General features: G+C 48.7%; 2 protein-coding genes across 10 annotated transcripts; one reads left to right on the top strand and one right to left on the bottom strand.

Annotated features, from left to right (window-relative positions):
* Nucleotides 1-3,829: 3,829 nt before the first annotated feature.
* On the bottom strand, nucleotides 3,830-45,310 carry PER2 (period circadian regulator 2). Its single transcript, XM_087424615.1, has 23 exons — nucleotides 45,212-45,310; nucleotides 35,574-35,821; nucleotides 34,727-34,789; nucleotides 33,513-33,667; nucleotides 30,682-30,803; nucleotides 29,356-29,557; nucleotides 27,143-27,194; nucleotides 25,528-25,670; nucleotides 23,841-23,919; nucleotides 21,157-21,263; nucleotides 20,379-20,532; nucleotides 19,980-20,088; nucleotides 18,973-19,098; nucleotides 18,415-18,499; nucleotides 17,016-17,178; nucleotides 16,806-16,930; nucleotides 15,802-15,966; nucleotides 14,321-14,575; nucleotides 10,929-11,749; nucleotides 9,232-9,418; nucleotides 8,055-8,247; nucleotides 6,722-6,872; nucleotides 3,830-4,140 (listed from the first exon to the last, which is right to left on the bottom strand). Exons 2-23 carry the CDS (start codon nucleotides 35,801-35,803, stop codon nucleotides 4,018-4,020), a joined length of 3,810 nt encoding a protein of 1,269 aa, XP_087280741.1. The 5' UTR covers nucleotides 35,804-35,821; nucleotides 45,212-45,310; the 3' UTR covers nucleotides 3,830-4,017.
* A 28,468-nt stretch (nucleotides 45,311-73,778) lies between these two features.
* On the top strand, nucleotides 73,779-135,231 carry IFT54 (intraflagellar transport 54). Of its 9 annotated transcripts, XM_087424613.1 has the most exons (17): nucleotides 73,781-73,985; nucleotides 77,300-77,368; nucleotides 77,792-77,953; nucleotides 80,161-80,301; nucleotides 80,400-80,882; nucleotides 83,401-83,472; nucleotides 84,527-84,602; nucleotides 89,367-89,462; nucleotides 94,240-94,341; nucleotides 97,101-97,121; nucleotides 98,088-98,172; nucleotides 98,602-98,685; nucleotides 101,678-101,801; nucleotides 102,021-102,057; nucleotides 105,273-105,349; nucleotides 131,642-131,865; nucleotides 133,378-135,231. In XM_087424613.1, the coding sequence occupies exons 1-17, from the start codon at nucleotides 73,863-73,865 to the stop codon at nucleotides 133,541-133,543; spliced, it is 2,142 nt and encodes a 713-aa protein (XP_087280739.1). In that variant the 5' UTR covers nucleotides 73,781-73,862; the 3' UTR covers nucleotides 133,544-135,231. The 9 variants fall into 9 exon arrangements, 7 of the variants coding, with proteins under 7 accessions (XP_087280739.1, XP_087280736.1, XP_087280734.1 ...); XR_015550063.1 differs by lacking the exons at nucleotides 89,367-89,462; nucleotides 133,378-135,231 and adding an exon at nucleotides 106,034-106,319 and having other exon boundaries at nucleotides 73,779-73,985; nucleotides 80,161-80,313; nucleotides 131,642-131,726; XR_015550064.1 differs by lacking the exons at nucleotides 89,367-89,462; nucleotides 133,378-135,231 and adding an exon at nucleotides 106,034-106,296 and having other exon boundaries at nucleotides 73,779-73,985; nucleotides 80,161-80,313; nucleotides 131,642-131,692.
* Nucleotides 135,232-141,291: the final 6,060 nt, after the last annotated feature.

The raw sequence follows: 141,291 nt of genomic DNA, 5'->3' as shown, positions 1-141,291 counted from the left end.
TTGGGGGAGGCCTCTGGAAAAAGATTAATAGAAGACTTGACAGGATGGGGTACTGAGTGTGGGGAGCAGAGGAGGACATGATAAAGGCAAATGGTGCAAGCAAAAAATGAAAGGCAACTAGGAACTCCAGGAAAAACAAAAAGCTGTCCAAGAAGAGAAATGTAATCTTAGCTCATTACTTGGCTCTGTAGCCAATTCTTTCATAGTCACAACAATGTAACACGGTTCAGAAGGTTTCAACACTTAGAATCAATCTATAGAGAAGGCAAGGAAGGCTTAATTATGGTCACAGGACATGATATAAAGTTGATTTTGTAAAAACAAAAGGACAGTGACATTGTCAGAAGGGAGGAGGCTAAAGGGAGGGCTAGGGACCTCAAAAGCCTTGTCTTACATGGGGTGGGAGAATTGAGGAATGCTGTCTACAGTTGAAAGAAAGAGAAATTAAATGCTAGGATATGCCTCAGTGTGACCAATTATCCTTGGGGAAAAAAGCATAAGGATAGAGCAGGGTATATGAATCAGTAGAATCCTTCTTGGTTGGACTGGAGGCTGCCCAAGGTCCCATCTTTGAAGTCAGCCTCAATTTCCCTTAGTGGGAACATTGGCTGGCTGGCTTGGCCTTTTCCTCCCAGAAGCCTGGCTACTTTATCTCAGGGCCACCAGACCCTCTCTTCCTCCTTCGTACCTACCCTAGCAGACCAGCTTCCTGCCATTTGTCCCTTGAACGGATCCCACCTTCAAAAGTTGCCTGAGCACAGACTTCCTGAGCATTTGAGCCCTTTGATCCTCTCAGATCCAGGAACAGAGGCCAGCAGAGGCTGGGCAGGGCTCTGGTGGCCACAGGGGGACCAGTTAGTGGCAGAAGTGGCAGGCCATAAATCTCCAGGGAACAAAGGCAGTGGCCAGCCTGTAGATGTCCAGGCCTCTTGTGGGCAATCAGCCCAGGAGGCTCAGAAAAAGTCCTTTTGGTTTGGAAATAAAGGGGGGGGGGGTGCACTTGGGGTTATATGGTAAATAAAAATGCAATTAGGAGTGCCCAAAGGCACTCAGAAGTTCAGTGAAACAGCCACATCTGGCATTTAGGGCCAGTTTGTAGAGGCCTCTGTGCTCACTGGGAGGACTTTGCCTTTTGTCCCTCCCACCTCCATCACCACTTGGATTTACGTGGCCAGGCCAGGAGGCAGAGAGTAGAGCCCTCCCTCCTGCTCAGGGAGCTACTAGGAGGCTGGGCACTGGGTCCGGGATCCATTCATCTCCCTGCTCTAACTCCCACAGTCCTGGTGTGAAAAGGGGGAGGAAGTGGGGAGCAGGCCTTACTGTTTTGACCAGGCCCCGCAGGGCTTCATCATTGTGGAAGGAAGGACTCGGCAGGTAGGGTGTGAGGAGATTGTGATGGCTGCCTGTGTTGCCTCCAACAGGGACACGAGGCCTTTCAGGCCGGTGTCCTTCAGACCTCTCTGCCTTCAGGCCCGTGGCCAGCATATAGGCAGAAGGGACAGACAACCCAGAGCAGGGAAAATGGGAAGAGTAGGTTCCTGGGGTCACGTCAGGGGCTGAGCCAAGCAGCTCCACCCCTCTGTCTGCAAGTGAAAAGACTGTGGGAGGACTGGATTATAGGATTAGATGTACAGCATAGAAAGTTCAACCAGTGGCTGCTGGCCAAGGAGTGAGGAGCACGTTGAGGGTGTGTGCAAGAGAGAAGCGTCTTTAAAACAGACAGGCAAGGACCAGCGAGCAGCATGCTGTGCAGGGCAAGAGAGGCAGGGAGGCCTTTGAGAGAGCAGCAGCTCTAACGCAGAATTTGTAGAGTTTTTAAAAAAAATCCTTTGGTAATCTTTGATCTCTTATTGTTTTTGCTCTGTGCTACATTGAAAATACATACAATTAAAAATAAAAATATACTTGCTTTATTTACCAGTTTTCTAAAAGGCAAAAAAGTCATAAAAAGACACAAGCTGTCAGACATACATATTGCACTGGGTGGAGAAGGTCTGGTTCGCGCGTGAACAGACCATTTGTCCCGCAAGGTTAACAGGTCATCGCACAGACTGAGAGCTTATTTACATCTCTTCTTAGGAATGTATTAAAAAGAAGGCTCAGTTTAAAATTGAGAAAAAGTTTTTATAACACCCGTGTAAGCACACAGACTAAAGAAACATACGATTCGATGCGTGGCACCGTGTAAACAATTTCACAAAATGCTCCTAGTGTCAGCTTCTCAGCGCGTGTTGAAGCGATGCAGTTAACAATCAATGAGTACACATTAAATAATAAAATAATGCTGATGGTAAACATCCAGAACAGTAGAGAATGTTTTGGCAGTTTTGTGTTTAGGTAACATACATGTGACCTTGACTAGTGTCCAATCCCTTAATGATCTGACTTCAGAGGCAGGAAGCAGTTTGCAGCATCTGATTTCCACACAAATACACAGACCACTACCTCTTTTGGGGCATCTGAAGGTGATGATACTTTGTGAATTAAAAAAAAAAAATTAAACAGTGTTCTTGTGTTTGAGTTTATAAAAAATAGAATTAATAGTCAGGCATAAGACGGTTTTACTATGAAAACCAACTGGATTACAGGATGTCACTTGCTCTAGTAGCCGCTTCTCCAGCAGAGAACAAGAGAACCCTGCTTCCTTTTCAGTTTCTACAGACTCAATCCAATTTTACGTCAATGGTTTCATCAGTGGTAACTTCTCATTCACTCCAGGGACCAATATAAAAATTTTCCAAATAATCTATGGGATAATGATGCAACGTGAGGTTTTGTACAAGTTGGGCAGACTGCCCTCACTCTTCCCCAAGTGTCCCAATGACCTGAAAGTGCTGGTGGCGCTAGTGGACATCACTGCAGCGACCGGAAGCTGCACCACACGAGGTCAAGCTCATGGAAAGACTGAGGGCCAACATCCCAGCCCAGGGTGCGGTGGAGAGGCGAGCTCACAGCACCCAGGAAAACACTGATGCACGCAGTCACCGCCCGCTCACAGCGTCAGCAGCTGCTCTCTGACAGGAGAGGGCGCTGGCTTGGCTGGGCCACAGCTGATGCCTGCAAGGCTCCAACCAAAGAACAAACACACATGGGTCCCAAATGTGGCGATCGAGGCCTGGTTTGCAGAGGGAAGTCACGGTGAAGAGGTGACTGACAGCATATTTTATCTACATATTGGTCATGGTCTGAAAATGACGTAGAAATATACAGAAGGGTCTGGGTGTGTATTAATCTGACGGAGCTGGTCACACAAACCACTAGGCTACATTAGTCCAAAGAGCAGTTCAACTTTGTTCACCCCAAATGAAAGCTACGTCAGATTGAAATGCTTGCCACTACAGCACCTGAAGCCAAACTACGCTTCACACCGTTTCATGTGAAACATTTAGAAAGAAAATTAGGAGAGGCTGTGATCTCCACTTGTTATCTTTTAAAAACATCTAGTTTGACTAAATAATACTTTAGATAAAAAGCAGCCCCCGAGAGAGGACAGAATTTGTTCTGATCCAAACCCACCCTGGGAAAGCTCTGGAAGGCTGGTGCCCTCAGCTCAGAGTTGCGGGTGGCATCCTAGCTGTTGGTTATAGCCAGGTATGATGCCTCGGACAACCCACAGGAGGCCAGTGGACACGGGTGCACTGGACAGAGGCCTCACTGCGGTCCCAGGACTTCTGAGAGCTCTCAGGCTCTTCCCCGACACTTACAATCAGGGATTCAGTCTTTCTCAAGTCAAATAACAACGAAAATCTCTTCCCCTGTCCCCCAAAATTCCATATTTATATTTTAAATATAAAAATGTGTTTCTTCCCAAACCCTTCCCACCCTCCACAGTTTTAAATCACCCCTTCAGAAAACTATGTTTTTTTTCCTAAAACAAAAAAAAGCAACATAAGTATATCTGTCCATTTCATTAGAAACAAACGTGAAGCTCTTTCATCTCTTCCGAGCACCATCTAATGTAGATCGCTGGTGGTCGGGGCTGGGAGTGCGGTTACCACTGCTCTTCGTTTCTCTGACTCAGTGGGGTCCATTTTCCTCCTTTTTGGTGTCTGTCACTTCACTGTGTCCCAGGGTAGGGATATCTTCTTCATATGGTACACAAATGGTACCTTTTCCCTCGTTTTCACAGTAAACACATTCCTTAAGGAAAAATGTAAAATCAGTAACAAAAATGAGATCTTCATTACAAAAAAGTATGTTACCCTGAGTGAGGTGCAGGTGACCAGCGGTTAGCCGTGAGGCTGCCGGAGGAGAGCCAGGAGGACAGGCAGCCTCTGAGGTGCCGCTGGGCCGTGGAACCCCGCCTGCCCTCGAAGGAGCCCAGAGCTGTTCCCAAGGGGCCCCTACTCCCAGCTCCCCAAGGCCAGCGGAGAGTCGGGGCCCTTATCTGAAAGGCAGCTTTGCATGGGGTGGGGGGCAGTGTAAACCAGCAGGCTCAGGCTCCATTCTTGTCCTCCTCCTTCTGCCTGTGGGACCTGGAGTTAAGTTACCCACTGTTTCTAACCTTGGTCTTCTAATCTGTAAAATGAGACATCGACAATGGACCGTCCCATTTGCTAATTCCCCAACTATCTGTGTAGCACCTGTCGTGTTCCAGGCACGTTCTAAGCATTGGGAGTCAGCAGTGAACAAAGACGAAAATCCCGCCCCAGTGGAGGTGACATCCTAGTAGGGGAGAGGGACAATAAATGAAATGGGAAGTGCTCCACATTGTATTAAAAGGTGGGAAGTGCTAGGTTGACGTGGAACCAGGCATGTGGAGGACGTCTGTAATTTTACACTGGATATTCAGAAAAGGCCACAGAGAAGGTGGTGTTTTTAAAGTATGTCCACAAATTCTTTGACACTCCTCCCCTTAGGCATGGGCTGGACTCAGGGACTTGCCTATAACAGAGGATGTGATGGAAGTGACATGTGTGACTTCTGAGACTGGGTCATAAAAGGCGCTGCGGCTTCCTCGTGTTCTCTCTGGGGAAGCCAGCTGCCACGTCACGAGGACACCCATGCAGCCCTATGGAGAGGTCCACGTGGCGAGGAGCTGAGGCCTCCTACCAATAGCCAGCACCAACTGGACAAGTGTGTGAGGGAGCCTCCTTGGAAGTGGATCCTCCAGCCCCAAACCAGCCTTCAGATGACAGAAGCCCCGGCTAACATCTTGCCTTCAACCTCAGGAGAGACCCTGAGTGAGAATCACCTAGCTAAGCTGCTTTTAAACTCTCAACCCAAAGAAACAGTGGGAGATAGATAATAAATGTTTATTATTTTAAGCCACTAAGTTTTGGGGTTATTTGCTATGCAGCAATAGATAACACAGAGCATGTGAAAAAAAAGACCTGAAGGAAGCCAGAGTGAGCCACATGTCTATCTGAGGAAAGAGGATTTCCTCTTTCCTCAGAGGAAAGCAGAGGGAAGGGCAGGTGCAAAGGTCCTGAGGCAGGAGCCTGCCTGACGAGTTCAGGGAACAGCCAAGAGCCCAGTGTAGCTCAAGAGGACAGAGTGAGGGCAAGAGAAATAGACGAGATGAAAGATGTAAGGGGGGGGTCAGATGTGTATGGCTTTACAGCAATTTTCTCTGATCGAGATGGGGCACCGTTGGAAGATCTGAGCTGAGGAGTGATGTGGTCTGACTGTAGGGCACAACAGGGAACAGAGTGCAGCTAGGAGGCTATTGTGACAATCCTGGTGAGGCAGCACCATGGCTTGGACCAGGCAGGTGATGCTGCAAGTGATGGGAAGTGGCTGGTTTCTATCCACCTTGAAGGTCAAGCCAACATGATTTGCTAGTGAACCAGATGGGGTATGCGAGGAGGCGAGTTCAGGGTGACACTGAAGTGTATGGCCTGAGCAAGCGGAGTAACGGAGGCGCCTTTGAGTGGGGTGGGAAGAGAGTGCTTCTCTCTGAGGATAATCAGGAGGTGGGTCTTGGACAGATGGAGTTCGACAGAGGGCTGGGCTGGAAGGGGACGTTAGGGAATCCTAGCACATAGGGTTTCCCATCAGGAAGGAGGAGATAGTTCTGGAGGGGGTGCAGACAGAGAAGCAGTGCAAACCCTGAGTCTGGGAACCAGGCTTCAATCCCGGAGACCAGGAGGCTGGAGCAGACAACCTGAGAGCCCGGGGCTGGGCCGAGGGAGGGAGGAGCTCTGAGGGGAGGGGGCGTCCTAAATAAGGACTGTCCTGTCAGGCGAGGACAGAAAAGGCAGAGAATCAGCTGCTGGAGGACACTGAGATCTTGACAAGGGCAGCTTCCAGGGCATGGGGTTCAGGAGAGAGCAGCTGGGTACAGACGGGTCTTCGGAACTCTCCAGAAGGAACAGAGACAGATGGGGCAGCTGGAGGCGGGCGCGGCCTGGTGAGAGGAGAAGGGGGGGACCTTGACATTCCCATGTTATTTAATGGTCCACATGGATATTGAGGGTTTATGATAGGAGAGGTTTTTTTTTTTTAATTGAAAACAGAATTGAAAGAAAGAAAAACATTCAAATTTCAGGTCTCGAATGAGATCAGACATTTAGAAGACCTTTTGGGGAACAATGTTGAAAAGCCATTGGAAGAAAGTTCTTCGAAGTAGGCCTAACTGTGTCACGGCATCTTTCTTTTTTTTCATGAACTTTTTAATTTTAGAAGTTTTAACTTACAGGACAGTTGCAAAGACAGTACAGAGTGCTCCCATCCCAGTGCCTTTTCACGCAATGTCAGGAAACCAGTCCCGAGAGCTTACCGCCACGTCGACAGCCGCGGGCAGGCCGCCCGCCCGCATCCACGGGTGGACCTCCTGCAGCTCCTGCTTCTGGCCCTGCGTGAACCGGGGCTGGAACCTCTGCATCACCTTCAGCTTCTCTCTGTCCTCCTTTAAAACCGTTTCTAAATTTCTTCACAAAATATTTAGAAATGGGTGAGCTTTAGAATATCTTAAGGGGTTTTGTTTATTTAAAGAATACACTCATTTTCTACCAACTCTTTCATTATTAACAACATAAGTTTGGGGCTGGCCTGGTGGCGCAAGCGGTTAAGTCCGTGCGCTCCGCTGTGGCGGCCCACGATTCGCCGGTTGGGATCCCGGGCACGCACCAATGCACCGCTTGGCAAGCCATGCTGTAGTGGCATCCCATATAAAGTGGAGGAAGATGGGCACGGATGTTAGCCCAGGGCCAGTCTTCCTCAGCACAAAAAGAGGAGGATTGGCAGATGTCAGCTCAGAGCCGATCTTCCTCACCAAAAAAAAAAAAAAATGTAAGTTTGTTTAATGCGATTTTCCTTTCTATTTAAAATAAATTACCCTATTTAAAGTAACTTAACCTCCTTAGTAAATAATCTGTAGTTTTTCTATTAAAATGATAATCCGAGTCACGATTTTGGTTTTACTTTAGATTAGACGTGGGAGCCAGGTACCTGCAGACGTGTGGTTCTGCACGGGGTGGTTAATCTGGGAGGCTCACCGTGGAGGTGGTACAGAGAATAACCTTCCCTTCCTCCTGCCAACACGGCCGGCCTGAAGCTGCCCTAGAGCTCCCCGGCCCAGAGGCCTAGTTGTTCTGACCTCAGGGTGAATCCTCCCTCCCTCTCTCTCCCTAGCTTCCCGCACCCAGGGGGCTCTGCTGGGGCAGGGACCCTGACAGTCCCTGAGAGCAGCCTCACGTGGAGTCACAGCTGGGACACAGACCTGGGGGCACTACAGAGCAGCCAGCGGCCTCGGGCTGGTCACCTACCTCAACCCCTGGTTTCTACATGTCTAAGACACACACACCCCATTTACCCACAGGGTTACTGGGCAACAGAGCAGCAGAGATGATGTTGGCACAAATGCTCGTCAAGTGCGACACCCTGGAGGGTGGCTAGGAGCCCCTCTTCCACGAAGCCTGTAGCAGGTTACTCACTGGGCTCCGAGGGAACAGGGGAACCCTCTAGAGGGACCCTGCTTCTCTATCTGCTGTACTCAGCTCCATCTGAGATAAGGCTTCAGAGGGAAGTCCCCCCGATGGGGTGGCCTTGCTGCTTGGGGAATCCTCAACCTCAGCCCTCCACGTGTCTCTAGGAAAAGACGGAGTGGGTACCGGGAGGGCATCTGGTACGTCATCATGACGCTGTCGTCCGTGTCGGCCATCAGCAGCCAGACGGGGTCCTGCAGGACGTACTTGATGAAGTGTGTGCTTTCGTCCACGTCTGCCTTCACTTTCGCTTTGTGATTATTCTCCGAGGAGTCAATGCTTCCAAAATATTTGCTGGTGTGACTTGTGTCACTACTGCCTTTAAAAACACAGATGGGGCAGGTCAGAGCCTCTAATGCTAAGTTAAACCTCGAATAGTGTGCTCGTGTGAAGTAATGGCGATTTAGGGAGCTGAAGGCTTTCATTTGGTAACAAGGGCCTGTGTTGGTGGATTTTTCCCTTCTCTTCCCAGTTCTCGGATTATCTGGGTAATTTAAAAATAGGATATCAGCCAGTCCTACAGAGGCAATTCTCTCTTGGGGAGGCCCCGAGAGCCCTGGTGGGGCCAAGTCTTAGAAACTGGGGTCTTCTTTCCCCAGTGCTCACTACCTCTTGACTAAGCCAGACCAGGGAGAAGCCAGCTTCAGTTCTGTAAGTGGCAGGCGGTGGCCCGGTGCATGCACAGCGGCCTCCCGCAGGGCAAGAGTCCGGGCGGTGTAGGGGATGTGAACGCTCACTGCAGGGAAGCAGGGGTCTCAGCGTTTGTGGAGAGAGTGTGCATTCCCCGTTACCGTGGTTCCAGATCACACTGGAAAGATCCCGGTCGGTGAAGCACGTGGGCCATGCGCTCGGTTCACATGAGGAGAGCTAACTCAGGAAGGTGACCCACTACTGGCCCTCCTGGCACGCCCGGGGAGCCCGTGAGATGGCCAACAAGGGCCGGGGTGGGGAGGCCTGCAGGGACACCAACATGGACAGCGACAGGTCAGAGGGGATTCGGACTGGCCAGGGCCCGCCACCACGCCGGCAGAGCCAGACGGGAGGAGCACCTGCCGGCCTGTGTGAGCTGCCGTGGGCTCTGAGGAGCCGCTCGGGAGGCCAGCTGGACGCCTGTAGGGACCTGGTCTGCACCTGATACTGGGCCCAGAGCACGTGTCGGCCTGCCGCTCTGGGGCAGGATGTGGCAAAAGTGGCGGATGCCCCAGTACATCACGTGAGAATCTTCCAAACGCATCTGAAACCAAGCAGCTGAAGACACGCCCACTCCGCCAGGACCCAGGTGCTCCCATTGCCACCAACATACCTGTCCCACTTCTGGATGCTTCACAGCCCAGCAAGCCGGAGCCCAGGGAATCAGAGGTGGCAGAGGCCCCGCTTGCAGACAGGGCTGACCCTGTGCCCGAGCAGAGGTCCTCGTGCAGTAAGAGGTCAAGCAGGTGGCTGGACGTGGAGAGGGCATCGCTGTTCTGGGTGTCTGTGGGCTCACTGCACTGCAGGAACAGGGAGAAGACCCCACAGTCAGCACAAAGCACACAGAGCGAGGGTGGGGGGCGAGAAGGGCAGGGGGCTGGGAGCGGGAGCTGCGGAGGCCGTCTGCCCAAGGTCACTCAGGGACATAGCAAAGTGCATTCCTCCCTGGATCCCTGGCCCTTCCTTCACGTGCCGATGAAGAAGGCCGAGTGAACAAATCCCGTGGCTACTGAGACTGTAGTGAGAATCCTAGTGGTCTATGAATGCCATTAAATTTAATTTTGGGAGAGTCACACTAAAGACGGCAGTTTGTGGATCTATGGGGGAAAAGCCTGATGCTTGTTCCTCGGCCACGGCAGACATGGGAGCAGAAAATGCCACCGGCGTCCCAGGGCTGCTCCTCGAAGTGGGTGCGGCTCTGGCTTCCTGGCTCCTGTGCCCCGAGAGCAGGGGCGGCCTTGGGAATGTGGGAGGGGCTTGGCCTGGGAGCACCCCGGCCCTCTGATCCGTGGGGGCCCAGGACCCCAGAAACAGGAGTCAGGAGGGCGGCAGACACGCTAGGAGAGCTGGTCTGTTTGCGAGGTCCCACTTCCTGTCCCGAGAGCAAAGGCAGGGAGTCCCCACGCAGCCCCTCCTTGGGCCCCCGGACTGCACGGCCTCCGCTGATGCTACCACCAAAGCTTGTTCAGAACACAAAAGCATTTCACTAGAAATAAAATTACAATTCCATTCGCCAAATAACAATGCCACATCAGGGCCGGCCCCGTGGCTTGGCGGTTAAGTGCGCGCGCTCCACTGCTGGTGGTCCCGGTTCGGATCCCGGGCGCACACTGATGCACGGCTTCTCCAGCCATGCTGAGGCCGCGTCCCACATACAGCAACTAGAAGGATGTGCAGCTATGACATACAACTATCTGCTGGGGCTTTGGGGGAAAAAAAAAAAAGGAGGAGGATTGGCAATAGATGTTGGCTCAGAGCCCGTCTTCCTCAGCAAAAAGAGGAGGATTAGCATGGATGTTAGCTCAGGGCTGATCTTCCTCACAAAAAAAAATAAATAAATAAAAAAAGAATGCCACACCAACAGCCCTTGGGAGGATGGGACCCCAGTTTCAGAGCCCTCCTCCTTCATCCTTCCAGCTTCCCCCGTGGCCCTGCGAGGAGCCCTGGTTCCAGCACTGACCCTGACTGCGCTTTATCCCTGAAGTAGTCATGAAAACCTTCGAGGCCCAGAACAACGAGTCACGAAGTCACCTGCGGCTCCTTGGATCCTACATTTATCCTCAATCACTCCATCCTCCTTCGTTCAGATCCCAAGACAATAAAAATCTCCCACTTGTCTACCCTGATAGGGTCATTCACCCAGAAAATGTTCATTTCTAGCACACGTATTTATGTCAACATGGAAGTGGCTCGGCAGAATCCTGAGGTGTATGGAACCACCCCCGTCTGAGATGGGAACGTGCGTTTGACCTGCCCACACGGTGTCGGTTTGCTGCCCACTTTAGACAAAGAGCATCAGGATGTCCTTACGGTTGGCAGGGCCTTTGGTTGCCGGTCCCAGGATGCGCCAGGTTTGCAGTCGGGCCCCGCACCCGCCATCCCTGTGGTCCCCGCTGTCCCTGGGGCTGCGGTGCTGCCCTCGGGGCCGTCCTCTAGCTGCAGCAGGTTGAGCTGCAGGGGTGAGCTGCTGCGGGACTGGAAGAGTGGTGGGGAGGCCCTGCCCGGGGGTCCGGCGGCCGGCAGTGGGGTGGCCGCTCTCGACGCTGGTGGCTCACACTCTGCCCGAGGACAAGCACATGGCTGTTTGGGGGGCGAGGTCCGACCGGGGAACTGGGGCTGCGAGGCAGGGATCATCTCGGACGGGAAGCTAGGCTGGCCAGGGAAGAAGGCCGGGGGCAGGTTTGAGGTCACCGGGGGGAAAGAATAGCTGGGGACCACCAGTGCCATGACTGGGGTCAAGGGGGCGGCGAATGGCGGGGGCTGGACGGCAAACTCGTGCTGGGTGTCCATGGGCACTGCGGGTACCGCGAAGCCGGCGTGGGGAGCCCCAGGCGCTGCTGCCACGTTCCCTTGTGCCGGCACGACTCCTGGGGCTGGAAACACGGGCAGGGAGTAAGCTGGCAAGGGGGCGGAGAAGGGCATGGCCGGACAGCTGGACTGGGACGTGTCCGACGGTGACCAGGCGGTGGCGTTCAGGCCCACCAGCGGCGGCCGGTGGGGCATGGGCCCCCCAGACCCAGTGCTCTCGGAAGAGTCCCGAGGCTTGACCCGTTTGGACTTCAATTTTCTGTTCTTCCCAGTTTTTTTCCAAGATGAATCTATTCCAGAGGTATTTCTTAGTCCAGGAGCAACTAAAATAATGGAAAAACCAGCAGAGTTAAAATGTAAAAGTTTATGTGATTTCTATTATGTCAATTCTCAGAGACTGGCAGAGTCTCAGACACTTGAAGGCACCTCCCAGTTCAACAGTGCCCTGTGCCCAGGTGCCAGCCAGGTCCCGGCGGGTCCACCATATGGTTTTCCCTGATCTTCAGTGAAGTAAGAAAAATCAGGGCAAAACGCTGTTTTCCTGAAACCAGAGTCAATCATTTAAAGGACTGCCCTTAATTGCACGATCATGTTCCTTATTTCCTTCTGGTATTAAAATCTCCTTTCTTTCATAAAATTATAGTGATGATAAGTGGTATTAAAAAGGTTTTATTTGTCCAAAAAATAAAGAAGCTGGCACGTCTATGCTGTTCCCGAATGCTGGCTTGTGAAATCTGGAAGGTAGCACCACTGAGCTCATCGAACCTTGTTTTTCAATTTTATGAGCTTTATCACTACCGTTCCTTAAAAAGAGATGTTTGCTGCTTCACCTGTCAAACAAAGCCTGTGATTCCAGCCCGAGCAGAAGGGAACACTTGCCCTCAGAACCAAATTCTTCCTCTCTGATGACAAGTGCTGCTGAGATGATGCCTTCTTTAGGAGGGTGGAGGGACTCAACTGGTGACAGGAAGGATTCCGGGCATGTCCCCATGCCTCCCCCAGGCACAGGCCAGTGCTAGGAGCACCGTGGGCTGGGGGTCATGCTATGCCTGGGGTGGGACGGGCACTGGGATGGTCCCAGGAACCTCCGTTTTTCCTCTCACGCTCACAGGGTAACTCGGGGCTCTTGCACAGGTATGTGGGGACAGCTCCTATCAGCTGTGCCAAGGGGGCTTCCTCGCCTTTGCTACATGCTGAAGGCACTGGGCCAGCCCAAGGCAAACTGCTAAGTGGGTGCAGGTTTTGCGACTCAGACTGGTGTTTTTCCTATAGGAAATCTGTCCCCTGGTGGGACCAGTGGCTAAGCACTGGGCTCCTGCGATATCACATCAGGGTCTGGGTAGGGCTGCTGTGGACAGCTGGGCAGTCTGTGCACTGCATAAACTGCTGGGCCAAGGGGGCAAGAGGAAGCTAGAACTCTGCCCATGGGGTGGCTGTGCCCAAGGTGCGGGAGGACATTTTTTCTGTCCACAGAGTTCCCTCTATGGCCTGGCAGTAACCCTGAGTCTGGGGAAGAAGAAGAAAAGGAAAAGAATGGAAAAGACATAATCCTTAAGGAGGGTGTCAGCCTCTTTCACCTCTTAGATGTTCGCTCCTGTGTGTCTGCCTAGACACCTGGAGGGGCTGGCTCCTTGGGGCGTGTGGGTCTCCTGGGCTCACCAGCTCTGATCTGTGTCAGGCCCTGGGAGCCCAAGGAAGAGGTGGCATCTCTGATCAGCCCAGCCCCATCCGTGGGGCCTGGGATGGCGGCTGGGGGTCATGAGCCAGGCTCCTGGACCAGAAAAGGGACAAAAAAGCTAGTCTATTCTACTTTATCCTTTGCCCTTTGACCTGGCGGCTCTCGGCCTAAAGGGCAGCTGATGCCCCACAGGCTCCACCTGGCTTTGGAATCTGCAGTCTAGCCCTGAGGTCAGCCCAGCCGGGAGGGGCCGTCTTCTGGGGAGAAGGGTGCCATGTCCTCCTACAGTGTCAGCCCGACAGCTCCCTCAGGAGCCCGACACCAAATGCTCCAGCCGTACCGCACTCACACTCTCTGAGGTGAATTAGCTCGCGGCCGACCTGCTTCTCCGAGGGTCCCACCTGAGTGGCAGGTGACCTGCCCCTCGTGGTCACCCAGGCAAGAAATGTCTGGTATGGCAGCATTGCGACTGCCCCCGCCCTGTGTTCCACAGGGGCTAGCCTGGGACTGTCACTGCTATTTATAGCACTGTTCCCCTGGGAACACGAGATGACATTCTTGAGAGTGTTCCACCTGGTGGGGGATCAGAATTGGCCACCACAAAACATGTCTCTTTGCCTTATTTTCAAGAACAGAAGACTCTGAAAGAAACTTTGACCTCCCCCCACTAGCTGCCTAAAAGAAATCTAAGATAGAAGGCCTGTCCCCAGGACAGGCCATCACCATAGATGACTCTGGGTATTGATAGACTGGGAGGGTCCTTGCTAAGTTCATCGTTATCAAAGTTCTATTTACAAACATTGGCTTTTCCATCTCCATGTGAACTGCCTGCCTCCCCTTTGAAGTCTCAACCACTACCCCCAACACTCTCCTTTGTCTTTAGCTGAAAATGGTATTTAAGATGAGAGCCTCTGCCATTTTGGCGAGTTGCTCAGTTTTCCTGAGTCTCTCCCATGTTTGATTTTCTCCTGTTATTCTGTCTCATGTCAATTTAATTTGCAGCCCAGCCAGAAAGACCTAGAATGGGTAGAAGAATTCTCTTCCTCCCCTACAACCCAAACAGACCGCATCACTGGTCAAGATCCAACAACTATCTTACAAACTCACATGTCCTGAATTGGGGACATTTCACACTTTGCAAGCAGCACTGGCCTCAGTACCATTAAGAATAACATTTTTTAAAAAGTCCATATTGAATTCAGGTATCACCACTTACTTCTTTCATTCGACTGCCCCTTGGATCTTCCTTGTAAGTAATAATGGCAGTGAGACTGGAAAACGTCAAGTTTCCTGATTTCTTTGAACTTCAGCAGGAAGCTCTGCTCCTCCTTCTGGGTGTGGGCGGCCAGCACCTCCTTGGTGAGGCCCAGCTTCCGGAAGGGCTCCTTCTCCGGGCCAAGGCTGCAGGGCAGGGCAGGGCCCGCCGGGCAATCCAGGGACTCAGGCCCACTTGCAGGGTCTTCCATGGTCTCTGTAAGAGAAGACGCAGACCTCTCATCCGCAAGGGCCCTTGTCTTTTCAACAACTGGAAAAACCCACACTGCATCTACGGAGAAGAGAAATCCTCCACAGACGAGGTTACTTCACAATGCCCATGGCATGGGAATGAAAGTCGGGACGCAGCCCTTCAGCTTTCTGAGAAAGGTAGCAATAAGAGGTGAAAGCATGACAGAAAGCCCTGATCACCAGGGGGCTCCAGGGTCAGTCTTCTCAGCAAATCGAAATTTGGGGTTTCAGCCTCTGACGCTGAAGGTACCCCAGGCTGTCCTTAGCTTTTCAAGCACAACAGACTGAGGCTGGTGTGCAACCCCGTCCGGGTCAGGACCATGGGGTGTGACAGCATGATCAGTGGAATGGTGGGTGCAGGCAGGGCAGGGCAGGCGGGACCCACTGGCCGTCCTGAAAGGGGGTTTGGACACTGACTCTTTGGCTTGTACTTTTTCCTCATCATCTCTCTTTTCCAGGCAAAGCGCAAATTCAGGATTCATTTTACTCATGGCTGTGCTGAAGAACAAGACACCTCTGCGATGATGCCCTCCGCTGTCCTGCTGGTACAGGGGTACTGGCTCCTGTCCTCCAACAAGGGAGGGAGGTGTGAAGGGGTGGGTGGGGAGCCCTCGGCACCAACTAACGGGGGATTCCTGGGATCCCTGCTCAGTCAGTCCTGGGGGGCCTAGGCTCAGCACCACTGCCACCCCTTCCGTAGTCACAGACAACTGCCACCAGGTGGCGCCAGAGCGCAGTGGGGAATCAGGACAGGTGTGGCCATGCCAGCCTAGCATTTCATGCGCCTGGATTTCCCGGAACCCCTTCACTAGGCTGTGGCAGGGTAGTTCTGCACTTGGATAAACTTTTTTTTTTTTTGCAGGGAAGGATTCGCCCTGAACTAACATCTGTTGCCAATCTTCTCTTTTTTTTCCCTCCCCAAAGCCCCAGTGCATGGTTGTATATCCTAATTGTAAGTCCTTCTGGTTCTTTTATGTGAGCCGCCTCCACAGCATGGCTACTGACAGACAGGTAGTGTGCTTCTGTGACTAGGAAGCTAACCCAGGCCACCGAAGTGGTGAGAGCGCCAAACTTTAATCGATAGACCATCAGGGCTGGCTCAAGAAAATTTTAAGATGGCAGTCAAAACTTCTAATTTTTATTGTTAAAATCTGATTGCCTTCAATACCATCTAAGAACCAACAAGTGTACCTAGCTCCGGCTGTGGCTTCTTGTCGCCCACGTGGACGATGGTGCTGCTGTAGCTGCACTGGCTGGTGAGGGACACCACGCTCTCCGCCTTGCCGGGCAGCGTCAGGGAGGTCAGGTGTGCACTGACATCCGCGTGGCTGTTCACCTTGGAGGGCGATGCTGTCTCTTTATAAGAGAAGATGGAAGCAGACACAAAATGCAATAAAAATGAACCATTCAGATAAGACACGCCCCGTCTAGATGGTGCTCCAGGACCCAGGTGACCACACAGTCTGCACACATCCCGGTACGTGATTTGTCCTCAGGTATTTATTCACAGGGGACATTCTGAGATGGAAGAGTTACATTCTTACATCCCGAGTCCTCAGGGAGGAGGCAGGTGGCTGGGCAGCTGTGGACACTGTGGGTCAGGGGCCTCTGCCCAAGCCCGGAGCCCTTCCACAGGCCTGTGAGGAGGAGCTGCCCAGGCAGCCAGGAGCAGATTCTGGTGAGAGCCAGCAAGCAGTCTGTTCTCCTCACCTCGGGCTAGGGCACAGACCGTCCCTCACAGTGTGACTGTCCAATCGTGGTTCGTCAACAATGGGCTACCCGACTTCTGATCCTGGCAATGACCACCAGCAACACTCACAACATTTGAGGGGCCTGAGGTTTAATCTGACTCGTGGGGCATGCTAAGGTTCATAGCTCAGTGTTCTTCTGAGACACCACGGAAATGGGACCCACTTGAGAATGACCATGTGAGACGCCCCAGGCCACCAGCAGCCCCAGTGGGACCTGATCTCAAAGTCTAGAATCACCTTTACCTCTAACTCATAAGAAGGTTGCTGAGTTTTGAGTTAATTTGGTCATTTTTAAAATAGCCCACACCCCCATACTGTGTTCCTGAAGTTGCTCAGAATTCACACGGGAGGGAAGAAGGGGGCTCCAGGCCTTCAAATGATGCCTGACCCCACTGTAGAGGATCTAAGTTATTATGTGTTTAACAGCTCAAACAAACAAGATACCTGTGCAATGCAGCCCGGGGCTGACGGCGGCCTTCCGCTTATCGCTGCTCTTCTGTGTGCGGACGTTTGCCGGGAACTCGCACTTCCTCTTCAGGGTGGAGGCCTCGCTGCAGCTCTCCAGGTACCTGCGCAGAGGATCATAAAGGGCTCGTGTCACACAAGAGCCTGGAGAGCCGTGACAACCTCGGAGGAGGCCAGGAGTGCCCGCACCTGAAGACGTTGTCCAGGCAGCTGATCTGCTGATAGGAGCCGGCCGGCAGGTTCCTGCAGGCCAGCTCCTCGGGAGACCCGGCCTTCGGGGGGCTTGCCCCTGAGCTGTCCTCTTCCGCGGCCGGGACAACTGTCAGCTGAGCAGGGGAACTACTTTGCATTTCTGAAAGAATGACAAAAGTATTCTTTTAGTTAATGTTTGTTTCCCCCTCAAAATACACTGTGCGTTTATAAAGCATTTTAATTCTGCCTAAAGATAAGGCTGGGGGCTCAGAATACGCTTCGCAGACGCAGAGGCCCAGTGACAGCCTGATATGCAGGCAGCCGTGCAGGGGCAAGTGCTGCTGTGCCATTGCAGGAGCCTGGAGGGACTGCTGCCTGGGCTGGGGGCTCGGCAGCACTTGACCCGGGCTGTCCCCACGGTCAGGACTCAGCAGTGGGAAAGGCCGGTGCTTGAACTCCTGAAACTTTCAGGGTAAATAAGATCCCAGGTGCTTTACAGTGCACCAGTACTCCCTGCCCTGGGAGGGTCAGTTGTTTCGATCACGACCCAGCAGGAACAACAACAATAATAATAACTGCAGCTCACCGTGGACGTTTCTGTTCTTGCCCTTATCACACGCACCACGTGCTCTCCCCCGAGGGGCCCTCAAGGGCAGAGCCATGTCCTGCTCATTAGCGTGGCCCCAACACCCAGCACGGAGTGTAGCATGCAGTGTGTCCACCCAGGGCAAAGTGCACGCCTACGTATCCCGAAGGCCAAAACTCCTGGCCAAGAGGAGACCTGGGGCGGCTCATTGGAGGCTTCCTGGAGGAGGCGAGGCCTGAGGGCAAAGGATGAGCAAGAGCCCAGCAGGGGAAGGGGACTGGGGTGTGTGTGTGTGTGTACGTGCAGAGGGGCAGCATGAGCTCACGTGTGAGGGTGTGAAGTCTCAGCATGGTGAGGCGGAGTCAGGCTGCAGCTGGGGTGGGCTGGCAGCCCCGTGCCAGGGGGGCCCCATGTGAGAGGATGGCCCAAGAGCAAAGCTGGCGCCTTCTACTTCAGACAGGTTCAGGTTTGAATGTTTGCAGGAGAGCTGAGTGTGTGCGTGTGCTCACGTGAGTGTGCACATGACCCTACGGCCACTCTAGAGCGAGGAGAACAAGGGGCCGTTGCGGCAGAAACGCACACTCAGCCACATCCCGCCAGGTGCCCGAGCACGTGAGGGTCTGTGATGCCGAGTGAGCGAAGGCCCCGCTGCCCTGCGTCTCACAGACGTGGATCACTGAACAGGGAGGGGATGTGGCACACACTTAAAAGGTAAATTTCCTGCCATCCAGAGTTAAAATTAAAGCCAGGTTCCTCTTCCCACCTTGCCATACCAAAAGTTTATTAAGGAAAACAGTGAATAATTTTCACCTGTAGCAGATTTTTTCTTTTGTTCTCCAGATCCATCAGGATGATGACTTTTGTTCTTCACCTTGTTACCATTTTTACAAATTTCCTTGAAGGAAAACAAAATGAACATATTATTGACTGTAGGACACCCACTATGTACTACAGCCCATCTCCCCCACTGAGACAGAGAAAAGCCAAAATAATCCCCGCAACATAGAAGTACATTCCAAATGAGAATTCAGAGAGGCAGAGCTAGATAAAATGTATTTGATGATTCTGAAGAATGATAAAAAATAAAGCGGAATGGAAGGTTACACTCTCTTCTTTCTATCCTACAGTTAAATCTTCACTTTTGCTTGATTTGCCTGCTTTAAATAATTTTCACCCAAACCTTTAGCCAGTTTTTAGCTGCTTCCACTTTTAAGAGGTTACAGAATAAGCCCCAAGTGAGCAGTTTAGAGAGTGGCCAGGGGTAGCTAGGATTATAAAGGCATTGGTAACCAGCAAGTGGTTTTCAACGTGCTTTGTAACTCTCAAGCACGTCGGCAGACAGTTTCTCAGGGGCAGAGAGGGACGTACGGCTCTCCTCGCGCAGGAGTCCTCACGGCCATTGCTGTCACTGGAGGAGGTCTGGCTCATGAGGTGCTCGTGAGACCCGTTGCTGCCCAGGCTCCCATAGCCACTGGAGCCGCTGTGGGGGACAGGCTGGGGAGAGAGCAGACAGGAGGACTGTGGACATGGCCGGGGTGCGGCTGAGCTCTCTAGGGAGAACTATGGGTTTAGTCCCCCCACCATGCCCATTTCACAGATAAGCTCTGACCTGCCCAGGGGTGCTCGGGGAGGACGAGGTGGGGCCAAGTTTGAACCCAGGGTCAGGCTGCAGGGTGGCCTCCCAGCCTCCAACAGTGCCAGGTCCCTGGATCCCAGTCACCAGGGAGCCTCCCTAAGAGGGAATTCATTCAACCCTCTCCCTCAGCTCACAGGGCTGTGGGCCCGTCCCGGCCAGCCTAGGTTCCACTGAGGGGGTTTTGGAAACAGAAAAAGGTGCATTACACTTTTGCCACAGTCTATGGTGACCAAGAAGCACAAAGCTGCTCAGCCGTGGGGCTCACGGTGCTCACACGCATTTTTCGTGAGTGCTGTGGCCTCAAAGATAGGGAGAGGGCATTCTCAAGTCCCCTTGGAGCCGGTGCGGCGTCCTGGATGGGAGTGACCCACCCCTGGACACCCATGCAGAGCCAAGTATGGACCAGCGCCCGGGGCTCAGGGGCTGAGTCGGGGTGCAGGGGTCTGGGCATGTCCTTCAGCCGCTCGCCCAGGGCTGCAGTTCAGACACAGACGCCCAAACACGCAAGAGTAGGCAGCCCTCCTGGGCAAGCTGCAGTGCATCCACTGTCTGGGGCCTGCCGAGACTTGGCCCAAACCAGCCCACACGTTGGTACAGAGAACACACCTGGGCACCAGGGCACGGGGGAGCGGGACGGGGTGAGACGCGCCTGAGAAGGAGGGGTGGCGACCCCAGCACTCAGGGCAGCTCCGGGGCTGTGCACCGAGGGGGAGGGGAGGGCGTCAGGTGGCGCACCCACCTGCAGCAGCAGCCGGTGGATCTGCTCTGTGAGCTCCTGAATGCTGGGGTGTGGGGCCTTCTTCTCCGCGCATGGCTGAGCTGAGAACACATCCTCATTCAGAGGGCCCCTGTGCGGTGTTCATTTGTCTCTGTTAGTCTGGGCCCCATGCCGCATGCCCCTGCCGGGCCCTGCCTCCTCCCGGCAGACCCCCAGGCTGCCACCTGCCCACTCACCACCTCCCTCCTCCTGCTCACTGCTCTGCCAGAATGAGGTCCCTCCCACCCGGGGTTTGGGGGCAGGTCACCAGGGGTATGTGGTGGGAGGTGACTTGGGTCCTGGTCCCCCAGACCCGCCCTGTGCCACGTGCTGGTGGGGAAGCGAGGGCCCCGAGCCGCGCTGGGCACTAGGAGCACTCACACCCTGACTCTGTGTCTCCCGATGATGAAGGAGATCTTCCTGCTCCACGGGTTGATGAAGCTGGACCAGCTGGTGTCCAGCGTGATGTACTCTCCGTTCCGGGCGCGGAACCGGATGGGAGAAGAGTCAAAAGGCTGCCCGCCAGACTGCACGACTAGGAGAGCAAGAACAGAGATCAGGGCAAGAGGAGAAGCAGCCCGCGTCTGCGGTGGGAGAAGACAAGTCAAGATGCACTCGATTGCGGGATCGTCTGAAAACTTAAGACATGCCAACACCTCTTCAAAGCCACAGCTTTCAACCCCCCAGTTTGCTTTAAATTGCAACAAGGGACTATTTCCGGTAGCATCATTATATATTTCAGGATGCACATCTCTGCTAGCCTCGACTGGTCTTCTCTAAGGGGGACGCTTGGTGTCTCCCGTGTCTGTGAGGCCTGGGCGTGGTGGGGACATGTGTCATCCACTCCCCTGGCCTGATCACTACCTCTCCCACCACAGCAGGAAGGACCTGTCCCCAGTCCTCCCACCTGCTGGCGAAGCCAACAGTAAACATGAGATGCCAGGACTCAGGCCATGGGCCATAAAGGAACCCATGCGAGTTGACCACTCTGGATCAGTCAGCTGACAGCACTAGGATTCCAGCAGGGAGGCAGCATCCAGACCCACACATTGTTAGCCGGTTGGACCCATCTGAGTTGGGTGCCAACCTCAGGGGGAAGCCCCAGGAGCATATTAGCTTTGTCAAAGCCTTCAGGATTTACCATGTAAAGGGGACCTACTCTTTTTATGGATGGCGAGCATCAAGGGCCTGTCACTGGGGTGAAGCTGCACGAGCACGGGGGTCTCGATCAGGTCCTGAGGTAGGTAGCCCAGGAGGGGGACCGCCCTGCAAGGCAAGGACACACATACGCATCATTGTGTAGCTCGTGCCCAGTCTCAGCCCCACAGCTGCACGTCAGGATGCATTCCAGAATATGTCCTCCAAACAGGGCAGCAGACCACCACAAGAGCCGTCTTACTCATTGGGAAAAAGAGACAGACCCCAAATTCCCCAAAGATCAAGATTTGGGAAATAGGCTGCAGAGAAATGGTCAGTCTTTCAATTATCAGCAAATAAATGATGGCAGCAACCGCGGGTCTGTGGTGGGAAACAAGGCCCTACTAGGCCCCCCGTGGCCCTGCGAGGCTAAGTGCTTTAGCTTTGTGTCTAATTTCCCGAAGGAAAAAATCAGAATAATGTTTTTGTGTTTCTTCTTTTAAGATCTTTTTCTTTTTTTGTGTCATGCGTAAGTCTGGTCAGACCATGGCCTGGCATGGATTTTTTTTAACAAGTTTTGCCTGGACTTGGACAGCCCCGTCTGTGTGCATCTTTTCCAGCTCAGGCTGTTCTCCTTCTCCGGTTACTTTGGCCTCTGCGTCTGGTCCGCGTTCTGTGGCTCCTGTGGAGGCGCCATTACTGGCAGAGGGCCTTCGCTCCGTGCCCATCAGGTCTTCGCTTGGAGCTGTTACTTTGCTTTCTGGAAGAATGTTCTGGGTTGAATGTCTCAGCACCTCTTCTGCATGTGTGTGTCCAGTGTCTTGTTTGCATCCAGTGTCCTCTGTCGCGTCCAGTGCCCTCTGCCTGCTCAGCGGCTGTCCCCTCTCCCGAGCTGCATCTCAGTCTCCCCCTGGAGGCCAGTCTCTTTGCATCCAAACAGATGTTTTCATAAACTCTTCTGCTCACGTGGAAGGACACTCTCCTTCAAGCCTTTCGAGTGAAGCCTCCCCGTTCCCTGTGGTGTGGAACTTTCTCGTGGGCCCAGCATCATTCTCTGATTTTCTCCTCCCTGTCTGAGGCACGCTGTCTCCATGCCTTGTGTTTTCCTTTGGACAGGTTGTACAGAATGTCCCTGGCGCCCTCCCAGGTCAAGGCCTGGCCAGAGGAGGAAGGGGGGCAGAGGGGAGTGGAAGAGGAGGAGGGTGAGGAGGAGAAGAGGGAGCGTGGGGAAGAGGCGGGAGGAGGAGGGTGGAGAAGAGGAGGAGGAGGACGAGAGAGAGGAGGAGGGGGGGGAAGAGGAGATGGGGGAGAGAAGGAGGGGGAGGAGGAGGAGGGGGAAGAGGGGGAGGAGAAAGAGGGGGAGGGGGAGAAGGAAGAGGGGGGCAGAGGAAGAGGAAGGGGTAAGGAGGAGGAGGATGGGGCAGGCACTCTGGCCTGGGCTCTGGGCTGGGCTGCCCACAGGGCTTTGCCAAGGAAGGTTCTGCAGACTGTTGGCCCATAATGCCACGTGCACCTGCTCATCAACCCTCCTGCACATGAGTGAGCAGACACCTGGGGTGGTTTGCAGACAGGAGTTCTTAGACTTTTGGAAGAATAAAAACTATCCTAGGGTTGCTTTACGAATGCAGCTCCCAGGACCCACCCTCCGGATCCTGGTCGGGCAGGGCTGGGTGGGGCCGAGGAACCTGTCCCTTGAAGCTGTCTCTCTGGTGATTCTGACATAGGTGGTTGGCAGCACACACCTGAGCAGCCTGGGGCTGGAGGCTGATGGTCCCTGGCTGCCCGACAGCAGAACTCTCCCAGGAGGCCCCATGGCCTGTGTCCAGGGGTGTTTGTGGGCCAGCTGTAGGCAGCGGGGAGGACAGCATCTGTGGAGGCCGCCTCGGCCCGTTTCAGAAAGCCCAGCGTGCTGGTGCTTCCAGGTCCACTTCCCGTGTGTCTCCTCAGGAAAGTTCTCCCCGACCACTGCCAGCAGCCTTTTCTGTCTTCCTGCATCTGAGCAGGAGCTGCGGGAGGGCACACCGGGGCCTCGGCCCAACACCAGCTAACCCAGAACCCTCTCAGAAGGTCAGTGCTCCCAACTCCGACAAGCGCCATTTGTACAGCTGCAGCACCCAGGTGGGAGACCCAGGAAGGGGGTCCAAGGGGGGCTCTGGGCAGAGGAATGGAGGTGAGCGCTCCCTGTAGCAGCCTGTGGCTCACAGGCTGGCACATGCACGTCTGCTGGGATCCTGCCAAGGGCGTCTCCAGCTTCAATCCTAACATGGTCCTAGGCCCCCAGTTGTACCACTCTTTACTCGTGCGTCTGATTGTGAAATGAGTTTAAACAGGATTATAAATACAGGCTCCATTAGAACGATTACCAGCTCCCCAGAATGCTCCACTTACACAGTGCCCATATCTTAGGGGGGTTTTAGTTTAATCCCATAATTATTTCATTGCCTACATATAGTTAAACATTTTTGTTGATTATCACCTAAGTAAAATCAACATGCAGCCTTGGCTTTAGCGACACAGCTTCAACGTCAAAAACATGACAATTCACTGAGCTTCATTTAGTTGTCGTTGAGTAACTACCAAGAAAATGATGAAACACTAAATACCATGTGAGAGGATCTGCTGGCCTGAAGGACACAATATTGATTCCAGGGCAGAAGAAAGTGTAAGAGGCGGGGGTGGCAGAGGGGACGGCGTCGCATTGCTTACCTTTCATCCACGTCCTGGAACAAACAATTTGGTGTGTGTGTGGTCGTAAAAATTCTCTTTTCAGGAGGAATTCTAGGGGCTGAAAGAATAGAATTTTACACAGATTTCTGATTCTATGAAATGCATACTTCATGCAGTTATATTACAACTACTAGAAAATAACCACGCAGATTCAGAGTGATGGGCAGCTAAGGAAAAAATTAAAAAGTGGCCTCTGAACAACAGAGCCATCACAAAGGGAGCAGAGAGACCCTCCCCTCCCCCACCAGCCAGCCCTCTCAACTTCTTTGTGGACGAGTTTTGGTCTAAAAAGCCAGAAATTGCCATTAACAGAACCATGTTGCAATGCGTAGGCTTCTCTCAGCAAAATGGTGCTGGAAGGCCATCCTCATGATTTTTAAGACTGAACAAGAGGGGGCTGAACAAATTGTTTTAAAAAATGAGTGATGCATCTGGATTCAAAATTCTCAGCAAACGTCTGTCTTGGGACTTAGTTTCCAAGGTGGACAAAGGTGATAGAGTAATTTGCATAAAAGAAGTCATATATCCAGAACTGTCCTTAATGACCAAATCATGGACAAATATTCAAAATTCCAAAATGCCTCATTCTTGGAGACTCTGATCATTTGGGGGAATAACTTGCTGAAATCTAATCTAATCTAATCCTTATTGAATATTTGGAAGAGAATATTCTATCTGCAGGAACCCATCAAACATTTGAAAGAAAGTCACATACTGAAAACAATGTTTCTATTACTCTTAAAAAATGCCTTTTTAAAAAAGACATCATTAACCACTGAGAGAAGATTATAAATACAACAAAACATGGAACAACTGGATCCCTGTGGTTAAGTCATTACAGGTGGCACCTGCTTTCAGAGAATTATGAAATCACGTGACTCGCTGGGTTGCCATGGTGAGGACCTATGGTTTCTGGCCAGGTGTTGTGGACCGTGTCACAGGGCAGTCTATTAGGAGGGTCGCTGGAGGGACACAACCAGGGTGGCAAAGCACCTTGGGTCCTTTGGGCTTCAAAGGAAGATTCTAGATTTGGGGGTTTTTTTGTGCGTGTGGGGGTGGCCTGAGGAGCTGGCGGGAGCAGGAAAGGACACCTGGTGAGACAAGCCTGCTGTGCCTGGATTTCCGCAGGCAGAGGGGGAGGGGAGGAGCCTGGGAGAAACCACAAGAGCAAGGACTGGGACTCAGGAAGCTGCCGTCTGCAGGAGCCAGACTGCAGCGGAGAGGGCAGGACGGGCCAAGGTGGGAGGGAGGAATGCTCAGCGCCTTACTCCTTAGTGGGTGGGGTGGTTTGGGGTTCTGAGCAGGCAGTGGTGTCTCCGCACTTCAGAGGGCCCCACAAGGCTGAGGCCTAAGGTTGCATGAGGATGGGAGGGACCTGGGGCCCTGGACCCCACAGGCTGTTCTCATTACTGGAAGGAAGACAGTGGCTGGAGAGGGAGAAAGAGCACTCACAGTCACAGCAACGTCCTGGACACGGGTGAGAGACGCTGGTACCCAGACCCTTTAACTGACAGGGGGAGGTGGTGTGGCAGGGGCCATGGGGAGGGCCAGGTGACAAAGGTGGGTGTGCTGAGTCTCGAGGGAGATGGAGCCTCTGCCCAAGGCTTGGGGAGAGGCAGAGGCTTACGTCTGCAGACGGGAGGAACTGCCTGGGCCTGGCTGTTACCTTCATAGCCCGAGTGCACCCTCTCTGCCAGCAGCACGCAGCACAGCTGGCTCTCAGTGGCGTGCGGCTCCCGCATCTTGACGAGGTAAGGTGTCATGCGAAACGGGTGGTAGTGAATCTCGTTCTCGTGGTTTTTCCTGACACTGGAGAGGAGGATGTATGAGAGGTTTGGAATTATGACAGAAGCAAGTGTCCTTTGTTGCTAGTTACCTCTCCTCTCATGGCTGGCTGACACGCCTCAGCAATCCTTCTATTTCTTGTACAGATGCCTATGGAGTAGAGCCAGGTTCCTCACCTGGGGACCCAGGCCAAGCTGGATTTGCTGCCCTTGACCTGTGGTCTGTGCCTCTGCCCCACCCGAGGAGCTGGACCCACCACCCCGTCCTCTGTCCTCTCTCTCCAATTCTGGGGACATTAAAGGGTAAAGCAAAGAGTCAACAGCCCTGGGCAGTGGGAGCAGGCCCTTCCAGCAGCCCTGCTCTGCCTCAGTTTGCATTTTAATTGGGGTGAGGGACACTGTTCCAAGAGTGGGGTCCCAACCCCGACTTCTGAGGGTGCCAGTGTCTGGCCAGGATCACTCCTGACACTGCTGCTGGATGCTCACCTGGTCTCCCTGTTTTGGGTCAAAAACCTGCTGGGAAAGCTATGGGGCTCTCCCTGGAAAAATGCACACTTGAACCATAGGCTGCACGTGCTTTTGGGGTCCTCACAGACCCTGGGGTACAGGCCTTCCCAGGTAAGGGCCCTCTGGCCAATTTCCCAGGTGGCTGACGGCAAGTCCAAGCTCCTTAGGCTGACACTCTCCATGAGGAGTGGGTTAAACCACTCCATTGTTGACGGTGCTGTCTCAACCCCTTGTGCACGTTTAAAATGCAGCTTATGTGGGGCCAGCCTGGTGGCGCAGCGGTTAAGTGTGCACGCTCCGCTGTGGCGGCCCAGGGTTCACAGGTTCAGATCCTGGGCGTGGACCGATGCACCGCTTGTCAAGCCATGCTGTGGCGGCGTCCCATATAAAGTAGAGAAAGATGGGCAAGGATGTTGGCTCAGGGCCAATCTTCCTTAGCAAAAAGAGGAGGATTGGCATCAGATGTCAGCTCAGGGCTAATCTTTTTTTTTTTTTTTTTTAAATAATTTTATTTATTTATTTTTTCCCCCAAAGCCCCAGTAGATAGTTGTATGTCATAGCTGCACGTCCTTCTAGCTGCTGTATGTGGGACGCGGCCTCAGCATGGCCGGAGAAGTGGTGCGTCGGTGCGCGCCTGGGATCCGAACCCCGGGCCGCCAGCAGCGGAGCGTGCGCACTTAACCGCTAAGCCACGGGGCCAGCCCATCTCAGGGCTAATCTTACTTACAAAAAGAAAAAAAGCAAAAAAAATGCAGCTTATGAAAGTGAGTTTCCGCACAGACTCTTCAGCAGCAGGGGCGCTCCTACAGAGCCCCCAGCCCCGAAGAACGGGCGTGCAGGCGGGGGCACAGCCAGGCGGACAGCCCTTTCCCCCTCGAGGAGCAGGAACTGGTGCAGGGCACACCTGCGCCTCCTCCACCTTCACAAGAGGGGCCTAGGGTGAAACGCTTGTGCCATTTCAAATGTAGGCAATCCAGTAACTGGACTTACCTGACACGGCAGAAGAAAGACTTCTCCTCCATGCATTCTTGAGTAAAAGAATCTAAAAGAAAAAGCCCCAAGTCATTCATCCAATTACACAACTAAATATAGACAGCACTCTTTACTTCTCCCAGACTCAAGAGAAGCAGCAGATTCCAGCGTCAAGGTGTGAATGCAAATTTACCCCAGCACAAAGCAAAACCCTCAGATTAGAGATCTTTTATTACACTTCTGATTAAAATTAAACATATTTCATGAGTGTGGCACAGACTAAATTATGCAGCGCTAAAGGTTTACAGCCAGGAGTTTAATTTTTTTTGAGTTTAACATTTTTGAAATGGTACATATGTTGCTACAAACACACCCACTAATTAACAATGTAACTCTGGAAGACACACTGACTGATGTGCAGAATTGCTGTGTATAAAGCCGTAACCATTTCACTCTACATATTTTGGGGGATGTTCAATATTCCAACAGAAGCAACTTAGGGCATTTCAAAGCTTACACCAATCCTTTTGCTAAAATACGAACTTACTTTAAAATTGAAGATGTCTAGTACAAACACGAGGTCAATCAGGTGACCTCATCAGAGCTGAGGGAATGGCATTTCCATAGTAAAGGAATTTTTTTTTTTCCGGTAAGAAAGATCAGCCCTGAGCTAACATCTGTTTCCAATCCTCCTCTTTTTGCTGAGGAGGACTGGCCCTGGGCTAATATCAGTGCCCATCTTCCTCTACTTTACATGGGACGCCTGCCACAGCATGGTTTGATAAGTGGTACATAGGTCCATGCCCGGGATCTGAACCCACGACCCTGGGCCACAGAAGTGGAGCATGCGAGCTTAACCAACTACACCACTGGCCTGGCTCCATAATAAAGGAATTTTTAAAAAAGAAATGTTAGACAGGAAGGTACAGCTACTGAGCTGCAGCGGTGACAGTGACAGCACCTGCTGCCGGCTGACTGCGGAGCACCACAGGTGTGCTGGGACCCGAGCCCCGGAGGCGGTGAGAGCGGGTCTGAGGAGTGTGTTGATGGGAGCAGAGACACTGACCCATGAGCCAAGGAGGAACGGGAGGCGGTTCGGGACGCGGACAGGGGTGGCTCTCGGTTGAGACTATGACGGAGGTCAAGCTTGCCTGGGGCAACTCCCAGCCCCATCCGTCTCCTGTTCCTCTCTCCTGGCTCCTTAGTGCTTCTGCGCTTCAGTTCAACCTCAGCTCTGAGCAATCAGAGCCCAACTGGGGCTAATGAGTGTCTAGGGGCAGGCAGACAGATGCTGCAGGACTTTGGCCTCCAAAGGGGACTTCTGCTGGCTGCCCTGGTCACTGAAAGTGGAGGGACTGCAGGGAAGGCCTGAGCTGGTTGGGACCCTCTCCTCTCCAGCACCTTCTGCCAGGCCCCCTGCCATGTTTCTGCTGAGACTAGTCTGGTTGGCCAGTCCCCTCCTGCACCTACTCACATGCAAGGCCCGTGCTGGTCAGTGAGAGCTTCCAAGCCTTCCCAGTCCAGTGGAGGAGGACATGGACACGCCACGGTTAACTGCAAGAGCTCTGCTGCCAGGAGCAGGGAGGGCAGGGCTGGGGCGAGATGCCTGACTCAGGCAACCAGACAGGGGACATGCTCGCATGCCCCACAGACCGGGGAAGCAGCACTCACTGCACAGACTGGAGCCTGTAGTGCCTGGAAAGCCTGCGGCTGAGCCCAGGAGGACGTCATGGTCTACACTCATGAAGCTGCCTCTGGCCAAGGCGAGAAGCACTGCCCACGTCACCCTGACATCGTTACACCGCCTGCAGAAAGTGGGGTGCCTCGCCTATGCCCCGACTGCCTTCCAGATGCACCTCGGTCCTTTCCCATACTCTGCAGACTCACGTCAAGATTTCAGCTGCTCAGAACAACTTCATTTCTAAAATGCCCAACATTTCTTAAAATCTTCTGGAATGGTTTTCTCTCTCTGAAATTTATGAAAAACTATTTTTCTCTCTAAATTTATTCTGAACAAACAACTTTTTCTCTTTCACCTGGACAGAGAAGGCAGCCGACAGCCCCTTTGCATGGGTACGCTGTGCTGGTCTCTGGTAGAGGAGAGGTGGGGAGCACATCCCACATCTTGGAGTGGGCCCAGCCCGGCCCTCACCCCAGGAAGGCAGAAGTCCCCCCCGACCCCACGCTGCTGGTGGAGAAGGACAAGGCAGCCACAGCCGCAGGGCCCTCACCTGCTCCCCTGCAGATGCTCCACGGTGGAAGCTTGTAAGGCGTGGTGGAGCTGTGGAACACACTGACGTCATGGGGCGCCAAGAACTCCACGAATTTGGCATCATAAAAGGTGTCTCTCTTACAGTGAAAGATGGAAGCAACTTGGTTAGAGATGTACAAGATTTTCCCAGTGACCAGGGACACAGCTGCAGCAAACATATCCTGGAAAGGAAGAACATGGCTCCAATGAGAACAGACAGAAGGGGATGGACAGGTCCCCCTCTCGCAAGAGGCACAGACGTGGGGCAGGCAGACGGGAAGGCAGCAGGACGCGTGGAGGGTCAGGGGAGCTGCCAGGCCCCTCTCCTCAGCCCTGACCAGAATAATTCTACTTTCCCCTTATATATTGGGGTCCAGATGGGATATTATTTGAAAAACTCATCAGGGTTCCACAGCCAGAAGGAGCCCAGTGTGCTGATTCTCTGCAGGCGTTGTCCATTCAGTCTTCCCGGGCACGGGGCTCCCTGGCATCTAGGCTGGGCTGATTTGGGAGGTGAAGGGGGGCCCTCCAGTCCCTCTTCCTCTCTCATCTGGGCTGTCAACCACAAACCTCTGCCAGCGCATCCCTCTCCTAGGGGGCCAGGGCAGCCTGGGGAGCTGGAGGCCTCTCTGGCCCACTGTGGGATCTCTCCCTGCCGGCAGGCCCTCTGAGCTCAGGGCCGGGGGCTCCCCGGGGTTAGGCTGCAGTGGGGGCACTTGAGGAAGGAGGTGGGAAGGGTTGGAGAGCCCACTCCCCGGGCCAGCTTTGCCGTGACTCCAGCACATTGGGATCCTCCAACCTGTTCTTCTATATGCTCTCACTGACTGAGCGCTGGGGGTGGCGGGGGCAGAGGGGACTCACTCCTCCTCCCCCAGACCTCCACGGGAGCCCCATCTTCATGGGTTACCTAAAAGTGCATGAACTTTGGAGCTCACGAAGCTGAGTTCAAGTCCCAGGACCCCCCCAAATGAACAGACAGTCACCTAGTGTGTCCCTTACCCCCGTGTGGGCACCATGCTCCATTGGGTGGGGCTCATCCTTACACACACAGGTATGGGGTGGAGTCAGCCATGAGACAAGGACAGTCTCACAGAACACAGCAGAAGCCTGCACACAACTGGTATTTCTGAATCACTGACTTTCAGGTCTTTTTTTTTTTAAGGTACGAATTCATTTCCTGAAACTCCAAACTCTGCTGCTATAAAGCCACTGGCTACAGTGGCTCAGCTAGCTCACCAGGATGAAGATGCTGTGCCACTGGAAAATAAGCTTTCTGGGGAAGACTCCACTCGTGTAAGACACGTACCACGTTCTTCACGATGAACTCGGAGGTGGCGCTCTCAATTTCTTCCATGGTGCAGGAAGGCACATCGGCGCTGCAGGGGTGGTTCTCGCTGCACATCAGCAGCTGGTAATACTCCTCGTTGGCTGCAGGAGAGACCAAGAGGAGGACTGAAAATGGTTCCTAACTCTACGTGTTGGGGATTCTACTGTTCTCCTGAAAAAATGGGCATATGGAAGATATGGGCTATCTTCCTGGGACACCGAGAGAACAGAACACAGAGAAACTGAAACAAACAGAAATCTGTTTTTTCAAACAGCTTTGGGGTGACAAAGCCATGGCCACAGACGCCCCCCAGAGGGGAGCCCTCAGGTGAGTGGGACCCAGGGCTGCGGCTGGAGCTGGACCCAGGATCTGGCCAAGCGTGTGCAAGACCTTTGGACCCAAGGCTCAGTCTTATCTGATTTAGACTTTTCTACCTTCCAAACATCAGGAACTGCTAGGTTTCTGAGCATATGCTCAATTCCAGAAACAAACTGCTGGAAAGGGTAGGAAACACCCTCTCGATATGGGCCGACATTCCAAGTTCTTGAGTCAGTGCAGGTGCCAAGAACACAACACCCTACACGGACAGTCAGCGGGGGCAGAGCAGCCGACCAGACAGAGTGACCTTCCCTGCGTTCCTCCTTCCACAGGCATGCAGCGCCCAGAGCCGTCCCTCCCCAGGGGGGTGCACACTCCGAGGCCCCACACAGATTCTCAGTTGGCATTTTTGGGCCTGACCAGCACTGACCAGCACCGACCAGCCACCCCGGGAGACTCAGCCTGCGCCCTCGGTAGGCCGGTGAGAGCGGACCATCGCAGTGCTGCCCACCAAGGCCTCCTGAGGGCAGGGGCAGCCCCTAGGGTTCAGAGAACCACCTCGCCCTGCAGTTCGTGCGCGCCCTTGGTGGGCTGGCAGAGCATGTTATCTGTCTTCACTGTATTAACCCTCACGAAGGGACACAGCCTAGAGAGGAGCCTGCAGAGAAACATGGGGCTGAAAAGGGTACCCAAAAGGCAGGACAAACCAGCGCACGGCAGAGCTCACCCTTCCATGCCCAGCACACACTCTCCCAGCTGGATGAATGGGACAAGCAGTGATGACCTTCCAACGAAAGTCATCCAAACGTTAGAAAACATGGAGGCTGTTTGAAATATGGTTTCGTATCCATGATTATTAGTGACAAACCCTGCCCTGACTGTATGCAGTGCCTCGAGATAGTAGCTGATGATAGTAGAATAAAGCCACCCTTTCACCTTTCTCTCAGCCTTTGAGATTTTTTATTCCTATGCATGTTTTTAACGTGCACAGTCCACTGGGACCTCAGCGCACATGTGTAACACAGGTAGAGTGGGGGTGTGGCTCACACATCTGTTAATGGAGGGCCCCTTCCTTCTCTGCCCTAATGAGAAGCTGACTTCTCTCCTGTCTCTGCTTGCTTGTCAAAATGGACCAAAGCAGCTAAGAAAGGCCTCAAAGCGCAGGAGCTGGTGGTCTCCACTGTAATGAAGAGTACGCCTGTGTCCACTGCTCTAAGGTCAGGAATGTGGATATGTACACTTCCTCCAGGACTTCGCTCTTGTCTCTGAAACGCTGGAGGAAATTTTAAAACCTCTCGAAGCTCACAGCCTTGTTCCAGCAACAGACTGAAAGGCAAGGCCGTGTGGATCTTTCTGATCAACTTCTACAGCTAAACCATCCTAAGATGACCCCCAGTGCAGGGGGCACAGGCCTGAACTCCCCGGGACGGGCTGTTTGCAGAACAGCACATCCAGCAGTCGAGCACTCGGTTCACTAGAAATGCTGGCGCCTCTTCCATGGCAGTGTGTTCCCCACCTGTCCTGGAGACAGAGGCACCCGCGGTTATCTGAGATCCGGGAGGTGGGGTACCTGCCTGGGGGAAGGTCCAGTCACAGGAGCAGCTGAAGGAAGACTGAACTCTACTAGAAGCTATTTAAGGGGCTTGGAGTTTATTGAAAAGTGTCTGAGCTTGATGATGTGACTATTTTTGGAACTTGGGTTTGTTCATAGATTCCCGCACTGCATCCATGAAGAGTCCTGCACGTGACTCAGATAAAAGCCTCAGTCTGTTCCACTGACTAGTTCTAAAAGCTCTTACACATTCTGCCATCTAATAATAAAATCCAAACATACCCACAAATGGAAGCAGAATCTGGATTCTGCAGGTCCCATTATGGCACACCTGTGATGGAAGGAGGTGCTCTGCCCTGTCTCCTGCCTTCCTGGTTCAAAGACCACCACCATAGACATTCACACAGTTTTAGGCTAACAAGAAATGTACTGCCCCAGGTCTTGAATCAACAAGCTCTAAAATATTAAGGATAAGATCTGGCAATATCCTCCCTCATATCTCTTGATGTTATTTTTTAAAGAAGGGGCAGGTCCTCAGCTAAATGCTGTGGGCTTTAATTCCATTTTGCTTCAGTTCCATTCTGAGCTGCTCACGCGTCAGGCCTCGGTGCAGGTCACCAACTCTCCGGCCAGAGTCTGGAAGATGCTGGACTCTCTTGAACGTGACCTGACCCCAGTCCAGAGCATGAAAGTGTTGTGTCTAAATAGGTTGCTCTTATCACCTGGTTTTTTACTTGACTGTTTTCTGTAAAAGTCAAGTGTAATAGAAAACTTCCAGTGAACTGAGGTTTCCCATCAGTGGCAGCTTTCTCAGAGTTAATAATTCCCTTCTGCTGTTTTAGGATTGGGTTTTAGAAAGTCAGCACCAACCAAGCTGTAATTTGGGGGGATGTGAAACTTACTTCTACAGGTTTGGGACAAACACACGAGGCAGATGTACCTTTCACTTGCTTCACGCTCCGCAGGGCATACTTCAGGGTGGCCAGCGTGCCGGCCTTCCCCTTGGCCTTCCTGTCCGCGGGCAGGTGGACTTTCAGCTCCTTCAGCGTTTTTATCAGCTCTTTGTGCGTGTCTGCCTTGGCGGACTGCTCGCTGCTATGGAGTTAAAGAAAGTGTTGATCAGACATGAGCTTCGACATGCCCTTTTCTGAAGAAATGCACCTCTAGTCCAGTTTCCCAACCAGGGCACGGGGATGTTTTGGTCCACGGAGTTCTTTGCGGTGTGCTGCGGAATGTTAACAGCATCCCTGGCCTTCCCCAAAGGATGCCAGCAGCACCCTCGCCAGTGGTGACAACCAAAAATGTCTGCTGACATTGTCACATGTCTCCTGTGGGAAGATGAATCGCCCCCCAGGTTGAGAACCACCTCTCTAACACACGAGAACACTGCCGAGGTCCCTTCAGCTGGGTTCTTGTCCCCCAAGGGTGAGAACTGGACTCTGCCCAACAGGGCCTGCTGGTCAACCCACAGTCTGGCAGGCAGACTGCGTCACTGAGCTGTGCCTTCCTTCCCTGTCTCAGATGAAAAGGATCGAGTAATGGAGATTACAGAGGACAGCAAAATGGTTTCCTGGGCATGCATGTGAATGATGAGCAGAGGAAGACCTCAGAGAGGAAGGAGATTTATGAGAAGGATCTCCAAACCTAAGGATACAGAGATGGGAGAAAGGCAGGACAGGTGGCACTTGCTGAAGGAGATGGGCCTGTTTAGAGCAGCAGGTGCAGAAAGAACGATGGAAATCAGGTCTCTGAGGCTGTGGCAAAGTGCCCACATGCCCAGGAGTGACAGCTGGATTTTGCTCCAGTGATGATATAAAAATGTCTGTGAATACGAAATTAAGGATACATTTGTTACAAATACCTAAAAAGGGTGAGGAAGTCCCAGATGAATATGTCTAAGAGGCAGGCAAGGTCTGCTCAGATAGAGCCAGAAGGCCTACAGATGAAGAGCGACATCAGGGGCTCTGAATAGCCCGTGGGGACAGTCAGGGTCTGTGAGGGCACAGCCAGGTTCACACGTGAGACAGCAGTGCAGACTAACAGGTTCTAGCAGAAGCTTGAAAAAAATCACATCACCCCCAAAACTAACCTCCTATACCATATCTTTCTATTTCTCCAAAGACTCTAAGTCAAGGGACTTCTGACTGGCCTTACCTGCAGCCACTTGTAGATGGGTTGTGTTCAGACTTCACCATCATCAGGCTAAAGGCATCTGGACTAAAAGAACAAGAAATAAAGACTAAACTCAGAAAACTGTATGTTCCATCCACTTCCTCCCCCATCCAACCAGTGATAACAGGCTAGATTTCACCACAGGAAAACAATTTTAAAAAATACGACATTAAGATAGAACCGGAACATAAAACCTTCAGATACCAGGAAAAGTAAGTATTGGGAGATGGAAACCCAAGACTAGTGGAGCCAGTTCATATTCCACAAACCACTCAGCGTCGGTGTAAGCAGCTGCCAGGTGGGTTACCTGACTCTTCTGCCTCCCAAGACTCATTATACTCTCTAGCTACGCACTGGCACTCGGATCTTCAAAATCAACAGGGGCATCATTAGAAGGAAGGCCAGAGTCTAGTAAATTTTAGTTGTTTCTGAGTTAATAAGATTTTCAAAAGTCTTGAAAACCTTGGTAATCATGATTTAAAGATTGCAAAAGCAGGGGCGGGCCCGGTGGCGCAGGCGGTTAAGTGTGCGTGCTCTGCTGTGATGGCCCGGGGTTTGCCGGTTCGGATCCCTGGCGCGCACCGATGCACCACTTGGCAAGCCATGCTGTGGCAGCATCCCGTATAAAGTGGAGGAAGATGGGCATGGATGTTAGCCCAGGGCCAGTCTTCCTCAGCAAAAAGAAGAAGATTGGCAGATGTTAGCTCAGGGCTGATCTTCTTCACACACACAAAAAAAAGATTGCAAAAGCAGTCAAATTACACCAGAATGAGACACTGACAAAACAAACAACCAGCCTCGCCTCGGTCGGGCAGGAGGCCCTACCTACCCCTGGTGAGCGTCAGGCGGCTCCACCAGCATCCCCAGCTCCTTGCCGGTGTCCTCACAGTCGCTGCCCTGTGAGTCCCGCCCCGTGGAGCCGTTTTCATTGGTTTCATTTCCGCTGGAGCCACTGCTCATGTCGACATCCTCCTGCAGCTGGGCTCGGCTGGGCTTGGGCTCCATGGGCTCCTTGGTGGGGCTGGCAGGGCAGGGGGGATAATCAGCGTATCCGTTCATATCAGCTCCCGAATGAAGCTGGCAAGCAAGAGAGACGTCGTCAAAGAGCAAGGCGGTTACTGCAGCCATCACGTGGAGGGCCCCGGGGAATCCCTCTCCATGTTTTGCTAAATGAGACGGCAGTAGCCAGGTCAATTGTGGGTACTCTCCTTTGCCTTATTCACTGAGCTCCTCCTGCCATGAATGAGGAAGGTGGCTGAATTAGGCACCCCAGCCCCAGACATCAAGTTGCCGATGGCCTAGTCAGAAGGTGAAAAGAGTTGTCAACGATCACTGCCCAGCACGGGGACGCAGGGGAGGCCTGTGGGAAAAATATAGATTCACAGTGAACAGCGGGCAGGGCCTGGGAACCTGCATTTTACAAATATCCCCAGGTGATGTGGGGAGCAGTAGGGTTCAGAAATCTTGGCCATCACAAGTTAGAGGAGACGCCAAAACCAGGCTGTGGGCAGGGGGGATCCCCAAAACCAGGCTGCAGACATGGGGAGACTTCAGGGAGAGATGAGGTTGTGGGTAGCAGTTGTTACCCTGTGCAGAGAACAGAGTGGGTGGGAACCTGACAGCAGCACAGGGTTCCAGGCCCTGCAGGCAGTTCCCACGCTTGACTCGGGTGTGTGCAAGCTGTGTGGGGAGAGAAGAAGGACCAGAATGAAGCCAGCGTGAAGATTACACTTTATCCGGGAAACGACTAGACTAGGAGCCGAGGACGCATTTGAAGCACCAGCCTCACGTAACCTGGTTTGCATCTGGACAGGTCCTCACTGCTGCATGGACAGTTGACTTTGGTGCTTTGGGGGCAGTGGGGAGGGGGGCAGAAATCAGAGACAGACCAGCCATAAGGCTGGGACGAATAAGGTCCGTGATTACGCAGGGCAGAGGGGTTTGACCAGAAGCCTAGGGACTGGGGACAGATGTCACAGTGTGAAAGGAGGACCCAGGACGTGTCTCCCCAGGGTCCCCGCAGGAAGTAGACGCCCACTCAAACCAGTAGAGCGTATGATGAAGGCACTGCACGAAAGGATGTGGTCAGGGTTGAGGAAACAACAAAAGGCATGCAGCCCTGGGGGCTACCAGGTAGGGCGAGGGGGAGCTGTTATCCCTCTGGATAGGCAGGGGATGAGGCCTGCTGGGGACGAGGCCTGCTGAAACCAGAGGAAGCCAGACAACCTGTGGCTGGGAGGACAGAGCTAGGGGAATGCAGCCCTGGCTTCTCTCTCCTGCTGATCTCAGAGGTCAGGGAGCCAGAAGGCAAGGGGACCCGCTGACACGGTCCCTAACTGTGGAACTCAGGAAGTGAGGAGGGAGGGAAGATCTGGAGGGCCCAGGGAGTGGTGCCTTCACTGAGGGGGTCCCTAGAAGGCAGAATGTGCCCCCCAGCTTCCATGTGCTCAGGGAAACAGACCAGACACCTGGTTGATGATGGCGACTACAGACACTACACTAAGGGCCTGACCCACGCCATTCCACCTAATCCTCGTGATCACTGTCCACAGTGCAGGTACGACACCCTTCTTGGCTCCATTCCATGGATGAGAAAATGGGTAGTGACTTGCCCAAGGCCACACAGCAGCAGATGACAGCGCTGGATTCTGGGCCCGCCTCCCCTGAAGACAGAGAATCCAATACATTATTCTTTGGAAAACAGCAGGTCTGATTAGACCCTGTCTTGTTCATGAACCATACAAAGAAAAGAGCTAAGATGTGGCTTTTGAAAAAACGTGCAACAAAGACAAGATGAACACAAACTCCACGAGGAAACAAGCAAATTTAGGACAGCACCAACTCTGTATCATAAAAATCAAGAAATGATGGATTCCATGAAACAAGTAATGGAGGATGAGCTAAAGCCACAGACCGAGATGAAAAAGCCACATCAGAACAGAAAATTAGAAAGTTAAGTTCAGAGTCAATAACGAAGATGGCAGCTTCAGTGATGGGGAGGAGGAGCATGAGAAACTTTTTTTAAATGAAAGGAAAGGACCAATATTACATATGAGGGGAGGAGAGATATGGAGGAAAGCTGCATTGTGACCTGCAAATAATGGCTCTTTCTGGAAAAGACACCAGAACAGTGAAGCAGAAACCACAATGAAAGATACACGTGAAGAAACCATCCTGTCTGAAGACAGATTTGCGTTGGCCCTCAAAGGAGTCCCCAAACACCAGGCAAAGTTACGCGAGAAGAGCCCAAGCCTAGCATTGTCCTGAGGAAAAACGACGTTTTCAAGGAAAAAGAAAATTCTACCCACATCCAAACAGGAAAAACAAGCAGGTTACCTACAAAGGATGGAAAGTCTTGCGAGTCTGGACAGCTCAGCTGTAATATTAAATTTTCAGAAGATCACGTCTACACATCACATTGCCCTGCGAGCGGAAGGTCACGGTCAAGGGAGGGAATCTCAGTCAGGGGACACCTGTTCATTGTGGCTTTAGATAGCTGCAGTTTATCCATGTCCCCAGTCACAGAGAACCTAAACTGCCAGCGGCGTTCCAACAAAAGTCCGGAACAAAACAAGTAAGTCTACTGCTGGGTCTATTTTAACATTTCGGGGAAGTTCTAGCTCATTCAATGCAAGACTGAAAGGTTTCTTTTGAGAAGAGAGAGACGAAAGACTAAGAAGAGGCTATTCCCCCAAAGAGAAATCTATAAACTCGGGGAGATGCTCAACCTCACTAGTCATGGGGAAAATGCATGAGGTCACCAAAAGTGAACAAGACCGACGGCATCCAGTGTCGGCGAGGCAGTGGACTCTTGTGCACCACGGTATACGAACAAAGTCTTTCCAGAGGGGACTCTGTGTGTGCCCAGCAACATTGATCATCCGCATCCCTTCCCACTCCTGGGAAGCCACTCTGTGGGAGTGCTTGTATGTGTGCACAAAGACAGGTGAGTACGGTGCATGGAGCCATAAAAACCTGAAAAGGACCATCAGCAGGGAGGCTATCGATGTCCTATCTAGGGCACCTTGTCCACCACAACCACCCTGGCCAGGCGCCAGCCTCAACTTCCAAACTGGGTCCCCTGCCTCACCTGCCCCGCTGTGGTCCAGACGGCAGTGAGCGATCCTGGTGACAGGAAAGTCAGCTCACATCAGGCCTCTGCGCCGGGGGGCCCAGAGCACAGCCCTGGTCAGCATGAGGGCCCACAGCTCTGCGAGGTCTCCCCGGCTGCCTCCTGGGCATCTCTTGCTGTGGTCCCCCGCCTCGGCCCAGCTGCTGAGCTCCGACCTCAGGGACTCTGCTGCTCCCTGGTGCCCATAGCCCTTGTCCTGCAGATAGTCTGCCTCTCCTACACAAACAGCACTGACTTCTCCCCCACCAGCTCTGCAACCCCTGCTCGGCTCTCTCTCCTCCACGGCACTGACACTGCCGGCCTCCACACCAACGTGTCAAGAGCTTTGAGGTGTTCCCTGCTGTATCCCCAGGGCCTGGCACATACTGCTGCCAGCATAAAACCTGGCACAGCTGCACTATGGAATACTATGCACCCACTAAAAAGAGGGAGACCAGACATATTGAGGTGGGAAGATTCTAGGACATAAACAAACAAGTCACAGAACAGTAAGTAACAACCACAATAAAATGATAGGTGGTACTTATGCAGGGCTGGCCACGTGTTGGCACTGCTCTAGGCGCTGTTTTCTGTTGATTAACTTGCTCTTAACTAGACGGCTGGCGGTACAACAGAGGACGGGACAGACATCTTTCCTGCCCTCATGGAGCTCACGTCCCGGTGGGGGGAACAGGCCATCAATAAGGGAACGGCACATACGGTAGATTAATGATACGTGCTAAGCAGAAGGAAGCAGAGCACAGGACCAGGAGGTGTTGTGTGGGAGGGGCTGAATGGGACATTTCAGGGAGGGTGGCCAGAGAAGGCCTGTGTAGAGGTGACACTGACTTGGTACCAGAGCCCCATGTGGGGTGCTGATTCAGAGCCCCTCGGCCTCGCCCTCCCCAGCCTGGAGCCCCTCGCTCCTCACCAACCCTTGCTGGGCACACACCCATGTGGTCCTCCTGGCTTCACACGGGAGGCTGCCAGGAGACTCTGGTTGTGCCGGCCACACGTGGCCTTGGATGGGTCATCACACCACGGAGTGGGCCCTCGCTTCCCCAGCTGCTGCCAGAGGGCCCGGCAAGGAACTGGACCCAAGAGAAAGCTATTCCCCTCCGGGGGAAAGGAGAAAAGAAGGGGCTGGCGGATAAACCCCCTCTCCGTCCCTGCCTCAGATTGGCTGTTCTCAAGCTTTTCTTTCTGCCCTTCCCTCCTGTCTGTTTTTTGGATAGTCTCTCTGATGAGGCCCCAAGGGGCTGAGGGATCAGCTGGGTGTGTGTGAAGGAGGGCGTCACCATCAGGGCGCCATCTTGTGTGTGTGCCCCAGCCTTCTCGCCCTCACTTCTCTCTTCCCTCACTTTTGCTGCTCTTGAATCGCACCCACCAGGAAAGCACTGGCATTAAGTCTCGGCCCAGACTGCTTCTGAGAGAACTCGAACTAAGACAGACTGAAGAGGGTCAGAGAGTGGGTCAGGAGGATGCTGGAGGAAGAACATTCTAGGCAGGGGACAGCAAGTGCAAAGGTCCCGAGGCAGGTGAGACTCAGAAAGATGAACGAGTCTGGAGCAGAGAGGACAAGGCAGAGGGTAGGAGGGTAACATGAGGTCAGAACCAGACCAGGTGGTACCTCACAGGGGCAGAGCCAGGACCCCGGCTTTACCCTGAGTGAGATGGGGACTGCGGGAGAGTTCTGTGCTTGCATTGTAATGGCGTTGCAGGCTGGGGGCCTGGTAGAAGCAAGACCTCTCTGGGGGCTCTTGCTACGGTTCAGTAGAGTTGCCAAGGGGCTGCCCAGGGTGCCAAAGCCAGGCTCTCACTCCTGCACCCCAACAGCCTGGACACCACCCATCTCATCCCACAGCCCTCCCCTGACAAGCAGCTGGTCCTTCTTGCCGAGTGAATTACGAAGGCCGAGGGGTTAAGTGAGCAGCCCCCGGATGGTGGGGGCTTCAGTGGGTCCCACCACTTCCTAAATGTTTGATCTTGGGCAAGTTCCTGAGCCTCTGTGCCTTGTTTCCTCATCTGTAAGATGGGGCAGCAGCAGCCCCTGCCTCCTGTTGGCTGCCGGGAGGGTTAAATGACACAGCCTGAGCAGAGTGTCTGCAAGGCAGTAAAGTGTCCAACAAACTAGCTTTTATCATCACTGTTAATTACTACAGGAAAACAGATGGGGTAACAGAAGTGATTAAAAATATATATATATTTCATTGCCACAAGAGCTGTCTCTGGCTTGTATTTAAAGGACTAAGAGCTCAGCTGTCCCCCCACCCCGGCAGTAAAGACCTCCTCTGGAAGGAGGCAGCACACACTCTGCCTCCACGCACGCTGCCCCATGGGCTCGTTGCTTAGCTCCCTGGAGGAGCTCCTGGCTCCCGCCCCTGGGAGCCCGTGTGAGTAGGATTCATTGAGTAGGAGTGAGCAGATCAGCTTAGATGGGAGATAAATCTTTTAGCAAAAAGGGTGGGGCAAGCATGGCAGAAGTGTGAAACAATAAACCAAACCAAAGCACCTGAAACTTCATTATTCCAGAAAATGCATCACTCAGCACCAACAGCTCTAATGGACCGACCTCATTTTGCCAAGTTGGCAGAACCAGTGTGCCCATCAAGGCAGACTTTGCCTCCTACCTTCCACAAACGTTTACTGCCAGCACTGCTGGGGCCCTGGGGGCTCCCTGGGAAACCTGTGTTTATACCCCTAGGTGGGTGCTCATAGCCAGGGCTCCCTGGGAGGAAAGGACAGTCAGGCCGAGAAGGGGCTGCCGGGGTGCGCCTGTCCCTGCCCCCTTGCTGCCGCCTCCACAGATGTCCGCCCGCTGGCTCTGCCCTCAGAGAGCGGGCAGACTGAAGGAAAGAGCTGAGCTCGGGCCCCTGACTCCAGTCTTCTGACCACACCTTTGGTGGCGAGGTTTGCCTTGACGGGACAGAGGAACATTTAGAAAGTGCAGTCCCAATGAGGTCATGGTCTGGGATGGCCTCACAGTAATACGGGAGGGGGAGGAAGCAAGTGGGGGTATGGAGGAGAGGGGCCAAGAGCTGAACCCACTGGAGGTGGTTGACGGAATGGATCACGGAGTTCATTACACTATCCTCTCTACTTTCACATATATTCAGAGTTTCCATGATAAATAAAGAGAATGAAGTAAAAAAAAAAAGAGAATGAAAGCACAGCCTGGTCCCCAATTTCACCCTCCGCTGCCACTGGCAGGACTGATAAAGGCTTCTCACACTCAATACCCTTGAGCCTAACGGGGAAGGACATTTCTTTGTGGAAATCAGAAATCAGCATATAGCTCAACTGCTGAAGGCGATCAAGTTTTTGAAACAGAAGTATAAGATACATGCAGAAAAGTCCCAAATCCTAAGGCCCCGGCTTGACGTACGTCCACAAACTGAGCACACCTGTGTACCCAGGCCCCCAGCTCTGGAGACAGAACACTCCCACCCCCACCACCCAGGCCCCTGGTGGCCCTCCCTGCCACCCCCACCGGGTCACCACCAGCCTGACTTCCCACAGCCTGGCTCATTCTGCCTGTTTTGGACTTTATGTAACAGGGATCTCGCAGCCTGTGTCTGGGTATTTTACAACCCCCAATATTTTAACACGTCTGCTACTTCCTGGTCGGAGCCAATTCCCCGAGGCCAGCCTGCTGTAATCCGGAGAAAATGTTTGTCCTGCTAAATAAACACCACGTTCTCCATGGCAACAGTTGGGTAACTGAGGAAAATGTGACCGTGGCTGTCCAAATATGGAAGGGAAGGAGACTGGGAGAGGCATGTCAGCCTCACCAAGACCCCTTCAAATACTCTCAGCTCCATCTTACAACCTCAGATACGGAGAAGCAGAGATTTAAAACAACAATAATGCAAAAACATCAGCTTCCAGGCTTCAGCATTCAGGGAAGCAGCTCTCTGGTGCCTGTTCTTACTCCTCTCTGCCACCCCAGGACGAGCACTAGGAATCTTCGAGGCCTTGAGGGGCTGGAGAGGGTCAGGCACACAGCTTGGAGCCCACTCTGCCTGCCCTTCGGAATTGCCCCCCTCTGATAACACAGTGGCCTTGACCCCTGCCCGCGACCGTCACTCCCCACCTGCTTACCTACTGCCTCTGATTTGCTCTGGACGTGGAAATACAGCAACAAACTTGTTACAGATGTGCAGACAAGGAGCACCGAGTTGAAACAAGGGCCTAACAGAAAAGTCGCTTAGGGGATGAGCCCATCAGAGGCCCCCATCCAGACTTTCTGGTTCTCCCTTGGGTCCACAGGTGGGCCAGCTTTCCACAAGGGCAGGGGGTGCAGAGCGGCTGCATCGCTGCCAGGTTCTGTGTTCCTAGTTAGTTTTGCCGAGTACAGTCGTTTTCAGTGTCACTCTTTATTTTGACTAAATGCTGAGAGGTTCCGCCAGCCACTCAACGACCTGGTGGAGCCTGCGGTTTGCTGAGGCTCCGCGAAGTTATGTCATCATTTAAAAACAGAGGCGTGCCCACCAGTATTTTTCTGAAAGTTAAATGTGCAGGAGAAATAGTACGAATGAGAGGAACCTCTCCTATTTCCTTCTAAGCTCGGCAGAAATGCCTCACAGGGTCCGTGCCTCACAGCGTGACGTGTGTGGGCGCCTGGGAAATCATCTGTAGAGTAACAGGAATCCAAAAACCTAGGAATTGAAAGGGACCTCGAAGGTCACCTAATCCAAGGCCCTGCCCCACAGACGGGGAAACTGAGGCCCAGGGGGGAGCTGAGTCACCCGGCAGCAGCTGGCTGGCTGGCGGCAGACTCCCCTCCAGCCCAGCACCCCAGCCTCCACAGAAAGCCAGGGCTCCGTTAGTTCTGCACCAGTGAATCACACCAGATGACAGTGACAGATAACTGTGAACACCCACGGGTACCATCCCTGCGTTGGCATATCACGGAGCTCCCACTTAAAAGAAAAGAGTCTCTTTCCTCATTTTACTCATACCCCTTATAAAAAGTGATTAGCCTTGTATTTAAAAGCTCAATTTCCAGTTAAAGCCTTCAGGTGGAGTCCTGTTCCCTTCTCAGCCAACCTGAGCCCTGGACCAGAAACCCCGGAGGAGGCGGGGTCCTCTCCCCTTTGAGCCAGGGAGAAGGCAGTGACCCTGCTGCATGGGGCATGGGAGGGGAGAGGGATTCACGGGAGGGCTTCTGCCATGGTGCTGGGGTTCTTAACATGTGGGGGACCTGGGGCCCCTCCTCCCAAATCCCAGACCACTCAGAATTCAGCACCCAATTTCAGGACTTCATAGAACCTCTGAAGCTCATCCTGACCCAGATCAAGACCCTCAGGATGATGGAAAGACCCTGGAGACATCCTGGGTCTGGGCCTGGCCCTGCCATGGTGTGTGCCCAGCAGGTATCTGGGCCTCAGTTTCCTCATCTGTCAAGCCAAGGGGTTACCCTGGATGATTTCCAGGCTACCTTCTGGCTCTGTAGTTCTGTGAGTATGAATCAGCTTTCCAAACTGGTTTCTTCTGTGTAGGTTACAGAAACCCTGGCAACCGAGTTGTCATCCCTTACCCTGGCCTTCCTGGAGGGGTAAACAGGCCGCCACCCGCCCCCGGTCCATGTCAGGGACTCAGTAGCCAGGGTACACCCCAGAAGGATGGTGTGATTGCTGCATCGCAAAGTGGGACACCTCCCCCACTTCTCCTAACCTGAGGAGACGGAATAAATACAGGGAGGTCCAGCGTGGGCAAAGGGGGTGAACCTCAGCTAGGGCCTCCCTGCCCACAGGGTTGCAGGTGTGCCTTGGCAAAGGAACTTTCTAGTCTCTCTGTCACCCACTCCAGGGGACCCATGGGCTGTTCAGGTAAAGCTCCTAGACCAGCGCCCAGCAGTGGCCCTTCCCCAGCCTGAGACTTGGCTCTCTGGCCTCAGAGCAGGAAGCCGGCTCCCCAAGGGGCCCTCCAGGTTCCCAAGGACAGTTGCACCGACCCTCGGTTGCCATGGCCTTCCTCAGCCCTCTCCCCACGGGTTGAGGTGGGCGGGGGCGGGGTTCATAAGAGAACATCGTCTAGAGGACAGTCCGGTGTGGCACTCACTCAGTAGCTCTGTGACCGTAGGTGGCCTAACCTCTCTGGACCTCAGTTTCTTGATGTGCAAAATGGGGATAACAGTACCCACCCCCAGGCCGGTGTCAAGCCGAGAAGGAGGTGTCAAATGGCCCAGGAAACTCTCGGATCGCGCCTCCGCCGGATCCCTGAGCCGCCGCCGCCCGGAGTCCACCCGCCCGCTGCCCTGGCCGTCCCGGCGCCCGTTACGTAACCGGAGAGCCCGGTGGCTGGCCGGCGGTCCGCGCCCCAGCCCGGCGCCCGCCCACGCGCCGCGCACTCACCGCCGCGCCTCGCCGCGCCGCGTCCTCGCCCGTCCGTCCGCGTCGGTGCCCCGGCCCGGCGCCCGCCGTCACCGCCGCAGCCGAGAGCAGCGTAGCCTGCAGAGCCGCCAGCCGCCGCCGCCTCCGCGGACTCGCTGCTGTCACATAGTGGAAAACGTGACCGCGCGCCCCGCTCCCGCCCCCGGCGCCCGCCATTGGCCGCGGCGCCGCCTCATCTGCATACCGTGGGGGCAGGCCCTGCGAACGACGCACGTCCATTGGCTGTGGCGTCCGTCGCTCTCTTTACATAAGACGCACATGGAACTCCATGTTCACCGAGTCGGTTCCTCAATGAAGAGGCGACGCGCTGGTGTCTCCCCGCTCGTCCTCCCGAGTGGTCCCTTCCACTTCCGGCCTCGGCGTTTTCCATTCAGGACAGCTCGCGTCCGCCGGCTCCGGGAGCGCGGCGTGGCGCGTACCACCGCGGGCCGGGGGAGCTGGGCGCTGGCCTGCGACCCCCTCCTGTGCACCTTCCTCCAGCCAGCCAGGCGGCCGAACCCCTACTGAAGCCCAGGCCCCCGGAGACAGCCACCTTCGGCGACGGGCCAGGGGCGCGCCCCCAGCGGCCAGGGCCGCGGGAAACTCCCTGCGGGCATCTTTCATTCACTTATTCATCTTCATTCATTTACTCACTCGCTCATTCATTCATCGCTAGGCGCTGAAGCTGCCCAGGGGACCGAGACGGGACGGCCCTGCAGGAGCTCCCGGTGCGCGCCCACCCAGGCCACCGAGGTTGACACTTGTCTCAGATCTGCCGGGAGGACCTTTCTTATTTTTGAGACCATGTGTCGCAATTTTTGGTTTAGCAAATAGAGGCATTGTTACTATGAGGAGGTACAAAAGAAATAAAGGATGTGTTCCCCGCCCCCAATCACGTCATTAGGGAGAAAGGATCGTCTTGTGAAAAGGGAAGTTAATCACATACTGAATTGGGCATTGTGGATCATAAATTAACCAGGGCCAGAGTTATCCCCAAAGGCTCCGTGGAGGAGGCAGCACTTGCACAGTTGGGAGGATGAGAAAGGCGTTTGGAAAAGAAGGGCCTTTGGGAGGAGCAAGCCGCTGAGCCACAAGGGGTGTGGGCGGCTCTGGGAGAGAGCGCTGGACCCTGGAGTACCTTGGTTGGGGCCATTTGTTCTTTAAGTAAGCATTGCTTGGGGGCATGTTAAGCCCTCAGCCTTTTATCTAAAGTGTCAGGAGAGAGTAGAACTTCCTCTCAGACCGGACAAAGGGCCCAGACTTGCTTGTGGGCCAAAAACAGCATCCAGGCGAGGCTGGCTGTGCTCTGAAGGGCTGAAAGGGCATATAGCATCTCCCTCCACTCGTCCAGTTCTCCTTCCCGGGCTCTCCTGGGGACAAGGGATGGGAGGGAAGGAAGAGGTATGAACCTGTGCCTGCAAGCCAACTAAGCTGCTGGTTCCTGAGGCCAAACCCACATTTAGCAATTCCCATGTGCAAGCCACTTCTTTCCCTCTCCTCAACAAGGTGTGTGTGCAACTTCATCAGACACAGATGCAAACTGGGGCAAATACCAAGGTCACTGGGACAATCCTTAAGCCCTGGGAAGCTGCTGCGTGGCTCACACTCCTTGGTGACAGTGGCCCCTCTTCCTGTTTCTCTGACATTAACACCTTGACATACTCCCCGCCCCACTCCCTAACACACACACACACACACACACACACACACAAATGCTAAGCAAATCCAGGCCCAGTTGCACCCTGCACACACCCAAAGCCCCTTTGTTTCTTCACCTACATTGACGTCAGTAGTGAGCTCCATTGTTCTGGAAACAAGAGTAAACAGACAGCTCACCCACACTGCACAGAGATTCTCCTCCTGCTCAACTTTTCCTTGGTCTTGCTCCACATTCAGCCTGCAGCCTAAGGTCACATTTCCTCCCTAAATTTGGCCTCTTCTATTCCTTCCCGTAAATCTGGTAGAAAGATATAGAAATCAATTATTTTAGAAATGATCAAAAGTTATGGGCCTCTAGAATTCTTCGGAATCTAGTCTATTTTCAGTGTCTCACAGCTGGTTTCTTCTTTCTTGTTATTGGAAACTTGCATTCACTCCACAAACATTCGTTGACACTGGAGTATTGGGGATGTGAGACAATGCATCTCATTGGATCCTTTGCTTGTAAGGAGTTTGCAACATAGAAGTCATGAGGCAGATTTGGAGGCAGTTTCTTTTAAGATGGGGTGTAAGTCCCAGGAGAACAGGACAGACCTGGGCAGAAGCCTCCAACCTGGCTCCAACAGGAGAACGCTGCAGGATGCAACCCCAGGACAGCTAAGTCCACGGATGCTCTGCACCTGCCCTCAGCCCATTCCCACCAGCCTGCTGTCTCCAGTGGGCCTGGCCCGAGTTGGCCCTGCCCATCCCTGCCTGGGCCTTACCAGGCCACTCGCTGGCTCTCTCATTCATTCCTGCACTCAGCCAGCTGTTTACTGCACAACTGCTATGTGACAGGCACTGTGCTGGCCACCTCTCCTCGTGGATCGCATGGTGTAGGGGTTGGCACACTGGGGCCTGAGCTGGGAAGGCAGAGGACAGGGGGCTAGGAAGAGAATTGTATCTGTAAATGGGGAGGGGCCAGCATGTCCTCTCTAAGGAGATGGAAGGGACCCTGTTAATCTTGCCAGCCTTCCAGCCCCAGGGCCCGCTTCCTGGGTCTTATCGGAGATGAGAATGCCTGACCCTGACCCTCACTCCCCAGCCTCCCTCATGCCCGGCACTGATGGCACTGGTACACAGCAACTCAGATACACCTGGGCATAGTGGCAGTTCCTGGCAGGGATACCCTCAACCAGCTCCCAGAGGTGGGCCCATGGGTATGAGTAGCTGTGTCCACGGTCTGCAGATGTGAGTGAGACAAGGCCCATCTGTCCCTCGTGGGTGGGAAGGCCCTGAATCAGGCAGTGACCAGGGAACTGGTGCTTCTCTCTGAATGTGAGGTGGTCTGAGGAACAGGGTTAAGAAGGTAACTTTATTGTGCTAGCCACCTACTGAGAAGGGTTTTTTTGTTTTTTAAACTCGATTTTGATCCTGGGAAGGCTGTCCTTTGTTTTGGGGAGACATGTGTGGGTGTTCTGTGTGCATGCATGTGCTCATATGTTTTCCCCAGGAAGTCGTAGATTGAGCCATCAACAACAAGGATGCGGCTTCCATCTTTCTTCACCTCACCCTGGAGAAGAGACTCTGAATAGGAACAGGGTGTGTCTTTACACAGTGCTGCTTGGCCTGGAATGTTGACATCCATATCCCAGTGCCCCTTTGCAAAAGACATCCTCGACATCACAGTCCTCGTGGCACAGGCTAGGACTTCCAGTGCAATGTGGGATAGAAGAGGTGAGAGTCGACATCCTTGCCCTGTTCCCAATCTGAGTGAGAAAGTGCTCAATAGTTCACCATGAATTTGGATGTTAGCCTTAGGTGTTTAGTTTTTTATAGATGTCCTTTGTCAGATAGAGAAAGTCTCCCTCTATTATAGTTTGCTGAGAGTTTTTTTTTTAATTAAAAATCATACATAGGTGAAATGGACTTTTAGTCCATGGCAATTATTATTATCTTAAAATATCTCCCCCAAATAAATCTATTTTTGGCAGATCTGCAAATAATTTAAATCACCATAGCTTTCTCTCTACTATACAACACTTTGTATAGACTTGCTTACTTCATTATTGTATTTTAAAACAAAAAAAGATAAATGAATAAAAAAATTAGTGCTCAAGACCCTGCCTTTCTTATGTTGTAAGTTTCCTCTTTATTGCTACAGAATCCAGTGGTTAAATGTGTCTCCAACTGACTTCTCTTAATATCAGTTTTGCAAATAAAAGGCATGGTTTTAACTGAAGCCAAAAAACTGCTATCATGTCACTTGAGAAAGGATTAAAACCTCAACTTCCTGGTCATGAGGCCATTAAAAGAAAACCCAAGGATTTAACTGGGATGAGGGCTGTGCACTTCGGGTACGGAGGTGGAAGTGGCAGTAGGTATGTTGAATTGCTGGTCAGACTTTTGCCTTGGGAACTTGAGGGCTGATTTATGGGTCAGCTTTTCTAATCTCTGGCAGCTTGAGACCTCTTTCTGGAGTTTCTGGGCCACTAATACCCCTCATTCTCCTGGCGAGGCCCAAGGGAAGATAGCTTGCCAGCAAGGCGCCCCATGTCCAAGGTGATGCCCCATATAAGAGGTGATACCCCATGTCAGAGATGACCCCCATGTCCAAGGTGATCTTCTATGTCCAAGGTGACCCCCATGTTCAAGGGGATCCACCACGTTTGAAGTGACGACCCATGTCCGTCGTAATGCCCCATGTCCGAGGTGACCCCCATATCTGGGTTACCGCTTTCTTCAGAGGGCAGAACGCTCTCTCATTGGTTGGCATGCCATCTGACTGGTCTTTGGGGCCATGGACCTGGACCAGGCAGGCCCCTGCAGCAGGGTCTCTTGCCCTGTCACACTCTGTCTGCTGTGTGTCCCCCAAGGCTGTCGTTTCAGCTTGGTTCTGTCAGCATTGCTGGGGTTGGTGCTGAGGGGTAGCCCAACTGGCCCCCCAACCGTGGCTATCCTGGGGCAGTGTCAGGAATTGGAGCCCTGCATGCCTTGGGGACCAGCAAGGCCCCTCCCTGTCAGGGTGTCTGATCCTTTGGGAGGCCGAGGTCTGGGCTCCACCCTCATGGATGGGCATGGACCTCAGGGCACTCCTCCCCTGTGGACAAGTGATGAGTTAGCACGTGCTTACTGTGTTTACCATCATGCTTAACGCTTTCCATGCATTCTCTTATTTTATCCTCACGACTCTATAAGGCACGTGTCCAGGTCCCCTTTGTCCCTTAGCAAAAGACACCCTCAATGTCATGATGCACTAAGGAATCGTGTGGGCCTATGTCATATGTCATCGAGGAGAGAAAACTTTGTCTGCAGAATGATCTTGTGGCCGCCCTCACTACCTGCAGAGCCTGGGAAAGAGGCAACCAGAGTCTAAACTCCAAGGTCCCTCTCATCCCTAGAACATTCTCTTCACCCAAAATCTCCCTCTGTGATGTGGTTCGCCAGGTGCTCCCTGCACCCTCCTAACTTCCCTTTAAACTCATAAAGGCTCATGGCAGGGATGGTTGGAATGCAGGTCCCTCTCGTGGACCACCACCCACCATTGGTCCCTACAACCACGCTGGCCCACAATGCCTCTCCTGGGATGACAGGGCCCTGTGCATCCTGCCTGAGTCTCTGACTGTGCTTTTACTCCAGTAAACTCTGCCCTATGCCTCCACAGCATGTTACCCGCCATGTTGCTCCTTGCTTACTGGCTTCTCCTTAGTGCCTAACACGGAAAAAACATTAAACGTCACTTGTGCCCGGACTAAAGCTTTTTGGAAGCAACGAAGGGGTTTGACTGGATCACTCTTGGAATAGGAGGCATCCCCTGGGCGGGTGGCGATGGGTCACCTGGCCGTTACAAAGGCAAGGCAGGAGGCCAGGTGACATGGCTGTGGATTGCAGTAGCCTTGGGGCACACGGTGGCCCCATGCGAAGGAGACGCTTGGAAAGAGAAGGCTGCTGAGTGCCCACCCTCTCACCCCAACAGATTGAGTCCTACAAGGGACGAGGAAGGGGAAATAGGAGACCCCCCACTCTGTGGCACTACTGAAGCTTCCGGGGCCCCATGTTACAGCGAGGAAACCACGCATGGGTGGGAGAATGTGAGTGCCAGGAGGAAAGAGGGGCTTCTCCTGGCATTGCTGCCCCCAGCACCCCAGATTCTCAGAAAGCCTGGATGATTTGCCTGCACAGTGAGAGGCAATACTGGTGCGGCCAAGTGAAGTGAATGGCAGGTGGTGGGGGCCAACCCAAGACCCCCAGAGGCCACAGAGGCAACAGTCTGGACCAACTGGCATTCATGCCTGTGTTTTGGAACGGGTGCTCAAGGGAATTCGCTGTACCTATCCTGAGGGGTGTTCCCTGAGACCTTGAGCATAAACTAGGACACACCATTGAGGCTATGGGCACCCTGAGAGAACCTGTGGGAATCCAGAGAGAAGGCCTGACAACATGCTCTTGGCTCAGAAAACACTGAGTGATTTAATGCAGGCGAGGCCCCCCAAGGGGGCAACGTCCTTGGCTGTGTTCCTCCAGGAGGCACTGCTGGGGATGGTGCAGTCCTCCGGGATCTCTGCCTAAGATAGGCAAGGGGAGCAAAGAGAGGGGAGGACCTGCCCCCTCCCAAATTGTCTGGCTATGACTTAATAACAGAGCGCATGGAGAAGAAAAGTGATGGCCTGCCAAACCCTAAGCCATAGAAGGCTGGTAGACCAGGAACAACGACAAAGGGGCCTGTCGCGATAGTAGGTGAGGGACGATTAGCATGTATGAGGGGTGGGGAGATCAGTGTGGAAACCAGGAGGAGGGGGACACGTGGAAGAATGGGGACCAGGAGTCCCTGGGAGAGTACAGCCTGCCCCTCTCACCTCTCTGGACCCCCTGCAAAGCTTCTTGCTCCTCTGAAGAGGACTTGCTCCTCTGACGGACTCAGGAGACAAAGCTGAAGAGCTAGCACGCCACATTCCGACAGCACTGAAGTGGATTTCTGAAGGAAACTCTTAAGGCTATAGGGTGTACCCGGCCAGACCAGGACTGGTCTGGCCTTCCCTACACCCTGTTCGGGTTCCTTCAAACCGAAAGAAGATGAGTAATGAGGCCCTGTCCCCTCTACTCCCTTCGAAGGGATCGCAGACTGTGCTCTAGTCCCTATATACTGGAAAAAGGAGAGATCCTAGACCTGGGAGCCGAGGTGGCTGTCACTAATGGCCCAAGAAAGGCCACTGTCATGATTGCTGTGAGGTTCTTCCTGTAACCCTCAGTGGGCACTGCAGAGCAGACCTTATACTTAACCAGCGGAAGGCAGGAGGCAGGACGCAGGAGGCAGGAGAGAGTCAGTTGATCAATTTCTTGCCTTTGACCACTGGCAAAAATCCCAGGCGTGTGTTTTAGTTAGCCGGTCCAGAGAAGGCCCACGGGGCTGAGCATGTGAATCTCCCGAGTGTCTGGTTTGTCTCATGTGGTTCATCGGGAAGCAGTGGCCAGCACAGAAAGGCCTCATCTTGCATTTTCTTCCCTTTTCCTTCACCCTCACTGCCCCAGGACTGCGCCTCCTGATAAAGCACCCGTTCCTAAGCCGATCTTCAGGCTCTGTTTTCTAGGGACCTAAAGTAGGACGCTGGATGCTGAAAATGGCTCCAGAAAGCAAACCCTCAGGGGTTCATTTTGGAATTGAACTTCCCACCTGTCTCAAAGCCGTAGGGGCCCCATTCCTAGTGGTAAATGGATTGTAATAAGCAGAGTTCAGCCATGGCCTGTTTTGTATGGCCCTTTAATTGAGAATGGTTTTTACATTTTTTAACGGGAAAGGAGAGGGAAAAAAAGCGAAAGAATATGCAACAGAGATTATACAAGGCCCACAAAGCCTAAATTATTTATTATCTGGTCCTTTACAGAAAGAGTTTGCTGACCCCTGGTGATAACCCATCAGGGAGTGGCATTGCAATTCCTTAAGGTTTCACCTATGTCAATTATGATGGGGCACAGGTAGGGAGCAAGGCATTGGGAGATCAAGTAGATCTTGATCTGATCTTGATACTGATGAAGTGGTGCTTCCTCAGTGGGGGATGATGGTAATGATTGTGATTATGGAGAAGGGCAGCTCTTTATGTTGATGCTGGAGACCTTGGAAAAAGAACATGATAGGCTTAGGACACTTCACTGCCAGCTTAAGGCAAGCTCTGCAGCCTGAGGGCCTCCATGGCAGCTCAGCAGATCCACATCTCCTACAGCCACTGGGTAGACTGCCGGAAATCAGGCCTAGACTCTGATTATGAGGTTCCCAGAACTACAAAGTAAACCAAAGTCACAGCCTTGACAGGTCCCCTATGTCAAGGTCAGGAGTCAGATAGGGAATGATCCTGGGCGATGGATGTGGGCAACCAGGGAGATGAGCTGAGCATTTCAAAGCCCCAAGTTCCTAGGAGGCTCCTAGTTGGCAGAAGCAATCATTTCCCCCCTGCAGAGAACAGATTGTCCTTGCCACATACCTTAACTGGAGCAAGTGCCTTGCAAAATAATGCTTATGTTCCATAAGACCTGCCCTTAGCACTCCCCTGATTCCAGGCCTCTAATGAGAGCCAGGTCTCAGCATAGCTGGAGCAGAGAAGGTAAGCCCTGCTCTGGTAAGAACCAGCCTGTACACCCAAGGAATTGCAGACCTGGCTAATAGATGCTGGCAGGACCTGGAGGGACACATATGCTGGTGGCTTTTCAGAGTGTTGCAGGGAGAGGACTAGAGGCTAGAGGAGAATTCATTGGCATAGGGGTGCTCATCTGTGATTTAGAACTCAATGTTTTGGCAAAGACACTAGGTTCTAATTGTTTGCTGTGACAACTCCAGTGGTGTGCTGGTGAAAGTTTAACAACAGGCTCTCTGAAGGGGGAAACAAAATTCGCGGCCTTTATGGTGTCAATACTCCCACCCTGGCCAATTTCAAGCTACCAACACGACTCTCTTAGGAAGGAGGCAATGCCTACCAAGGCCAAAAGCGTGCAGAGAATAGGCCACTCCCCCCACCCTGGGCTCATTCCAATATGGCCAATGTAAGCATTTCTTTAGAAAGTAGAGTCTGGATCTGCTCAGTTACAAGGAGCAATGGGGCTCTCAAAGTTCAGCACCAATTTTTCCAAACCCTTCATTTAAAAGATTTTAAAAGGGGCTGTTGTTACCAATTAATCTCAATGAAGTGTTCATTGCAAAAATATTTGTCAAGGTTATTCAGACCTCTGGCTTCTTGTATGAGGAGTCTGTTGTAAGTCAGTTCATGCTGGATTTGTAAGAGTGGCTCTCAAGACACTGTGGCAGGGACGGACCAGTCCTGGTTCAAGGCACTCCTGCTCTTCATGGCCAGAAAACCTACTGTCAGCACAAAGGAGGCTGCTCAAGTTCCTGTCCCCTAAGTGAGGGTCCTGGTTAGGACAACGTTGCTTGTCTGAATATTGGTGTAAGTCATTAGGGTTCCAGTGAAGGAGAGGTGGCTGCCAGGCACCCCTGTTTCATCCTCGTGGAGTGATCCTGCTCTCTGGGACATTTCCTCCCGGCCCCACCTCTTGTAGCCTGGGCCTGGAGAGCCAGAAGTTGGGGCTGAACTTGGTGTTCCAGCCTCGAACTGATTCCAGCCCTGGGTGTCTAAGGCCAGAAGCAGGTCACCAAAGTCTCAGTTCCTGACAGATTGTTTCTCGGTGGTAGGGACGGTAAGCATGGCCCACAGTGGACCAGCTGCGCCTGAGCCCTCCTGCCCCTGGTGTTGAACATTGGCCCAAGAGATACAGACTTGCAATTGAAATTGATTAAAAGAAAATGGACTTACCTTATAGGTGAGCTGCATAAGTTAATAGTCTCTGTTTTTAGAGGGGTGTATTTGTGCAAATGTGTACGTAGAAGAAAAACGAAAAGGAACATCAGAACTTTTACAGTGATTTTTCTCTGGGTTGTGGAATATTGGTGACATTAGTTTTCTTCTTTATATTTTTCAGTATCCTTCAGACATTCTCTAATAAGTATTTATTATATGTTATACATATTTGTATATAGAAATTATAAATTCTATATAATCTGCATTTATATACTATAATAAGCATTTTTATAATTAGAAAAAATGTGGTTTTAAATGTTATAAACCACTAAATATAAAATAAAAAATTAATTTTCAATAGGATGTTTATTATCAATTTAAAAAGGCTTGCTTTGTGACCCATCCTATATTAATAGAGACAGAGAATTGGGACCACAGCAGTAAAAAGCAAAAGCACTGAATTCTTTATATTGCAAAGTTATTATTTTTGTTTGAATTCTACTCATTTCCCGGTTTTTGTCATCAATAATCAGATCAATGTGAGTTTCATGCTGTTTTGAACAACCACTGCTGGAGATTTACCAAGCTTATATTTATCTTTCGAAACTTTGCAGAAGTGACAAACAAATAAAATAAGCTACAGAGCAGAAGTCAGATGAGAAAATGATAAAGGGCCCACGGAAAACAACCTGCCAGACACAGACCAGGTGCACCGTGGGGCCACGAACAGCTGGAATAAGAGCCATGTGCCCTCAGCTGGGATGGAACAGCCCAACATTTGGGGGCTTTTAAGAGTCATGCCAAGACACAAATGTTACAGAGAGGTAAAAAAAAAAATAAAATGATGGGCATGGCTAGATCTGTGAAACCAAAAGAAAGTCCATGTGGCAATACTGCTGAAACACAGAGCAGAATTTGTGCTTTTTGGAGGTATACATCTTCCTTGTAGAACCATGGAAAACATGCATGCTGATGGAAAACACTGGAGGGAATACGTAAAAGTGACATATTTCTGTTGAGTGGATGGAGTGGAAGTGTTCGCCATGCTCTGCAAGTGGCCTTCCTGTTTTGCTTGTACAAACAATCTAGGGTACCGAGGTTGCTAATTCCTGTGCTCTCTTTCCATCGGATTAAAAACCAAAACCAAACAAAACCTCTAATGCTGTTTGCTTAAAGGCGGTGCATCTCTCGTGAGTGGGATTTCAGGCAGCCGACGGAGAGATGTGACGTGAGGCTCTTCCTGGAACAGATCCCAGGCGGTGTGGGCGAGCCCTCGGGGTGGGTGGGTGGGCTCAGCCCTGCCCCTTCCCCACCTCCTGCCCACAGCTCTGGATGCACGCCACCTGGCGAGGCCTTAGTGCACCTCTGGGACACCTTGCAGCCCCGTCCTCCTCCAACACCCGGGGTTCCCAGGTTTGAACATAGGCTACTCTGCTCCTGCTCTTCCATCAGTGAAGAGTAAGTGTGGCCCCCTGTGTCATCTGGGTGAGAACACCGAGCCCCGAAACATGACAGTGGTCAGCTCTGGGTGGGGGCTGATCAGTGTCCTGGCAGTCACATGGTCACCAGGTAGAAAGAATCCACCTGTCCCCTGTTCTCACTCTCTGTGGTGCCTGAGATGGGGACACTGTGCACGCACACCTCCCACTCCGGTCCTCAACTTCCATTCTTGCCCTCCTCTCTGTCTGCCTCACTCAGCACTCCAGAGTTCTTCTAAGACTCAGAACTCATCAGCCAGCTGCCCCTTTCAGGCAAATTTTGATGGCATCCACATCTGGGGGAATGGAGGTCTTTTATTCTTAGGGACTAAATTCCTGTCACCTTGGCTCTAGGTTTAGGAGTGTTCTCCAGATTTGTTTGGAACTCACTCAAAATAAGAATTATTTCCTCTTTTTTCCAAAGATGAGCTTCACCTCATCCTATCCAAGGTTGTTTTTTTTTTTTTTTCCTCTTTTATCCCAACTTCTTCTCCCTTCCCCTCACTATTCAGGTCATCAAGATTTCAGGCCACATTTATGTAACTGCAGAGATGAACTATCCTCTAAGACACCCTTCACTGGCCAATAAAGGGAATCACTGCAGGCTGCAGGTGGAGATTCTACTACTGGGAATTGTCCCTCCAGGTCTTTGGAGGGTGCTTAGACCAAGGCCGAGTGACACCTGCATGGCCCTGTGTGTGTGTGTGTGTTGTGTGGTGTGGTGTGTCTCTGTGTGGTGTGTAGGTGTGGTGTGGTGTGTGTGTGTCTGGTGTGTGTGTGTGCACCTATCACTAGGGACCGGCGTCTTTCACTGGCATCAAAAGACTGACCCGTTTTCAGTAAACACCTTCCTGTAGCCGACGAAGCCTTTGTTGTGTTTGTATAGGAGACCTGAGATGCATCTCCAGTTGAGCCGGGCTGTGTTGAAGAGAAGTAGTGGGTGCTTAGCCGGTGGGAAGGAAGTTCAGCCATGGCTCTCCAGTGAAATCTCACCTTCTTTCTTTTTGGAAAATTCCCAAGGCTCTGGTTTCCTTTTTCTCAGTCGTAATTTAAACCTCTCTTCAGACACAAAGTCAACAGAGGACAACGGGAATACCCTGAAGGCATAACCCCCAGTTGGGACTTGGAGCTGGCTGTGAAAGCCTCTATCCTCGGTGGTGGTGGGCACCATGCAGCCATGTACACTGCCGAGTCCCGCGTTTCCAAAGAGAGCTTCCAGGCAAGGTGAGCCAAGTGCACTCAGCACTTGTCGAGAGCCTATTAAGTCCCAGCAAGCTGAATTGTGTTTGGCTTGTTTGTAAAAGTTCATTGCACTTACAATAAAAACAATTGCTTCAACTCTTAAAATATTCCATGCTCCTCCTGCATGCAAACCCCCAAGAATCTCAGCGGTGGGCCTGGCCCCATTCAATGATGCAGCCTTGCTTACCTCTAGATGCTGGCATTATGCCTACTATAACCTGTCCCAAATTTAAACAATTGTTGGGCATATAAAATTCATCTATTTTGATTGAACAAAGAGAATGGACAAGACGAATGTCTAAACTGTTAGCCAGATAGCGCCTTTCTGAAGAAACACATCGTGCCTGGACCTCTGTCTCAGTAAGGACCGAGAAATGGGCATGTTCTCCCCCTTGTGGGGCCATCTAAGAGGAAGTGTTCCCATCGGTCAAGAGCCAGGAACTTCGAGGCAGGTCTGTGTGGTTGCTGAGAGCACAGACCCTGGAGCGAGCCCCAATCCCGGCTCTGCCATTGACTAGCCGCAGATTCTGGAAAATCTGAGCCTCAGTGTTCTCTTCTGCAAAATAGGGTTAAGAGTGGACCCACCCTGGGGATTGTTTCTTAAAAATTAAAAAATCTTTAAGTTGTGGTAAAATACACATAACATAAAATTTACCATTTTTTTACATTATATTTTTTACAAAAATCTTAACCATTTTTAAGTGTACAGTTTAGTAGTGTTAAGTACATTCCCATTTTTGGGCAACCCACACCCAGAACTCTTCTCATCTTGCAAAACTGAAACTCTGTCCCCATTAAACACTAACCCCCCATTCTCCCCTCTCCCCCAGCCCCTGGCACCTGCCATTCTACTTTCTGCCTCTATGAATCTCGATGACTCTACATACCTCATATGAGTGGAATCATACAGTATTTGTCTTTCTGAGTCTGGCTTCTTTCACTTAGTATAATGTCCTCAGGGTTCATCCCTGTTGTAGCCTGTGTCAGAATTTCTTTCCTCTTAAGGCTCGTATTCCCTTGTATGAATAGACCACATTTTGCTTATCCATTCCTCCATTGATGGACACTTGGGTTACTTCCACCTTATGATTACTGTGAATAATGCTGCTGTGAACATGGGTGTATAAATACCTCTTTTTTTTTTTTTTTGTGAGGAAGATCAGCCCTGAGCTAACATCCATGCCAATCCTCCTCCTTTTTTTTTTCCCTTTTTCTCCCCAAAGCCCTAGTAGATAGCTGTATGTCATAGTTGCACATCCTTCTAGTTGCTGTATGTGGGACGCCACCTCAGCATGGCCAGACATGTGGTGCGTCGGTGCGCACCTGTGATCTGAACCCGGGGCGCCAGTATCAGAGCACGTGCACTTAACTGCTAAGCCACGGAGCTGGCCCTAAATACCTCTTTAAGACTCTGCTTTCAATTCTTTTACGTATATACCCAGAAGTGTAATTGCTGGATCATATCGTAATTCTATTTTCAATTTTTTGAGAAGTCACTATACTGTTTTCCACAGTGGCTGCACCATTTTACCTCCCACCAGCAACGCACAAGGGTTTCAATTTCTCCACATCCTCGCCAACACTTGTTATTTTCTGGGTTTTTTTTTGATAGTAGCCATCCAATTGAGTATGATCTAGTATTTCATTGTGATTTTGATTTGCATTTCCCTAATGACTAACGAATTGAGCATCTTATCATGTGTTTATTGGCCATTTGCATACCTTATTTGGAGAAATGTCTATTCAAGTCCTTTGCCCATTTTTGAATCAAGTTGTTTGTTTTTTGTTCTTGAGTTGTCTTGGAGGTGGTTTTGAGAATTAAATGGGAAAGTGCATGAAATGTGCTTAGCGTGGTGTCTTGAACACAGCCAGTGGTCTGTGCGTCAGTTATTACATTTAGTGAGGCATGAAACAGTCATGCTGGGAAACACTGCCTAACAGAAAATGGAAGAAAGAAGTTTCCACCAGGCTTTCCTTCCTTTCTGCACTCCCTGGCACTCTGCCACCCCTCACAGCCTCCAGCCTCACACTTCTCACGTCACAGCCGTAACCCCAGACTGGACTGCTCTACCTGCTGCAGGGGTCCTGGCTAGGCCCCCGCCCAACCCTCCCGTCACACAGCTGCCATGCTGCGTCTGGGGGCATGGGGTCCCAATGCCACGTCTCACCGCTCCCAGTGGAAACAAACGGGAACTTTAGGAAACATGATTAAACTTTTAAAATAACATTTTAAATAACCTGTAAATTTGGCTATGTGAATTATGAAACCCAAGCCACTGTTCAGCACAGTATATACAACGCACATTTTTTTGGATGAGATAAAAATAAAAACAAACCAAAGGATGCCCAGGGGTTGCATCTCCTGAGAGACCTTCGACTCCCGCGGCAGCTGGTCCAGGATTCCACCCTGGGGATCATTTTGAGGGTCAGACACTGCGGTTGCCTTCATCCCCTCCCCTTCCACGTCCCACAAGGCTGCACCTCCGGCCTGCGCACCCCCCACTCCTTTTCCTTTCCCTTTGCCCATTGGGTTGGTCTCTGATCCCTGCCAACAGGCCCTTTACCACCTTCTGAACAAGACTTGGTATTCCCTTCCCTCTGACGCACTCGCCTTCAAATCAGATCAACATTGTACAAACAAAAATGACACGAGTCGGAGAAACAGGAAAACAACATTTATATTGACTCTCACAGTGTTCACTGTAAAGCAAAAAAAAATGCTGCTACTGAGAAAGGAAGACCCAGCATTGCTGTTTTCATTGCAGGCGTGACCGGTGGCTGCCCTGGGTGTGCTCTGTCCCCGGGATCGTGGTCCACAGGCAGATGGGCCAGGCTGGCTTGCTCGGTGCCGGCGGTCCATCTGCTTGCCGTCCGCCAGGGCCGCTGTCCTGCCTCCTGCTGCCCGCCTGGTTTTCTCTTATGCTTCCTCATCTTTACTAGAGATTGAGCTGCCTTAAACTGTTTTTGTTTTTGTACTGTGTTATTACAAAATCCCAGATCATATTGCTTCAAGTTGCTTTCTCATTTGTGCTGTCTTTGCCCAGTTTTCTCTTTGTGGTGGCCTCCAGTCAGGCTCCCTGGACACGGACTCCAAGATGGAGGTTTGTGTGTGGGGATGGAGGAGTGTGCTCTCAGGAATAGCCCCCCAAAAGGGTGAAGGAGGCAGGATGGGGCAAGGGAGAACTGAACACCAGGTACTTGCAGCTGAGGACTTGCAGGAGCCCCCTGGGGCTCTGGGCTGGGCACAGCCCTGCAGGGACCTCCTGAGTCCAGGTGAAGGGCTGGGCCGTTATATCCGTGGAGCCTGTGGTAGGACCCGCGAGAGAGGGTGTAACCTTGAGGAAGGCAGCTCCCTTCAGCTAAGGACAATTCCAGAAAGGAGCTGGGCTGGGAGCTGGGCCCTGCTGCAGGACTGTCCTGGGGGAATCTGGGTGGCACGGCATCTGCTCCGTCCATCCCTCGTGTTACATGCATCCACTCACCTTGCACACTGAGTTGACCCCCTCTGGAAGCATATTCTCCAAGATTCTGTCTCATCTCCTTCCCTGGGTTACTGACAGGAGGGACGCTGGAGCTGGTCTCGAGGTCTCAACTGATTCTCATTATCTACTACCATTCTAGATTCCCCGCTGCCTCTGCTAGCGCCTCTGCTGGTCTCAGCGGCTTAGCTGGTAGGAGGACCCAGACCCTCATCCCTGAGGAGTCTGAGCCCCCGGTCACCACACCCTCCTCAGGCTGTGACTGCTGCTCTTCTCCATTTTCCACCAAAGCTGGGCAGGTGAGCAACAAGAGGTGCTCTAGGGGTCACCTGGCTGCCAGATTTCTGCCTCCACCCCAATCACAGCAGCCTCACCTGCTCCTGGTGACCAGGGTCATTACTCCTGCCAGGCTGGTGACTCCTTTCCTTGCTTGCTGGTCTCTGGGCACACAGAACCCAAAGTGACCAGTGACAGCCATAGATCACAGTTTAGTGGAACTCTTACTGTGTACCCTGGTGGAAGAGGTCTCCCTCTGGAGGAGAAGCACACGCTGTCCCAGTGGATCCCTAGAGGTGAAGGTCAGGGAGCTACTCCTGCTTCCACCCCTTGGTTCCCAGACCCATGCGTTTGATCAACTGGAGACAGCAATTTATGATGGTCGTTGATTTAGGGTGTATTCTGTGTCCTAAAGGACAGATTCCCATCCTTATAGGTATCTTCTTTCACTGGTGCCTCAGCTGAGCCTTCAAGAGGCCCACTCCATGACTCACTCAGACTGGCAGCTTCTGGATGGAGTGGTAAGCAATAGACCCAGTGGACCCATGCTCATGTGCCCAACACCACACCGCCTTTGCTGTGAAGTGAGTCCTTCGGTCTGGAGCAATATTATGTGGCCTTCCATATCTGTTGATCAAACATTCTATAAAGCCTCAGATAGTGGCCATGAGGCAGGAAAAGCAAATCATACTTGGACATGTGTTGATTCAGTCAAGATAAATCACTGCCCTCTTTAGGGTGGAGGAGTCCAATGTAACCAGCTTTCTGCCAGTTGGGTTCCTCAAGGGATGGTACTAGAACGAGGGCTCAGCTCTGGTTTCTGGTGCTGTCAAGTTGGACTTCAGCAGTTGCCTTAACTAGGTCAGCCTTGATGGGTAGGAGCCCACACCACCCTCCATGGCTATTCACTGAATGGCCAACGGCAGAGGCATGCTGATTTCAACTGGTCAAGCCATTTGTCTCCGTGGTTGTTTATTGCCTCTTCCATGGCGCTCTCTGGTGGGTGTCAGCATGGGATAGATAGAAAGATGTTCACACATCTGTCTACATACATGCCCCTTCCACAAACTCCTTATCCCCAGTCTTTGAATCTTTCCAGGCCCAGACCAGCAACAATCAAGCCTTTTGAATACATTCTTACCTCGGGTCACTTCTCTTTCTACACAAAAGAATAGCCAAGTGTGCTGCCCAAGTGTGGTGGCCAGAATAATGGCCCCCATATACGTTTACATCCCAATCCCTGGAACCTGTGAGTATGTTATGGTACATGGCAAAAGAGACTTTGCAGATGTCATTAAGTTGAGGATTTTGGAAAGGGAAGATGATCTTAGATTATCTTGGTGGGCCTCATTTAATCATATGTGTCCTTATAAGTGAAAGAGGGAGACAGAGGGGTCAGAGTCAGAGAAGGACATGTGACAACAGAAGCAGATATTGATGTGATGTGATTGCTGGAAAGGGGCCACAAGCCAAGGAACTCAGGTGGCTTCTAGAAGCTGGAAAAGTCAAGGAAATGGATTCTCTCCTAGAGCCTCCAGAAAGAACACAGCCCTGCCTGCACCTTGATTTTAGCCCTATGAGACCCGTTTCAGGCTTCTGACCTCTGGGATTGTATGATATTAAATTTGTGTTGTTTTAAATTCCTAAGTTTGTGGAAATTTTTTTATAGCAGCAACAGTGAACTAACACACCAAGTTTCTCCTCACTGGGAGACTGGGAAGATTTCCCCTCTCTTCTGCCTTTCAGAGACCCTGAGCAAGGCTGTCACGCAGCAGCTCTCCATTTTTAGGCATTTTTTGCACCCCGTACTGAGCCAACTCATCCATGAGCCAAGCGCGGCCCATTTCCAGCTGGTCATATGTGCCACCTCCACCCAACACAGCAGTAGGTGGAGGTGAGGGACAGGTTTTGGGGCAACAGTGGTGACATGAGGGTCTGAGCTCGTGTGGTTTACTTGTGTCCTCCAGCCCTGCTCACACCCAACCGTGATGCACCACTTTCTTCTTATAATGGATCACTGTTGGGCATGCCTGACCTTGTGACTTAGAGAGTCTGGCAAAATCCAGCTCTGGTGGCATGGTTATCACTTGGCATCTCAAGGTCAGCACTCCACCGCTACTAGGGCACAGAGGTGCACCAGCAGCTATTTGTCTTTTCTGCAGACAGTGTGGCCTCGCTCCAGAACCCTAGGGATCTATGATGGGACTCTCCTCCTAGGGCTTGCCGTAGAATTACTACAGACTTAGTGGTTTGAAGCAACATGGCATCTTTTCCTAGCATAAGTATCTGTAGATTCTTCCAGATGATATGGCCTAAGTGGCGGTGTCCTTGCACTACAGCCTGCAACTGCTAGAGTTCTTTCCTGTTCTGGGACCCACTCAAGGCTGGAAGCCTTTCCCATAGGCACTTGGTGAATGTGTCCAGGCAGTATTTCCAAGTGTGGCATGTGTTGCTTCCAGCACCCAAAGAGGCTACCAGTCATTGTGGGTCCTTCTCAGTGGTGGGAAGTGCAAAATGCAATATTTGTCCTTTCCTCTGGAGGAGATGTGTGTCATGCCCCAAACACTGGACCCCTGGAGGCCCTGGTAAGACACATGTGCTGCAGAGGGTGGCAGAGAAACCCTCTGAAGACGCAGGGGCCCTCTGCAGCACACGTATCTTACGAGGGCCTCCGATGTATTTCCCTCTTGCTTATTCAGTTTAATTAATATGATATTATCAAGATACCGGACTGGAATGGTGTCACACAGTGTCCAGACTGTCCAGACTATGATAGGAGAGAGGGAAAAGAGTTAACACAGCCCTAGGGCAAGATCATCAGTGTGTATTCTTGTCTATCTCAAATGCATGTACACTGCCTCTGATCCTCCTTTTTAGGAGGGATGAAAAAGAATGTATTGGCTACATACCATGGACTTGAGACGACACTGACTTGCTCTAGTAAAGATACCACAATTGGGGCTCCCACACATTTGGGTTTGCAGTAATCCACTGTCACCTTCCAGGATCCATCTGGTTTTTGTAGGAGTTAGACTGATAAATAAAATGGCTATATGATGGGGAAACTCTCTGTTCTAAGAGTGGGACATACCCCATTCTTATAATCACTGCCATTCTCCCCAGTGTGCTGTATTCTCTTTGACTTATTGTCTTGGCCAGGGCTGGGGAGGGGCAGTGTCAGGGGTGCCCATGCAGCCTTCCCCACTTCTACAGCTCTTACCCCACAGTCCTAGGACCTGGCCAACATGGGGTACCCATCTGCCAAGTATGTCCATTTCAATTACGCATTTGAGGACTCGGGAAATGACCACCAGGTGGGTCCATAGACCCAGTGGAGCTACCAAAATCCACACCTTGGCCGGGACCCTATCACCCGACTCCATATGCCCTCACTCTAAGAGGGGCCATGATGACGCTTCAGGTCCCCAGGACTCTGTGTCCCATACTCCCTGAAGTGGTTGGATATTCCCTTCCCCCAGAGTATAGTTACCTGAATAAGTGACCTTAGGTCCCTTTGGGGGAGGACTGGGAGGGATTATGACTGTATACACCAGCAGTGATGTTGGGAATCCGGTCTTTCCTTCAGTCAGCGGGTCCCAGGTCTGAAAATTGGGCAAGGGATTGTGGCATTTTTTGTGGTAGATACTCTCAGCTTCCTGGTCATCCATCTTTGATTTCTTTGGTTGCATAAATTAAGGAATACCCTTGTTGACTGCCCATCCATCTAGCCCTTAGGAACATTGTGTTCTATTACCCATCTCCATAGTTCTCTGCACATCAGGTCCTCCCAGCTACCACTCGACCTTGCCACTCTACTAAAATCGCATCTACCTTGCTTCTGATCATTAAGCACCACTACTTGGCCTCTATTACTTTGCGATCATATAATCCCCATTGTTATCAGGGCGCCCAGACCTATAGCAGCATCTCCTACCAGGAGCCCTGGCCTACAGAGCACAGCCACCCCTGAACTTCTCACCAGCCACTGTTTTGGTAAAAGAAGGGACCTCTGGGCCCTCCCAGGGAACCAAGTCTGCTGGTGGGTTTGCTGGCCTTCCATACTACATCTGCTGTAGCCAGCCCACTTCTCTGAGCCTTTGGATCCTTTTCCCCACCATCTCCCATGGCAGGGCTGGCAGTTTTCCTTCACTTAGTGAAGGCCACAGCTTTTTGTGTGTGTGTGAGGAAGATCAGCCCTGAGCTAACATCCGATGCCAATCCTCCTCTTTTTTTTTTTTTTTGCTGAGGAAGATTGGCCCTGGGCTAACATCCATGCCCATCTTCCTCTACTTTATATGGGACACCGCCACAGCATGGCTTGACAAGCGGTGCGTCGGTGCCCGGGATCCGAACCTGTGAACCCTCGGGCTGCTGAAGTGGAGTGCCCGCAGTTAACCGCTGCGCCACCAGGCCGGCCCCGAAGGGCACAGTTTTTTGCAGGTTTCCAAGAGCCATTTGAACAGTATATTGTCCTGTCTTCTTGGGTCCTTGCCAGGGTCATAAATCCTGTATTGCAGGAAGTCCTCCCATATTGATCAACTCTCCCTTATCCAACTTTATGTTCTATCCCCTGCTGGATCCAGCACCTTGGGATATGCTCTCCTGGCTCCTGCTAGTCTGGGCTGGCTGGTCCTGCAGCTCCTGTCCCTTTCTTCCTTAGCAGGCCTAGCAGGTCCCAGCCAGGTTCTGTTGTGACTTGACCCTAGTGACTGATCTGGGGCCAGGAGGGGGATATTGGAAGATCCTGAGAGAGGCGTGTGTTGTCTTGCATGGCAGTCACCTCTATGTTGTCTTCTAGAAAAGGGGGAATGCCAGCCCTTAACAGGGATGAGTGGGTCTCTTCTGTAGGCCCAGGTGATTCAGGAGAATCTGGGGATTTTAGATGTTGGAGTGCATCAATCCGGATGTCCCCTTCCCAATCTCACAGTCCGTTCCTTCTCAATCAGGAGTCTGACCTTGGCACGGTAGACTTCCTGGAGTTGAGAATTAAACTTTCTCTGGAGCTCCACTGCCCTGGTAATGAATTTTGGGCCTGGTCCTCAGCCATTTCTGATCTATGGCTGCAAGAGACAAGAGTTTTTTTACGAGCTGCCAAGGAGGCCCTCTCTCCCTCGGCCTTCATAGTCTTTATCCACTGCCCTGGCAACCCCACAACAGCCATCTGACTCCATAGTCCTTTCAAGGGCCTGAGATAGCACCCCCTGCTGGACTCCCATCCCACCTCACTCTGGGGAAATTTTTTTTTTTTTTTGTGAGGAAGATCGGCCCTGAGCTAACATCTGCCAATCCTCCTCTTTTTGCTGAGGAAGACTGGCCCTGGGCTGACATCCATGCCTATCTTCCTCCACTTTATATGGGACGCCACCACAGCATGGCTTGACAAGTGGTGCGTCGGTGGCGCCCGGATCCGAACTGGCGAGCCCCGGGCCGGCGTAGCGGAGCGCGCGCACTTAACCACTTGCGCCACCAGACCGGCCCCCTGGGGAAATTTTTCACAGTGGCATCACTACACCACGGAGGGCTCAGTTCTTCCTCTCACATCAGTCATGGGGATTTCAGTTCAGCTGGCTCGTGGGTGATACAGCTCCAAAATCCCAGGTTAGGAGCTGCTTCCTCAGACCACTCCTGACAGCAACTCTCTTGGGTTGAAGTCCCTGAGAAACTGGGTTTGTACTCCCAACACAATTAATCCTTGAATGTGGGCTGCCTCTGGGTAGCAGGGGATGAGGCAGGTCCCTTTGGTTAAGTCTCCCCAGAGAGGAACTTAGCTGTGAGCTGACAAGGACTAATACTCCTTGTGGAGTGGGCCTTGGTCCCGAGGGGCGTCTGGGTGGCCAACCACAGCATCCACTACAGTCGTTTAAGACTTCCTTCTCGAGGCTCCTTCAGCCGAGATTCATCATGTGCCCTAAGGACACAGCAGAATCAGCTCCTCTCTTCCCGGAGCTTGTCTTCTAGTGGGGAGAAAACACTGTACAACCAGTTACACAATTCTCATTTAAGGGTGGCCTGGAGGAAGCCTGACAGGGAGCCAGAGGCCTTCTGACAGAGGCACCATGGGGTGTGGGTGAGGGAGGCCCCCTGAGGAGGGACCCACGGGTCAGCTGACTACAGGGTTGTGGAGGTGCCAGGTTGGGATAGTTCCGGCAGGAGAACTCAGTTGTTATGTAGTTCAAAAGGAAGCTCTGCTCTTAAATTCCTCTCTGAGGCCTGGTTGGTATGCTGGAAGCTGGTAAATGGTGCACACGGGAGGGTCTGGGCCCAGGGAGGTGGGGCAGGCCACTCCTGGCCCAGCGGAGGCTCCTCGGGACTTGGCACCTGCCCAGGTGGGCCTCTCTCCATTCCCACCTGCCCGCCTCTGCTGGCAGCCACCCACTCTGGCAGAAAGCTCCAAGTCCACATGTGTGCCTTGCCCTCATTTACTTTTGGAAAAGGCAAATAGTGATGGACTTTGGACACTAGTTAACCAGACTTTTCTGGCAAAGGCTTGCTTGGGACTCTAACAGCAGGATGATCCTTGCCCTTTAGATATTTGAGAACCATCACCCTGTGCAAATAGGATGAAAGCCGTGGACCCCCGCTCCAGGAAAGTGCCCGTAAACAACTCTTCCGTATGTGTTTTCAGGGATTTAAGGGCGGCCCTCCCTCACACCCCAGGCCCTCGGAGACCTTGGTTTGCGGGGATGCTGGTGGACCTGGTTTTGCTCTGGTTCTTCCGCGGGGAAGCTGCTCTGAGAGCTTGCCATTAGGGGTAGGTATTGGAAGAGGCATTTGAGCTTATTTAGTCCAAACCCTTCACTTTGCTGGTGAAATGGCTGAGGACTGAAAAGGCCAGAATTGACCAAAGTCACACAGCTAGTTACACAGGTAAAGGCTGCCCTAGGTGGCAACTATTCTCACTGCTGTTCGGGAGCCTGTGGAGGGAACAGGTAAACTTCCGTCTCCTAAATGACCCCGTTAGAGGCAGCTGTATATATATGGAGTATAAAAAAGGGATACAGTTTGCCAACAAGGCATCGATAAGTGAGGGTTTTTCCTAACTGAAGGTCTCCTCTGACGACTTTTAACTTTTGTTTTTGATTTAAAAGTTATTACTATTGAGAAATAAATCTAAATTACAATGTGGTATAAAGCAGCAGAAGAAATGTCCCATTATCCCAACTCCCAGATAATCTCTGAAACCTTGAAACTGCTGGACTGATTCACACATACATGTGCACACACACACACACACACACACACACACACACATACACACAGAACATTACTGAGATCAATTGTCTACATAACATTATAGTTTGATTTTTTCATTTAAAATTGTGGTATAAGCAAACCATATTATGAAGAGCCCTTTGGAAAGAGCAATTTTGATAAGAGCATAATCTACTCAACATTCGGCCAATAATAATTGAGTGCCCATATGTGTCTGACAGTATTGAAGGTATAGGGAATTCAGAGGTGAGCAAATCACCCAGGCTTTGGATTCACGGAACTCACTTTCTGGGGGGATTTGGGGTGGGGCAAAACAAAAAGACAGATATGAATACTAAAACTACTTTCGGAGAATGATAAGTACTTTATGGAAAATGAAGTAAGTAACTGTTGAGTTCAGATGTGCTTTACTTTTGTTATCTCTGAGGATGTCACATGTGAGCTGAGACCTGAATAATGGCAAAGATCCAGCCATATGAAGATCTGGGGGAAGAGTGTTATTCTTATTCAGCTAAAGGGACCAACAAGTTCAAAGGTCCCAAGGCAGAAACGATCTTAGCAAGTTTAGGAACAGATGGAAGGCTTTGTCTTCTTTTTCTCTAGTGTTGGGGACAAGGCCTTCTATGCAGGCCCCTCAGGTTTCAAAAAACGGTGTCAGTCACCTCCCTGCTTAAAGGATGGAGCATACAGCCAGGCACTTGACTGGCTGCACAGACTGATGTCTGCCCTTCTGAGTCCTGTCTTGGACCCAGGGCTGGTGAGGCTGTCTCCAGGCTCTGGACCACTTCTCCTCCCACCTGGTACCTGCCTCCCCAACCCTTCCCGCAGGCTGACCCACATCCTGGGCTCTTCGCAGATGTGGAGCTTAGGGTTGGGCTTGGCTGGCCCTCCAGGCCTTTGTCTTGGGGAATGTTTGCCTCTCAGGCAGGGGAGACAGGGCCTGGAGACATCTGGCTTTGCGGCGCTCTCTCTCCTGGGGTGTCAAGGCCATGGGTATCTCATTCATTCATTCATTCAGAACCTGTTTATTTCAAAAGCATCTCCTGCCAGCCTTTTGTGTTTCAAACTCTTTCTTTGCTGCAATTTTCTATAGTTATTTAATCAATTTTCTTTTTTTCATGAATGACTCTTTTTTTATGTTCTGTGCCTTTTCCTCTCATCCTTTCATGACTCTGAGGCACTCAGGGGTTATTCAGGCTACAGGACCCCCCATCCAGCTTGTGCCCAGAACTGGAGGCTCCGGGCTGGCCTCTGGACTCCCCACCCCCGCGTCCTGATTCCAGGTTTCTTTCTTGGAGTCGGGACTCCTCAGCTGCATCTTCTCTGCCCTGCTTTCCCAGGGCCCAGACTGCCCTCCTGCTCTTTTGTGTGGAGGGATGGACTTGCCTAGGGGCAGTGTTGAGGCCTCAGGAGGACACAGTGGATGGCCAGGAGAACGCTCCCCAGAGGCTGTGACCTCCAGGGACAAGTGTCCACTCCACGGCCACCTTCCCCCAGACAGGCCCTCAGTGGGGTAGGGCAGCTACGCTCCCTTGTTCCAGATCCTCTCAGACCCTCTCTCATGGCCCTGTGGTCCTCAGGAGAATAGCAAGACCTGTGCCCTCAGGCTTCCAAAGGGTCTCCTCGGCCTAGATGACCCCTCTGCTCTCCACAGTCTGTGAGAGAAATCAGAATTAGGCTTCCCCCTCGTGTGGCACTGGATGAGGTCCTCAGTGGAACCTCAGTGGCCAGAGGGCTCTCCACTGCCACACCTACCTTCCCTACCGCTCTGGTCTCTGGTCGACCGCTCACAGAAAAGCAGGTTGCCCCCACAGCCCTGGGCCCAGAGAAGGATTCTGCCTGGCATGAACTTTCTGGGGAGGGAGCTGGGGAGTGTCTGTCAAGAAGGCAGGGCACTTGGAGTCAGAGGCCTGAGTCTCCCCTCCATCCCCGCTCAGGCTGACCATAGTCATTTTCAGAGCTCAGAGGTGGCTGCTCCTCACAGGAGCTTCTGGGGTCTCAGCTTGGCCATGGGGAGCAGGTCAGGGAAGATGTCTTGGTGGGACACTCCAGCTCTCAGACACCACAGCATCTTCTGCATCTGGTGCAGCCCCCAGGGGCTCTACCTGGCCATCCTGTGAGAATGACAACCTACCCTCTCTTTCCTTAACACCTGGAGGGCAGGGAGCTCATGTATCTTTGTCTCAGGGCTTCATCATTTCAGATCTTCGGGCCAGCCTTTGTGAACTAAGGGCCCAGCCATGAAGAAGTATGCAGTCTCACTATGTCCCCCCTTTTAAAAGCCCCTTGGGGGCCTGAAGTGGGGATGGGGTGGTGGGTGGGGAAGGAGAAGGAAGGCAGCTGACACCATTCTCCATGTGAATGTGAAGTATTAGTTTGTGTGGGTGAGGATGTTCAGAAATGATAAGGCAGCTGGGAAACTATTTTAATCTTCTTTATGGAGTTTGATGAACTGTTTGAATTAATATTTGTTCTTGGGAAGCCAGATACATGTGTGATAAAGATAAGTGTGTGGACAATCAGGAGAATAACAGGAACCTGGGAGCCCAGGAAGGAGACCAATTCACAGTGTCCATCACCCTGGATTGTTCCAAGGGACCCAGGTGCTGAATGCCACAGTGGACTGTCCTGCCAAGGCCTTGGGGTGTGAGACAGGACTGGAGAACCCAGACTCTGGGAAATGTAGTGCTGAGAGAAAGGGAGTGGATGGGAAGACACAAAAGCTTCCATGGGTAGAGGGTGGGGTTTCCAGAAAGTCAGGGAGATTTGACAAGGCAGGGGTCAGAGGATGGAGGTGCTCTGGCCAAGGAGGTAGATCTGGAAGCCGGGGAGCAGGGTTAACAACTGAAGGCTACCCGGGGGGACTCCCTCGAAGGGTGCAATTTGCTGGGGGCTTTTTTCCCCATTGATCACGGCATAGTTGTATACAGTGAGTGTTGTCAAATTCCTTCCCTCGTGGGTTGTCACTCTCTTAGGCTTCTCTCAACCTCTCAGTAAAGTTGCCTACAGCCAGCCCACCTGCGTGGTAAAGTGTGGATAGAAGCGAGGTTGACACTGCTGGAGGGAGGTGAGCCTTGGTGGTTCACCTGGCCTCTGTCTAGGTGACTGACGCTTACATCATCCCGCATAAAGTTAGCAACAATGAGAGTGATGTTCCCAGGAGCAGTGGACAGCAGTGGACGGTGTGAATGTTGCTTACTAGAAGGTACATGGTTCCCCATGAAATCTGCAGCACCTAGACAGTACTCGGCACATAGCAGTCATTCCATAAATGCCAGAATGATACTTTATGGGCTATCTTCACCAAGTACATATGAATATCCAACAAGTACACAAAAAGATGCTCAAAATCACTAATCACTAGAGAAATGCAAATTAAAACCATAATAAAATACCATTATACACCCACTAGAATGACTGAAGTTAAAAAGACTGACATATCAAATGTTGGCAGGGATATGGAGAAACTGGAAATCCCATATGTTGCTGGTGGGAATGAAAAATGGTGTAGCCACTTTGAAAACAGTATGGTAACATCTTGTAAAGTTAAACATATTCTTACCATACAACCCAGTAATTCCAGTCCTGGATATTTACCCGAGAGAAATGAACACTTATGTTCACACAAAGACTTAGATGTGAATGGTCTTAGTAGTATTATTCGTAAATAATCAAAAAGTGAAAGCAAACCAAGTGTCCATCAACTGGTAAATGGATAAACAAATTGTATTATGGAATACTACTCAGCCACAAAAAGGAATGACATATCAATAGATGTAGCAACACAGATGAATCTCAAAAATATTATAAGACAAAGAATTAAACAAAAAATGTATGTACTGTATGATTCTATTTACATGAAACTCTAGAAAAGGTAAAATTATAATGACAGAAACCAGATTTGCCTAGGGCTGGGGGCAGGGGAGGAGGAGATGGATTGTAGATGAACAGGAGGAAATATTTTAGGGTGTGCAGGAACTGCTCTATATTTTGATCATGGTGGTGGCAACATAATTGTATATAATTATCAAACTGCATCAACTTTCACACCTAAAATGGGTCAATTTTATTGTATGTAAATAATAGTCAAATACAATTTTTTTTTTTTTTTTGGTGAGGGAGATTGACCTTGAGCTAACATCTGTTGCCAATCTTCCTCTCTTTTCTTGAGGAAGCTTGGCCCTGAGCTAACATCTGTGCCAATATTTCCTCTATTTTGTATATGAGTCACGGCCACAGCACGGCTTGATGAGTGGTGTAGGTCCTTGACAGGGATCTGAACCTGCGAACCCAGGCTGCCGAAGTGGAGGGTGCCAAACTTAGCTACTATGCCACTGGGCTGGACCCTACATACAAATTTGAGCAAAAAAACAAAACAAAACAAAAAAACCCACATACATCATGGACAAATTTATGAAAACCAATGATAAAAAGAAAATGTTGAAGGCAGTCAGAGACACAACAGACAGAACAAAGATAAGAACCACAGGGGACTTCTCTTCAGAAACTATATATTCCAGCAGCCAATGGAGTAAAACCTTTAAAGTACTGAAAGAAACAAAAATGTCAACCCAGAATTCTATAGTCAGTGAAACTATCCTTCAAATGTGAAGGTGCAATAAAGACTTTCAGACAAAGAGTGACAGCATCCATTGCCAGCTGACCTGTGCTAAAAGAAATGGTAAAGGAAGTTCTTCAGACAGGAGAAGCATGATCCCAGGTGGAAATGCGGATGTACACAAAGAATGAAGAGCACTGAAAATAGCAAAAATGAATGTAAAGTTATGAAGATATCCATCAGAAGAACTAAAGACAGGCCTCAAAGCTTCCAGATTGCTAGAAGGACCTGCAGAGAGCCTGGGCATGGCGGATGGAAGACGGTGGGACGGAACCACACACACCTGGTAGAACAGCAGGGCGTGGCTTCGTCCCGGTTACAAAGCGCTGGCACGTCATTTGGCAGTTAGGGAGGCAGGCTGGCACATTATTATCCTACCTTCATAGGAACAGAAACGAAATCTCAGAGAACAAGAGTTACTTGCCCAAGAAGCCATAGTAAGTAACAGACAGGATAGGGCATTTTCTAACCCGTGTCTTTTGAGACAACTTAGTTCAGTCCCCTTGAAACCTGTGAAAGGAGCAACACAAATCTTGGAAGTCTGGAAGCGCGGTCACCTCTACCTCGGGGCGATTCCTGAGGCTGTCGTGAGGGCCCAGAGAGAAGGCGGGCGCTGTCCCCGCACCGGGAGGCTGAGGCCGCCCTCCCGCAGACCCGACCCAGCGTGCGCGCGCAGCCGGCGGGTGGTGGGCGGGGCGCCGGGAGCGTCCGTTTCTAGGGCCGCGCCGCCCTGGCGACCGAGAGCCGCGGCCCCGCGCACGCGCCGTGGCGGACTCCGGTGCACTGTGGGATGGAAACCCCAGCTGCTCGTCGAGGCCGGAGCGGGCGGCGGCGGCGGCGGTGCTGGAGGCGGCCGGGCAGTGGGGCTTAGGCTCGGCGGGCCGGCGGGGCGCTGGCGGCGCCGCCATGAACGCGGCGGTGGTGAAGCGGACGCAGGAGGCGCTGGGGAAGGTGATCCGGAGGCCGCCGCTGACGGAGAAGCTGCTGTGCAAGCCCCCGTTCCGCTACCTGCACGACATCATCACGGAGGTGGGCGCCTGGCCGGGGCCGGGGTGCGGGCCAGGGCTCAGGACCCACGGTGGGGGTCGGGGCCGGGATGCGGGTCGGGGTCGCGGCCGGAGTGCGAGTCAGGGCCGGTGTGCGGGTCGGGGCTCAGCACCCACGGCGGGGGTCGGGGCCGGGGTGCAGGGCGGGGGTCTGGGCCCAGGTGCGAGTCCGGGGTCAGGGTCGGGGTGCGGGCTGGGGATCGGGGCCCACGGCGGGGGTCAGGGGTTCGCCCGGGTGGCCGGCTGGGGGTCAGGGCCCCGGTCCAAGTCGGGGTTGGGGGGTCGGGGTCCGGCCTCGCGTCGCTGTGCGCGGCGCCTGCCCGAGGAGCCCGGCCTTTGGCCTGGCCTGCAGCCGGGAGGGGCGACCACTGGGCCCAATTCCGCAGTGCCTCTGCGCGGAGTTCCTCGCGCTCACCCCTGCTCTCCTGTTCTCACCCATCCCCCAGGGCTGCCTCTTCCGGGGAGATCCCAGCTCCTCAGGGAGCATTAATTCTTTTCAGCCTACCCGTGTATCTGTTAGAGCACATTTTCCATTTTCCCTGGCAGAGTTGTTTCTGTGATTTTTTTTTCCTGCAGTGCCTAGCACGTGGAAGGTGCTCAGAAATCCTGGGAGAATGAAATTATTCTTTTTTATACCGGCCCCCCCCATCCCCGGTCAAGTTTCCCACTGCACTGCGGAGCACAGTGGTCACCACATGTTGGATACTTAATAAATACCTGTGGGTGAATTTACTGAAGTTGGTTGTAGGGGGTCCCGAAAGGAAAAACTATAAAAGAGCAGGTTAGTGTTTGCTGATAAATGGCACAGCCTGCCCTGAGTGGTGTTTGGTTGTCTGTAACTTTACCCCACTGGATGGTGAATTTCTGAATGATGGAGACTGTAACTTCTTTGTTGGCATATCCTGGGTGAGCTGCACTGGGTACGGTACACAGAAGGTGCACAACAAACATTCATTGTTGAATGGAATCTGTCAAGGCTCCTGGTAACCCAGGGTGGCATCGCCCATTTCCATGGTGCACCTGGGGGGGCCGTGTTGAACCTGGGAACTCAGGCATGCTCTTTGGGAATTAGGAATCACGTTGAACTTGCAGGCTTCGGGGGGCTGCTAATCTCACCCTGTGTTGGTCCTCAAACTTTATTTCTCACTCTTCTCAACAGGTTGGGCATCTTACTCTTCCACAAACTTTTCTTTGCTTGTTTCTGCCATCTTAACTTAGCTTATAATGTGTGCCTCTGTGCTGAAAACCCTAATTGTGCTTAAAATTCTCTGGAATCCCATCCACATCCCAAGGGTCGTCTTGACTGGCCGCTGCCTCCTTGTGCAGCTAGTGCAGCACTTACACCTGTCCTGGACAGTGTCTGGGGAAGGGACACGGCTGTGTGCTGCATCACCTCCACCCTGTGAAGTTGCGTCCTCCAGCCTAGGAGGGAACAAGTCAGTCAGCCAGGGTGTGAGCCTGGCTGACTAGGGCAATTGCTGCCACAGCCTCACACTTTTATTTTCTGTGTTAGTCCTGTCTCCCTGCTGAAACAGAGCCAGGGAGGAGGCGGGGGGACGTGCCTCATCCTGTGGGTCTTGGTGTGGGGCTGGGCTCATGGTGGCTGCTGTCCCCACCTCCTGGAAGGTCGGAGGGCATCTTAATGGAGGAGGAGGAGGAACATGCAAGCAGAAATTGATGTGATTGGCCAGGTAGCCAGGCTGTGTGGAAGGAGTGAAGCGTTCCCTATCAGGAGCCACTCACCTGCTTTTCTTTCACAGATTTTTCCTAATCTAATGCCGAAATGAATTTCTCTACCTGTGTAAAGATAAATATGTTAATTGTCACCTACTTGATAAAGATATTAGGATGATTGAAATATTGGAAAGGATTTTTAGATAATAGGGGAAGAACCTCTATGAAAATTCTTTACTGCCCCTGAGCATTATAGTCAAGTCACCATATTAGTATTTTAGCTACAGTTAAACTAATTCTGCCTCTTTTATAAATCCAAGTGTTGATCTTGTGACATTAATGTCTCATCACTTAAAATTATTGCTCACAATTTTAATTGCAAGCAAACTGGGAAAACCTCAAAAGAGACAAAATGAAAAAGTTCCAAGAATGTTAAGTGCAGGATACTCGTAATATTCCACCTGTCTTATCAGGAAAAATAATGGCACAGCTCTTAAGTAGTTTGATGAGGAATGAAAGCTGACTTAATTAATAGCTAGCTGTAGCTTGGTGTCAGAGAAGGAGCCTGATATTAGCGAGGGACTGTCTTCCTTTTTTTTGAACATGCAGTAATAAATATGCTCTGTATCCACCCAGGACATATTCACCCATAGACATATTCATCCTTACCACATACGATACATTCTAATATTTTCTTTTCTGTTTCATTTTTTTAAAATGCTTATTGCTACCCATTATGTTGATTTTACAGTGATCTACCACATTTTGAAAAACTGTGTCTGAGGGAACCCAGGGCGCTGGCTGTGTGTAGGGGTGGGGAGGAACAGAGAAAATCACCACCCAAGAGCTCGTTTTAGGGGTAATTGGGAGGTACAGGTTGACTAGGGGAGAGAACAGAAGTGATACGGCAGAGAGCACCCCTGTGTCCTAGGAAGTGAGCAGCACAGTGGTAAGGAAGACCTTTCCGTCCACTGTCAGAAACCCAGGCTGAGAAGTTCCTTTTTTTTCCAGGATCCATTCTCTCCACCAAGCCTGGGTGACCCTTGTAAGATGCCATTCCCTGCTTTTGAACCTCTCACGGCCTCCTCTTGTTCCCAAGGCTAAGTCCGCATTCCTGAATGGCTTGGAAGGCCATCCAGGCCAGGCCCCTGCCTGACTCTGGCCTCAGGCTCCTCCCATCCCAACTTCCTTTGATCCTGAGAACAGGACCCTCTTGGCTCTGGACCTTGCGGGGACTGTTTGTTATCCTGGCACACGCTTCCTGAATACTCCCTCCCCCGACTTTTCTCCTGTCAGCCTCTGCTCAGTTTAGACAGGATTTCTTCTGGGAAGTGTTCCCTGACGCCCCTCGCCCCTCCCGCATTTGGATTAGGTTCTGAGCGGGGCTCCCTTAGCACCCTGCAAGTCTTTGTAATGTTGGCCTGTCCCCACAGCCAGGTGGGCTTCTGCCTGGTACAAGGCTTCCACATGGTAGACACTCACGTGTTTGTGGAGTGAGTGAATGAATTAGATTCTGGGTGCAGACAGATTCTGACAGCCCCTGAGCCTGGGGTTCGGTGGATGAGGCTGCTGAGGAGGCTGTCCCGTGAGGTGCTGACCATGGCCTTGCTTTATCTTTTGAAGGTGATTAGGATGACTGGTTTCATGAAAGGCCTCTACACGGACACTGAGATGAAGTCTGATAATGTTAAGGTAGGTTTGGGGGGGGTTCCACCCCCTCGCCTTAATGAATGGGGGTTTTTATAAGCTGTATCTGTGGCGTGTGTCATTTATATGCTGATAGATGGTAAGAAGACAAGGTGGATTAAGTCGTGAACTGCTGTATACCCTTTCTTATTTCGTTTTCTAATTTTGGGCAACTATGTATCATGCTAATTTTACCCATTGAGAAATGGAATTAGTGTCTCTGAGGTTAGTGCTAGCCCATGAACTAAGATTAAACGCTTTAATGAATTATTTTCCTTTTGTTATACAGAGTCAGTATTTCTAAATTTGACGTACATCTAAAAATAGCTTTTTATATAAATAGGAACTGTGCCTGTTGAACATACTGAAGATAGTGCAAACTCTTTTTGAAGTATTTTAATGTTTGTATTTTAAATGGAAATCTTTCAGGATAAAGATGCAAAAATTAGCTTCCTTCAGAAGGCCATAGACGTGGTGGTCATGGTTTCAGGAGAGCCACTGTCGGCAAAACCAGCCCGGATCGTGGCCGGGCACGAGCCTGAGAGAACAAACGAGCTGCTGCAGAGAATTGGGAAGTGCTGTCTCAACAAGGTAACGCTGTCGCGCTGGGACCTTAGGCTCCGGGAAGTGGAGAGGAAGCTGCCTAACCTAGAGGGAAGTGTTTGAGGAAGGAGGTTTCTTGGTGTCTGGGCAACACTGCAGTTTAATCTGATCCTACCTGTTCTGGAGCCTCGGAGTTACAGGAGAAGTAGTTTAAAACTGTGCAGTGAAGCAGAGAAGGGTATGTTGTGCACATGTTCTACAAGCTTCAGGTGTAAAGTAGGGAACTTCACAGGCACTTTGCTCTTGGGGCAGGTGGCTGGAGGCTGCACGCCAGGCTTCCACGCCCTGCATTCCTTCTCGTTTTGGGCCTCCGTTCAGGGCAGGTGACTGTCTTCAGCCGGAGCCGGGGTGGCTGAAGGAGCTGCTTTTCTTCTTTAGTGCTTATGAGACGTCCCTGTTCTCTGCTTGCCTACCCAGCCTCTGGTGTCTGCTTCCCTCCCTCTCTCCTGGCTGTTGGTTGCAGGGCTGTGCTGCCTTTAAAGAAGTCCTGTTTCACTTGTGCAGGCTTTGGATTTGTTGCTTCCTGAGACCCTCACCATGGGCTGGAAACTTGGCCTCTCTGGCCTCCCGGTCCAGTCCGGGCTATGTTTGCCAGGACATTGGGGGAGGTCTTCACATGGTGATGGGAGCAGGTCATCCCCAGGGTCTTCCTTCTCTGTGGAGCCGAGTGGCCCCAAAGGGAGTGGAGTTGGACCTCTATCAAGAGCACAGCAAATACAGCCCTTCATGTACCTGATAGGTTGTAGGCTGGGGGCTGACCCTTGGTGTTACCAAAATGGGAAAAGGTGGGTTTCAGCCCATATGGCAGCAGTGGGGATGGGGTGAGGAGTGGGCTCCCAGGAGGCCTCAAGAGTGCCTCGCCCTGGTCTGTGTCCAACTCAGGCATGGAGACGCAGAAGCTGATGTTGCCAGTGCTCTGGCCTCTGTCGTCTCCCCCTCACCCCCACATCCTTCATGTTGCTCCTCTTTCTAAAAAGCACGTCTGATTCCTGTCTTCCCTGCTGAATCCTTTGCCATCTTCCTGTTGCCTCGGGGCACAGCCAGCAGCTCCGGGCATGGCTCACAAGGCCCCTGCAGACCTGCTGCTCCTTGCCCGCCTCCAGTTGTCTCTCTGTCTCCCACACCTGCCCGCACCCCCAGGTCTTCTGCACTGGTCATGCTCCCTCCTGCATGCTGCTACTTTCTCGGCGTGGAGCTGCTTCGTCTGGCAGCGGTGTGGGATCAGCTGCTCTTCGAGGAGCGCTGGCCTTTCCTCCCTCCCAGGCTGACTTAGTGCCCCTGTTGTGTTCCGGTAGCATGCTGAAGTTTAATCGTCGTATTAGCCGTCTCTCCCAGTACGCAGCTTTTCTTTGGCCTGTAGTCTAGCGCCTGGTGTGTAACGTCACTCCGTGCGTCCTTGTGGAATGAGTGAGTGTGTGAGTGAGTGGGATTCCTGACCGGAGGTGTTCAGAGGCTCTGGGTGGCGGGCAGGGATGCTGCAGGAGGGGCCTGTGCGTTTGATGGGGCTGGAGTTAGATCAGTCCTCAGGCCCTTTCAGTGCTGGGCCTCTGATCCCGTGAGAAGTGTGAGGCGTTTATGAGCTGTGGGGTCAGCTTTGCTGTCCTTGGACAACACGCACGGCCACACTTGACAGCTTGGGTAGAACTGAACCGGGTTCGTTTGGCTTGGGTGGACTCTGCTGTTAACGACTGAAGTCCTGGACGTGATAGTTGTAGGAGAGGCTGTACTTGGTCTGTGAGAACATTTCCTTTTTTTGTTTTTTGTGAGGAAGGTCACCCCTGAGCTAACATCCATGCTAATCCTCCTCTTTTTGCTGAGGAAGACTGGCTCTGAGCTAACATCTATTGCCAATCCTCCTCCTTTTTTTTCCCCAAAGCCCCAAAGGATAGTTGTATGTCATAGTTGCACATCCTTCTAGTTGCTGTATGTGGGACGTGGCCTCAGCATGGCCGGAGAAGCGGTGCGTCGGTGCACGCCTGGGATCCGGACCCGGGCCACCAGTAGCAGAGCGCGCACACTTAACCGCTAAGCCACAGGGCCGGCCCAGAACATTTCCTTTTAATATTTCATCCTCTGTATTTCACTGGTAGACAAAGAATCGGTTTAATGAGCTGTCTTTGAATGTTGACATATTTGTTACACGTGCCGACCTCATTTTCACCTGGCGTTTCATTTCCTCACATTCGGACAACAAGCTCTCCAGTGATGATGCGGTGAAGCGCGTGTTGGCTGGAGAGAAGGGGGATACGAAGGGAAGAACCTCACTGATGTCGAAATCTCAAGAATGGGACAATAGGAATGCGAGAGAGGAGCCCAGAGTGCATCAAGATAAAGAGGTGAATTGCAAGGTGCACATATCTAAAAGTGAAATAGTCTTTTTGTAGTTCAGGTAAGGACATCTATAAGTGATATTGTTATCTGACTTTTTTTTCAGGATAGAAGAAACTCTGAAATAAATGAGAGAAGTACAAGCAGAGATCAAAAACAGAAAGAAGAACTGAAAGAAGAAAACAAGCCAAGAGGAAAGGAAAGGGACAAGGAGAAGACCAAGGAGAATGACCGCGGTAGACAGAAAGATCCCGAGAGAGACAAGTGCCGAGAAGGAGAGAGGGAGAAAACCAAGACCAGGACCAAGCAAGAGAGAGACAGAGACAGGGACAGGGACAGAGACAGGGACAGAGACAGAGACAGGGACAGAGACAGGGACAGAGGCAACAAAGACCGGGACAGAGATGTGGAGCGTGAGAGAGAGAGGAAGAACGAGGGAGGAAAGGAGAAGGAGAGATGGAAAGACCGGGAGAGAGAGCGCGAGCGAGACAAGGGCAGGGGCAGGGACAGGCGGAGGGTGAGAAATGAGGAGCCTGCCAGGGACCCCGACAGGGAAGAGAGCAGAGAGCATGATAAACCGGAGAAAAAGGTAAAGTCCTATTTGAAAACTTCTGCCTTTCACTTAGAAAGAGTTTGTGTTGTTCTCTGAAATGATCTTTGTCGTCTTATAGTGTGATTAGGTAACTGGTTTTCTTATTGCTAATTTAAAATTAATGACAATCTTGGATTCCCAGTAGAAACCCAAAGAAATACTAGATTTTTGCCCAATATTTTAAGATTTACTACTTTTCATCTCTGGGCTGTGTGTGTGTATTTGGGTATTTTTCTGAAGACTTTGGAGCAGCCTATAACTTTGAGTTGTGAGCAGTATTTACCAACAGCCTCAGTTGTGTGTGGGCTCTTGGAGCCTGGGCATGGTGGAATTGATTAAGGATTAGGACTAGTTTCTAAGTCTTTTAGGCATTAGCAGATAAGTACAATAAAACCTCAGTGTACTAAATTCTTATTTAATTAAATTTTCAGGTAAATTTAGGATTGGCCAGAAAATGTGTTTGGTTTCAAACAGTTACTTTTGGAAGTTACTTTTGAGCTCTCTGTAGGTAATGTAGGTCTCCTGTCAGGGCTGGTGTCCCAGATGCCTGTTTTCATGGGGACATCATATAACTGCAGAGTGTCCTGGGAAAGTCATGGAAATCTTCTGGTCTCTAGCTGCTAGAAAGGAGAAAGCCAAGGTCTGGACAGGTTCAAGATCTGCCCAAGTGATGCGGCCAGGTGGTGAGGGGCAGGGCCAGAGCTGGTACTCGAGGCCCTTTCCTCCCGAGACAGTGGTCTCCTTTGTGGCATTGGATCTCAGGGTGTGCTGTCCAGGGAAATGGGTGGGCCCGGTGGGACTGACCCTGCGGGAGTCCTGGAAACTGGTCTTTGGCGGAAGTTATGTACAGTTGGTTTGGTTAGTAATTGAGCTAGCATACTACTAGGAACCTTGGGGTCTCCCATGAACACCCTGGAGTAATGTAGGCTATTATATATGTTATAAAAACCAGTGTTCCTTTAGGAGTTTTAGAAATAACAAAGACATTCCCCATCTTTTGCCTCTTTATAGAGGTCTGATTTTTCTGAGGTGCCAGCTCATTCTGGTGTTTCCCTGTGCACGAGACAGTCCCTGAGTGGGATAGCCTTCTCAGCTCCCACAGTCTTCGCGTCAAGTGTTCCTACCCATTATGTTCACTGAAATTGCTGTTGCTGTGACTAGTTTTTTAAATAGAGAGACAGTTCCAACGAGAAATTCTTACAGGCGGACATATGGGACATGTTAGAGCCAAGTGTGAGTGATGGTTTTGTTTAAGTGTGTGAGACCAGGGTGAAGGGGCCACCTTCCTACTCAGAGTTGGTCCTTATTCGACCGAGGTCAGATTTGCACAGACCTTTGGTGGTGATTTTGCCCGCCTGGCTCTTCTGTGGAAATCTGGTCTCCTTCATGGAGCGGGGTCTGGGCAGCAGCATGCTGTCTCCCCAGGTGAGCAGTGCCACGCACGTGGTGAGCCGTGGAACCTCCCAGAGAGCCGAGCTCCTAGAGACTTCTGTCAGGGCGGCGCTGGGGAGGCAGGAGACTCAGTTCTGACCCAGGCTCTGCCACTCAGTCTTCACCCTCGGGCAGGTGCCTTGACTCTCCTCCGTTTGATTTCTGTCTGGAGGAGACGATGATGAGACATTGTCCACCTGCTTCTGGGTTTTTGTGAAGGAAAGGTGAGCTGGTAGGTGTGAAGGCATCCGGAGAAGTGGAGAGTGTGTCGCGGTGTGGTCTCAGGGCCACGCGGCCGTCTGGGTGCTGGGTGTCCTCACCTCTCTGCGGTGAGGACCGCTGAGCGCACAGAGCCTGGGCTGCTGCGGGGTAGTTACTGCTGCTGCGGTCTGGTACCTTCATGATTAAGTTATGAGGACATTTAGTCATTGAAATATTGAACAGGCATCCTTGGCTTTTCAGTCTTCATGGAGGGAAATCTTGGTGATTCTATCTCTTCTACTCCTTCTATCAAGATGTGCTTTTAGAGACTTGATTTAGGTGGGAGATTGTTTTAAGGTGTTGATTTAATGTGTTTACAGTTTTCATGTAATTTATGTTTGGAGAGTGCTTTACCGACTGACGTAGGGTCTGAAGATTCTGCTTACAAAGAACCGCTCCATCTGAAGTTGCCCCATTCTCCGAAGACAAGGATGGGAGCAGTTTTTTCGTGGGGGTTGGAGGTTTCCGTTGTCACTCCTTCCCTTGTTTCCAGAGTCCCTGTGTCTCACTGGAATGTTCCCCAGCAGTTTGGCCTGGCGTAGGGATCCGGTGTGTCTGGGGGACACTGTTCCAGGCAGTTTCCTGAGGGGGCGCTGCCTCTGAGCCCTTGACCCCCGGCCTGCCTCACACAGGGAGAGACCCTGGAAGGCCCTCTGGGTCCAGGCGTGTGACAGGCACGGATCGTCAGATCTGGAGTGTGACGGGCACTCTGTGGGGAGGGTTATCTTGTTGGTCAATGTTAGAGGAAACATCTTGATGTGTTTTTACACCTTACAGACTTGAATAATTCTAGAGTTTGAAGAAAAAAAATTTTCTTTTGTAGTCATCAAGCTCAAGGGAGGTGTCTAAAAAGTTGACAGATGGATCTTTTAAAGACTCCAAAGCTGAAACAGAGGTATGTTTAAAAATAATTCTCAGACGTGTAAACCTGTAGCTGTGTTGTCATAGTAACTGCTGTGCTGTGGTCCTCTCCTGGTCCCCTGAGACGTGGGAGGAGAGCGTGGCTACTGTACGCTCACACGTAATAGGTCTGTATGTATTTCGTGGTAAAAGTAATGATGTAAATGGTTTACTGCCTGGTGAAATAGATGGGGGTGTTTACCTTCTGGTTTTCTGTGGTGCACTCCTGGGTTTCCTTGTACCTTTACTTGACAAGTATGATATGATGGTGTACTAAGGGATAGGGTGGTCATTGGGGAGAGGGAGGAGGTGGAACTTAGGATGAGTCTAGGAGAGGATTAAGTCACCAGGCGGACAGGGAAAGGGAGGGCCAGCTGGAGGGACCCCTCCAAGCTCTCCCTGGCCTGAGTGGGACCCTGCAGGGTGTTTCCTGTGTCTTGGGTGCATCATCTCCATGTCAGCCATCCTAGGGAGGTTAAACTCTTCCCAACTTCATAAGCCAATTTGCATCTCAGAAAGCGTATCCGGCAGCTGCAGGGAAGATGGACAAGGTGTGAAGTGGAGGCTGGGAGGCCACTTAGGAGGCTGTTATGGCAGGGTGAGAGAGGTGGCGAGACAGGAGCTGTGCCAGTGGTGGGAGGGGTGGGATGTGCTGTTTTCAGATTTGTGCTCTGTTTAAACACATGTGTACGTTTTTACTCTCAGAGTTGTTTACAAATGCATTGAAGTAATTAAGCTTATAGCAGTAGAGGGCGAGTCCTCATATATACACGCCTGTTAAGACAGTGATTCTCAAAGTGTGGTCAGCGGATTGCTGACCTTTATAGGGCTGACAAAAAGACGGAATTATGAATGTAGAGTGAAAGGGGTTTCAGCTCCTTCTAATGCTCTCTCGGGCCTCGAGTGCTTCGTTGCACTGAGTCGGAATCAGTTCCCCTTTAGAGTGTGTGGATGCTGTTGTGGTGATTCCTGTTCTTCCTCCAGCAGAGCTTGGATAATAAATCTGCTCAGGGTATTGTGTCAATTAATTTTTTTTCATTCTCTTTAAGACTGACATTTCTGCTAGAGTATCCAGGACAGTGACCACAAAGACATCAAAACGGCGATCCAAAAATTCAGTGGAAGGTACTGCAAAATTTACCTTATAAGTAGGTGAAAATATGGATATTAATTTCTTTGCCTTAATCATAATATCTAGTAGAAAAAACCTCCTGTGGCTAGAAAGCAGATCTGCCTTCGGGGGAATGAACAAAGACCATGTGAAAAGGATGGAGACGTGACTTTTACACACACACGTGCACATGTGCACACATATGTGTGTGAACTCACAGCACTGGAGCAGAGGAGCACCTCTGTGCTGGAGATCTGTATTGCGGTCAAGGGATGTGATCGAATTTCAATTTTCCAGAAATATTTATCAGTCATCCGTGTTTTGTTGACACTTGTCCTTTAAATTGGTAGGCTAAATTTCATCCCAATGCAGGATGGACATAAAGAGCATCCTGCTCTTAGACAGATGATGTTTACGCATTTAAGAAACAGCAGAAATTATCATTGGGAATCATGCTAAAAGCGAAAAGCTGGAGCTGAAGCGAACAGGCTTGGCCTGGAGTTTGCCCAAGGATGGTCCCTCGTTATGACAGACCAGTAAGTAGGGAATAAATGTCAGTCCAGTGCTGGGAAGTGCTGTTGGAGGCTTTTAACTGAAGTGCAAAGTTAGTTCAAATGAGCCGTAGTTGTTTCTGAAAAGTCATCCTTTCCCTAAATTATAAAAGTTAAAGAAACGTGGCAAAATGTAATAGTTGGAATTTTTCCTTTAGAAATTAAACTTAAATGGTAAGTGCCACTCTTTCACAGTAATACGTAATGGTGTAATGAACATTTTTGTGCCAGAACCTTTTTCTCTTGGGGTGATCTCTGTGGGCTTGGTTCCCGAGGGCGTAATTACTGGCACACAGGGCCTAGGTGTTTTAAGCTCTTGGTTACAGTGCACCACCGACTGTACCCTCTACCCCACACCTCCTCCAGGGCCTTAGGGGCTGGCTGATTTTGATTTTGATAGATGAAAAACAAAAAGTGCTCTCTCTGTGTCATTACTAGTGAAGTTGCACATTTTTTCACGTGCTAGTAATTTTTATTGCCTTCTGTGACATGTCTGTCTTTCCTTTGCCTGGTTCCTCGTTGCTCTCTTTGGAGTCTCAGTGTTCTTTTTAATTTGCATGAGCTCCTTGTACGTTAAGGACATCTGCCAATTTTTAAATAACTGTTTGTTTCTTATATTTTTTCAATTCATTTCTTCTAATTGGGTTTGGTTTCCGACTTGTCTGGGTGTTTAATTTTTGTGTACTGGAAGCTGCCAGCCTTTTATTGTAGTTTGTCCAGAGATTTGAGAGGTGAAGATTTGTGTTTTGTCATACATTTTTATATTTAATCTTTTTGGTTATCTCTTATTTTAATTCATGCTGTAAGGCGAGGCTCTGAATATATTTATTTTTTCAGAATAACTCACCAGGTGTTCCAGGATCACTTACTAACTAATTGTACCCTACCCTCCTGCTCTGTGATTCCCCTGTATGCCTTTTGTCCTCCGAGGTCTAGTTTTTGTTTTTATTTTTTTACTTCCACTGTTTTCTGTTTTACTACTAGTTTCCTACCATTGTTCTTTTCTGTGTGGGATAAATTTTAAGCCATTTTATTTGCTTATTCTTCCAGATGTATTTTAAAATCTCTTGATGAGTGTAAGAATCCCGCCTCCCACAAGACACAAACTTACCAGGATTTAACTGGGCTTGTGTTAAATGTATGCTTTCCTTATTTGGGGAAGATTTGGCACCTCCAGTGTCCCGTTAGTGCAGGTGTCTCCTCCCCCTCTCCCAGGAAGGTGTGCGTGCACGTGCTGGGGGCGTCTGTCAGTCAAGGTTACTCCATAGTTTGTTTTGTTTTTAGTTCTTTTGGAAATGGTATCTTTCTTCTCCATATTACTTTTTAGTGATTATTGTTGGTATGTAGAAACTTTGTTGATTTTTGTACTGTACCTTAAATCTTGCCTTGTGTTGAATCTTAACCCGTAGCTCCTCCGTTGATTTTTTGGGTTTTCTAAGCGAATAGTCATGTCATCTGCTCTTCTTTTCTAACAACTCGGGATGTTTGTGTCTGAGTTTACTGGTGAGCCTGTGCTTTAGGGGTCCTCTCACGCAGTCCTCACAAGATTTTGTTGTCAGGAATTTGCAAGCTTTATGACATTAAACTTTACTGAGCTGTCAACAATTGGTGGACTCTTTTCTTCCCTGCCTGCTAGCCGGGGCACTGACCTCCCCCCAGGTTCTCACCCAGCAAAGCCGGCCCTCCATCCTAACATTTGGAAACACGTCCGGCACCCAGAAGGTGTGCGGATACAGGCCTTCTGTTCCATCCGAGGGGATGAGCCTTGCATTTACTGGGATGTGAGGATATCGTGTTTGTTAGACGTATTTAGAATCTTAAAGCCGTTCTAGAATCCCTATGGAATCCAAAAAACATTCTGCATAAGAATATGAGGGGCCGGCCCCATGGCGTAGCAGTTAAGTGCACGTGCTCCGCTGCTGGCGGCCCAGGTTCGGATCCCCGGCGCGCACCGATGCGCCGCTTGTCAGGCCATGCTGTGGCGGGGTCCCGTATAAAGTGGAGGAATATGGCACAGACATTAGCCCAGGGCCAGTCTTCCTCAGCAAAAAAGAGGAGAATTGGCATCGGATGTTAGCTCAGGACTGATCTTCCTCACACACACACAAAAAAGAATATGATAATTTTTGGTTATTTTTAATTAATGTATTATAGCAGAACTAATCACTTTGAGTTAGTGAGTGTACTTTAATTTCATTTATTTGATGATAGGCAGCATTACAAGTTAAGTTTAAGACATATTTTCATTGTGCAGTTTCATGTCAGGAAGAAGGGACTCTAGAACCAAGGAAAATAGTCTTTCCCCTGAAAAAGAACCTAACTGGGCTGGCCCCGTGGCTTAGCGGTTAAGTGCGCGCGCTCCACTACTGGCAGCCCAGGTTCGGATCCTGGGCGCGCACTGACGCACCGCTTCTCCAGCCATGCTGAGGCCGCGTCCCACATACGGCAACTAGAAGGATGTGCAACTACGACATACAACTATCTACTGGGGCTTTGGGGAGAAAAAAGGGGAAAAGAGGAGGATTGGCAATAGATGTTAGCTCAGGGCTGGTCTTCCTCAGCAAAAAGAGGAGGATTAGCACGGATGTTAGCTCAGGGCTGATCTTCCTCACACACAAAAAAAAGAACCTAACTTACACCCCTAAGAAGGAGTGTACCGTGAAGCAACTGGGTGAGACCCAGCAAGCCCCAGTGGAGGCTGGGAGTGGAAATCTGAGAGTTGGAACCTTGAGCTGCCTGGTCCTTTGCGTCCGTTTGATCGTTGAACTGGTGGAGCTCTGTGGGTGGTGCAGCAAAAATGCGGCCCTACTTGACAGGGGCCTGGGCTCTAGAGCACTGCCCTCTGGCCAGAGTGGAGCAGGGCAAGAGGGCATGTGGGCCCCGCCCGCCAGAGCTGCAGGGCAGTCATGCCAGGTCAGTCCTGGGCTGACATGGTCCATTCGAGCCTTCCTGTCTATTCTGCAAATGTCTGAGGAGTCCCTGCCCTCCTGAAGAGTAGAACATGGAGAGAGAAGGCAGAGAATGAAGAGCACACAGGGGTCTGCATCCACGTTAGTGAGCAGTGAGTCTTTGGAAGGGAAATGAAGCCAAGAGAAGTGTGGGGGGAGTGCAGGCAGGGAGGGCCTCTGAGGAGGGGCCATCTGGACAGAACACTGACTGGGGTGAGGGAGGGCGTGCCGGTGTCCAGGAATGGGCCCAGCCCTGAGCTGGGGACAGGCTTGCCTGTTTGAGTGACAGGAAGCCCGGCGGTGAGGCTGGAGCAGAGAGAGGGGAGGTGGTAGGAGAAGAGGCAGCAGGAATGGGCAGGCCTGAGTTGTTGGCCACGTCGGCCGTGTTTAGTAAGTGTGAGCAGAAGTCCTTGCACGGTTTGAGGCAGGAAAGGGACATGGTTTGACTTTGGTTTTAGAGGCATCCCCTTTTAAAACTGGAGAGGGGCAAGAGTGGAGGCCGGAGAGCAGTTAGGTGGCTGTTGTGACGTCCAGCGGAGAGGCCATGATGGCTGGGACCCGAGCGTTGCTGATGAGAAGATTGGGTGTAGGGTATATTTGATGGAGGAGATGACAAATATGCTGACGGCTTGGATGGCACTTGTTAGAAATGACAGGAATCAAAGATAAGATCAGTTCTGTGGTGGTGTCCGGGCACCTCCGTGTGTCATTTATTGAAGTGGGAGGGCTTCGGGAGAAGCTGGGTGCTGGAATGGGTGGCGGCACCGGGAATTCTGTTTGAGACACGTGAAGTTTGAGATGCCTGTGAAACAGCCAAGTAGAGTGTTGAGACAGCAGTCGGACATGTAGGCCTGGAGTTCAGGGAGAGAGTTGGAGAAACTGAAGCTAAAAACAAAAAAAATTGGGAGTTCTTAGCATACAGGTGATCTTGCCCGCCCCAGATTCGTGTGATAATTAATCTGGGGGATCGTGGAGATGAGAAGAGTTTGGTGAGCCCCGGAGCCCACCAGGATTCGCGAGTCGGAAGTGGAGAAGGAGGCTCTAGCAAAGAAGACAGAAGCCACAAGTTGGAGGAGGGTTGGAGAGGGGGCGTCCTGAAGGCCGAGGGCAGGAGTCTCAGGAGTTGGACTTCTGGAGGCCACGGAGGCTGGGAGTTGACCAGTGAGTTGATGAGACAGTTAGTTGGTGACCTTGGCATAAACCCTATAAATCCCAACTAAAGAACCAAACGCAAAAACCTTTGCAATCTTTTAATCTATTGTTAACTATTTTATGTCAGGAAGAAAGGAGGATAATATTTCAGCTAAAATTTTAGACCCCATAGTGTCTATATTAAATAATGAACCAGATCAGGAAACTACAACTTCAGAAATAGGTAAGGAAACATGTTCTTTAGTTTAAATTCCTCACCACTTTGATGTGAAATCTTTACTTCTCAGGATACTTATGTTATTTTTTGATATAACATAAAATATCATAACATAACGTAATATAAAATAACATAAAAAATACCATTCTAACCACTTTAATGTTCATCAGATTTTTTCCTGAAGATCAGAAATGACTTACATTCTATTTGCTTTAACTTGCTAAATTATATGATAAAGAATATTAACTCAGCTTTAAGTTAACTTTTACATGGCTTTTTATGTATAATTTATTTTTCATCTAAATCAAAGTGCTTTCTTTATCTTGCTGTTGAAATTTTATAATACAATGTGGATAGTTAGAGAAATTATCTTTCCAATTCTCCATGCTGCTCTGCTGTGTTCTACTAGAAAACGCTCCACAGTAAAGACTTTAAAGTGCTTGCTTCTGGCACATTGGGGATTTGTTCCCAGGGCCTGCCCTTTTTGATCTGAGGCTGGCAGTGTGACGTGATACACATGTATCCTCACCCTGCTGATGTGGAGTGATTAGATGTATAAATTCGGAATTTCAAATTGGATAATCCTCGATTAAATATCAGTAACTGCACTCTTCTGAGATTTAAACTAAATTCTTCAGAAATATTAGAATTCTTGAGTGACATTTAAGGGAAAAAATAGCGTAAGTCTCAACTCTAGGGAAAGATAAAATTTTTCTAAACTGAACTTGCCTTGTATCTGATTTTTAAAAATTCTGTCCCTGTAGCCTGAATCTTTCTATGTGCATGTCCCTTTAAGACTTGCATTTCTAAGAGGAGGTCTGTTTGCAAGCACTCTCCTCCACCATTGGTTCCGCAGGTATGGTGTCAAAGGTGACCGGCAGTTATTTTGTTCCAAGTAGGTCAGTTGTCTGATTTATCTAGGTCTTCAGCAGTATGGGATGACTGGATAAGAGGTTGCTAAACTGGAGCACAGTGATTTCTTACTGCTGAAAACTCTTTTCACAATGGGCCTACATCTTGTGATAGTATATTTCATTTTTGCGGGAGCTTTCCTCAGCTGCAGGCAAGGTCCTTTAGGAGATCACCAGGCAGTCCCTGTACCGCAGGAGAGAGGAGTGGGCGGAGGTCCAAGTTTGAGTGAGAGACTGCCCTGTGTGGGTGCCTAGGCTGGCCGTCCCCGACCAGCGGGAAGAGCCCCGTCTCTCCTGCTTACCTGCCGGCTGGCCTTGAGCAAGCCGCGCGGATGTGTTCTCTGAGCCACAGTCCCCGAGTTGGTGAACGGATGTGACAATGCCTGCCTGGAGAGTCAGTGAGATGATGTCCATAAGGTGGCTGGCTTGTCACTGGCGTGCCACGCGTGACCTACTTTATTACAGATGACTTTGGTTTACAGGCAGCCCCAAATCAGGGTGAGACAGTGCTCCTTCTGAGATGGTGCGATGGATTTCAAACAGAGTAAAATAATTATTTAGACATAAATCATCACTCTGTAGGTATTATCTACGAGTGTGAAAATACTGTAAGCTCAGTGTTGAGAAGCATAAAGCACTGCCCCTGGTGCTTCTCAGCTGAGCGCTTTGCAGAGATTAGAACGAAGCCTGGCGCCACCTAGTGGCCCTGGGCAGTCCTGCACGCCCGCTGACGTTCCGTGGTCCCACCTCCGCCTCCCCCAGACCCTTCTCCCCACGAGTCCTGCCACTGCACACGCCCTGGGTCCCTGTCATCACAGTCATGCCAGTTACAAATGTCATCTTGCACTGGCAGTCATTTAAGTTTTGGAATTCAAGGCTGTCAGCAGTTATGGTTCCCTAATTTCTCACACTGAGTATGATTTCCAGGTTCCAGCCCCTGGGTCTGCTTCCTGAGCCTCTCCTCCCAGTTCACCTTCACTCTGAGCTTCAAGGAAAAACCGTGCCCTATTGTGCCGACTGATCCAGGCCTTGGCCTGCCTGTGCCGGATGCCGGGACCCAACTGGCCTGCGTTATCAGGGGCATCATAAGAGAATTCCTGGGTTTTGTTGTTATCATTTTGCTTTTTCAGGTGGATTGAAGAATTCAACAAGGAATTGATCCATTTCTTCTTCAAAACATGATTATTTCTTCCCCTGCTCTGTATTGTAGTGAGGGCTGTCTGATAAGCCGTGTTCTCCTTACAGTTGACAGTTCCAGGTGCTCCTGGAACATTACACTGTCCATGTGTTTATTTTGCTTGAGTTCCCTCATTTCGTTTTGTTTTATTGTTTAAACTTTTTTATTATGAAAAACATAGAAAAGTAGAAAGAATAGTATGATTGACACCCATATACCTCTCACCTAGGATTCAGTAGTTCTAACATTTTGTCATATTTGCTTCCTCTGTAGTGATGTATTTTTATGAACTGTTTCAAAGTATATTAAAAACATCCTAGCACTTTACCTCTAAATAATTCCCTCCAAATACTTCAGCATGCAGCTCAAAAAATAAAGAAGACATGCTCCTATATGTGTTGCACCTGACAGAGTTACTGTTCCCCAATAGCATCTAAAACTCAGGCTATATTCTAATTTTGTCTCAGAAATGTTATTTTTTTAAAAACCAGGATCCAGTTAAGATTAACATGCTGTATTTTTTTTATTATTATTTTTGTCTCTTTAACTTTTTGAATCTGGACTAATATCCCCCCTTCTTGCCCTTTTATTCCAGCACATTGATATTTTGGAGAGATGAGGTTGCTTGTCTTGTAGAATGTCTCACCTTCTGCATTTGTCTGATTGTTTCCTTGTGGTACCGTTTAACTTATGACACCCCTCTACCGCCCACCCCTCCCCGTATTTCTGTTAGATCTCAAGGCCTGAGTAGATTTGGGTTGAACATGTTGTTTTGCTGTCACCCCTACATGGGTGGTGCTGTGTCCTTTATCTTGTCTCCTATCAGGATACACTTAGTGCCTCTGCGTCTCATAAAGTGGCGCTGAGACTGATCACTGGACTGGGCAGATCCCCGCATTTTAAACCATGATTTGGTCACATTAACAGTTAGATACACTCAGCAACTTTGTGCAGCTAACATTTGCACAGAACACTGGCAGAATGGCAAGTTGCTTATGCCTGTGTTGTGACGTCTGGTCGGCGAGTTTCAGGGATAGTAATTGACATAGACTGGCCCTCAGCCAGACACAGTGCTCCCTGCCTTGGGCACAGGATCTCGTTTGACTCTTATGGTTGCTCCATAAGGGAGGGCAAACTGGCTCGAAGGGCGCAGAGCCTGCTCAAGGGGCAGCGCTTGGCAGCCTTAGAACTTGGGAAGTCTTCACACCAAGGCCCACATCCTTACCTGCGAGGTTCGTTGATTCCTGGTAATTCAGACGACAGATGGTGCTAATGTGCTGATTGTTTTGCCAATTCATAGTAATTTTAATTTTTTATGGGTGCATTATTTATTGTTTTAAAGCTATTATTTGGCAAACTGGTTAACCTGCCCTCTGTGATTAAGGATTGATTGTAGTATTATTAGTGAATGTGTAGTCTGTTTTTATGTTCTTTCTATTTATGTGAATTTGGGGTTTAGTAAAGCTTATTTAAGAATACTAGTAGAAATGTTAAAACAACTGTCATAGGCCTCTCAAAAAAAAATACCACTAGAACTTTGAAGAGATAAAATTATGCAAAGTGTCAGTGATCTCCTTGGGTTACAGACTGAAGATAATGCATTTGTAGTTATTGTGCTGGTGAATTTTATATAGTACAGAAAATATTGAGACTTTCAAATAAAATATAACAACTTAATTATTGGGGTGTTTTCTTCTAAAATTGATAATCTACAGCTGCCAAGCTTATATTTATTTTTAGATTTGTTTTAGAACTTAATATTTCATATTTATTCTTTGATTCCCCTGTATAAGATATCATAAATAATTATCTACTTGAATCACACTGTCAGCATCATTCTTATAAATTAAAAAATTTTTCTTAGACAATTACGTCATCTATTTTATATAGTTCTATTACATAAAATAAAGCAGTTCTTTGATAGTTAAAGACAGGTTGATTCTGATATAAACTATTCCTTTGAATACTTTTAAGAAATTATAAGATTATGTTTCAGGAAAGGGAACATTTTTCTAATTTTATTTTTGTCCTCTGGTTTCATTTTAGAGAGTGGGGGGGTCCTTTAGTGACAGGTCACTTTTCCACCCTGGGTCCTGCTGCAATTGAAAATTTGTTCCTCCAGCACCTCCCTGCCCCTACTTTTGTTTTTAATAGGAAAAACATTGTATTTCTCAGGTGTTTGGTATTTTTTTCTGTTTTTGCAGACATTGGCACATCAGTCAGTAATCAGCAGACAAGAGTTTGGGAGCTTTCAGGCTATCTGACTGTGCACTGTGCCAGAAATATTTTTCTTTCCCTCTTGCTCTCCTGAAATTGCCGTCTGTTTGCAGCTCCTCGACTCCCAGGCCTGGCTATAGTGGGGAGGCGAGTGGAGGCCAGTAGTGTCGGGCGGGTCTAGAAATGCAGGTGACGAGGCCAGTCTCTGGCTATGGGGGCCCCAAGCCTCCACCTGGGCTGAGTGGGCCCAGGGGCCTGCTCACAGTCAGGGCGCCCCTCCCTCTCTCCTGATTCCAGAGCAGCGCCTGGGAGGAACGTTCTTGGTGCAAGTTCTCGAAAGCTGCCTTTGGTCAGTCCTTCGTAAACTTGCAATGTGGGAAGACATAGATAAGTAAGCGTGCTCTGTGTTAATGAAGCCGTTGATGACCAGCCTGCCGTGTACAGTCTAAATAACCCATTTTAAACTGTTTTATGTCAGGAACAAAAGAAGCTAATACTAACTCAGCTAGTGTTTCAGATGACAGTTCGGCTAGTCTGTGGCGTGACAACACTGAGCCGGAGCCCGCAGTGAAGCAGAAAGGTAAGAGGGATGACCCCTTCCAGTCCTCCCTGGTGGGGAGACTGAGCACTCCAGATGTCACGCTGGCTTTGTGGACACCTGTCCTCCCAGAGGCCCCCTGGGTCTGTGACCCACCAGGGCTGCACGTGGCGATTGACTCCCTGTCGCCTCTTTACATAAACTAGAGTGGAACGTTCCAGTTGTTGCTTGATAGCCCCAGACTCTCCTGTGTCCCGGGGTTCTTTCTGAGTGAGATAAAGCAGCAAAGTCCTGGCAGTGTCAGGAATGATCCGGAAACAAGCTTCCGAGTCACTGCTCGGGAGTCCTGCAGGCCGAGCCGCACACCACCCAGATTTCATGTTCCAAGAGCACTTTTAAACAGCTCAGGACGCTGTCGCTACCATGATGTTTCTTTTTGTAATGTTCTTTGCGTGTCTTAAGTTGTACCTCAGTGAGATCCTGCTTTTGGCATACTTTTTCCCAGCATTTAGGGAAAAACCGTGGTAAAATATACATTAAGCATTTGTTTTTAAGGCCCTGCAGTGCCTCATGGCACAGTGGGTCCTGCCCGGGAGCCAGGGCTTCTGCTGGCGGCAGCAGGGCCAGGCGTGGGGGGTGTGCCAGGTGAGGGCCCATGTTTGTCGATTTGTTCAAACAGAAGATATTTGCTGAAGGCCTGTGTGTTAGGCCCTAAGGCAGCGAGTGCGTTAGTGAGCAGAGGTCAGACTGGAAAACAGCACCATGCCCTGAGGGGTGCTGGAGGTGACTGGGGAGGGACTTGTCACCTGAGGTCAGTGAGAGCCTTCTGGCAGGGGCCGGGGGGAGAGTCAGGTCAGCTCTGGCCAGGCCTCGTGGCTGCTTTAGGGAATTTAGCAGCAGGAAGCCGATGGTATTTTTAGGATGAGTGGCTTAATCATATTAGATCATGTTAATTGGGAGGCCTGGGGAGTAGTGAAGAGGAGAGAGTGGGCTGGACTGTGGTGGAGGGATGGGGAGTGGAAGGAACGGGCAGGTTCTAGAGGTGCTGAGACATCTAAGGGCCAAGCTCAGGGGAAGCTCTGGACCAGAGATAACTTGTGAGGGTTGCTGGCATTGAGACGACGATGGGAGCCCGGCTGAGGGTGTGGTCACCTGGGATGACAGCACAGCGTGCGGGGAGAGGGAAGAAGGGCGTGCCATGTCTGGGCCTGGGCCCTGGATTTGGGGAAGAGGCCGAACTGGTGAAGGGTTCTGAGGAGGAGAGCCGGAGGATGGGCGGGGAAAACCCGGAGCATCCATGAGGAAGGAGTCGGCAGTGTGGGGGCTGCCGAGGGGTGGGGGGCCTGATCTCTGAAGGGGTGAAAGCTACTATGCACACTCACTGTCAGGGGGTCGGCCTCGTGACTCAGCTGCTGCACTTCTCAGTAACCTTTGAGCTCCACGTGGACCCACAGTGTGTCCCCAACACCGAGGGCATGGGTTTTGAAGGAAGACCGGGGTTTGGAGTCCAGGGCCCCAGTGACAGAGCCGCTGTTACATGCTAGTCTCTTCTGAGTGTGCTCTCCAGGCTGCCCCACCTTCAGGAGAGGGTCTGCTGCTGCCCTCTGCCCCAGGGTTGAGCCTGAGCCCTCAGTTGTCTTCACACCATCCTAGTGGCAGTGTCTAGAACCATGTACTCTAGGCCCCTCCTAACTGCTGACCTTCAGTGCTCTGGCCCCAGCAGGTACCAGGCCTGTCCTCTGCTGTGTCACCTTCGGGGTGGGGTGTGACTTCCAGGAGGCCCCTGTGTTCCACACAAATGGGTCCTAGAGGCCCTTCCAGTTTCTGTTGTCCCCTTTCCCCTAAAGCAGCCCTCTTCAGGGCACCATTTATGTGGCTCTCTGACTGTAGTGTTCCTTAGGCAACAGAAGGTTCTTAAAGTCCTCCTGTGCACAAGCTCAGGTGTCTGAGAAGTGCTTTTCATCCTGTGTTGTGTGTGGATCCTCAGAATAACCCAGGCCCTGATCCTCGTGGGCGTGTGTGAGACGGTCCCTGTCTGCAGGTGCAGCTGTGGTTACTGAGGGGCTGCGTGGCGGCTGCAGCTCCTGTCTGTCTCCTGGCTCTCACCTGGACCCAGGTAGTTTTGGCTTCTCTGCAAATGCGTTCATGCATTTTAAGAGTGTTAACACAAAGATGATCCACCTGCGGTTTTGAGTCCACCCCACCCCACCCCTACAATGCTCCTGCTCATTTACATAGGTCACATTTGTCTCCAAAAAGCAGCACTTGAAGAAAAAGGATCCTGGGTGAAAAGTGCAAAGGTAGGCCCGTAGGGAGCTTGAGAAATGTTCTTCTTATTTAGGAGCAGATGGAAAAATACTTAGTGATGAGTCAGGTCAGATGGGCTGTTGTGTGCTTACCCGAGTCTTAACACGGCCTGGAGGTGTGTCGGTCTTAACACGGCCTGGAGGTGTGTCGGCCAGATTCACGGAGTGAGTCTGTCCCTGGTTCCTGGCTTTATCAACTTTCGCCTAATCTGTCTTTCATTTGTCTCTATGATACACTTTCTTTTCATCCTCGTTTCCTGTTTTTGTGTAATAACATTTTATGATTCATAGTTTGCTTTGTTCTTTGTTTTTCTGTCTTTGAAAATAAAACAATGGCAGAAACTGAGAAGAGGCTCTGAGGGGATGGCTGTGTCCCTGGCACATGTCCACAGTGGCTATTGTGTGTTTTCTCTGATCCCATTCTGCTCATTTAGTGTTCTGAGGGTCACTGACACAAAGGTTGATTTTCTGATGTCCTTTTTTTATTTTTTTCAGGTGACTCTCCTAGTGATGCAGGTAAGGCATGGCCTTAAATAAATGTGTTTCCTATAAATTGTGTACGTGTGTATAGATATTAACATGTCCTCTCAGATTGAGGTTTTACAAATTGTGTTAGTGAAAGTAATTTGAGGAAACATAACTGTACCAATTTAAGATTTAATTTACGTGTTTTATGTTTCAGGAGAATACATTTCAGGATTTTTTCCAGGGTATAAAGTATATTTCCAATATTCAAATTCTGATTTATTTTCACCATTTACTAAAGTATAAATAAAGTTCTTTATTAGTGGAGTAAATTTAATTGTCTTAATAGTTTGGGCTTGTTGTTTACTGATTAAATCGTTTTGTCAAAATGAAAAAAACTTTGTTCAGATTATAGAAATGACGTGGTAGATACCCCAAGTAGAAAATTGTAAAACACAGAAAAATGAAGAAGAAAATGAAAAGCACTGGTAATTTCACTGCTCCTAACTTAAGTGAATGTCTTTCTAGACCGCCATATGCATATATGTAATTATTGGATATGTTACTATACTCCGTTAATTATATATTAAGTGATGGCATTGTTTTGTATAGTAGGGTCTCGCATGTGACTGTACCATAAATTACTAATGTTACCTGTTGTTTGTCACTGTTATAAATGATGGTGGGTGAGCATCTTGACACACGTATATTTACACGTGTCCATTTCTTTCCTTAGTTGTGTTTCCTTTAAGTTAAGTTGCTGACTTGATCGATCTCCCTTTTGAATCCTATTTCTTGAGAAGTTGAACCAGTTGGTATTTCCAGGGTTTCAGTATACCCATTTCCCCAAATCTTCAGCAAATTTAGATATCAAATGACTGTTTTATCTTTATCAGAATGATAGATGAAAAAAGCTCATTTATATTTGCAATTATTTGATTGCTGTCTTTTCACATATTTATTAGTTGTTTGTGTTTCTTCCTTTGTAAATTGCTGATTGGATTGTCATCCATTCAGAAGGAGAAGTTGGACCTTCTGGCCAAGATAAGTCTGAGGTGTCTGAGAATTCCGAGATCCCTACCGAGCTCTCGTCCAGTGTCAGGTCCGTGCCCTCTCATCCCCCACGTGGCCACTGCGGCCGGGCTTCTCTCTCTACCTCCTGCACTCGACTTAATAATGCTTCAGCCGTGTTATGAGGAAATATTTGTACAGAGAAGCAGAAATTGTTTATTTTTCCTGAACCTGAGGTGTAGCTAACTACACATAGAACATTTTAGAGATTTATGGAAATTCATAGTTCTGTTATTACTTTTGCACCTTAAAATTGATGAAAATATGAGATCAAAGATGGATACTTTTAAACTTGTCAGGTTAATGGAATGTTTTTAGTATTCTGCAGACTCTGTCCTAACTAACATGTTGATGGTGGCCTGGAAATTAGTGTTAGCATTAACCTGCGTTTTCTTTTGTCCACTTTGAAACGTACAAGTGTTTTATGTCCCTGCTTTGGTTTTCCAATATTTGAATTTAGAAGAATACCTCGGCCTGGGAGTGCGAGACCAGCGCCTCCCCGGGTGAAGCGACAGGAGAGTGTAGAGGTGCTAGCCACAGACAGGTGAGGCTCTCGTCATCCGGGCTTCTCGTGGGTGGGACCTTGGAGGAGTGGGCATCATGCATCTGCTGAGAGGTGGGGCAGAGAAGGCAGCAGGCGGTGCTGGGAAGTCTTCTGTGAGGAAAAGAAAGACCAGGCTAGGCCCTGACCTCAAGCCACACACCAGCCTCTCATTTCAGATGGATGGAAGAGAACACACAAGTATTCGTGCACATACAACTAAGTCTTTACAGTGTATTTCTTTGATCTCTAGATAGAGGATTCTCTAAGCATGAAAACAATGAGGGGAAAAATAGGAAAAAAAGATTTAAAGGCTTAATTGCACAAAAATTAAAAACAAAAGATTGTTAGAAAGTCAAAAATGGTATAAAGACAAGCCACAGACAGGCCTTTTATAAGTTTTACAAATCTACCTGTGGAGTAAAGTACAAAAAAATAGAAAAACAGAAACAGGCTGGTTTGGTGTGGGTTTCAGATGGAACAGGAGGCAGGACTTAGAGACAAGTGTAGATGTGTTCTTCAAGTTTTGTTGCAGAGGGACGCGAAGGAATGAGACGGTAGATAGTGGGAGGGACAGTGTCAAGGGAAGTTGTTATTTTTTGTTTTTAAGATGAGAGAACTAGCATATTTTTCTGGTGATGGGAATGATCCAGTGGAGAGGGGAAGATTGGTGATGTAGGAGAAGCAGGATGGGGAGGGAATTGTTGGACAGAGTCCCTGAGTGGGCGAGGGGACGTGGAGGGACCGGCCTTAGAGACAACCAAGGAGAGTTGGTGTGTGGGTGAGATTCTGGAAGGTTCTCTCTGGTGCTTCCTTTCTCTCAGGAGCCAAGAGCGAGTCTAGGGAAGGAGGAGCAGGAGGTCAGAGGAGAGAGGAGGAGGCGGGAAGCTGTTCTCCACCAGAGTGGGCTGGTGGATGGACTAGAGCAGAAATTCTCAGCCAGGGGCTACTCCCACCCCTGGGGGCCTTAGGGGACACTGGGGCCATGTCTGGAGATGTTTTGCAGCATTGTGAATGGGGAGGTGGGGGGAAGGTTCTTGGCATATAGTTGTGGGGTTGAGGCCAGAGATGCTGCTAGACATTCTGTAGTGCCGGGACAGCCCCACACAGAGGATGATCCGGCCCAGAGGTCCACGGTGTGGCGTGCAGAGGCTAGCCTGGAGGAGCAGGCTGGATTGCTGGGCCACATCCAGGTGCACATGGTGTGAAGTGACAAGAGTCGGTGTGGCTGTGGACTTTGTTCTGCAGCCACGGTCAGCTGCACAGTGCAGGCACCGGGTGGGCAGAGAGTTGGAAAGGGTAGGGTACTTGGATTTGAGATTGGGGGCTTGCTGTCAGTGGCAGTGACAAGGTGTGACCCTGGGATTGTGACTGAGCGATGGATGTGGGAGAATTCAGGGACCCTAGAGCCGAGGGTTTGGGAAGGATCAGTTCTTAGTACTCGAAATCCTCAAGAGTTAAGGCAGGAGCAGCGTTGCGGGAAGTGACAGGGAGCCAGGAATGCAGGGGTGGGGCCCGGGGTTGGCAGATGGGGGCAACAATGATGGGGTTCAGGGCGAGAGCTCTGATTCTCTGTCTGAGGGTCTCCGACAACATGAGATTCAGAATTGACGGACTTTGGGGAGAATGATCTGGAAGCCACAAGCACAAGGAAAACACTGACCCTCTCACTGCACCTGGTGATGGAAGGCCAGTGGGAGGGAGTCACTGCTGCGTGAGGGCTGCAGGGAGGCACGTCCCCTGGGACAGGTGGTGGTGGGAACGTTCAGGACGAGGGTGAGGATGGAAAGGATTTGCAGATGAGGGAGGACACGCGGCAGAGTTCCAGGAGCTGGGGAGGGGTGGGACGGGGGCCCTGGTGGGCGTGTGTGGAGAGTGAAGAGAGAAAGGAGGAGAGGAGGTTGGTCCAGGCAGAGGCGAGACAGGCAGTTGTGAGGTCAGAGGGGCCCTGGGGATGGAGTTGAGCACGTTTGGGAGAAGCGGGTATTGTTTCAAGAGCTCATACTCAAGTGCACGGATTACCTCCTGACCTCATGCGTTGCACCGAAACAAGGGAGAGGTTTGGGGGTGTGTGTGTGCACGCATGTGTGTGTATGCACGTGTGTGTGTGTACTAGAGTGATAGGCACGGGAGTTAAGGGTATTCATTAAAGCATGGCTCTGTTAAGTTGGTTGGGAAGAAAGGAAGGCAGGAGGGGCTGATGGGGAGCGGTGAGTGTTTGGGTCTGGGGGCTTTTTGGGGGGGGCACAGGTGTGGTGGGAGAAGTGCCTGAGGAGAGGGGAGCTGGCAGTGGTCTGCTGTGGGGTGACTGTAGTTGGGATGTTCCAGTGCATGGCCACTGGGGGCGTGAGAGAGCCCTTGGATGGAGGCGGTCACCTGAGAGGACCAGGTCAGGGGCCGTTGGACTTTGGACTGGCTCAAAGTGATGGCAGGGCGTAGGGGAGAGAAGGTGCATAAGTGAGGGTGCTGGGCAGGGCCGTAGGTCAGGGGCAGCAACTAGGAGCCAAATGAGGGGCCTTGAGGAGGCCACTGTGTCCCCGTGTGAGACTGAGGAGCAGAGGCCTGGGGCAGCCTTGGCCAACGGGGCCACTGGTGTCCCCCTGCTCCGAGGTTTCAACTTGGGGGAATAGACCCTTCCAGGTGAGGAGCTGCAGGTGAAGGGCTGGTCTCCCAGAGAGCCCAGCTGGGGAGAGGCGAGGCTCCGAGGGCAAGTGTTAGGTAGATGGTGCAGTGAGGCGGGAGGAGAGGGCTGGACATCACCGAGGCAGGGGGCTGGCAGAGGGCAGGGCTCACAGGGACCCAGGCCTGAGGGGCTTCCCAGAGGACACTTCCCAGACTTCATCTCAGCTTCCGCCTGTGTTTTATGATGTTCTAGAGATGGTTAGTGGTTAAGCTCCTCTCACCTCACCTCGGGCCCAGTTCCAGGTGCATGGGGTTGATGAAAACGTGTGACCGACATAGCATTTCTAATTGAATCTAATTTCTTTTTGTTTAGGACAGGGAGTGGTAAAACTGTCTCAAACGTGATTATAGACTCGCAGAATTCTGACAATGAAGACGACGATCAGTTTGTGGTGGAGGCTGCCCCCCAGCTCTCTGAGATGTCAGAGCTTGAAATGGTTAGTTAACCGGAGTGTGTGTTTTTATAATTACACTTCAACAACATAGGAATTAATACTCCAGCATTCAGGTTTATGTAGCAAAATTTTCCTCTAATGTTTCAGTTAGTTTGGTATCCTCTTTAATTTTGTTGTTCCTTTGATGAGATCCATGAAAGCATGATTTTGAGAATTCAACAAACCTGAACCTCCTTTTTTTCTCCTTCCTCTCCGGCTCAGGTACAAGCAGTGGAAGTTGAAGAGGATGAGAAGCATGGTGAGTCCTGGGTGTGTGTGCACATCTGTGTCTGCTTTGTTGCAAATGTTTCAAAAGGATCTACTGCAGATGAGCTTTGTATGCCCTGTTTTGGTCAGGGTTCTGAATGGCAGTAAATAGGACACCATGGGCATGGATTCCTCCCAGGTGGTGGTTTTATTCTAGGAGACGATACATGCTGCTACCTATCCTTAGAGGACTGGGGAGGGTGCCCAGGACCCTGGAGACCAGCTATAAGCGGTTACGTAGATGACTCTTCTTATCCATACGATTAGATTTGGTATTGGATGACCTGTAAGTTCCTTTCCAAATCGACAGTTCTGTAATATTATTTGTTTTCGGGCCGGCTCTGTGGCTTAGCGGTTAGGTGCGCGCGCTCTGATGCTGGCGACCCGGGTTCGGATCCCGGGTGCGCCGCGAGGCACCACTTCTCTGTCCAACGCGAGGCCGAGTCCCACGTACAGCAACTGGAAGGATGTGAACCTATGACATGCAACTATCTGCTGGGGCTTTGGGGGGAAAAAACTGAATAAATAAAATCTTTAAAAAAAAAAAAAAAAAAATATTATTTGTTTTCTTCCCAAGCACAATGTCTTCTTTTTGTCAAACATTTACAAAAGCAGAGAGAGTAGTCTGACGAGCCCCTGTACCGTCACACAGCTGCGACAGTGGTGGACTCATCTTGTTTTATCTGGGCCTCCATCCACTATACCCCCTCCTCCAGACGCACTTCAAGCCCTGGAGAACTCATTTCTTCTCTAAACGTGTTGTATGTACCTCTAAAAGATGAGGGCTCTTTTTAAAAAGACCTAACCCTAATTCCATTGTTGTATATAAAAAAGCAGTAATTCCTTAATATCATCAGATGTCTGTTTTTTCCAGTTTTGTATATTTTTTCTAGTGTCTAGAGTCAGAATCCAAATAAGGTCCCTGCATTGCAGTCGAACTGATGTAACTCTTAAGTCTCTCTTACCTGTGGGTCTGCCCTCCTGCCCCTTTTCCCTTGTAATTTATTTGTTGAAGAAGCTGGTCCGTTGTCCTTCAGAGTTTCTCACAGTTGGGTGTTGCTTGTTACATACCAATGTTTTTTTTACATATGCTTCAGTTCCTGTAAATTGCTTCTAGAGACTGGATCAGATTGAGGTTGTCTGGGCAAGAATACTTGGTAGGTGGTGTTGGTTCTTCATAATGTCTGCTTGTCTCTCTGCTGGTGATGTCAGCCTGGGCCTGTTATTTCATTAAGGGTTGCAGATGGTGATATTCTCATCCCGTCTCCCTTCCTCATGTTTTACTTGGAGAAATCCAGAGGGCAGAGCTTTTCCTTCTCTGGCATTTGACCACCCCAAGGCGCAGCTCTTGTGGAAGAGGCAGGCGTACAGATGCTCTGTACGCTCCCCTTATTGATCAGTTTTCATAACAGTGGGTTTGTTTCCTGGCAGCTATCAAAGGTGACTATTGAGGGCTTTTGGGGTTGTTTTGTTGTTTTGATAGCTATATGAAGTCATGTTTTATTTATCTATCTATTTATTTATTTATTTATTTATTTTTTGCTGAGGAAGATTCGCCCTGAGCTAACATCTGTTGCCAATCTTCCTCTTTTTGTATGTGAGCCGCTGCCACAGCATGGCCACTGACAGACCAGTGGTGCAGGTCCATGCCTGGGAACTGAACCCCAGGCCGCCGAAGAGCGTGCCGAACTTAACCACTAGGCCACGGGGGCTGGCCCTGTGTTTTTTTTTTTTTATTTTTTTTTTTATTTTTTTAACATATTTGGTTTGTTTCATTTCAATCCATCTCAATTTTTCTTGTCAATGTTCAAATTTCCCACTGGGAGCCTATGCAAGTTATCTTCTGGGGGCATTTTGACACATCCCAGTAGACTTTGTGGCTTTCTTGTTTTCTGGGATGACAAGATGTTTCAGGCTCATTTTGTATATTTCCTGCCCCATATCTGAAATCCTCCATTTCTCCAGGGAGCCTGGCTGTGCATCGCTTCTGGGTTGGTCATTGTTTCTAGGGCTTTTCTTATATATTTTTTTTTATAAGAAAATATGTCCCAACCAATGTTACTGCAATAAACAAAAAATTAAAAAAAAAAGAAAAAGGAAAATATGTCCCAAGTTCATACTGGTATTTCCAATTCAACTTTACGATTGTAGGGTTTTTCCTAAGTTCTTTGATTTAGTATGAGCAGCTCTATGTCATGCCAAAAATCCTGGCTCCCAACACCAGCTGTTTGTTTGCTTTATCCTACAGTGTGTGCACACATAGCAATTTTAGAACACCACCACCAGACATTAACAACTATGATTACTGAAAGCACTTGAGGACTTTTTTGGTAGGTCTGTTTGCCTTTTTGTGCTTAGCGTATATCCCACTAGGGGTGTCAGCCAATTACTCTCTTTTAAAGTTACAAAATAATTCTTCTCCGTTAGACTGTGTTTGCCAATTAAGTTTGTTAGTTTCATTTTGGTTTCAATTTTTAGGCATTGAAAATTTTGATTTAATTTTGTTTTAGTTCTGTAAAATATTCACATTTCCAAGGTCAGTGGTATATTCAGAGATGCGTGGCTTTGATCCCTGCCTTCTCCACCCTACACTCTTCCTCCCGCATAGGTAACAGTAAAAAATATGGCTTCCACTTCCATTTTAAAAATATATATAAGTAAATGCATGTGTGTGAGTGTGTGTGTGTGTGTATTTATCAATATCTACACTTGTCCATCTTGCTTTTTAACTTGACAGTATATGCTGGCATTCATTCCATAGCACTGTAGACAAATAGTCTTCATTCCTGTTCGTAGCTACATCATCCTCCACCATGTGGATGTACCAGAGTTTATTCAGCCAGTTTCCTATTGATGCACATTTGGGTAAAACAATATTTTGGTAAATATTTGGGTAAAACTTATTAAAATAAGTTTTCTTTAAAATATTATGAGATATTTAGCCCATGAGTAATCCTTTTTTTTAAAGAAGTTGATGACACTTGTCCCAATATAAAAGAAGTATTAGTACTTAGAAGCAATTCTGCCTCTTGTAGACTGTTTTTTATCACATAAAGATTATTTGAAGCTGTTTTCAATATAGAAAGAGGAAGAAAAAGAACTTGATTTTCTTCCTACCCCTCCACCCGTTTAGAACAGAATAGCTTCTTAGGGCAGAGAATAACATTAAATCTATAACTTTAACATAAAATCACTGATTTTCAACAGGAGGACTTGTCAAAAAAATTCTGGAGACCAAGAAAGATTATGAGAAGTTGCAGCAGCCACCCAAACCTGGAGAGAAGGTAATGGAGCAGTTTCTGTAGACACTGGTGTTTCAGCGGTCTGCTTCATACTTTTACTTTTAAAATGAGAAGCGTTTTTCAAATATTGTGATTATTATGTTTAAAAGTCCCCTCTCCACTGGCCCCCTTAGTTGGGAGGATAGAAAATTCAGGGCTTCTTCAGTGTGATGTTGCCTACTGGACCCCATCCAGTCCTGTCCTGGGTGGAGCAGTGGCCTAGCTTGGGGGCTCAGGAGTCAGGGCCAAAGGCCTGTTCTCTGACCCCATGGCTGTCCCCTTCCCAGCTCGTCCATCCCTTCTCCCTGCCTACGGAGTGGGCAGGCTGGCACCTGGCCTGGCTGACTGCAAAATAAGAGATGAGGAGGTTTTCAAGCCTGGCTTGTACATACGTTTGCTATTTGTGTCTGGCCTCTGGGGAGTCTTCCTTACAGCTGTGTGATGTGGTTTTGTTGGGCCCGTGACCTGGGGTGAATACTTGCCGGCCAGGTCGTGTGCCTCAGGTACCATAGCTAGATTTCTGTTATAGCCGCTTTTAAAAACAAGAATAAATGTTCATTTATTGTTTTAATAACAGAGTTTCTTGGATGATTAGTTTTATCAGCAGCCAACAATTCCAATAAGTTTTATACGCACACACACACCCCTGCCCCCCCACCCCATTGAATTAATGGTTATTTGTTTTAGATAATTCTGCTTAAAATGTCCTGGTTTGTGGAAGACATGGCCTGAAACAGCCAATGAGGAGTGCAGTTGAGACAACATTAGAGGGAGCTCTTTTCACAGCAGTAACAGGACAAGAGCGTTGCCAAGGGCCCTGCTTGACGGCACCACTGTGTGCTCTTCTGAAAGGAGAAAAGCCTTTCTGCATCTGGTGTCTGTTGCTGTGGAATTGTAACGTGTCACAGTCCTTTCACATGCCTGTGGAGTTGTCCTGGGGCCCCGGCGAGGTTCGTGTCTCCAGGCTGTTAACGTAGGTAACCTTTGAAGCTTCAGTGGGTTTGAATTTTACAGCTGTGTTTTTTATGCAAAGCACACTAGGCCTGTGTTTCAAAGTTTCCTCTGAAGAGTAAATTTCAGAGTAGGCGATCTTTTGACTTTAGAAGATAAAAGGAAGAAAATGTCCTTGTTTGGTGAACATTTGCTGCTTTAGAAAAGTACAGTGAGGTAGTGTTTCAGAGTCGGGTGGTGTGTGGTACAGTTGAGTAGGGAACCGTTAGCAGGCTCCTTCGCCCTGCTTTCTGCAGTGTATTCACGAACATCAGATTTAATGTAGCTTATTGGTCTTCTGAAAACATCTTCATTAGATTTTTTTAAAATAAAAGAAATTAAAATGTATAGGGAGAGTCCTTTCTGACCATGCCATAGTCCCGTTCTCCCTAGGGCGACCACTCAGATGAATTTGTTGTGACTCTCACTTGGATTTGTATTTGGCACTGTTCTGTGGGTTCTTAACGTTATCTTGTTGTTGCTCTATTACGCGGGTTGCTTTCTTCAGGCGACATTATGTTTCTGAGATGCTCCCTGTTTTGATACTGTAGATCTAGTTGCTTCATTTTAATTGATGACTGGTGTTCCATTATTTGTTTATTAATTCCTTTATTGATGGATAGTTAGGGTTCTTCAGCCTTTCGCTGTTGTGAACAGTTGTAAACAGTGCTTCCGTGGGCTCCTTTATGTGTCTCCTGGCACACAGCAGCCACTGTCTCTCTTGACCAGCAGTCAGCCAGCATTTTCTGTAAGGGGCCAGGGAGTAAATATTTCCGGCTTGTGAGCCACGCAGCCTCTGGGGCGGCTTCTCAATGCTGCTGATGGAGCCTGAAAACAGCTGTAGCATAGACGACAGTAAATGAATGTGTGTGACTGTGTCCTACTAAAACTTCATTCACAGCAACAGAACCTGGCCTGGGGATGTAGTTTGCAACCCTGCTTTAGTGTCTGTGCCCAGACTTGGAATTGCTGTGCAGAGGGCGTGCAAAGTTTCAATTTCGCCAGATACTGCCAAATTACTCCTGGAAGTGGCTGTACCCATTTATTCTCCCAATAGAATGAAAGTCTGTTTCCACACAGCTGTCCCAGCCACAGTCAAGACAGTGAACATATCCATTGCCCTCAAAAGTGGCCTATGCTCTTCAGAATCCCTCCCACCAACCTCTCTCCATGCCTCCCACCAGCTCCCCAGTTCCCGGAACCACTCATCTGCTTTTTGTCATTGTCCTTTAGTTTGCATTTCCTGGCATTGTATGTGGGTGGAATCATATGGACTGCACTCTTTTTCTGTCTGGCTTCTTTTATGCATCATAATCATCTGAGATGTATCCATGTCGCAGCATGTATCAACAGTTCATTCCCTTTTACTGCTGCGTAGTAGTCCATTGTATGGATATACCACAGTGTGTTTGTCCATTTACCAGCTAGTGAACGTTTGGGTTGTTTCTAGTTGGGACTATTACATATAAAGTGGTGGTGAACATTCATGTACAAGTCTTTGTGTGAACAAATACTTTCATTCCTTTGGGCAAATATTTAGGGGTGGGACTGCTGGCTCATTTGGTAAACATATGTTTACTTTCTTAAGAAACTACTGAACTGTTTTCCATAGTGGTTGTACTGTTTTCCATTCCAACCAGCAGTGTGTGAGAGTCTCAGTTCCTCCACATTCTCGTCAACACTTGGTATGCTCAGTTTTTTAAATTTTTTTTTCTTTCTTTGAGGAAGATTAGCCCTGAGCTAACATTCGTTGCCTATCTTCCTCTACTTTATATGGGACGCCGCCACAGCAGGGCTTGAGAAGCGGTGCATTGGTGCGCACCTGGGATCCGAACCTGCGAACCCCTGGCGCCGAAGCAGAGCACGCACACTTAACTGCTACGCCACCGGGCTGGCCCCCAGTTTTTAAAATTTTTTGTGGTTTTAATTTGCATTTCCTTGGTGGTTAATGATTATTTTGTCCATTGCTGATTCCTCCTCTTATTGCTTTCTTAGTATTGAAGTCTTAATGTTGTTAGCTTTTCTATTCTCTCAAACTAATCCTTTCTATTTGGTTTACCAAGTCAATTTCTTTAGGAAGTATATTCCGTTTTTCTCTTTCTTTTTGTTTCTTTTGGTAATTAATATTTGAATCAGTTAGGATTAGTTTTACTTGTAAGTGAAGGAAAGATCTAAAGCAATAGTGGCTTAAAGGAGGTAGAAAGTGCTTCAGCTCATGAGTCAGAGTCTGGAGGTGGCAGTGACCCAGATGCCTTCTGCCTCATTCCTCCACATGCGTGACCTCACTGCCTCAGAGCACCTTATGGGTCAAGATTGCTGCCCCAGTTCCAGCCTTCAGGACTGCATTCCAGCCAGCAGGAAGGAGGAAAAGGGAAAAAGGACAAGGGCACACCCCGTCTTTTTTAGGCTATTTATTGGAAGTTGTGCATACCACTTCCACTTTCATTATATCGACCAGATCGTTGTCACTAAGGGGACCATGAAGTGAAATCTTTATTCCAGGCATCAGTTTGCTTAGCTAACAGTCAAGGGTTCCATTAACACAGACTAGAACTTGCCAAATTTTCTCACTGCCTGGCACGCTCAGAAAATGATGATATTTGTAAGGCACACGGGTAAGTGGAGGGGGCTGCCTGCCTGGCTAGGGGCCGAGGGTTTCTGGATCAGCGTGTCTACCGCATATAGGCTGCACGGGGTGGCAGGAAGCTGTGCTGTCAGAGGGAGATCAGAAATGGGGGTTGGAAATTGTTTATTTCATTCACCTTTTACAAAGTCATGGCATAAGATGTTTCAAGTATACTTTTATGATTTTAAAAATGTATCTATAGTTATAATTTTCCTTTTTTCCTAGCAATTTTGCGTTTTTTTTTTCTTTGATGAGACTTTGAAAAAACTATTGAAATAGACACCCTCTAGCAAAGAAGCAACTTTTGGTTTTGTAGATGTTCACTTTGTTTTCATTTTATTGATGTCTGCTCTTTATTTTTCCTCTTAATTTCTTTGTTTACTTTTTGTAGCCTCTTGAGTTAAACATTTAGCTCATTTATTTTTACTTTTTGTCATTTTAAACATAAATATAGGGCCGGCCCCGTGGCTTGGTGGTTAAGTGCGTGCGCTCCGCTGCTGGCGGCCCGGGTTCGGATCCTGGGCACGCACCGACGTACTGCTTCTCTGCCCATGCTGAGATCGCGTCCCATGTACAGCAACTAGAAGGCTGTGCATCTATGACATACAACTATCTACTGGGGCTTTGGGAGGAAAAAAAATAAACATAAATATATTTAAGACTATACATTTCTCTTTAAGCTTTATCCTTGAATTTTAAATTCCTTGACTATTAAATTAATATTAAATATTAAAAATTCCGTGAATTTTAATATGAAGTACTTTGTTGTTATTTCTTCTTTTAACACATGGACTATTAGGTCTGCTTTTTAGCTTTGAAACATGAGAGTTTTTAAAGTCTTTTTATTGACAATATCTAATATTATTGCATGTTCAAAGAATATGGTCTGTATGATACCAATTATTTGGAATTGAGACTTTCTTTGTGGCCTAGTTTGTGGTCGGTTTTTATAAATGTTTCAGAGTGCTTGCAGAGTGTGTCTACTTTCTGTATTTTGGGTCTAGGCTTCAATACACCCATGTTGATTTCATGGAGAGGCGATTGTAAGACTGTGGACTTCTCAAATCGTGTAGGCTGTTTCTGTCCTCATTATTGGTTCATACGTATTAACCATAATATTAATCGCTTACCTTCTCACTATCTCATTCAAAAATTCAAATGGTAGATGTTTTCTCTGCTTTGACGTAAATTGTAGTGTGCCCTTAGTTTCTGTACTTTTTATTTTTTTGGAGGGAGCATTTTTTTCAATGCTAAGGAAATACATATTTGTAATCTGGGCATCTCTCCAGGCTGTCTTTGAAGTTTAGTTGGAAGAAAAGCCATTTCTTATTGTACTAATGGACTTGAATAATACATTATAGAATAAATATGTGAATCAGATTGCTTGGAGCATTTTCTTCATTATCCTGACTTATTTGCTCTCTTTTCAAGAGGAAATATAAACTCTTTAATAATAGGATATTAGCTCATGCCAGCATTTTTTTCCTTCAGATTTATGAAGTTTTTGAAAAACAACCAGAAAAGCAGTTTTCTTACAGTGTTTCTTATGCTTTAAAAATACTTGCTTTTTAAACTTTATAAATGAAGATGCTTTAGAGTAATAGTCCGTAATAGTAATAGTAATAGTAATAATTTCAAAGGTGGTTCCCTCGCTTTCAAGTGCCACTGAAATCTTGCTCATTCCTGGCTTTTCAGTCTCCTTTTACATCTTCTCTCGGTTTTTCATTTTATATCTGTTCTAATTGAATGTAAATTTCGGATGCTTTTTCTTTTCATTTAAATTCCTTATTTTGAAATAGACTCAGTGTTTCTCTTTGTAGATTTCTTTCTCTTTCAGTTCATTTAGAGTTTTAGTAATTTTGCTCTCATCACCGTCTCGGTCGTGTGAACTGAGTGCTGGAGCCACATGTCTCTTCAGACGAGAGCTTGGCGTGTTGCACGTGTGCATCTTACTGCTCTCCTGGAGGAAAGTTGCAGGAAGGGCCTAGTGCAGCAGCCAGATGTCCACAGGGATTATGGACGACTGTCTTAAAGAAGCGTTTGTGGGAATGTAAGAACCTGTTGTGTCTGAATGCCTCTTGATGGATAAAACGATCTCATCACAAACATGTTACGTTATAATTAAAGTAAATATTATATAGCGAATAGTAGTTAGCTAAGTTCTTATATGAAGGTCAGGGATTTCAGTGTTATTCTCTTTTACTCCAATGATCTGAATAGATCTTCAAATTATTTCTTGTTTTGGTAGCTAGATGGTGCAATTTCCTCACAAATACCTTAAACCTGTTAGAAAAATGCTATTCAGAATCCCCCCTTAACTGAAATTCTGCACCTGATAAAAGTATTTTTAGTTTGGATGTTTGTGATCCTAGTATTACTGGATGTTCTTCTGCTAGGAATATTGTTTCCATTTAAATTGCTGTGAAAGAAATAAAAGGGAACATATGCTATAATATTTCTTCACAGTGAAACTTTAGTAGTTAAACTGGGGAGTCACTGAAATTGATTTTATCATAAAGAGTTACGGATTTTGGTTTTTTTTTTTTTAAGGAAATGAGGTGATAATTTTACAATATACAGGCTGAGGATTTTAGGTTTTGAATATAAAATTAAATTGGCAACTCCAAATTATCATGTAGAAATCAGATATCAACAATATCACTTAAAATGTTTACAGGTATATGCCATAGATATATTCTAGACCGTGAAATTGGTTTGGAAACCATCAAAACAGTACATATGAACTTCATGAAGATAATTATGAGGAAATAGGCCTTTTCTGTATAGACGAAGTTCTTGATATAGATAAAATAACAGAGTGCTTCACCTGAAGAAAATACATATTTGACTTAAGAAAATTGGATTCTTCAAACATGATTAGCTGTAGTCTTACAAACATTTCCATATTGAATGGTCATCATCTTCTTTTTAATATCTGTACTCAGTGAATGATAATGTGATGCATAAAGATTTTATTTTTACTCAATGTTGATTTAAAATTCATATCATATCATATCCATCTCTTTTCTAGATTTCAGTTGTGGCTCAGTAAGTCACTTTGGCCTTCATTCTATCAATACCTTGTTCTGTGCTTTTCATAAAAAATATCTTTAGTTTGATTGATTTTTGACAGCCTAAGTCTGTCGATGTAAATTCAATTGCTAAGAAGTATAGACTCTGGTGTTTAAATATATTCACTGTGACACATTAATGAATGTATGAGGGAATGATGTTATATTAGTCATAGGATGAAAATCAGTTGATAAGGGTTAGAATTCAGGTTGAATTGAATCAAATTGACTACAAAATGGGTGAAGCTCAGTGGAAGAAAGTGCAGGCGGTTGTCTGGAGAGCAGGAGGTGGAGAATGAGAGGGCCTACGTCGCAAGTTACAGAGGCTTTCCTGCCCGGTGGCTGGGGCCGTGGACAGAGGAGACAGGTGATGCACTGCTGCTGATGGAAGAGTACTTTTCACTCTTTGGAGGGGCGTGAAGACTTCAGACAGCACTCAGTGAGACATCACGAAACTGTTAGAAAAAGAAAAGAACATTAGAAATCAGGGCTTACAAGGAGTGGCTTACAGATGATCTGCTGAGGCCGTGGGGCAGCCCTGCCTGCCTTGGCCGCCTGTTGGCACGGGTCTGGCTGGCTGGGTTCTCCTCAGTGTGGAGCAGTGTTGCTGGGCCGGGTCCTCAGGTTGTCTGCTTTCCCAGGTGGCCCATGGTTCTGCAGCGACAGCAGTCAGGAGAGCCGTGGCAGCTTGACTCTCCAGGCCATGTTTCCCATGCACCGTCTCCTGTAACCTCCCCACCGCTCTCGGAGGCCCTGCTGAAGACCTTGAGGTTCAGGGATCTAAGGACCTTGCCGAGGTCTCACACCCCAGGCCTGGGTCCCAGCTTCTGTCTGGCTCCTGAGCTCAAGGTGTTAACGCGGGGGGGCACGAAGGCTACTTGGGGCCAGCAGGCACGTCTCAGATTCTCCAGAAGCCCCACGAGTATGGGCCACACAGCCCGTCACATGTGGAGCAGGCACACATGTGAAGCCTCTCGGCTTTTGGTGGAGCAGCTTGTTTCCAGAACTATTTTATTCCTGAAATTCCGTATTTCTTTGGCTTCACTTTAAACAAAGAAATTCATTTCCTGGTAACTTTTTTTCTTATTCTTAGTTATTTTTGTCCTAAAACATACCCATTTGTGCTGTTTTAAGTGAGGAACACGAGTGTTTTATTTTTCTAGTTCTCATCTCCTTATTGTTTCTCTCTGTCTACTTCTGACTTGAAAAGCAGCTTCCTCTGCAGTGAATCGCTGTCACTGGAGGGACAGGACATGGTTAAATGGGTTAGGTTTTCTTGGGTTTTCATTTGATCTGGTAAAACAGGCTCAGAGGGGAGGGACGAAACAATGGCGCAGCTTGAGCACTTCTCTCTGGGGTGTGGGTTTAAGAGATATTTTAAAGAAAACTAAAATGTTTGGCGTTAAAATACTTTGATTTCCTAGCTATAGCAGTGGTGCAGGTATAATTTTTCATATTGGAGCGTTGTCAAGGTTTTCTGATGGAAATCTCCAAACCTTTCCTTCTAGGTGAAGACCTCTCCCTACCAAGTGGGACTCCTTTAATGACTAGTAAAACCTCTTGATACTCCTTGTCACAGAGGCCAGGACTTGTATTATGTCAGGGTTTTGTTCTACATAAGCTTTCAATTTTAGAGAATATTCTTAAATCCTTTACCGGAAAAAAAGATGTGAAAGTAGAAATGTGTTTATTTTAGACATTAAGTTATTTATAAATTGTTTATAAATACAGTCATGAGTCACTTAATGATGGAGATATGTTCTGAGAAATGTGTTGTTAGGCAATTTCGTCATTGTGTGAACATCACAGAGTGTACTCACACAAACCTAGATGGTATAGCCTACGGTACACCTGGGCTACACGAGACTAATCATATGGGAGCACCGTCATATGTGTGACCCATTGTTGACTGAAACGTTGTGCAGCACAAGATTGTAAAATGCACTGTATCTTAATACGCTCACATGTACACTGCATGTTACAAATCAGATGTATTGTACAAGTTTTGTTAGGTTTTGAAACTCAGGAGTAATTTCCATGTATTAATATTTTTGGTACTGATTAGGTTTCCAGGTAGCTTTACAAAGCCTTATTGTAGTACACGTAGAGTTCATTTGCAGTGAAAAATAATAGAAAATAATGTAACGGCAGCAACTAAACAAAGCAAATTAAATACTTTTAAACAACTTTAAAAGCTGCTTTTGAAGAAAAGCAGATTTAGAAGTCAAATATTTAAAATTGTGTGGGGTACTTTTGAGAACTTTCATATGCTTCAGAGATTACTGATCGTGAGGTTTACTATAAAAATGGAGAGTGTTTCATTGTCCTCCTCTCAGGGTCCGTCCTGCTCTGCTCCTCTTTGGTGCCTTCTTGGTTCAGCGTTCAGCCCTCAAGTGGAGGAAGCCAGCTCAGGTCCTAGGGAAGGAAGGCCTTCTCCAATTGCCTGTCCTGGGGGTGGTAGCAGAAATCGTAATGTCCCCAGTGTTTGGTGAGCTTCTGTTATGCCCCAAGCCCTGTGCCACACACGTGGATATGTTGCTGCAGTTAATTCCTGCAGTAATCTTACACCTACAGAAAAGTCACAGGTACTGTACAAAGAAGTTTTTCCCCTTGTACTATTTGAGAACAAGTTGCTGACATCACTCTCGAATAATTTACTGAGTAATTCTACAAACGGGGGCATTCTACATCACTGTAACAGGACCACCCAAACTAGGAAGTGGACACTGAAACATTGTTACTGTCTAATCCTGGGCCCTGCATAAGTTTCACCAGCCCTCCTGTGTGGCCTTTGAGCACTTGAAAAGTGGCTAGTCTGAACTGAAACATACTGTAAGTGTAAAATACACGGTGGATTTCAAAGACTTAGAAGGAAAAGAAGAATATAAAATATCTCATTAGTAATTTTTATATTGACTACATGTTGAAACAACATTTTAGATACATTGAGTTAAAATTTATTGAAATTAATTTTACCTTTTTCTTTTTACTTTTTGAATGAAACTAGTAGAAAATGTTAAATTATGTTATGTGGCTCACATGTTTCTATTGGGCAGCATTTGTATGGGGGAAATGAATTAAAATTGAGCATTAAAACCAGTTAAGCAAATAGAATTGAGTATAATTCACTACAGAATTGAAGGCAAATGCCCTAAACCTGGGAATGTCTTCTGTAAAAATTTAAATTCTTCTCAATGCTTGACACCAGTTTTCCCAAGGTCTGTTGAGTCTGGCTCCTCTGGTTTGGTTTTCTGAGGATACTCCCAGGTCATCTGTCCTGTTTGCAAAATGGCCACTAGTTTTCTTGCCGCAATGACAGGATTCAATAGGATGCTTGATATTTTTTCAGAATTCTGTTTCCATGGAACCTCTAGGTCAGATGGGGCAGCTTGAGCCCAAGAGTTTATCTTCCTTTCTCCTGTTACTATTTACTTAATATATTTAGATGCTCCAATGTTGGGTGCATATATATTTATGCTTGTTATTATCTCTTGATGAATTGACCCTTTATTGTGGAATAATGACATGACCTTCTTTGTCTCTTGTTACAGTTTTTGGCTTAAAGTCTGTTTTGTCTGATATAAGTATAGCTACCCCTTCTTTTGGTTTCCCTTTGCATGGAATATCTTTTTCATCACTTCATTTTGAGCCAGTGTGTGTCCTTAAAGCTAAAGTGAGTCTCTTGTAGGCAGCATATAGTTGGGTCTTGGTTTGGTATCCATCCAGCAACTCTGTGTCTTTTGATTGGAGAATTTAATCCATTTACATTTAGAGTAATTATTGATAGGTAAGGACTTATTAATGCCATTTTATTGTTATCTGGCTATTTTGTAGGTCCCTTGTTCCTGTCTTTTTCTCTTTCTGCCTTCCTTTGTGAATTGATGATTTTCCATAGTGGCATGCTTGGATTCCCTTCTCTTTTTTTTTTTTTTTTTTTTTATGTTAACATGTAATGGTTTATTGTTGCTATTTTTTTTTTATTGATGTTTTAATGGTTTCTAACATTGTGAAATTTTGGGTTGTACATTTTTGTTTGTCCATCACCACATGTATGACTCCCTTCACCCCTTGTGCCCACCCCCCACCCCCACTGCCCTGGTAACCACAGTCCAGTTTTCTCTGTCCATGTGTTGGTTTATATTCCACATATGAGTGAGATCATGCAGTGTTTGTCTTTCTCTTTCTGGCTTATTTCACTTAACATAATACGCTCCAGGCCCATCCATGTTGTTGCAAATGGGACGATTTTGTCTTTTTTTATGGCTGAATAGTATTCCATTGTATATATATACCACATTTTCTTAATCCAATCGTCAGTCGAGGGACACTTAGGTTGCTTCCACTTCTTGGCTATGGTGAATAATGCTGCAATGAACATAGGGGTGCATAAGCCTCTTTGGATTATTGATTTCAGGTGCATTGGATAGATTCCCAGTAGTGGGATGGCTGGATCATAGGGCATCTCTATTTTTAATTCTTTGAGGAATCTCCATACCGTTTTCCATAGAGGCTGCACCAATTTGCATTCCCACCAGCTGTGTATGAGGGTTCCTGTTTCTCCACATCCTCTCCAACATTTATTGTTTTTTGTCTTGGTGATTATAGCCATTCTAACGGGCGTGAGGTGGTATCTTAGTGTTGTTTTGATTTGCATTTCCCTGATGATTAGTGATGTTGAGCATCTTTTCATGTGCCTATTGGCCATTCAGGTCTCACCTTCAGGTCTTTGATCCATTTTGAGTTAATTTTTGTGAATGGCAATAGCACATGGTCCACTTTCATTCTTTTGCATGTGGCTGTCCAGTTTTCCCAACACCATTTATTGAAGAGACTTTCCTTTCTCCATTGCATGTTCTTAGCACCTTTGTCGAAAATTAGCTGTCCGTATATGTGTGGTTTTATTTCTGGGCTTTCAATTCTGTTCCATTGATCTGTGTGTCTGTTTTTGTACCAGTACCATGCTGTTTTGATTACTATTGCTTTGTAGTATGTTTTGAAGTCAGGAATTGTGATGCCTCCTGCTTTGTTCTTTTTCTTTAGGATTTCTTTAGCTATTCGGGGTCTTTTGTTGCCCCATATAAATTTTAGTATTCTTTTTTCTATTTCTGTGAAGAATGTCATTGGGATTCTGATTGGGATTGGATTGAATCTGTAGATTGCTTTCGGTAATATAGACATTTTAACTATGTTTATTCTTCCAATCCACGTGCATGGGATATCTTTCCATTTCTTTATGTCATCGTGGATTTCCCTCAATAATGTCTTGTAGTTCTCATTGTATAGGTCCTTCACCTCCTTGGTAAGATTTATTCCTAGGTATTTTATTCTTTTTGATGCAATTGTAAATGGTATTATCTTTTTGAGCTCTCTTTCTGTTAGTTCATTATTAGCATATAGAAATGCAACTGATTTTTGTAGATTGATTTTGTACCCTGCAACTTTGCTGTAGTTGTTGGTTGTTTCTAACAGTTTTCCAACAGATTCTTTAGGGTTTTCTATATATACAATCATGTCATCTGCAAATAGTGAGAGTTTCACTTCTTCGTTACCTATTTGGATTCCTTTTATTCCTTTTTCTTGCCTAATTGCTCTGGCCAAAACCTCCAGTACTATGTTGAACAGGAGTGGTGAGAGTGGGCAGCCCTGCCTCGTTCCTGTTCTCAGAGGAATGGCTTTCAGTCTTTCCCCGTTGAGTATGATGTTAGCTGTGGGTTTGTCATATATGACCTTTATTATGTTGAGGTATTTTCCTTCTATTCCCATTTTATTGAGAGTTTTTATCATAAATGGATGTTGTATCTTGTCAAATGCCTTCTCTGCGTCTATTGAGACGATCATGTAGTGTTGATTCTTTGTTTTGTTGATGTGATGTATCACGTTGATTGATTTGCGGATGTTGAACCATCCCTGCGTCTCTGGTATAAATCCCACTTGATCATGGTGTATGATCTTTTTAATATATTGTTGTATTCGGTTTGCCAATATTTTGTTGAGGATTTTTGCATCAATGTTCATCAGCGATATTGGCCTGTAATTTTCTTTCTTTGTATTGTCTTTGTCTGGTTTTGGTATCAGGGTGATGTTGGCCTCATAGAATGATTCAGGAAGTGTTCCATCTTCCTCTATTTTTTGGAATAGTTTGAGGAGGATGGGTATTAAATCTTCTTTGAATGTTTGGTAAAATTCACTGGAGAAGCCATCTGGTCCTGGACTTTTATTTTTGGGGAGGTTTTTGATTACTATTTCAATCTCTTTACTTGTTATTGGTCTATTCAGATTCTCCATTTCTTCTTGGTTCAATTTTGGGAGGTTGTATAAGTCTAAGAATTTATCCATTTCTTCTAGATGGTCCAATTTGTTGGCATATAATTTCTCATAGTATTCTCTTATAATCCTCTGTATTTCCATGGTATCTGTTGTAATTTCTCCTCTTTCATTTCTAATTTTATTTACTTGAGCCTTTTCTCTTTTTTTCTTAGTAAGCCTGGATAAGGGTTTGTCTATTTTGTTTGTCTTCTCGAAGAACCAATTCTTAGTTTCATTAATCCTTTCTACTGTTTTTTTGGTCTCAATATCATTTATTTCTGCTCTGATTTTTATTATTTCTCTCCTTCTGCTGGCTTTGGGCTTTGTTTGTTCTTCTTTTTCTAGTTCTGTTAGGTGTAATTTAAGGTTGCCTATTAGGGCTTTTTCTTGTTTGTTAAGGTGGGCTTGTATCGCTATGAGTTTCCCTCTCAGGACCGCTTTTGCTGCATCCCATATGGTTTGATATGGCATGTTATCATTTTCGTTTGTTTCCAGATAGTTTTTGATTTCTCCTTTAATTTCATCAATGATCCATTGGTTGTTCAGTAGCATGTTGTTTATTCTCCACATTTTTGTTACTTTCCCAGTTTTTTTTTCCTGGTTCATTTCCAGTTTCATAGCCTTATGGTCTGAAAAGATGCTTGTTATGATTTCAATCTTCTTAAATTTATTGAGGCTTGCTTTGTTTCCCAACATATGGTCTATCCTAGAGAATGTTCCATGCGTGCTTGAGAAGAATGTGTAGTCAGCTGTTTTTGGGTGGAGTGCTCTGTATATGTCTACTAGGTCCATCTCGTCCAGTTTTTCATTTAAGTCTAATATTTCTTTATTAACTTTTTGTCTGGATGATCTATCCATTGCTGTAAGTGGGGTGTTAAGATCCCCTACTATTATTGTGTTGTTGTTGATTTCTCCTTTTAGGTTTGTTAATAGTTGCTTTATGTACATTGGTGCTCCTATGTTGGGTGCATATATATTTATAAGTGATATGTCTTCTTGATGGAGTGTCCCTTTTATCATTACATATTTCCCTTCTTTGTCTTTCTTTAACCTGTTTTATCTTGAAGTCTACTTTGTCTGATATGAGTATGGCAACACCTGCTTTCTTTTGTTTGCCATTAGCTTGGAGTATTGTCTTCCATCCTTTCACTCTGAGCCTGTGCTTGTCTTTAGTGCTAAGATGTGTTTCCTGAAGGCAGCATATTGTTGGGTCTTGCTTTTTAATCCATCCTGCCACTCTGTATCTTTTGATTGGAGAGTTCAATCCATTTACATTTAGGGTAATTATTGAAATATGAGGGCTGAATGTTGCTGTTTTGTCACTTATTTTCTGGTTCTTTTGCATTTCCTTTGGTTCTTGTCCCATTTGTTTTGGACTGCCAGTTCAGTTTGGTTGTTCTGTCTTATGATTCTTCTAGTTTTCTCTTTGTTTATCATATGTGGTTTTGCTTTGATTATTTGTTTAGTGGTTACCTTGAGGTTTGGGCAAAAAATCTTGTGTCTGAGATAGTCCATTATCTGATAGCCTCCTATTTCCTTATACTAAGTCAATTCAGTCACTTTCCTCTTCCCCTTCTAAGTTGCTCTTGTTATACCTTATTCTATCTTGTGTTGTGGCTGTGTGTTTACAGTGATGAGGTTAAATTTATTTTTGGTGAATTTCTTCCTTTGATCTTTGAGTTTAGTATTTAAGTGGTTGCTAACCTATTCCGGTAAAGATCTACTATTTCTCTGATTTTGTCTACCTACTTTTCTCCTTACTCCAAGCTTTGTGTTCCCTTTCTCTTCTTTTTTCAGGCCTGAGGGCCTTCTTGAGTATTCTTTGTAGTGGGGGCGACGTGGCCATGAACTCCCTTAGCTTTTGTTTATCTGGGAGAGTTACTATTTCTCCATCATATTTGAAGGATATTTTTGCTGGATAGAGTATTCTTGGCTGAAAGTTTTTGTCTTTTAGTATTTTGAATATATCATTCCAGTCTCTTCTAGCCTGAAAAGTTTCTGTTGAGAAATCCGCTGAGAGCCTGATGGGAGTTCCTTTGTACGTTATTTTTGTTTTTGTCTAGCTGCCCTTAATATTGTTTCTTTGTCGTTGACCCTGGCTAGCCTTACCACTAGGTGTCGTGGTGAAGGCCTTTGTCTGTTAATATATATAGGTGTCCTGTTGGCTTCGCTTACTGGTATTTCCTGCTCCTTCCCCAGATTTGGGAAATTTTCAGCTATTATTTCCTTGAATAGGCCCTCTGTTCCTCTTTCCCTCTCCTCTCCCTCAGGAATACCTATAATTCTTATGTTACATTTTCTAATAGAGTCAGATATTTCTCGGAGTCTTTCTTCATTTCTTTTTAGTCTTAGTTCTCTCTCTTCTTCCATCTGGAGTATATCTGTATTCCTATCCTCTAAAGTACTAATTCTTTCCTCCATATTGTCAGCTCTGTTCTTTAAAGATTCCAGATTCTCGTTTATCTCCTCCATTGTGTTCTTCATCTCCATCAGCACTGATTGGTTTTTCTTTATGATTTCAATCTCTTTTGTGAAGAAACTCCTAATCTCATTGAATTGTTTGTCTGTGTTGTCTCGTATTTCGTTGAGTGTTTTTATGATAGCTATTTTGAAATCTCTGTCATTTAGTTTATGGATTTCTGTGTCTTCGGGGTTGATTTCTGGGTGCTTGTCATTTTGTTTCTGGTCTGGTGATTTCATGTATTTTTGCATTGTGGTTCCTGTGTTGGTTTTGATTTTCCTCATCCTGGAAGTCTCTGGTTGCAATTTCCACCTGCTGCCACTGTCTGATGGTAAAGGGCTGTGTAGTCTAAGCCCCCTGCGCTCTGCCCCAGTTTTTCTGCTGCGATCCGCAGTTTTTTTTTTTCCCGCTGCGATCCACGGGTCCAGTCCAGTTTGTTCAGGTCTGCCTCGGATCGCTAGGTGTGGTCGAGCTGCAGACTCCGGGTTGCGGGGAGGGGGGAGCTCTCTCTTTTGCCCTCTGGGTCTCTGACGTGGGAGGCTTCTCGTTTGCCCCTCTTTATCCGCTCTCTGGGGTGCTCAGATGTTGATGGTAGCCCTGTGGCTCCTCTGAGTCCTCTGTGCGGGAGTTTCCCACTGGCTGAGAGAGCCCGAAGAGCTCCAGTTTTCCCGCCGAGGGCCGCCCCTCCCCACTCTCTGGGAGCCGCGCGGACCCGGATCGCTGATCTGATGGGGAGGGAGCGGAGTTCTCCTTACCTCTCCCCACTTCCTCCGGGGGCCCAGCACGTTCCGCTCTCAGATGTGCGGCAGTGTGGATCCCTTCGCTCTAGGTTTTCACTGTCTGGGATTCCGTTGTTGGTCTGTGGCTGTTGCTTTTGTTGTATCTTGTGGGGGAAGAATTCACGGGAAAGCTCACTCCGCCATGATGCTGACGTCACCTCGTTCTCCCTTCTCTTTTATCTCTTGTGAATCTTCTGTAGGTTTTTGCTCTATGATTACCATGAGGTTTACACATAACATCGTATAGATATAACAGTCTATTTTATACTGATAGCAACTTAACTTCAATTGCATACAGCTCTACCCTTTTATTCCCCCTTTTTATGTTTTGATGTCACAATTTACCTCTTTTTATATTGTTTATTCATTAACAAATTATGGTAGCTAAAGTTATTTTTAATACTTTTGTCCTTCAACCTTTATACTAGAGTTAAGTGGTTAACAGCTCACCATATTAAAACAGTATTAGAGTATTTCGAATTTGACTATATACTTACCTTTACCAGTGTGTTGTGTATTTTCATATGTTTTCATGTTACTAATTAGCATCCTTTAATTTCAGCCTGAAGAACTCCTTTGAGCATTTCTTGTAAGGCAGATCTAGTGGTGATGAACTCCCTCAGCTTTTGTTTGTCTGGGAAAGTCTTTATCTCTCCTTCATGTCTGATGGACAGCTTTGCTGGGTAGAGTATTCTTGGTTGGCAGTTTTTTTCTTTCAGCACTTTAAATACATCATCCCACTCTCTCCTGGCCTGTAAGGTTTCTGCTGAGAAATCTGCTGTTAGCCATATGTGGATTCCCTTGTAAGTTACAAACTTCTTTTCTCTTGCTGCTTTTATGATTCTCCCTCTCTCTTTGATTTTTGACAGTTTTATTATAATGTGTCTTGGAGATCTCCTTAAGTTGAATTTGTTTGGTGAACTATGAGCTTCATGAACTTGGATATCCAAATCTCTCCCCAGTTTTGGGAAGTTCTTTATTTCTGTAAATAAGCTTTCTGCCCCCTTTTCCCTCTCTTCTCCTTCTGGAACTCCAGTAATTTGTGTATTGCTTCTCTTGATGGTATCCCATAGATCACGTAGACTTTCTTTACTCTTTTTCGTTTGTTTTTTCCCTCTGACCAGATAATTTCAAAGGTCCTGTGTTCTACTTCACAGATTCTTTCTTCTGCTTGATGCATTCTGTTGTTGATGCTCTCTATATGCATTTTTCATCTCGTTCATTGTATTCTTCAGCACCACAATTTCTGTTTGGTTCTTTTTATGATTTCTATCTCTTATTTAAAATTCTCATTTTTTTCTTGTATTATTTTCCTGATTTGTTGAATTTTTTTTCTGTATTTTCTTATAGCTTGTTGAGCTTCCTTAAAACAGTTGCTCCATGTCTTTGGGGTTGGTTCCTGGAAGATTACTGTGACCCTTTGGTGGTGTCATGTTTCCTTGATTTTCATGTCCTTGAAGTCTTGTGTTGCTGTCTTGCAGTAGCTGTCACCTCCTCCAGTCTTTACTGACTGACTTGGGAGAGAAATACCTTCCGGCAGCCCTGCTAAGGATTCTGAGGCTTCCTCACACGTCTGTGGGTCACCTGCTCCCCACTTCTTGCTCCCTCTCGTGGCAGCATTCCTCAGCTTGTGTGTCCTCTCTTGATCCTGCAGCACACCAGGCCAGGTGCTGACAGCTTCCCTTTTGCTTCCCCTTGGGCAGAGCTAAGCTCAAAGTTTTGGTCTCTCCCTGGCCTGCAGATTCGAGTTGGCTTTCTTCACGTGCTCACTAGGTATCTGTCACAGCTCGCTCTCGCCACCATCAGGAGTGCACACGGAGAGCCAGCCACAGGTTGGCAGTGTGTGTGGGTGAGGCATGCTGAGCACTGGGGGTACCCGTGAGCGAGGCATCCCCAGCAGCTCGTGGGTGGATTTCTTTTTTTATTTTTTTGTGAGAAAGATTAGCCCTGAGCTAACATCCATGCCAATCCTCCTCTTTTTTGCTGAGGAAGACCAGCTCTGAGCTAACATCTATTGCCAATCCTCCTCCTTTTTTTCCCTTTTTCTCCCCAAAGCCCCAGCAGATAGTTGTATGTCATAGCTGCATATCCTTCTAGTTGCTCTACGTGGGACGCCACCTCAGCATGGCCAGAGAAGCAGTGCGTCGGTGTGCACCCGGGATCCGAACCCGGGCTGCCAGTAGCAGAGCGCGCGCACTTAACCGCTAAGCCACGGGCTGGCCCCATCATGGGTGGATTTCTTGATGGAGTCCCTGGTGCAGACAGTAGGATCCGTGTCCCTTTAGTGCCCTCCAGGAGTCCTGTGTGCTGTTCTCCTAGCCAGTCCCCAGTCATGCAGCGCAAGACTCAGACTTCTGAATGGGGCGAGAGAGAAATGGGCCTCTTTGGCAGCATCCTGCACAGCTGGGGAAGCCGGGTGCTCACTCACACACTCTCACTTTCTCCTGCGGGAGAAATCATGGGCCAAGAAGATCTCTCTTGGCCCTAAACTGTGCCACCTTGGGGGAGGAGTGACATGGATAAGTAACAAGTCAAACTGTTCCTCTTTTGTTCCTCTTCCTCTCTCCAGTACATCCAAACTTGTATATTTTTGTTCCAGTGATGTGTGGAAATTCCCACTGGAAACCTTGGCTTCCACAGAGGCTCTCTCATCCGTGAGTTATGGTCTAAGACAGTGTTCTCCAGGAGCTCCTGGGGTCTGGTGCTCCCTGTCTGCAGATTCCAGCGTGTCAGCTGCCCTGCAGTGGGGTCTCCCCCTCCCCGGCTCAGTGGCACCCTCGTGCTCTGTGCCACAGTCTGGAGATTTTCCCCACGCAGAGAGCTGGGGCGAGGGTGGGTTGGCCTCCCAAGGGTCCGTTCTCTGAGGCTCTCGGTCATATCCTGCCCGAAATTGCCTCTGATATTTTGTTGCCTCTGATATTTTGTGTTTTTTTTTTTTTGCGGTGGGAGACCCCACTGCAGGGCAGCTGACACGCTGGAATCTGCAGACAGTTGTTTCCTAGTTTGGTTCCAGTTTTTCCATTCTGGCAAGAATCTACTTTGTGTATTTTAAAAGAATTACAGAATCCTAAAAATCTGTATCCAGAATGGATTTTGGGGATTTAAGCAAAGATAAAGAAATACAAGAACAAAAGTTTATGGTTAGGAATTACCAATCTTACTTTTTTTTGTGTGTGAGGAAGATTAGCCCTGAGCTAACTTCTGTTGCCAATCCTCCTCTTTTTGCTGAGGAAGATTGGCCCTGGGCTAACATCCTTGCCCGTCTTCCTCTACTTTATATGGACTGTCACCACAGCATGGCTTGACAAGTGGTGCGTCCATCCATGCCTGGGATCCAAACCTGTGAACCCCGGGCCACCAAAGTGGAGCACGTGCACTTAACCACTACGCCACCAGCCCTTAACCTTACTTTTTTTCTAAAGCATGTATTTTATTTTATAATTGATAGTGAAATAGAATATATTCTATGATTGAAAACTGTATTCTCTATTAGATAAATACATTTTTGTTTATTTCCTTTCATAGCAGTGTTTCTTTTTCATTTGTGCTGCCAGTTATTTCAGTTTAGAAAAATTCAAGTCAGTCGTTGTAGCATTTTTTAAACATGTCTTACTCATCTTACATTGAACCAAGAGATTATTCTCGAACCAAATAAAATCACTAGTGTGTTCTCTTAAGAATAAATGGCACATAAAAAACTGAACACCTGTTATGACTAAAAACTTGTAGTGAACTAGAAATAGAAAGGTACTTCCTTTCCACGAGAGAGAGTACCTACATCCAGCAGTCAGCGTCCTCTAGCAGTGAGTGGCTGCAGGTGTTTCCACCAAATTCAGGAACAAGGGTGTGAAAGGTAACTGTTTAGATATTCTGGAGGTTCTAGCTGGTGCAAAATGAAATAAGGTTTAATTCTGGAAAGAAGGAGACAGGATCATCATTATTGGAAGATGACAGCAGTCTACCAAGTAAATCAACCCCCTAAAAAGTTAACTATTAGAAAAAAATTTGTAAGATGGCCAATAACCAAATAAATATACAAAAGTCAGTGTTTTTCCTTTATGTCAGCAGTAGTTGGAAACAATGAGTATAAAGTTCCCCTCCAGAACTGGAAACAAAAATGTAACTTACCAAGGCATGCACTTAACAAGAAATTTATAGTAACTATATGAGAAGCCACAGGATTTTACCAAGAAATGTAAAAGGTCTGGAAAAAGTTGAGAGAGACATTGTGTTGCTGTATGGGAAACTCAATATTATAGAGATGTCGTTTCCCTCAAATTAATTTATAAATTGAATGCAATTCCAATAAATACTCAATGGACGTTTTGGAACTTGGCAAAGAGCATTCTAAAGTTCTTCTGGACAGTAAATAGATGGAATAGCCTTTCATAAAAATGTTGGAAAGGCTCAGATTCAGGCCAGTGATGTCATATTCTTAACTTACTTTCATTTAAGAGGGGATCATTTTTCTTTTTTTTCCTCCCCAAAGCCCCAGTACATAGCTGTATATCCTAGTTGTAGGTCTTTCTAGTTCTTCTATGTGGGATCCTGCCACAGCATGGCTTGATGAGCAGTGAGCAGGTCCATGCCCAGGATCTGAACCCACGAACCCCAGGCCGCCAAAGTACAGTGAGCCAACTTAACCACTACGCCACCAGGCCAGTGCTGAAGGGATCATCTTAGCTGAGAATTTGAGTGCTGCATTTCTGTTGCCTGCTTGCTCTGTTTAGTGTCAGTATGATCAACTCTCCATAGGATAAGATGATTTTTTAACTAGTTCCATTTTCCGCTCAGTCGGAAAGGCCAGTCTGAAGATGCGTCTTCCCTGTTCTGTGCCCTGGCTTTTTGCTTCAGCCAGTGATCCACTGAGTCTCAGGCCACGCCTCCATACTCTCACTTCCCAGAGTTCCTGGTTCCTCTTCAGGGACCCGAATGTTTGCAGAAGTAGCTAACATTTCATGACCTTTTGCTCTGTACCAGGTGCTGTAGAAGCTTACCAATGTTATTCTTGGGTTAGACAATAACAATTACAACAGTTGCTAACATTTATAGAGCACTTACTATGACTAAGGAATTGTGTATGTCACTTAATATTCACAGTAATCTCTGAGATAGGTGTTATCCCCACTTTCTAGGTTAGGAAACAGGCACAAAAGTTACCTTGTCCAGGATTATGTAGACAGTAAGTCGCAGAGGTACGGTGTCACCCGAGATCTGTGTGGCCCCAGGCTAGGCAGTTAACCTCACCCTGCATAGCTTCTTGTACATTGGAGCTTCCTGAAAGCTTCCTGCTCGTGTTTATTTCTTACTTGTAGTTGCTGCAATGAGCAAATTTTATCATCTGGAAGGTTTTCTTAACAGCACGTTGGAGTGGCAGTTTCCTCTCTGCTGCCCATGAAATAGTTCAGTGGTTGTTACCCGCAGCTGTCAGAGGGTAGGAATGCCACAGGAGTTGGTGCTCTTTTGTACACATAAGAATGAAATATTGATTTATGAAAAATATTTGATGTAAATTGGTACAACCATTTTGGAAAACTGTTTGACGTTATGTCACAAAGTTGAAGACATACAGACCCTTTGACCCATCAGTGCCACTTCTCATTTCATATCCTGGAGAATCCTACACCCGTGTGTGTTGGGACGTATATAAGATTATTCCGAGTTGCGTTGTTTGTCATAGCCCCAGACCAAAAATATCCCAAGTGTCCATCAGCAGTAGAATGAATGAGTCGATCATGGCATATTCATATAATGAAATACCATTCAGCGATGCAAACGAACAGAATTCATGTACTGGTGACTACAGGGTTCATTCTTGAACATAGTATAGAGCAAAAGAGGCAGACACTTGGGTATGTACTGTGTGATTCCATTTGTCCTGTACTGGTGAGATGGGCAGGCAGGTAAACAAACGGCAGAGCTGGGTGCAGATGGACCCAGGACTTGATCACCACGGAGGGCAGCCTGCGGTGACCTCAGGCTTCAGGGGCCCTGGCAGGGTTTGCTTTCCTGACCAAGGTAAAGGCTGCAGGTGTCACCTTGTCATTTTATTACACCATACATTTATATTGTACGTGCTTTTCTGTATGTGTAAAGCGATTGTAGTATTTGATTGTGGACTGTTTTACTGTGCGTTCAAGGGATCTGGTTTGACCTACATTAGAGATGAATGTATGGTTTTCAAAGAAGTTGGTGATGGAATGGACACTCGGAGTAGTTACTCTTGGTCTTTGCTTTTCTCTTGTAACTTGGATGCAGGCATTCCTCGACGTTTGAAGAAAATGAACTTTCGACAGGTTGGATATAAATCGGTTCCTCAGGTCATGGGAGAGTATGTTGTTTAAAGCAAACACTCACACTCTTTGATTTATTATCCCTCCCCCACCCCCAATTACTCAGGCCTTTGTTTATTGGGTTTGCTTCATATGGGCTAGAACTTTCCTTAGGAGCAGTCGTGACCCCTCAGGTCCAGTGCAGGAGGGAGAGCAGGGTGCAGATGCCGCCAGCCCTCCCAGTCTACCCCAAATCCTGCTCCTGAAAGGCTTCTGGCGGTATCTGAGGGTCAGGCTTTTACGGCATTATTTTTAAAAGAGGACTTTCTTCTCCTGAAGCATTGCAATTGAAATTGAAAAAAACAAATCTCTCAGGTATGACGTAAATAATTGTAAATTTAAACATCACTATAAACACAAATGCCCACATTTCTGGGGACAAGTGTGTGTGTGGTAAATGCAAATAATATTAAGTCCCAAAAGTAACTGTTCACCTGAAAAATCTTGGAAAATCACTTTTTCTAAAGCGCATGTAGAAGTGGCCAGCCAAATGGTGAAACACTTTGCCAGAGGCCTTCCTGCCAGAAAGCAGCTGAGTAAACAGTCTGCAGCCTGCAGGAGGGGTCAGGAGGGCACAGGAGGGTGGGTTTGTGTCCCCATGAAACACACACGGCTGCCACCTCCCTGTCTGTGTCACCTGTGGAAACCGATCCCGTGGCGGGGTCCCTCAGCGGGGGCTGCGGGTCGACCTGCACGGCTCAGAGCAGACCTCTGCCCCCGAGTCCAGGCCGTTCAGTGGAGACTTCTGAGATGGAATGTCATGGCTGTGGGTCATGTTTACAGAGTGGAGATGGTGAAGGGAGCGTGTCAGTAAGGAAGACACCTGATCTTTTGCTGAAGGATCGTGTCTGCCTGAAGCTGACGCAGGGTGCCGGTTGGTGCTGCCGGTGTAGAACCGTGCTGTCAGTGTGCAGCACGGTAGCTCAGAACGCGCCTGCCTGAGCCCCTCCTGCAGCCGAGGCGTTGGTCGCGGTGCAGCAGCGGCGCGCCGGGCAGGGAGCCCGCGGCCGCCGCCTGCGTGGCTGCGCGTTTCTTCCTCACGGTGGAGAAACGGACGATAACGGGGGACGTTTATCGAGGGTCTGCTACGTGCGAGGCCCTGAGCTGCTTCGTTTATGTGGGCCCATTTAATCTCACCTGCAGGATAAATATTATTATTTCCATTTTATATGAGGAGACCGAGGTACAGGGAGGGAGTCACTCCAGGACCGTGAAGAGGGCAGGCGGTGAGCTCGGGTGGCCCCGCTCCCTGCGCGCGTGTCCACGGGCGCGCGCCCTGGCTCTTGTTAGGGGGCGTTTTGTGCCGTGATACTGTTCCATTATTTTTTACTCTTTCATTTGCAAATATTAAGCATATTTCATGTGGCTGACTCCTGGGTGGTGAGTATGGTAGCAGACTCTCAAATTTTACTGTACGTATTAAACGTCTATAAAACACGGGTTATAATGGTTATGTTTGTCTGGAAAGTTGCTGGTATAGCTCTGTGGGCTCTATATAAATCAGTCTGTCGTCAGAGGGGTGTGCTCTTTAAGGCAAATAATCACTGCTTGACTTATCCACTCCCACCCCGCCACATTGATTTAAGTGAAAGTTTGAAAAATGCCAGAATTGTGATGTTTTGCAGCAACGTGTTTGCAGTAATAATAAAAGCCTCTGCTGACTGTCACAATCCCAGCCCAAATTATCTTGTTTTAAATTCTTAACCTCTTAAAAATAAAGTTATCAACTTTCAGATTAGTGTTCCAAATTCTGCTTGGTTCTGTGATATAGAAACATGCAGGAGTTTGACAGGTGACCTAAAATAGAGGGGGGCCTGGCCAGGTGACCCCTTAGTGCCTCCGTCCACATTGTAACTCAGACATTTATGCATATCAGTCTCCCATTCTAAGTTCTGTACCCTAAACAGTTCTGTGTGAGAGTTAACATGATGACAAGTACATGGGAATTACTTAATAGTCATTATGAATGGGTTTAAATAGAATATTAAATTTCTCAACTAAGCCAATGAGAGATTTACTAATCCGTGTATAATAAAGACAACACTCTTTTTCTTGGGGGGTAGTTTGTTATTGTATCCAATTCATTTTAGTCATTTAGCATTTTAATTTAAAGGCATTTCTATAGCCACTACCTTTTTCTTTTTTTTTTAAGATATATTTTATTTAGTTTTTTTTTTTTTTTTGTGAGGAATATCAGCCCTGAGCTAACATCCATGCTAATCCTCTTCTTTTTGCTGAGGAAGACCGGCTCTGAGCTAACATCCATTGCCAATCCTCCTCCTTTTTTTCCCCAAAGCCCCAGTAGATAGTTGTACGTCATGGTTGCACATCCTTCTAGTTGTTGTATGTGGGACGCGGCCTCAGCATGGCCAGAGAAGCGGTGCATCAGTGTGTGCCCAGGATCCAAACCCGGGCCGCCGGCAGCGGAGCGTGTGCACTTAACCACCAAGCCATGGGGCCGGCTCTACCTTTTTCTTTAATTAAACATATTTTGAGATACTGGTAGATTCGCTTGCAGTAGTAAGAAATAATAGAGACCCCCTGTGCCCTTTACTCAGTTTCCCCACTGATAACATCTTGTTATCACACTGTCTCACTCAGGATACTGACCTTGACACAGTCACGACACAGGACTTTCCATGCCCACATGGATGCCTCCTGTAGCCCTTTTGTAAGTGTACCCGCCCTGCCTGCCCCCGACCCCGTCCTCCACCACTGGCAACCACTAATCTGTTCTCCATTTCTATAATTTTGTCATTTCAAGAATGTCATATAAATGGAATCACACAGCGTCTCATCTTTTGAGATTGACTTCTTTCATTCAGCATAACTCCCTGGAGATCCATCCAGTTGTCGTGTGAATCAACAGTTCATTCCTTTTTATTGACGAGTAGTGTTCCGTGGTATGGATGTAGCACTGTTTAACTATTAACCCAGGAAGGGCACCTGAGTTGTTTCCAATTTTTGGCTACTTTGAATAAAGTAAAGAGAGTTTTAAATGTTGCTTGTTAAAGAGCCCAGGAACTCCTGGCCAAAATTCAGTCAAGTTCTCTAGTCGCCTCCGAGTCCTCCCCTCCTTCAGCTGTTGTTGTATGAGCCCCCTCCCCCGACCCTGCACCAGCAATGCCCACTGAGGGCCCCTGGCCTCCATAACCTCCAGACTCGGTCCAGCCCTCCTCAACCTGACCATCTGCCCACGTGGTGCTGTGGGCCACGCCCTCCTTCCACAGACTCTCCATCCCTTCACTCCTGCCTCATGAGGTTTCCTCTTCTCATTCGGTTCCTTTCCTCTTCTGGCCCGGCAAGCTGGGTTTCAGAGTCATCTGAGCTGGAAAGGTGGTGTGTTCAAGGAGTGATGCAGGGTCAGGTCCCCTTTCCTCCAGACCGTTGGGGAAGATCACCAGTGTCCTGAAGCTTTTGTAACAATAACGACAAGAAGTTTCTGGTCAATTGGGAAATAAAATCTTACCGTATAGAAATTTGCCCCTCAGACTGCCTTCCAGGAACGGACCCTCACTGGACACTGCTCAGGTGCTCACACAGTGCTTGGCACTACAGGGCTGCTGCTGGCCCGAGCCTCACGTTCACAGAAGCAAAATGGTGTCACATGACCCAATGGGTCCTGAGCTGGCACTGTCCCCACTCCCATGCCTTTCCACCCTTAGCAAGCCCCGTCCTGCCTTAGAGTGAAGATGTTTCTCTCTCTTCCTATCTTCCCCACTGACTGTAGGAGAAACTGCTTGTCTTTGAGTCTGCATGGAAGAAGGAGAAGGACATCGTTTCCAAGGAGATAGAGAAGCTTCGCGCATCCATCCAGACGCTGTGCAAGAGTGCACTTCCCCTGGGGAAGATCATGGACTACATCCAGGAGGACGTGGACGCCATGCAGAATGAGCTGCAGCTGTGGCACAGTGAGAACAAGCAGCACGCGGAGGCCCTGCAGAAGGAGCAGAGGTGGGTGGGCGGGAGAGGAGGAGGGAGGTAAGGGGAGGGGGCGAGCCCTGCATCTGCCGTTGCGAAGGGAGGACTCCCCCTAGAAACCAGCACCTCTCTGTCCTCCTCCCCAAAGGGTCCGGGTCCCTGCATCGTCCTATCACAGCGTGCGTTCCTTTGCAGCAGTTGGAAAGGTTAGGCGTTCATGTTCACGCACAAGGTAGACTTAGACCTTAACAAAGACAGGGAACTTAGCAGCTTGGACACTGATGTTTCACGTGTCTTATTAAAATCTCTGAAATTTTATAACGGTTCATAATTTGAAAGTATTTTAATTTTTACTGTAAAAGTAGTGCTGGTGAGCCCATTTTGAAATTGCTACTGTAAAAGAAATATAATAGTCACTAAAAGAGTTATTTTAGGGACGTGTTTGAAATTCTCTATCTATAATCAGTGAATCTGGGACACATGTAACTACATCAACTGTTAAGTATTTTTTTCATGTGCCTGTTCCAGCATGATGATGGGTTAGCATTCTTATGTTTTGATTTAAGGTATTAAAAAGTCTCATCCCAGGGCCCGCCCCGCGTCTTAGTGGTTAAGTGCGCACGCTCCGCTGCTGGCGGCCCGGGTTCGGATCCCGGGCGCGCACCAACACACCGCTTCTCTGGCCATGCTGAGGCCGCGTCCCACATACAGCAACTAGAAGGATGTGCAGCTATGACATACGACTATCTACTGGGGCTTAGGGGAAAAAAAGGAGGAGGATTGGCAATAGATGTTAGCTCAGAGCCGGTCTTCCTCAGCAAAAAGAGGAGGATTAGCAAGGATGTTAGCTCAAGGCTGATCTCCCTCACAAAAAAAAAAAAAGTCTCATCCTAGATGTTTCTTCCTTACAAAACGTGGCTTTGCTTTATGGTAGGATGGTTGGAAGCAATCACTCTTCTTTGTTTTGTGTTTTATTTTGTCTTAAATGCTTAAAACACCTAAAAGGAGAGGTTACCTCTGACCTCAACTTTCCCAAGTGTGTTCTAGACTTTTCCCAGTATTTCCCCAGCACTGAAAGACCTCCTGTCACATCTGGAACAAGTGAGTTGAGGGGCCTCAGCGGGATGCCCTTGAAGTTGGGCGAGCCTCTCCTGGAGGTCAAAGGTCGAGGCCCCTCCCTCAAGGAAGCTGGGGACCTGCCGGCTGTCCAGATGGAGGCTCACGGTGTTGATGGACCTCGCTGCTCACCTCCTGCTGTCCCCAGGGCTCCCGTGACATACGTAATTTAAGGACTTTAGGAAATATTAGCCTCCTTTGTATAAACTTCATGTTCGACGTCACTTTTGGTCGTGGAGGGAGTTGTGAAAGTAAGAAATGGATTTTTCTCAGGTGTGAGGTTTTTGTCCCTTCATATCATTATTGTAGTACATTGACATTTTTACCCTTCTTCTTTGGATACGATGAATAATTAACTCTGTCGTCTCTCAGTGTCTTAATTAAGACGTGAATCTGAAGTGAGACAAGATGTGCTTTTGTTTCTGCCAGCATCACAGACTGTGCCGTGGAGCCCTTAAAGGTGGAGCTGGGGGAGCTGGAGCAGCTGATTCAAGACCAGCAGGACAAGATCTGTGCTGTGAAAGCCAACATACTAAAGAACGAAGAGAAAATTCAGAAAATGGTGTACAGTATCAATGTGAGTTCCAGAAGGTGAAGGCTCAGAAGTTTGGGAGACTCAAGTCATCCTCAGTTTGAAAACAGACAGGAAGAGAGAACATCATTGCTCTTGAAGTTTCAGTTTGAAGAAAACGAACAGTTTACAACATTATCCAACTAATGTTCAGAGCTTTAAAACTTGAGGCATATTCAGTGTGTTAAGACCATGTTTTCTTACCTTCTTCCAGCTAAAATGCTTGCTAGTTATAAATAGCTCTTGAAAACACCTGTGTGAGAACTTTCTTTGGAAGCCTGTTCTTTGTGTTTCTGCAGTAGCCTGCTTTGTTTAGTTCTGTACGGCATTCTCCAGCAGGTGAGTGCTGTCGGCTCTCCGGGATCACAGGAGTCCTTGATTTCAGTCTTGAAGTCCAGTGGCAGGACTTGCCTGTGTCAAGCACTGAGTGAAGGATGACTGTACTTTTGATAGGCACTTGATAAATAGAATGAGGCCTGAAAATGAACGACTTCTATTTTTAGCTTGTTTCCACTTGAAAAGGGTTAATTTAGCCCATATCTTTATAAGGTACATGTGAACTTTTTTTAACCTCTTTGTAATTGCATATATTTCTTTATGTAATTTTCCTATTTGTCCCTATTATCTTTTGCTTGTGTTTCTAGCCCTTAGAAATTTGTAAATTGAAAAAGGAGGTTTCCATATGGCCTTCACGCGCGTTGTCTGGACGTGAGATTGTCACGGGCTGCATCCTACCTTTCTTCAGCAGTTTGTCCCTGGGTTTCCGCACGTGGATGCTCGTGTGGCTCCGAGGGGTCCTTGTCCTCTTTAAGAAGAGGCGCGTGCTCTCCAAGGCGCTGGCATCATTCCGTTCCCTTCACGTAGGTGTATGCACCTACACACCTGAGAGACAGGTAGCTTAGGGGAAACTGCAAAAGGAAGACTTACGAGAGTGCACTGATATGCAAAATTTTTGATGTTACCATTTTTTTGGAAATTGTTTTTTAAAAGCAAATGTTTTTTTAAAACATTGTTTATATTTAGTTTTTCACTTACATGTAATGCTGTAAATACTTACTGAAGTCTTCAGTTTGTGTATAAAGGTTTTCACTGTTTGGAGACATACTTATGGGTCTTAAGGTCTGGGTTCTGATACTTTTATTTCTAGATATTGATTTATTATGTAAACCAAGGAGTGCCATTTTAAGTGTTAGAATTGCCTGAGAAAGTTTTGTTTCTTTAAAGGATTAGCACAGATGGCACAGTTAAGTTTTTCTTAGTGTAATTTCCAAAATAAATTCTTTACTAAGGTAGTTAGATGATTTTCTAAGCTAAATAAGTTCGAGATCAGATTATTAAGATCTGCCATTTTGAAACATTGGTCTTTTTCTCCTTTCTATAGTGCACCATAAAATTCTGTGTGATCGGATTTTACTAACTACATTATTGGAAGAGAAGAGGCATATTAGTTCACCAGTCCTTCATATAGTTATCATCTCTTTTCTACTGAATTGAATGGCTTAGCCACAACCCTAAATGGACCCTGTTTTGCTTCAAGTTAAGATGTCTGCCTTTTGTGAATTTGTATATATGACTAGAATTTTTGTCACAAAAGTTTGCATACATTGTATGTGAGTAAAATTTTGTATGAAGTAGTCTATCAAATTGTATCATAAAATTTATTTTTCTTTTATACATAAATCATTAAAAATAATCACATATTTTTTCTATAAGTGTATGGGTTGTGCAATTCAGTTCACACCTGGAAAAAAACATTTATAAGCATTTGGATTTTTTTATTTTCAAAGATCTGCATTTTGTTTTTCTTTGAAGAAAGTTCAGGGAAATTTGTCTTTTCATTCATATTGTGGCTCTTATCCCTTGTCAGTATAAATCGAAGTTTTACAAGACAGGTAAGCACTTATCAGAAATTTTAAGATCATTTGTGAAGTTTTCAAAAGTCTTTGCATGTGATTATTACTCTATCTTATAGAGGAATTAAATCCTGATGTTATTTATTGTTTTGATAAAATACACAAAAGGGGTTATTAAATGTTTTCCTTTACTTTGATTTATAAGTTTTCAGGAAGTACTGAGGTCATACTTCAGAAATTTTAATTTAAAAGTTGAGCTGACACTAATTTATATTCAAAGGAAATATGTAAACCTTTGAAAAAAATAATTCGAGTAGAATTCGAGCTTTCTACTTTGATATTCGTACTTATTTTTCTCTTCAATAAACAACTTAAAAAAATAATAATAACTGAAATCTGTGAAGAGAGATGATGTCATTTAGTGACGCTAAGTGCATTTTAGGATTTTGGGTGGTCTGGAATTCTCTTCAGCATATTGACAAGTGCCCCTGAAATGTTCCTGGACTTCTTGGCTGAGCCGCGCTGAGCTGCCTGGATTTGTCTTCTGTTGATGTGCACAGTGTCACGGCACACGAGTGAAGGAAAAGAAGGCAGCACCTTGACCAGCTTTTGAATCAACAGCTTGATGTCCACGGTCACGGGCTCAGGATGACCATTTTGCTCGTGCTTCCACAAGAATCGGCCTCAAAATGAGGCCACACCCAACACGATCATGTGCGCAGGTGTGGCCACCATCGGGAGAATTGCCACACAGACCTGGACTCAGCTCCCAGCCCTGGAATCCCCCGCCTTCACCCACAGGTGCAGAGAGTCATCGCTTTGTTGACCATGCCCCTGAGGAGCCCCCGACGGCTCCCTCTGCGAGGCTCCTGGGCCGAGGCGGAGGGAGAAAAGCAGGAGGGGAGACACAGATTCCCCGAGCCCGCTGAGGCAGGGAGGAGGAGGGCCCCCACAAGCGCCTCAGGTGAGCTCCGCCACAGCCGGGCTCTGATTAAATAAACTCCATCCTACCATGCGCTTTGTTAATAAAAGGGTTTTATGTTTTTGTAAAAGGTGTTTGGGTAAGTATAGTTTATACAAGCCTTGCAAGTAGGGCAAAAATGAAGTCCCCTGAAAGAATCCCTTTTTATTGCATATTATGTGTGTTCTCATAAAGGGAGATGGAGAAGGACTTTTTAAATTCAGCTAGAGAAGAAATTTAAATGGCTTTTTAAACTATAAAACTTGTCTTTAAGTCCATATTTAGAGCTGACTTCCAAATTGTTAGCCTCTTACACCAAGCAAGTTGGTCTTTCTGGTGAGAAAATGGAGTTCAGAGGGAAGTCCAGTCCCTAAATTACAAGGAGGCGGCACAGTCAGCTGGGGAAGACTCGGGGCTTGGTGATGAGTGATGAAAATGCGCGCTCCTCTTCCAGGCTTCCCGGGCAGCCATGGTTGCTCGTAGGTGACAGGAGCCCCCCAGAGCTGCCAGCACAGCTCCCATCCCACTCCTTGTGGTCCCTTTGTTGTCGCTGCAGCGAGTCCGGTCAGCTCCGAAGACATTCGGCCCGCACACCCGTTTTTAGTCATGGATTATCAGTGCATCTGCTTTGCTCTTCTCTGCACTCTCAAATTCCCCAACCTGTTCTCAGAAAAGCCTTTTTAACATTGCTGTCGCTATGACGCAACAAATGGTAAAGCATTTACATTTGCCATTTAATCTATGTCAAAGCCAGTATTTTGCTAGATGATCAGAGCTCGCGTGTGTTACGGCTCACCTCCTGCTAGACGCTGCTTTGAATGCTGGACATGCGGTCCTTGTTGTCCCCTCTCCTGTGCTTGCGGGGTGCTGTTACTGCCCTGCTCAGAAGGCTGGTCAAGTCCTGATCTGCTCAGGACAGTTGCGGCCAGGCCTTTCCTTGAGGTACCCCCCACCCCCCCCAGCTCCAGTAGAGTCCTGGTTTGGACAGTCAACGACCTGGTCCTCCTCCCTGTTTGACCCTGCCATGAGTGGTGGCCTGTGGCTGTGCAGGGGTAACACGGCCCTTCTGAGCAGGAGGAGAGCGAGTGTGGGCGCCACCATCGCTGCAGGTCCGCCACACGGGTGTCTTTGCCCGTGAGGCTATGACGCCAGGTCGGGGTGTGCATAACTCGTCTAGGTGTCTGACGAGGTTTCTGCTTCCCTGGGGACAAGATGCGGCAGCATGTCCTGGATTCAGGACTGCTGAAGGACCTTACCAAAGAGGCTCCTGTCCGTGAACAGGTGTTGCCCTGAAGGGAACTCCGGGCGGGCCTGTTCCTCGGACATCGTCACCAACAATTCGGATGAAGCTATAAGCCGTGAGTCTATGTCATTTGCGACTGGCATGAATATGACTAGGCGGGACAAATACACTGAAGAATCGACGGAGGACGGGGCAGCATGAAGCTGTGGGCAGGCCCTGACTCGGTGAAGAGCAACAGGGAGAACCCGGAGTGTGTGGGTGTGTCCAGGCTGGCACTGCAGTGAGGACATGACAGGGGACGTGTGGCCCTGGTGAAACCTCCGCTGGCCTCAGAACCACGTGACCTTAGGAGGTGCCTGTGGAGACAAGGCCCGGCTGGCCCTGTGCCACCCTGCGTGTAGACACGGTGGTGCCGATTCACGTTCCCAACAGAACCTGCATGACACCTATGGCAGTATTATGCGTAAATGTGTTTTTTGTTTTTTTTTTAATGTGAGGAAGATCGGCCCTGAGCTATCATCGGATGCTAATCCTCCTCTCTTTGCTGAGGAAGATTGGCCCTGGGCTGACATCTGTGCCCATCTTCGTCTACTTTATATGGGCCGCCGCCACAGCATGGCTTGACAAGCGGTGCGTCGGTGCGCGCCCGGGATCTGAACCTGTGAACCCTGGGCTGCCAGAGGTGGAGCGTGAGAACTTAACTGCTGAGCCACCGGGTCGGCCCATAAATGTTGTTATTTTTAAAAAGAAAATTACCCTTCTTGTTATCATGTGTCAGTATCCTTAATCATTCCAAATTTTTATGTGTGACATAACTGTAATTTTAAAAACGTGGCTTCTATCTTCATTACTTTTTATTTAAAGTGCTTTTTTTTTTGAGTAGGTAATATGTTAACATGGGTCAATAATCAAAGTGACACGAAAGGTCCACACTGGGCCGTTTCCTCCCTCCCATCCCTGTCTACCCAGTTTCTCCTTGCCCCTATGGGCAGCCATTTTTATTAGATTCTCCTTTATCTCTCTGTTTCTTTAGGGAAATACAAGCAAATATGAATACGTATTTTTATACCCCACGACACACAGTATCACAAAAGAAAGTGTGCTGTGTACTCTCTTCTGCACCTTGCCTTGTAAAAGGTACCCAATATCGTGGAGACTTCACCCTGTCCATCCCTAGAGATCATCCCCACTCACAGCAAGCTGCTCGGACTGTCCCGGAGGGTGTGCCTGACTCACCCCGCCCAGCTCCCTATTGCCGGACTTGGGTGATTTCCAGTCCTCGGCCACTGAAACGCTGCAGTGACTCACGTTGGTGCATCGTTTCTTACATGTGCAGGTGTGTATGTGGGACAGACATCCAGGACGGAGGTTGCCGGCTTGCTGGGTAAATGCACTGTAATGTCAGTAGATGCTGTGAGGGGCTGGCAGTGGGGCTTTGCAAGGTTTTGTTCTCCCCCCAGTGAATGTATGAGTGTGCCCCCTTTTTTTGCCGCAGCCTTTCCGACAGCGTATTGCCACATGTGTGGATTGTTGCTACTCTGATAGGTGAGAAAGAGGATCTCAGAGAGGTTTTAATTTGCACTTCTCTCATTCTGAGTTAGTTGAGCATCTCTTGATTTGTGTTTAGGGGCCTTTTCTTTCTTTCTGTGAACTCACTGTGCAGATCATTTGACCTTTATTCTCTTGGGCTCTTGGTCTTTTTCTTCTGGATTTATTTCTAGAAGCTCTTTGTGTCTTGAGTTGCAAATACTATTTTCCAGTTTGCCTTTTGACTTTGCTTATGGCTCTCCCCCGCCCAGTAATGCTAAACAAATAGTAGTGGTCATCATCCTCATCTGATAATCAACTTGCTGGATGGAGCCTCTGAAGTGCTGCTGCTGAGAACAACGTTGACTGCTCTGTGAGGTCGTTTCTCCTGTTACAAACGTGTGCTTCCATTCCTGGCTCACAGAGAACTCAGAGAGCAGGAACGGTTGTTGAATGGCTCTTGTCTGTTAGGGAGACGGCATCTTTTTCTCCTTCGGCTTGGTAGTGTGCTATGCTAGATTACCTAATACTGAAATATGCTTACCTGCATAGATTAAATCCTACTAGATCAGGATGGATGATTCTTCTGACATATTGATTAGCTCTGTTTCATATGCATTATTCCGCCATTTCTTGTGACCAGATGCTTATAGCCCCACAGTGGGGGGTGGGACACCCTCTGTTGTTGACAAACCCAGGCTCTGTGGGCTCTGTCCCTTGGGTGTGGCCTCCTCAGTGCTGCTGCCCTGCCCTTGGCTGTTGCTCTGGCCCCCGCACGGTGGGGGGGGGGGAACCCTGCAGGTTCCTGCAGGGCCCTGAGGCTGACAGCGCTTGTCACTGCCCCACAGGCTGTCATTTGTCCTGTAGGGGCGTACGGAGAGGGTTCCAGTGGAGTGGTATGCCCCTCAGTGGCTGCTGTCCACTTTCCCAGGTCGACAGCATGAGAGACACTTGGCTAAACTTTGTCGAGTGTCTTCTGAGAGAGCGTGGAGAACACCCGTGAGCAGGGTGCAGACCCCCGCTGCCATGGCCCCAGGGCTTCCCGTCCTCCCCTCCTTCCATGCAGGTGCTGGGCCAGGTGGTTGTCCTGTGGCCTAGCTTCCAGCTTAAGGAAAGGCTCAGACTGCGCAGCGTTTTCCCTGTAAGAGCGAATCCTAAGTGGAAGGCGGAAGTCTCCCTCTCCCGCTCCTGAAGGTTGTCTCCTGGGTCTCAATCCAAAGTCGAAGTTGAAAGACCCTTGACGGGCTTGAAAGTCAAAAGTTGGGCCCAGCACTTGACTTGCCTTTCGTCACTGGCCCCTATCCTGTTCCTGGATCACGCCACATTTTCTTTTTTTTTTTTTTAAAGATTTTATTTATTTATTTTTTCCCCCAAAGCCCCAGTAGATAGTTGTGTGTCATAGCTGCACATCCTTCTAGTTGCTGTATGTGGGACGCGGCCTCAGCATGGCCGGAGAAGCAGCGCGCCGGTGGGAGCCCGGGATCCGAACTCGGGTCGCCAGCAGTGGAGCACGCTCACTTAACCACCAAGCCACGGGGCCGGCCCCACATTTTCTTTGAAGCACAAACAAGGTTGATTATCAACAGTGAGGGGCAGATGGGTGTGGGTTTCGGGCGTGAAAAGGCAGGAGCGGAGGCCTGACGGGAGGCGTGCCGGCCCGTGGGGCACCTGCCGTCCTTTCTGGGCTGGGGAGAAGCAGCGGAGCAGGGGCCGGGGGCGTGCACCACAGGGGGCTCGAGCAGAGAAGGAACGGGCTGCAGTGGGGCCAATGGGGAGCCCCCCAACAACCCGGGGGGCCGCAGCTCCCGAGTCCTCTCCTCTCCCTGACAAACCCCACCTCTCCAGGGTGAATTTGGCCTCACTGAGGTGGTCTCATCTGGTGACAGAACACTTTTCTTTCCCTTAAGAAACCCCACAGGCAAAGGCGAGAAACCTGGTGGGAAGAAGGCCACGTGGCCTGGGAAGAGCTCGGGTTTGGGGTCAGTGTGGCCATGTGGCCCGGACACCGCCGCCTGTACCTCTGAGCCTCTTGTCCATGGACAGGGGTCACCATAGCCCCTTAGGGATCGGGAAACTTTTCAAGAGCATTCCAGCTCACGGAGGTGCCTGGTAAATGGTGGTTTGCGCTCCCGGGGGGTGGACTCCTGCTCGTCCCCCTTGATTCTTCAGGAGCAGGTCAGCCCATGTC

This window comes from Ceratotherium simum, chromosome 37, assembly GCF_057802395.1.
Source record: "Ceratotherium simum simum isolate JZ-2026a chromosome 37, ASM5780239v1, whole genome shotgun sequence".
Lineage (NCBI taxonomy): Eukaryota > Metazoa > Chordata > Mammalia > Perissodactyla > Rhinocerotidae > Ceratotherium > Ceratotherium simum.
Note: the sequence above shows the minus strand (reverse complement) of the source record. Positions and strands in the feature narration are given on the sequence as shown.

Bases quoted from the DNA above. Each gene is read 5' to 3' on its own strand.
- PER2 (XM_087424615.1), bottom strand. From the start codon at position 35,803: ATGAACGGATACGCTGATTATCCCCCCTGCCCTGCCAGCCCCACCAAG. The intron at 20,089-20,378 runs GTGAGTGCTCCT...AACACCGCACAG, and splicing joins GGGAGACACAGAGTCAGGGT to GGGCCCTCTGAATGAGGATG. The intron at 8,248-9,231 runs GTATGTTGGTGG...GTGTTTTTAAAG, and splicing joins AGCATCCAGAAGTGGGACAG to GCAGTAGTGACACAAGTCAC.
- IFT54 (XM_087424613.1), top strand. From the start codon at position 73,863: ATGAACGCGGCGGTGGTGAAGCGGACGCAGGAGGCGCTGGGGAAGGTG. The intron at 77,369-77,791 runs GTAGGTTTGGGG...GAAATCTTTCAG, and splicing joins TGAAGTCTGATAATGTTAAG to GATAAAGATGCAAAAATTAG. The intron at 77,954-80,160 runs GTAACGCTGTCG...TCGGACAACAAG, and splicing joins GGAAGTGCTGTCTCAACAAG to CTCTCCAGTGATGATGCGGT.